At 37.0% G+C, this 144,179-nt stretch overlaps 1 pseudogene; it reads left to right on the top strand.

Annotated features, from left to right (window-relative positions):
• Positions 1 to 123,911: 123,911 nt before the first annotated feature.
• LOC100663407 (oxidoreductase HTATIP2-like) lies at positions 123,912 to 125,150 on the top strand (annotated as a pseudogene).
• The last annotated feature ends 19,029 nt before the right edge of the window (positions 125,151 to 144,179 follow it).

Below are 144,179 nucleotides of genomic sequence, written 5' to 3'. Positions count from 1 at the left end.
CATAGTAGAAAAAATATTTGCAAATACATTTATCTGACAAAGGGTCACATACATATAATATTTTCCTATACATCAATGAGAGAAAAAATAAAAGGAGGACCAGATAGAGGAAAAAAAAAAATGGGTGGGGGAAACCTGAACAGACACTTCATGATATATGATATTCAAATGGACAATAAATTCTCAAACTCATTACATTAGTTACAAGAATTCACATTAAAACAAAAATTAGATATCATTAAACACTAACCAGAAAGTTTGAAGAAAAAAATATTGCAGTACTAAGTGTTGATGAAAATGTGGCTCATTAGAAATGTCATACATTGCTGTTGGGAGGTACAAATTTGTATAACTATTGTTGCAAGGTGTTCACCATTGTCTACTATATATAATATATATTATATATAATCATATATATGCCCAATGATACAGTAGGTATATCCCCAACAGAGAAGCATATATCTGTTTAACAAAAGTTAGGCACACAAATGTTCCTATCAGCCCAGTTCATAATAACATAAATATACAGTCAAATATACAACAATGAGATTAAACAAAAGGACATCTAATATATAAAAATACAAACACTCTTTGCTGTCAAGTTGATTCTGACTCATATCAACCCTATATATTTCAAATACTGGCAAAATTAACTTGGTTTCATGGACTCTTCAAATGGCGATGGAATCTGTTCTGTTGATTTAATTTGGACACCTTGACTCCTAACATCTAACTCGAAGCTCTCCTTGGCACCTTCCAGCCAGTGACTGAATATGTTGTTGGCCTACTAGGGCCATCTTTGCTCTGGAATTTCCTGTTGGGTTGGTTAAGATTTTCTAAGAGATACACTCCTATCTGAAACTCTTTTCCAAGATGCCAGGACTACAACATATTCTAAAGGTTTTCCCTGTTCACTCCTGTTATCACTTCCTTTATTTTGCACAAATGTCAGGCCCCTCCTCCCCCTAAATCTCTTGCACTTCTAACTGTGTCTTGACTTGTGCTTCCTCCAGGACCCAAATCAACATACTAGCTTAGTAGTTTTGACAACAGCTTAACCTCTTTACGCTTAACTACCAATCATGTAAAATGGGTATAGAAATTGCATCTAGTTCATGTGTAGTCTGAGGTCTAAGAATATCATTCATAAGAGCATGTATCACACTGCCAGGCAAATAATTTAAAAAAAATTAGTCAGGAAAAATATTAAGTAGTTATTATTATTGTTGTTATTTCCTTTTGCAATTCTCAAAGAAATCGACTATCTACTCAAATCTCCAAGACAATATCCCAAGATTGTCCTGTACTATAGCATTAAAAAAAAAAAAGTTTATTATTCTAGTCATGAAATTAGTCCACTTCTGAAAATTGGTTTGAAAGAAAATTTATATTCACTGCAAATTCACATAGTTGCAGAAGCAGATATATTTAGTTGTCCTTGACCCAGTAAGATCCAAAATGCATAATTATTTTGGAATTTTTCCAAAGGCCTAGTCATCATTTTGAATCACAATGACAATGTCCAACCAGGTTAGTCACGTCATACCTTCTATTCCTTCATATTGTAAAGTCTGATGAAAAGTAGGCAGTTAGATCAAAGCAAAGAGCTAACTTATTTTTCTATTGCCATCATTGGAAGGCTGATTCTATGAAATATTAAAATTATGGAAAATCAATTCTAACTAAATATTTTTTAAATGACAGACCAGAGGATTAAAAAAAAACCAAAAACACAGACCTATTCATAAATCTATTTACCTCATAAATTATAAACATTTAACATAGATAAGAAATTGTGAGAGTTCTAGTGACAAAGCAATGTGTACATTCTCACGTTTCAAGACCACAACGGAGATTAGAATTAAATGGGTAAGACAATCTGTATTCAAAAGTTACACAAATAAATACAAAATGACAATTGTGTTAAACGTCAAGAGGACAGGGACCTGGTGCTATTACAGCATATCATAGAGGAACTTATCTAGTGAGAGAAGTCAAAGTCAGTTCTTTGAAAAATTGACAGTGACAGACACTATCTTCCTCGGGCTAACATCCATTTACAGACCACTTAACTTCAGTCTAGATTCTTTTCCTCCCTTCCTGGAGGAGAGGCTTGGCTGTCTAAATAACAATTCTAGGTAATGAACTGAGAAGTGGCAGAATTCTAACCTTGTTTACACTTTTTATTTCTTCCCGAATTAAAAAAAAGAAGATGAAGTTGTACTGGCACCGCCATTACCTTCACTTCCTACCTTTAGCGTGGAGCTAAAGTACAGATTTTGCCAGCAATCAGTGAGATAGTAGAAAAATTTGAGAGTGGCATGTTTGCATTTAATCCTTAGAACTATTATACTTTCATATTTGTAACACTTAGTAAAGTGTTACATCCCAATCTCACAAATGACAAAACTTAAAATCACAGAGTGTAAGTAATTTTCTGAGGTCAATCCAGCTATTCTGTATTGAAGTTAATAGTTTTAACCTTGTGTTTGTCTATCCCCAAAGCCCATGTTATTATCATTACAGTGTATTGCCACTCATTATACCATGTCTTGGGCTTCAAGGACAGGTGGAGAACAAGTTGGGGCTTACAGCAACAGAGAGGATTTTGAGAAGATAGACATGGTCTGAAGTATCCCCAGTGTTTCAGTCAAGGGTTGGTGGGTTGTAGTCACTCCAGAAATATTTGTTGAATGAATGGTTAAGCAACATAACCGTAATTACAAAAGTGAGAATGAAAAAAAAAAAAATTGAATTTAGAGGCAAATTTTCTTTTGAAAAGAATAATTTTAATAACATTAAACTCCATTTGCTGACCTTATTAATCAATATAAATTAATTTTTGAACTTTTTTGGAGAATGTGTTTTGGATAAACTATCCTAGGAAATATATTTCAGAGTATCTATGAGCTCAATATCTGCCCAAATCTATTATCTTTCTGCAGCCCACAAATCATTCTATGATGATCAGTGTCAGATGTCTTTGTCTGGATTGTAATCTTTCAAACATTTTATTGCAGAGAAAATTAATTTCACGATAACATATTTCAATTATGAAGTAAAATACATTGGCTATAAAGTCGAGCTTGCAAAAAATATAGATATAACAAGCTACAGTCAAAGGAGCAGGAAAGTATTTGATGAAGACATAATAGTTTATTTTCAAAATGTAAAGAGTTAATACTTATAAAAAATACTTATAATCATGTGTAAAAATCATTACTGTTGAGTCGATCCTGATTCACAGTGACCCTGTAGGACAGAGTAGAACTGCCCTATAGGGTTTACAAGGAGTGGCTGGTGGATTCAAAATGCCAACCTTTTGGTTAGCTGTTGAGCTCTTAACCACTGCACCACCAGGATGCCAAACATTTATAATGAGCAATAACTTCCTACGCTACTTGAGACTAACGATTATTCAAATTTTTATATACACATTCTGTTTGTTTATTAGGGAATAAGGGGTGAAATGTGGCTCAAAAAAGATAGATTGTTTATCCCTCATCTGCTGAGCCATCTCTGCATCATGAGGTTATTGGGAGAACCAAGTTGCTTCATTTTATTGTTCCACTGTTCACCACAGGCTTGTCCTCTACATGGTCGGATTTGATCACTGCTTGTATTAAAATTTTTTTTTTTTGTATTAGTTTTCTATTGCTGCTGTACAAATTACCACAAACATAGTAACTTAAAACAACACAAATTCATTATCTTTCAGTTCTGTGGGTTAGAAGTCAAACACTACAAAAGGCAAGGTGTTGACAGAGCTTCATTTCCTCCTGGAGGCTCTTAGGGAAAATGCATTTCCTTAACTTTTCCAAATTCTAAAGGCCATTCTTTAGTTCATCCCCTTCCTTCATCTTCAAAGCCAGCAACCTGGCATCCCTCTGGCTATTCTTCCATAAACAAATCTCCCTCTGACCACAGCTGGGAAAGTTTCGCTACTTTTAAGGAATCATTTGATTATATTGATTAGTTTTCCCACCCAGAGAACTGTTATTCTTAAGGTCCTTAACTTAATCATATGCAAAGTTCCTTTTACCATGTAAAGTAATTTTTCACAGGTTCCAAGGGATTAGAACTTGGACATATTAGGGGGCCCATTATACTACTGACAATATCACTATATATACTTAACAGCTTGTGAAAATAGAATGAAAAAGGGTATTTATGGATATCAAGTCCATTTGCATTCTTACTGACAAGATTTTAACCAAATGGCCATATCTAGATACAAGAAAAACTGGAATATATAATTTTTAACTGGTTATTCATTTGCTCAGCTAAAACATTATTACAATGGAAGAAGAAAAGAAAAATATTAGAGGAATAACTAGCTGTCTTTCACAGTGATTCTTGTCAAATAGATCTCTATTCTCAAATTCATCCTAAAGGCACCTTCCATTTCAAGAAAATACAAAGTATTATTATGCTCTAGGTGATGGATGGAAATTGTATTTAGACTTGTTAGCCAACTTTGATCGATTGGTAGTGGCTATCCAGAATTCTCTGATAAGAGGAAACAGTATTCTGAATGATTAAAAACACCTACAAGGAGAATGTATGTGTGTGTGAGGTTTAGGGAATTGTGGCAAAAGCATTTCCTTTTGTTATCGTTTTTAGAATGAGATGAGAATGTTGAAGGAAAAATTCTCACAAAATAAATTAAGCTAAATAATAATGATATGCATGTTAAATGCTTAATGTCCCTCATAGGTAACTTGTAAAAGAAGAATAATTTTGCCCATTTTAAATGAAAAAAATGAGACACACAGAGTTTAATTAACTTGGTAAGGTTACACCTAGTAAGTGGCAAAGAGCCTATAGGGGCCCCATTCTGTCTGACTCAACAGCAACCAAGCTCATCTCCTACCCTCAGTAGCACCTACAGCAGTTTGATGCTCTGAGATAGTTCTGTCAAGGTTGGATGAACTGAGGAAAAAAACGTATAATGATGTGTATCCTGTTGAAGAAACAGAAATAAAGGCAAAAAAAATCTTTATATTAGGTATGAGAAATGTCAATTTGTACCTATCAGTTTCTTTTTTCTAGTGTTTTACATCGCAGGCATATTGATTCAAATTAACTTCCTACATCCTCACTGACCTCTCCTTACCCTTTCCCTAACATAGCTTAAAAACCCAAATACAGAGCTGAGTAAGCACAGAAATATTCTTTTTTTCAATTTTACTGAACAGACTTGTCATTTTATCGATTAAACCACAGTTCTTTTGCTAGTCTAAAACTATGGCATTTACCTCTCTTCACTCTGTCATGAAAAATGGTATCTGTTGAATAGTAATGTCCTTTAATACATTTACAGAGGTGTGAGGCATTAATAAACACATCATAGAACTATACTTAAGTATTTAGATGTTTAAATTAATGAATATACAAATCATATTTTTTAGACAAAGTCAAACAATTGATGTCTTACTAACTTAATATAGTTATTTTGAAGACAGCCAATAGGTGTGAATGAATTTTTTTTGACATATTAAATTGGTAAATGTCAAATGATGACTCATTCATGGTAGTTTTTGCACCATACTTGTGTCATCTGTAACAGGTGTGGCTCTCCTTTGCTTCCTCATATCCTTGCTGGGTGCAGAATGAATTCACTCCCTCCCCTCCTAGAGTCCAGGGTTAACGCGTGCCAGAATTAAGGAAGAGTGTTTTGTAAGACAGAAAAAGACTGAAACTTTGAGTGACAATGAAAACACATTTGGATTGTACTAAGATTTTTAACAATAAAAATAACTTACTCATCTTATAAATTATTTACCCTATAATTAGAACCTACAACGATACTCTCTTGGTCCTCTCCTCCCAATTTTAGGATTAGAATCACCTCAAGACGCAGGCATACCCGTGCAAACCACCAGCTCCATTAACAGAAAAATCTCTGAGTCTTGGTCAGAAACCTAGAGAAAGAAGACATGATTGTTGGAATTATGCACTTGGGCAAATTAGGAGCATTAATGGACTAAAGCACCATGAGGATCATAATGGCAGAGAAGAAGAGAAAGAGATACTATAGATGAGGAAATAATACTCATCAGAAATGAAACCTGTAAGAATTGATAGGGTCCTTACTGGAATATGTAAGAAATTTTTGGTCATCATGTATACCCATCAGTATAAATAATTACTTAATATTAGGAGATTTGGTTGGGACCAGAGTGAGAGGATCTTGAATGCTGGACTGATTTTGGCAAAGGGACAAGAATTGGCAGATGAAAATCAGGAACACAGTTTCTTCTGTGAGACACTGAATCAGTGAAACCATAAAAATGTATTAATTATACAATTCGTAAGTTCCAAATGGGAATATGGGGCAAGGGATGAAATCGTTATTAAAAAAACACCCAAACCCATTGCCATGGAGTCAGTTCTTACTCATAGGAGCCCAATAGGACAGAGCAGAACCGCCCCATAGGATTTTCAAGGCTGTAAATCTTTACGGAAGCAGACAGTCACATCTTTCTCCTGCAGAGTGGCTCATGGGCTCAAACCACAGACCCTTCCTTTGGCAACTGAGTGCTTTAACCACTGTGTCAGCAAGGTTTCCCTGTAAAATCATTATTGTTGTTGTTAGGTGCCCATCAAGTCGGTTCCTACTCTTTGTGACACCACTTACAACAGAATGAAACACTGTCTGGTCCTGCGCCACCCTCACAATCATTACTATGCTTGACTTCCTTCTTGCAGCCACTGTGTGAGTTCATCTTGTTAAGGGACTTCCTTTCTTTTGCTGATCTTCTACTTTCCCAAGCATGATGTCTGTCTCCAGGGACTGGTTCCTTCTGATAACATGTCCAAAATAAGTGAGTCTGTCTTAGTTTGGAAGCTCTGCTGAAACCATGGGTTATCGTGCTGCTATCTGAAATACCAGTAGCATAGCTTCAAGCATCAGAGCAACACAAAAGCCACTACAGTTACACACACTAACAGGCAAATGGTGGAACTCATTATTGGCCATCTACAGTGTTCTGGGATCATTGCAAGTTGCTTTCATATACATTATCTCATTCAGTCCTAGGAATAACCCTTCATTGTAGATGTTTTTGCTCCTAATTTGTGGAAGTAATCCAAAAAGGAGAAAAATGCAAATTGTAAATTTACAAAGCTAATTAAACCTGAGGCTTAAATTGCTACACTCAGATCAACCTGACTAAAAGTCCACATTCTTTACACCTTATCCAGCTCCTCCCCTCCCCCGCTTTTTCTTTAAACTTAAAAGCAAAAACAACAGTGGATTTTTTGTCTATTGTTATTTTTTTTTTTGTGTTTGTTCCATGTTTTCAAAAATCTATTGATGTGGGTAGATACTATTTAAAGTTAATGTCTGGTAGACACAAAGTGAAGTAAGGTCTTCATAACAAACTAGCTAATTTGATACGAATGCTTAAGAAGATCCAATATATCATAGTACATGTGAAAAGAAGGTTGAGGAGATAATCTGATATATCTTTTTATCTCAGGGTTACTGTGGGGTTTGCATTAACTCTACCCAAAGAATTTAGTCTTAGTCCTTCATTCCTAAGGGATAACCTTAGGAATTTCCCCGGTGACTGAAGTATCCTTGATGAGGCCTCCAGACCACATATGAAGGTTTATGCTAATGAGGTGACTCGGGTGGAGAAAGACTGCCCAGTGATATCAACTGACCTCAGGAGAGGTGGGCTGATTCAATCAATCATGCCTACTGTAAATACTCCGGACACAGAAGCTCCATGGGCTTCCTGTTTGGTGAAAGACACCAGCACACGTGGGAGGTAACATGTCCCTATTTGGTACATGGAAGCTCTATGTTGGGAGTCCTCCCAGACCTCATTCTATGTCTCTTCATTTGTGTCATTCTTAATGTAATAAAACTGCAATCCTAAGCATAGCACTTCCTGTGAGTTCTGTGAGTCATTCCAATGAATTATTGAACTTGAGGGAGTAGTGGGAGCCAGCAGGTCAGAAGTGAGGGGATTGGGAACTCCTGAGCTTACGTTTGCTATTCTGAGGGTATAGAGGGAACTCTCAAATTTGTAGCCAGTAGGTCAGAAGTGAGAGAGCCTGAGTGACTTCCAATTTTGCAGCTATAGTCTGAGATCTTGGCAGCCTGGAGGGCTGTGTCCTTTAACTGGTAAGTTCTGACCTAGCTCAGGACGGGTAGAGTCAGAGGAAGAAGTGCTGCGTGAGCAGTTGGTGTCAGAACAGAAGTGGCAGACAAGTGAGATGAATGGATTTTGATATATTCGTATAGTTAAAAAAAAAAAAAACCTAAAAATTGTAATATGTTGTTCATCTGAATTTTCTGAAGTCATTGGCTGAAATGGAGTTATTGCAATCTAAATTTGAGTGGAGCTGTGTAGGAGACTTTAAAAGAACTGGAAACTAAAGGCCATGACTCACACTAATAAAAACCACTGAAGCAAATGTTTCTATTTTATTGTTTTGTTGATAAAGTCTGAGTTTATGTACATGTTTAAAATGCCCAAGTGTGATGTTAAGGCATGAAGCCTTGGTTGCCACATTATCTAATCTGGCTGTCCTTGATCTAATTCACTATCACTTTGTAAATATGAAAATGCAAAGATATATTTCATGCTTGAGAATACCCAGAAAAATATTAATTACTTATTGTGAATGTGTAAATACATACTTCTTGGCTCTAAGTAAATCTAAAATGAATATAATACACTTCAAAAAAAAAAACTGAAACTCATAAAATGTCAAATAAACTACTTAAATAAAATTTGACATAAAATCTGACATGTGGGTTTACATACACTGGCAGCCCATAAATTATGTACTATAATAATAAATAAATATTTAATTATTAAAAGATGTCCAATGTGATGCTCTGAAAGAATACATATTAATCACGTATTTATCAAATTCGTATTAATAAAGCTGAATTTTGGAAGGTATAGTAATGCAATAATTCATAATGCCCAAAATATTTCATTAAGAAAAATATATAGCAAATGTCCTCAAGATAACAAATTGTTAGTTGAAAAATATCTAGCAGAAAGGAAAATAAATTGAAGAAACTAGAGGTAAACAATTTTTATTTAATCACGTAATAGCAACATAAAACATTGTTTGTAGAAAAGTTTTCCATCAATTTCCCCTAAGATTAACCCCATTAGCTGTATTGTTGCCACTTTGCACATATAAAGTAATATTGTTATACCCAAATGACCGTTTGAATCATGAAAATTGGTTTAAGAAATAAACATCTCTTTTTGAAGCTAAGGAGCCCTGGTGGCCCAATGGTAAAAAGCTTGGCTGCTAAATGAAAAGGTCCGTGGTTTGCACCCACCAGCTGCTCATTGGCAGAAAGATGTGGCAATTTGCTCCTGTGAAGATTACAGCCTTGGAAACCCTATGGGGCAATTTTGCTCTGTCCTAGTTTGAATCCACCGGGCACTCCCTGGAAGCTCTATGGGGCAGTTCTATCCTGTCCCATAGGGTAGCTGTGAATCCGAATCAACTCGACGGCAGCACTTTTTTTTTTTTTCAAATAGGTACACTGGGTTTTTTTTTTTTTTTTTTTTTACACTATGAGTTGGAATGAACTCAATGCCAATGTTTTTTTTTTTTTTTTTTAATGAGGCTTAATTCTGAATATTGGGTGATGACGGAATATTAAAAAAATAAGTATTTCTATCTTGGGAATATTTTATCCATGAACATTACCGAAGTAAAAACTGTTACGTTACATTATAATCTTCAGGATATTTAAAAAATCTGGCCGTTTAAATGCTTCTAATGCAGCTATTTGTTAACTAGGTGATGCTGCTGAAGGATATGATCAGAACATTTTGCCTTGGAATTAAAATTCAAAGAGATCTATACCTTTAGTTCCTATCATAACTATCTCCTACAGTAATATTTTATGACAATATTTCACATTTTTTATTTACCTAAATTATAATTGATACGCAAAATGGCATTGCATGCTGGACAGATGTTAATATCTCCCTTTTATAAATAAGGAAACTGCTGTTCACAATGTTGTATTAACCCACGTCATACAGCAGATAAATGGTGAAGCCACTGTTTAATCCAGAGGGGTTTTTTTTTTTTTCTTCCTAATAGCATGTATTACCTCTGTCAGTAAAATATTACAAATGTAGAAAACAAAACCTTCATGAGTTAAGTAAATGACAGAAATCTTAAGATGATTTATCTTTTTCACTTAAAAAAATGACTTTTGAAAACATTGGATTGACTGGTTGTTGTTGTTAGGTGCCATCAAGTCGGTTCCGACTCATAGCGACCCCATGCACAACAGAAGGAAACACTGCCCGGTCCTGTGCCATCCCTACAATCGTTGTTATGCTTGAACTCATTGTAGCAGCCACTGTGTCAATCCACCTTGTTGAAGGTCTTCCTCTTTTCCACTGATCCTGTTCTTTGCCAATCATGATGTCCTTCTCCAGGGACTGATCCCTCCTGACAACATGTTCAAAGTTTGTAAGACGCAGTTTCGCCATCCTTGCCTCTAAGGAGCATTCTGGCTGTACTTCTTCTAAGACAGATTTGTTTGTTCTTTTGGCAGTCCATGGTATATTCAATATTCTTCGCCAACACCACAATTCAAAGGTGTAATTCTTCTTCGGCCTTCTTTATTCATTGTCCAAATTTCACGTGCATGTTATGCGATTGAAAATACCATGGCTTGGGTCAGGCGCACCTTAGTCTTCAAGGTGACATCTCTGCTTTTCAACACTTTAAAGAGGTCCTTTGCGGCAGATTTACTCAATGTAATGCATCATTTGATTTCTTCTTGTTGTTAGGTGCTGTAAAGCTGGTTCCCACTCATAGTGATCTATGCACAACAGAAGGAAACACTGCCCGGTCCTGCACCATCCTTACAATTATTGCTGTGTTTGAGCTCATTGTTGCAGCCACTGTGTCAATTCATCTTATTGTGGGGCTTCCTCTTTTTTGCTGACCCTCTACTTTACCAAGTGTGATGTCTGCTATGGATTGACTTGTGTCCCCCAAAGATGTGTGTCAACTTGGCTAAGCCATGATTCCTAGCATTGTGTGATTGTCCACCATTTTGACATCTGATGTGATTTTTCTATGTGTTGTAAATTCTACCTCTATTATGTTAATGAGGCAGGATCAGAGGCAGTTATGTTAATGAGGCAGAATTCAATCTACAAGATAAGGTTGTATTTTGAGTCAATCTCTTTTGAGACATAAAAGTGAAAAGCCAGCAGAGAGACAGGAAGACCTCATATCACCAAGAAAGTAGTGCCAGGAGCAGAGCATATCCTTTGGACTCAGGGTCCCTGCACTGAGAAACTTCTAGTCCAGGGGAAGATTGATGAGAAGGGTCTTCCTCCAGAGCTGACAGAGAGAGAAAGACTTCCCCTGGAGCTGACGCCCTGAAGATGGACTTCTGGCCTACTAGGCAGTGAGAGAATAAACTTCTTTTTGTTGAAGCCATCTACTTGTGGTACTTCTGTTACAGAAGCCCTAAATGACTAAGACAATAACCTTCTCCAGGGAATTTTACCTCCTGATAATACGTCCAAAGTACCTGAGATGAAGCCTCTCTGTCCTCGCTTGTAAAGAGCATTCTGACTGTGCTTCTTCCAAGACAGATTTGTTCATTCTTCTGGCCAAAAAAAAAAAAAAAACCCTTGCCATAGTGTCAATTCCATCTCATAGTGACCCTATAGGATAGAGTTAAACTGCCCCATAGGGTTACCAGGAGCCCTGGTGGCAAAGTAGTTAATTAAGGGTACTAATTAAGAGTCAGCAGTTCAAATCCACAAGCTACTCCTTGGAAACCCTGTGGGGCAGTTCTGCTCTGTCCATAGGGTCGATATGATCGGAATCGACTCCATGGCATACAACAAAAACAACAACGTAGGGTTACCAAAGCTGTAATCTTTACAGAAACAAACTGCCACATCTTTTTCCCTTGGAGTGGCTGTTGAGTTAGAACTGCTGACCTTTCAGTTAGCAACTAACCACTTTAACCTCTGTGCAACCAGGGCAGTCCATGGTATATTCAGTATCCTTCGCCAACACCATAATTCAAATGCATCAATTCTTCTTAGGTCTTCCTTATTCATTTTCCGGCTTTCCTATGGATATGATGTGATGAAAAATACCATGGATTGGGTCAGGTGCACCTTAGTTCTCAAGGTGACATCTTTGCTTTTTAATACTTTAAAGAAGTCTTTTGAAGCAGATTTGCCCAATGCAATACATCATTTGATTTCTTGACTGCTTCTTCCATGAGTGCTGATTGAGGACCCAAGTAAAACGAAATTCTTGACAAGTCAATATTTTTCTCCATTTATCATGATGTTGCTTATTGGTCCAGTTGTAAGGATTTTTGTTTTCTTTATATTGAGGTACAATCCATACTGAAGGCTGTGGTCTTTGATCTTTGTCAGTAAGTGCTTCAAGTCCAGTCACTTTCAGCAAGCAAGGTTGTGTCATCTGCATATCGCAGGTTGTTAATGAGTCTTCCTCCAATCCTGATGCCTCATTCTTCTTCACATAGTCTGGCTTCTTGGGTTATTGGCACTGCATACAGATCAAATAAGTATGGCGAAAGAGTACAATCCTGACACACACCTTTCCTGATTTTAAAGCACATAATATCCCTTTGTTCTGTTAATATGACTGACTCTTGGTCTATGTACAGGTTCCACATAAGCGCAGTTAAGTGTTCTGGAATTCCCATTCTTCACAATGTTGTCCATAGTTGACATAATGCCCACGTTGGAAGCCTTCTGAGACCTTGTCCTGTGAGTTGCTTCATTTTTACCATCACTAGTAATGGAACAAATTGACACAGACCTCCTTATACAATGCACTGAGAAGAAGAGAATATCCTTCTGTGGCATTCCTGCCAAATGTACATAAACTGAATCATAAGGCAAACCTGACTGAGGGATAATCTACTACATAATTGGTCTATACATTTCAAAAATGTAAAAAAAACAAAAACTTCTAGGTAGCCCTCTAGTGTGTAGAACCTAGGAATCTGCATTTTAAGTGCACACTTCAAGCAACTCTAATCTGTGAAAGTTTAGGAAACTCTGTAGAATACATGGAAAATAAATGGAAAGAGAGCAGATAATTTGCTTAAGTAGTTTAGCAAAGTACTGTAGCACTAAATACACTATGTCACATACATAAATAACTTACGTCATCATAGATACTCAAACTTGATTGATCGTCTAAGCAATTCTATAACACATTCAGAAAGGAAGTCCCTGCATATCTGAAATGAACTCAAGGCCAGCCCATGTCTACTCTGTTGCTTAGAGTTTTGAATGCCATCTCTTAAGGCTTCAGTGAATTAAATACGATAATATTTGCAAGGACTTTGATCTTCATTATATCTTAAAAGTAATGGGAATCTTTGCAAAAATACATACTTGAAAGATGCTTTTAAAATAGTCAACTGTGAACTGATTTATTGTTGACAAAATTAACTACTAACTCATTATTTTTTTCTGACAGACAATAATTAAAAGTTAGTGTTATGGTTTTTTTTTTTTTTAATAGAAAATAACTTTGGAACTTCTACTAATTAAATTTCTCCTTAAACTTGCCAAGAATATTAAAGGCTTAGGTCACAAATATATGGTAGCTATAATTACTGTGCCTACACTTAACATTTTTAGTCAGGCAGTTTTTTTTTTTTTCCTTCTCCATTCTCAAACGGGCTATAATTATTCTTGTCAATTTCAAAAGCATTACTCTCTAGAAAATACTGCAGTTTGCCTCTGGTCCAAGTTGCCTTTTAAATTGTAATTCAAGATCCTGAAATAGGATATTCTCTGACACAATCCAAACAATAGATATAAAATTTTCCACCCATTTATCTTTATTCTAATTCTATATGTGCTGGGCTATCATATTAGGCCAGACTGACTTTTTTTTTTTTTTGCGTGGTCAAGATTACTCTATGTTACTCTCAGCTACCCAGCTAGAGAATGGTGATTAAATATTAAATTGGTCTAAATCATCATACTACAAATTAACAGGCTGTTATGAGCAAATAATTCCAAACTTTGAACAGTACAAACCAGCTGCTATTATTTGAATATGTGTTGCTGGGTAAAGTCTAACCAATCGTTTCTCAGCCTAAATAATATTAGTATTAACTGTATAAACATATAGTTGTGATTATAAACGCGTGTGGGCAAAAAAAATAAAATCCATACTATTCCGTGGGATGTGACCGAGTTGATAGTAAATTTGTCTCTCATACTTTCTGATTTTAGTTTTATCTATACAAAAAATTTCATACATTTTTATGGCAAATCTTAAAAAAAAAGACTGCTATGAGGCTTTCGACCTAAAGTTCATAAGAAAACAAAAAATAACAACATTTCTTTTTTTAAAGAATGCAATTCACATATAGAAATGTCAAATGGCAAAACAGCTCTATAAGTTCTGTGTTCGAATATGTCATGTCAGTTATTTTTCCTCCCCTCTCTTGCTAAATTCCCTGGCAAGACAAGAAGATGGACAAATAAAGGACAGACCCCTCTATAGGACAAAACCCATCGCCATCGAGTCAATTCCAGCTCATAGCGACCCTTAGGACAGAGTGGAACTGCCCCATACAGTTTCCAAGGAGTGCCTGGTGAATTCAAACTGCTAACTTTTGGTTAGAAGCCAAGCTCTTAACCACTTTATAGGACAGGGCTGATCAATAATCTGTATGCTTTCAGTGTTATTAGAAAAGTAACACAATCTACTTTTACTGTTGATAGCTATTGAAAAATGCATATTCTTCTTGCATTCATAATAGTGTAGAACACTGACAAAAATCCAGAAAAGTGAATAATTTGTTTAGCTAATTCTAGGAAAAACAGGATTTTATTTTTTATTATTGCATTTAAAAAGGAAGTTAAGCTCTAGTCTCATTTATTGAGGTTTAGTGTAGCAGATAAATTACTTATTATAGAATCTTCAAGTACTCCAAGATACAACAGAAAGATATGTTACAAAAGGTAGTATCCTCTTGAGAAATGAATATCAGTTGAAAAGGCTGAGAATCCAAGAGGAGAGCAATTTATTTTAGGATTATTTTCCAGATGAAGAAAAATAAATAAATAAGCAACAAACATAAAAACATGATTTCTAGAAACAGCGGGACAAGGAGGCAGAAACCAAAACAAGCTGTAGGCTATCTAACCTGTGCTACTCTTTCTTTCTTTCTTTTTTTTTTTAGAATAACTGAGACCACACCATTAGCACCGCACCATGGTGAACATTAAACTAACACAATCCCTGCTGTTGGGATAGCCCTTAAGGAGTTTCAGAAGCCATCATCCATCAAGATGATGCATTCAACTGCAACAAGAATGGGTTTAGAATTAGGAGATATGAGTTAGAAAAGCTAGTAATGAATCCAGTCTTTTAGAAGAACAGAGAAGCCACTTCTACAATCTTTATTAGCATATATCCCTTTGGATGTTCAGAGCATCTTCTGATAACAACATTCGACACTGTGAGTATGCAACCTGTTTCCAATTTTTTTTTTTTTTGACCCTCAGTGTAGGGATGAATTATTGTTTGTTTGCCTGCATGAGCCAAATGCATGATTCCTTATTGGCCCTTTTATTTTTATTTCTATATTTGTACATCATAGTCCTGAACAGAAAAGGTTTTATTATATTGTTGTTGTTAGATGTCTTAGAGTCAGTTCCATCTCATAGTGACCCCACGTACAACAGAACAAAACACTGCCTGGTCCTGTGCTATCCTTACAATCTTTATTATGTTTGAGCCCACTGTTGCAGCTCTTGTGTCAGTCCATCTCTTTGAGGGTCTGCCTCTTTGACCATCTAACTTACCAAGCATGATGTCCTTCTCCAGGGACTGATCCATCCTGTTAACATGTCCAAAGTACATGAGACAAAGCCTTAACATCCTTACTTGTAAGGAGCATTCTGGCTGTATTCTTCCAAGATAGGTTTCATTCTTCTGACAGTCCGTGGTATATTCAATATTCTTTACCAACACCATAATTCAAAGGCATCAATTCTTCTTCAGTCTTCCTTATTCATGTCCAGTGTTTGCATGCATAGGAAGCAATTGAAAATATCATGGCTTGTGGCAGGTTCACCTTAGTCTTGCAGGTGACGTCTTTGCTTTGAACTCTTCAAAGAGGTATTTTGCAGCCAATTTGCCCAATGCAGTGTGTCATTAGATTTCTTGACTACTGTTTCCATGGGCGTTGATTGTGGACCCAAGTAAAATGAAATCCTTGACAACCTCAATATCTTCTCTGTTTAACATGATGTTGCTTATTGGTCCAGTTGTGATGATTTTTGTTTTCTTTATGTTGAGGTGTAAGTCATACTGAAACTTGTGGTCTTTGATTTTCATCAGTAAGTGCTTCAAATCCTCTTCACTTTCAGCAAGCAAGGCTGTGTCATCTGCGTACTGTGTATAGCAAGTTGTTAATCATTCTTCCTCCAAACTTGATGCCTCATTCTTCTCCATATAGTCCAGCTTCTCAGATTATTTGCTCAGCGTACAGACTAAGTATGATGAAAGGATACAACCCTGATGCACACGCCATATATAATATTTTCCTGGTGAATAATAAAATAAATATATTGAAATAACTAATAAACTAATTTAGCACTTACAATTAATATTTTTTAAAAATTCTCTCACAAAAATACAATATATAAATTATTCTACAACTTTCCATTTATCTTTAGTACACAACCTCTTTGGTACCATGAAAGGTAAGAGACTTTTAATGAGTTTAGATAGTAGGATTTCTATATGGATACTTGCAAATAATAGTTCCTCTGATCAAACAACATAACACATTGATTTCCTATTTTTAATTTTAATACAACCACCCTACTGTGGCAGTCTTCTTTATTTGAAGAGAAAGACTTTGGTTTCAAAAAAGGAAATTCAATCAGAATTTGTAAGTTTGACATGTTAAAACACCAAGGCATCAATATCCAGGATAAATTAATCATGAGTCAGCTAGCTGCAACAGTCTCTCTTTGAGGCTAAACAGGACACCAGCAAATAATCTGTTTTTGTCTTCAATGGAATCTCTACCTTGGCAAAATATCAAAAATCCAGCTGTCTTCATGGATCAGCCTACACTCTGATATTGCTCTTCTTACTAATATGAAATCCATTATGTATGTGTATGTGTGTGTATATATACAAAAAAAAATTTATATATATATATATATAATTTAATAGTGGAGCCTATTTCCAAGTGGTGCTTATTAGCTAACTCCTCTGATAATAAACAGTAGCAAAAAGACTTGCAATTGATAAAAAAAAAAAAAAAAAACAATAAACCAACTCCTTCTTACATTTCAGTTCCTAGAAGCAAGGATGGCAAAACTTCATCTTCTGTACTTTGAACATGTTATCAGGATGGACCAGTCCCTGGAGAAGGACATCATGCTTGGTAAAGTATAGAGTCAGTGAAATAGAGGAAGAACCTCAATGAGATGTACTCACACAGTGGCTGCAGCAATGGTCTCAATCATAACAACGATTGAGAAGATGGCACAGGACTGGGCAGTGTTTTGTTCTGTTGTACATAGGTTCACTGAGTCAAGAATGATGTACAGGGCCCCTTTTTATTATGCTGAGGAATTTCTCTTCTATTCCTATTTTATTGATAGTTTTTATTAGGAATGGACATTGAACTTTATCAAATGCCTTTTCTGCATCAAGTGAGAGGATCATGTGATTCTTTTGTTTTATTTATGTGGTGGATTATGTTGTTTGATTTTCTAAAGTTGAACCATCTTTGCATACCTGATATGAATCCTACTGGTTGTGGTGCATTATTTTATTGATATGATGCTGAATTCTATTGGTGTCATGGATTGAACAGTGTCCCCCCCAAAATGTGTCAACTTGGTTAGCCCATGATCCCCAGTATTGTGTGGTTGTCCTCCACTATGTGATTGTAAATTTATGTCAAAGAGGATTAGGATGGGATTGTAACACCCTTACCCAGGTCACATCTCTGATCCAATGTAAAGGGAGTTTCCCTGGGATGTGGTCTGCATCACCATTTATCTTACAAGGGATAAAAAGGAAAGAGAAGTAAGCAGAAAAAGGGGACCTCATACCACAAGAAAGCAGTGCCAGGAGCAGAAAGCATTCTTTGGACCCAGAGTCCCTGTGCAGAGAAGCTCCTAGTTCAGGGGAAGATTGATGAGAAGGCTGACAGAGAAAGGGAGCCTTCCCCTGGAGCTGACACCCTGAATTTACACTTCTGGCCCACTAGACTGTAGGAAAATAAATTTCTTTTTGTTAGAGCCATCCATTTGTGGTATTTCTGTTATAGCAGCACTAGGTGACTAAGATAATTGGCTAGAATTTTGTTAGGGACTTTTGCACCTATGTTAAAGAGGAAAACCCTGGTGGCACAGTTGGTTAAGAGTTTGGCTGCTAACCAAAAGTTTGACAATTCAAATTCGACAGGTGCTCCTTGGAAACCTTATGGGGAAGTTCTACTCTGTCCTATAGTGTTGCTGCGAGTTGGAATCAACTTGATGGCAACAGGTTTGGTTTTGGTTTTAGTATATTCATGCGCGATATTGGTCGGTAATTTTCTTCTTGTGTGGTGTCTTTTCCTGGCACTGGTATTAGGTTTATGCTGGCTTCTAAGAATGAGTTTGGGAGATTTCCTTTCTTTTCTATGCTCTTAAATAGTTTGAGTAGTAATGGTGTGACATCTTCTCTAATGTTTGGTAGAATTCTCCAGTGAAGTCATCTGGGACAGGTTTTTTTTTCAGAGGGGGATGATGGGGGTTTATAAGCCCTTCAATCTTTTCTCTTGTTATGGGTCTGTTCAGATTTTCTATCTCATTTTGATTTAATTTAGGTAGGCAGTGCGTTTATAGAAATTTGACAATTCAATCTAGGTTCTCAAAATTGTTAGAGTGCAAGTTTTAATCCCTATGTATCTGTCAGTTTGTTGTACTGTGGCGGCTTGGTGTTGCTGTTAGGCTGGAAGCTATGTCACCGGTATTTCAAATACCAGCAGAGTAATCCACGGTGGACAGGTTTAAGTGAAGCTTCTGGGCAAAAACAGAGTAGGAAGAAGAACCTGGAGTTCTACTTCTGAAAAAATTGGCCAACAAAAACCTTATGAATAGCAGCGGAACATTTCCTGGTATAGTGCCAGAAGATGAGCCCCTCAGGTTGGAAGGGAGTTAAAATATGATTGTGAAAGAGCTGCTTAATCAAAATAAAGTTGACCTTAATTACAATGATGGAGTGACGCTTTCGGAACCTTCATTTGCTGATGTGGCACAACTCAGAAGGAGAGGAAACTGCTGCAAACTTCCATTAATAACCAGAACATGGAACATACGAAGTATGAATACAGGAAATTGCAAGTGATCAAAAATGAAATGGACCACATAAAGATATATATCCTAGGCATTAGTGAGCTGAAAAGAACTGGTATTAGAATTCTGAGTTGGACAATCATATATATAGTCTACTATGCTGGGAATAACAAATTGAAGAAGAATGGTGTCACATTCATCATCCAAAAGAACATTTCAAGATCTATCCTAAAGTACAATGTTGTCAGTGATAGGAATAATTTCCACTCACCTACAAGGAAGATCAGTTAATATGATTATTATTCAAATTTAAGCACCAATCACTAATGCCAAAGATGAAGAAATTGAAGAGGTTTACCAACTGCTACAGTCTGAAATTGATCGAACATGCAAAGAAGATACATTGATAATTACTAGTCATTGGAATGCAAATTTCAAAAACAAAGAAGGATTGGTAGTTGGAAAATACGGCCTTGGTGATAGAAATAATGCTGGAGATCGCATGATAGAATTTTGCAAGACCAACAGCTTCTTCATTGCAAATAGTTTTTCAACAACATAAATGGTAACTACAGACGTGGATCTCATCAGATGGAATACACAGGAATCAAATTGACTACACCTGTGGAAAGAGACGATGGAGAAGCTCAATATCATCAGTCAGAACTAGGTTAGGGACCAACTGAGGAACGGACAGTCAATCGCTCCTATGCAAGTTCAAGTTGAGGCTGAAGAAAATTAGACAAAGTCCATGAAAGCCAAAATATGACCTTGAGTATATCCCGACTGAATTTAGAGACCATCTCAAGAACACATTTGACACACTGTAAACTAATGACCAAAGACTAGACAAGTTGTGGAATGACATCAGGACATCATATATGAAGAAAGAAAGTCATTAAAAAGACGGGAAAGAAAAAAGACCAAGATGGGTGTCAGAAGAGACTCTGAAACTTGCTTTTGAAGGTAGAGTAGGTAAAATGAAAGGAACATCTCACAACATGGATGAATCTGGAGGGCATTATGCTAAGTGAAATAAGTCAATCACAAAAGGACAAATACTGTATGAAACCACTATTATAAAAACTCATGAAAAGGTTTACACACAGAAAGAAACAATCTTTGATGGTTACTAGGGAGGGAAAGAATTGGGAAGGAAAAAACACTAACTAGACAGTAGATAAGTGGTAATTTCGGTGAAGGGTAAGACAGTTCACAATATTGGGGAAGCCAGCACAACTTGACCAAGGCAAAGTCATAAAAGTTTCATAGACACATCCAAACTCCCACAGGGATCAAATTACTTGGATGAGGGCTGGGGACCATGGTCTTGGGGAATGACTAGCTAAATTGGCATAATATACTTTGTGAAGAAAATGTTCTACATTCTACTTTGATGAGTAGCATCTGAGATCCTAAAAGCTTGTGATCAACCATCTAAGATACATCTACTGGTTCCACCCCATCTGGAGCAAGGAAGAATGAAGAAAACCAAAGACACAAGGGAAAGATTAGTCAAGGGGATTAATGGACCACGATTACCACAGCCTCCACCAGACTGAGTTCAGCACAACTAGATAGTGCCCAGCTACCACCACTGACTGCTCCGACAGAGATCACAATATAGGGTCCCAGACAGAGCTGGAGAAAAATGTAGAACAAAATTCAAACTCGCAAAAAAAGATCAGACTTACTGGTTTGGCGGAGACTGGAGAAACCCTGAGAGTATGGCCCCCGGACACCCTTTTAACTCAGTACTGAAGTCACTCCTGAGTTTCACTCTTCAGCCAAAGATTAGACAGGCCCATAAAACAAACAATAATACATGTAGCTCTACCATGCATATGAGGCAATATGGGCACACTAGTCCAGATGCAAGGACAAGAAGCCTAGAGGGAACAGGAAATTTGGACTAAGGATATGTGGAACCCAAGTTTGAGAAGGGGAGAGTGTTGACATTTCGTGGGCTTGGCAACCAATGTCACAAAACAATATGTGTATTAGTTGTTTAATGAGAAACCAGTTTGCTCTGTAAACCTTCACCTAAAGCATAATAAAAAAATAGTAAATGATAATAATAAAAGACAGGAAAGAAAGAAAAGACTAAAATGGATTTTGGAAGAGATTCTTGAACTTATTCTTGAAAGTCCAGTAGCTAAAATGATGACCTAAAAGAGCTGAGCAGAAGATTTCAAAGGGCAGCTCAAGAAGACAAAGTTAAATATTATAATGAAATGTGCAAAGACCTGAAGTCAGAAAACCAAAAGGGAAGAACACATTCAACACTTCTTAAGCTGATAGAACTGAAGGTAAATTCAAGACTTGAGTTGCAATAGTGAAGGGTTCTTTGAGGAAAGTACTAAACAACACAGGAAGTATCAAAAGAAGATGGAAGGAATAGACAGAGTCACCGTAACCAAAAACAAAACAAAACAAAAAAAACAAAGGTCAACATTCAACCATTTCAGGATGTAGCATATGATCAAAAACCAATGGTACTGAAGGAAGAGGTCCAAGCTGAACCAAAGGGAATTGTGAAAAACAAAGCTGCAGGAACTGACTGAATGCTAATTTAGATGTTTCAAAAAACAGGTGCAGCACTAGAAGTACTCGCTCATCTATGCCAAGAAATTTGGAAGACAGCTACCTGGCCAACTGGAAGAGATCCATATTTATGCCTATTCCAAACAAAGGTGATCCAATAGAATGTGAAATTTATCCGGCCATATCATTAATATCACACACAAGTAAAATTTTGCTGAAGATCATTCCAAAGCGTTTGCAGTAGTACATGGACAGGGAACTCCCAGAAGCTCAAGCTGGATTCAGAAGAGAATGTGGAGAGGGGAATATCATTGCTGATGTCAGATGTATCTTGGATGAAAACACAGAATACCAGAAAGATGTTTACCTGTATTTTATTGACTACGTAAGGCATTCAACTGTGTAGATCATAACAAATTATGGATAACACTTAGAAAAATGGGAATTCCAGGACACTTAATTGTGCTCAAGGGGAACCTGTATATAGGTCAAGGGGCAGTCATTCAGACAGAACAAGGGGATATTGCATGGTTTAAAGTCGGGAAAGCTGTGTGTCAGGGTTGTATCATTTCATCATACTTATTCAATCTGTATGCTGAGCAAATAATCTGAGAAGCTGGACTATATGAAGAAGAAATCAGCATCACAATTGGTGGAAGACTCATCTACAAGCTTTGATATGCAGATGACACAACCTTGCTTGTTAAAGAGAGAACTTGAAGCACTTACTGATGAAGATCAAAGGCTACATCCTTCAGTATGGATTGCACCTCAACATAAACAAAACAAAAATCTTCACAAGTGGACCAATAAGCAACAGCGTGATAAACAGAGAAAAGACTGTAGTTGTCAAGGATTTCATTTTACTTGTATCCACAATAAATCTCCATGGAAGCAGCAGTCAGGAAATCAAACATTTTGCATTGATAAATCTGCCGAAAAATACCTAACCAAAGTACTCCTTTTAATATTTCTTGTAAATTTAGTTTGGTTTTTAAGAATTCCCTTAATTTTTACTTATCTGGAAATTTCCTAATTTCATGACAGTATTTGTGAGTTTTTCAGGGCATATTATTTTTGTTAGCAATTTTTTTTCTTTCAAGGTTTTATACATGTCACTCCATGCCCTTCTTGTCTGCATAGTTTCCGCCAAGTAATCAGAGTTTAGTCTTATTGTTTCCCCTTTGTGACTTTTCACTTTTCTCGAGCTCCTCTCAGGATTCTTTCTTTGACTCTGGTTTTGGCAAGTGTGGTTATGATACCTCACAGAGATATTCTCTTGGTGTCTATTCTACATGGGGTTTCTTGAGCTTCTTGGATGGTCAGCTTCTTGTCTTTTATGATATTTGGGATGTTTCCTGCCAGCAAATCTTCAACAATCTTCTGTGTGTTTTCCATTTTCTTGCCCTATCTGGGACTTCAATGATGTGCAAATTTTTTGCTCTTGATTGTGTCCCACATGTTTCTTAGATTTTCTGTATTCTTTTCTCTGATCTTTCCTCAATCAAAGTGGGACCCATGGATTTGTCTTCAAATTTTGCTGATTCAGTCTTCCATTGTTACAGATTTGCTCCTAAGACCTTCTATTGAGTTGTCCATTTCTCAATTTTGTTGCTTATCTTTTGGATTTCTAGTTGCTGTTTTTATGTGATTTCTAATAGTTTATTTATTTTGACGTTTTCTTCTTGTGTTATTTTCCTGAATTCTTCTATTGCTTTGTCTGTGTTTTCCTTGATTTTTTCTATTTTTTCCTTGGTTTTGTCTGTGTTTTCTTTGATCTCTTTCCTAATCTCTTGGAGACCTTTACATATTGGTCTTACGTGTTCCATACCAGGTAGTTCTATTTCCTTTTTTTCTACCAGGAGGTCATAGGATTCTTTATTTTGGTCAATTTCTGGAGCCATCTTGTCCAGCTTTTTTTTGTTTTGCTATTGTCTGCTGTCTCCAAGACATTAAGACATCCTTTCCTTTATTTATTGATTGTGTTTATTTGTTTCATCCTGCTTTTTTGTTTTGTTTTGATATGTCTGGGTAGGCAGACCAGGCATGTGTTGCTTCTTGTTGTCTGTGGGCATAATATCTCTCATCACCTTGTCCATGCAGGCAGGGTAGCAGCAGGCAGGGTGAGCCCAGTTCTGTCTTCACTGGCTTAACAATGTGACTGAGGGTGGACTGGGTGGGTGATTTCTGCCTCCAGATGTTAGTTCAGTAGTATGGGAGCATTCATAGCTCCTTGCTACACAGGTGGGGTTTCAAATAGGGAGTGACATGGGCTTACTTTCCAGCATTCAGCACTTGGTCATGTGGCAGGAGAGGAGGGGCAGTGTGAGTCCACTGTAGGGATGCTTTAGCTGTGATGGCACCACAGGGACTGGCTGGAAGGGGGAGTGGTGTATAGGGCTAGGCGTGTTGGAGAAAGAATAGTAAAAAGGAGAAAGAAAAAAGAAAGAAAAGAAAAAGAGAAATAAGACAAAAAAGAGAAAAAAAAATGATAGCATGGAGTGGCCAGCCAGTGGAGGCAGGGTAGACCTGGTTGCTGGTGGAAGTGAAGGGAAGTGATGTACTGGGCTAGGTGGGAATGAGAAAGAAGAATGAAAAGAAAGGAAGAAAAGAAAGAAAAAATTGGAGGAGTGGTGGGAACTGCAGGTGGTTGCAGGGTAGATCCAGGGCAGTGGTGGTTTCTAGCCTCAGTGTAATGGAGGTGTCTGGCAGGAAGGGGGGTTTGTGTACACGGCTAAGTGAGAGGGAAAAAGAAAAGGAAGAAAGAAAGAAAAAATAGAAAAATAAAACTAAAAAATAAATAAATTTTAAAAACTGATTGGGCAGTGCGGCCCAGCAAGTGGGAGTGGACTGACCTGAGGGCCAGAGGCAAGGGAGGAGAGGTGACTTATGGGACTACAAGGTAGGGGGAAAGAAAATAAAGAGAAGAAAAAAGTGGAAGTACAGCAGGAGTCGATGCGTGGCGGCTGGGCAGACATGGGGTGGAGGTATCCTGGTGGTTCTGTAGCCTTGGTGGTGCAGTGGGGTCTGGCCACAGGGGGCAGAGGTGGTGTACAGGGGGAAGGAAAAAGAAAAGGAAGCAAGAGAAAAGAAAAGAATTAAATAATAAAACTAAAATTAAACAAATAAAACTGTTGGCATGGTGGGGGTCAGTGAGTGGGGGCATGGCAGATCTGAGAGCCAGTTGGAAAGGAGAGGAGATGATGTATGGGTTTAGGGGAGGAAGAAAGAGGAGAGTGAAAAAAGCAAAAAAAAAAAAAAAAAAAAAAATGGCAGCAAGGCAGAAGCTGGTGGGAGGGGGCGGGGCAGGCCGGGAGTGGCCACGTGCTGCTGGCTCTCTAGCCAAGGCAGCATGGTGTGGCCAGCTGGAGGGGGAGAAGGTGGCATACAGGGCTGGGTGAGAGGGAAAAAAAAGGAAGGGAAAAGAAGAAAATAATAATAATTTTTTTTTTTTTTTAATCGCATGAGAAGCCAGCAGGTAGGGCATGGCGGGAAGGGGTGGAGGTAGTATACGAGGCTAGGTGGGAGGGAAAAATGGCACTGTGGGAGCCAGTGGGCAGGGATGGGGTGGACCTGGGGCAGCAGCAGGCTGGTGGATCTCTAGTCAAGTGATGTGACAGGGCCCATCGGGAAGGGGCAAAAGTGGTGTATGGGGCTAGGTGGGAGAGAGAAGGAAAATGAAGAAAGGGAAAAAAATAATGTGGTTGGAGCCAGTGGGTGGGACCAGGGCAGACCCAGGGTGGTGACAGGCCAGTGGCTATCTAGCCGAGCTGCACAGTGTGGTCATCAGAAGAGGTGAAGGTGGTGTATGGGGCTAGGTGGGAGGGAGAAAGAAAAGGAAGAAAGGTAAGAAAAAAATTGTGTGGCGGGAGTCAGCTAGTGGGGGTGGAGCAGATCCGAGGTGGCTGTGGGCAGTTGGCTTTATAGATGAGAGGTGTGGCATGGCCTGTTGGGAAGGAGCAGAGGTGGTGTATAGGCTTGGTGGGAGGGAGAAACAAAAGGGAGACAGAGAAGAAAAAAGAGACCAAAAAAAAAAAAAAATGGCACAACAGGGGCTCCTGGGTAACAGCGGGGAGGACTCTCATGGTGGCGGCTGCCTAATGGCCTGTTTGTTGGGAAGGAGAGGAGGTATTGTATGGTACAGAAGAATGAGAGGTGAGAAAGCCTGTTTCTCTGGTTACCACATGTTCTGTCTCCTGTTGGAAATGCTGTGAAGTTGCCTTACTTTACTCCTTATCTGGGGTCGTTGCTAGCTGTGTTCCAAGATGGCAACATTCACTGTGTTAGTTGGCAGGGTACTTCCATTTTGTATGTCTCTTTGTTCTCTGGTTTCCATCAGTTTCTTCTTCTATTCAATGTTTGATCTAGTTCTTTATCCCTTCATTTAATGCTTAGGGTTCCAGGGTCGATGTTTGTATCTATTTTACTTAGTTTTTTGAATCCTTGCTGCAGAGGGTCAGAATGGTGCATTTGTCTACAGCTCTGTGTTGGCTTTGCCCCCTGATCCATGTATTATTTTTAAGCAATTTATTTCCTACCACTCACTGGAACCTTTTAAGTTGTATTGAGGGAAATACTATTATAATTACATTAGAATTGCCCAGGAAGAATTATGAGTATTATGTTGTGCTGTTTTTAAATCCTGATAAATATTCACTAAGATTACCCCATGGAGTATAGTTATTTGTTTCTCATAAAATCACATTTAAGCATTTATGTTTATAAATGTTACCATTTCCTACAATGTTTAGACTCCAAGATGATTCTAATTGAATACTAACAAAGATGAAGCTGTGACCTTACTGAACCTCGGTAATTATGGTGTTAACTCTAAACATTTATTTTTTTCCCATAATTTTGCAAATTGAAGCAAAACAAATGTGATCAGTTTTAACAATCTCTCAATGGTTGGGTTAAATTATGTGCATAAACATTATTGATTCTCAGCCCCATGATTCTCTCCAGAGTGCATAACCTGAAATGATTAGCATTTATCTCAACTTTTAAATATTCAAAATGACTGTTTTCTAATGAAGATAGTATTACTTTGAAGGAGATAGATTTTTTTAGGAAAAAAAAAAACCCCACAAAAACATCAGCCTGAATTTTATATCACTACTTACTGTTCAGCCAATTACAAGTACAAAAGAAGGCTACTTTTTCATTACATAGTGGGTTATTAAAATATTGGAGACTTTTGTGTAAATTTAAACAATAGGCACCTAAGAAAACTTGAGGCTGCCTTCCCATCTAGATTATCCATAAAATCATTTAATCATAGGACACGAGGGGCCAGATCTTTTCTATTTCTTAAGTATTACAACGAATTTCTTCCATTTCCTAGATGATGTTGTTAGCTGACAGAGTCAGCCCCTGACTTGTGGTGACCCCATGCACAGGGAACAAAATGTTCCCTGGTCCTGCACCACCCCCACAATCAGTTGCAGATTGAACTGTTGTGATCCATAGGGTTTTCACTGACTGATTTTCAGAAGTACATTGCCAGGCTTTTCTTCATAGCCCATCTTAGTCTGTAAGTTCTGCTGAAACCTGTTCGGTGTCATAGCACCACCAAAGCCTCCACTGACAGATGGGTGGTGTCTGCACATGAGGTGAGTTGGCTAGGAATCGAACCTGAGTCCTCCACATGAAGGGTGAGAATCCCACCACTCCACTTCCTCAGTATTTCATAAATAATATAGCAAAGTGGTAGAAAGTAAAAATTTTCAATCAACCAACCAATAACTTGGACATTTGAGTTCCTTGGTATTTTTTCTTTTGCATCACTTGGAAATTGGCTGCGAGGCAGGGAAACTTGCGTCCCAGCATTGAGGAAAAATATTTATTAGTTGTTAAAATTCTGGACTTCATACTCATGAAGACCTGATGTTGAATCTCCCAAATAGGCAATTTTGTAGTCCCATTAAAAAACCCACTGCTGTCGAGCTGATTTCTGACTTCTTAGCACCCTGTTTTTGCATATGTAATACATAATAGTAAACAGAGGAGTAAATAATTTATGTAAACATTTAACATTATCTAAAAAAAAAAAAAATTTTTTTTTATTATGTAGTATTTTTTTTTATTATGTAGTAAGTTCTACATAAACATAAATGTAATTATTATCTTCTCTGAAAGAGGATTCATTTTAAAATACTTTTAGATCTACAAAGTAAAAATATATTTTAGAGGTAAATACTAATTTTTTATAGTTATCCCCTGTTTTGCCCATGGTAAAATGAATTGGCATAGAATATATGGGGCCCTGGCAGTGCAGTGGTTAAGAGTCACGGCAAGCTACGGATGGAAATCAAAAGGGTTGGCAGTTCAAATCTACCAGCCACTCTTTGGAAGCCCTGTGGAGAGTATGTTGTTACACAGACCAAAATCTCTTTCTCATTCTGCATGCTGGACTGCTAGCCAGTCTTCATCAGGGCTGAGGAACCCTCCTCCACCCCTAGTTGAAAGAAATCCTCCTCTTCCTGTGCGGAGACTCTTGAGGAAGTTCACTTCCCAGAGGGAGGCCCTGGAATCTCTGTGGCTCACAGCTATCACAATGCCTGTTTGTGCTGCAGGAGATGTCAGGGAAGTTAATGACATTTGAGTGTCCATGGGTTGCTTATCACCGGGAAAATGTCATTACAGAAAAGTAATTACAGGTAAATAATGACAAAAGTAAGAGTGTCAGGTGGGGATTAAACTGTGGGCTCCGGAAGCAGAAAAGGTCCAAATCTAGGTTTCACTATTAAATATCTATTAGTGGAAATTTTTTTTAAACCTTTTTCTGTGTAGGTTTTTTTTTTTTTAATCTACAAATTGAGATAATAATAGCTGTCATATAAAGTTGTTGGGAATAGTAAATAAGATACAAGTTTAGGATTTTTACTAAAGTACTTAACCTATTGGAACCTACAAGAAGTTTCCTTAAGAAGAGGAAGGAAAAAGAAGAAAAGGGGGAGGAACTGAATTGTACTTACCCAAACAAACACAAAATTTAGCATGTAAAAAATTAAAGTCTAGGAAACAGTAGAAATAAACAGAAAACAATAAATGATGGTAAGGATAATGGAGAATCAGAACCCTCATATATTGCTGGTGGGAATGTAAAATGGTGCAGCTGCTTTGGAAAGCAATTTGGCACTTCCTCAAAAAATTAAACGTGGAGTCACTATATGACCCAGCAATTTCATTCTTAGGTATGTACCCAGATGAACTGAAAAGTCTTATATTCTCTCAAAATCTTATACATGAATGTTCATAGCAGCATTATTCATAATATCTGAAGAGTGGGAACAGGCCAAATGTCCACCAATGGATAAATGAATAAACAAAATGTCGTATACTCATACAACAGAGTTATTACTCAGTCATTATAAAGAATGAAGTACTGATACATGCTACAACATGGAAGAACCATTGAGATTTCCTTTTGGGATTAGGAAAATGTTCTAGGATTAGATGGTGATGATGGTTACACAATTTTGTGAATATACTAAAAACCCAAAAACCAAACCCAAACGTAGTGCCGTCAAGTCAGTTCCGACTCATAGCAACCCTATACAACAGAGTAGAACTGCCCCATAGAGTTTCCAAGGAGCGCCTGGTGGATTCGAACCGCCGACCGTTTGGTTAGCAGCCGTAGCACTTAACGACTTCGCCACCAGGGTTTCCAAGAAAAAAAAAACCCATAAAGGGTAAATTTTATGAGATTTGAATTATACTTCAATAAAACAAAAATTATTACTAGATTAACTAAAGCAGAAAAACTCCCAAAATAGCAAAGAAATAGTGAATTCTAGAGAGAATATGCAGATTCCAAAATAAAGAATTCATTCTCTTTACACAGAACTATGTTTAACATGCGATTTTATTTTCTTTGAGGGCGCTATGTCTGCTGAGTAGCAAAGCATGCTTAGTTAATCAGAATAAGTAGAGAAAGAAGCAAGGTGGAGTAAATAAAATAACAACAAAGGAATAAAATAAAAGTTGATACATGCTTACGGTTGTTAAAATTTCTCATCAAAACACCATTTTATATGAACATGAACTTGCTGTAAGTATAATGCACTTACATTTAAATAAGAATGTTTCGATTGCAAAATATGCCCCCATGACCTTCTTTAGAATACACAAAAACGGTAATAGCAGCTACTCTCTAAGTATAGCTCTGTTTGTAAGCGTTTTGCTTCATCTCGTGATGCAGTGGTTAAGAGCTTGGCTGCTAACCAAAAGGTTAGCAGTTCAAATCCACCAGCCTCTCCTTAGACGCTCTATGGGGCAGTTCTACTCTGTCCTACAGGGTCACTATGAATCCAAATGGACTCAAGAGCAGCGGGTAGCCTGACTCTGGCAGTAAGCGATTGCCATTCGATTTTCCCAGCTTCAGATACACCATCTTTTTGACTTTCTCATCTTTTCTTCAATAGCAAAGATTCTCTAAGTATACTTTTTTGCTTATTTTATCCCATAGTTTTCCCCATTCTTCTGCCTGGACTTGGTGACATCTCCATGATACCCACAAAATCTGTAGCATAAAATACTGGTGTAACAACAGGAAAAGAACTGTAACTTGTGAGGTAACCAAGAGCTACAATTTAAAGGAAGATGTCAAGGCAAATAAAGATAATTAATAATGCATGTACATAAATAAAAATGCTGAAACTTCACTCATTTGCTTTGTACTTTAGCCTTTGATACACTGAATGCAATTCTTTTCAGTAATGACTTTAAGCAACCATTAGAACACTTGGTAAGGAACTTAATTGAGTCTTTTAGGTGTTTAGCCAGAAGGCCCTTGGGCAGGGTAATGGCCTACAACTGTTATAATCATTCAGACATGTATATTGATTGTTCAGTTTTTATTGACCACCAATTGGGATTGAATGGTAGACAATAGAAAACACCGGGGTATCAGGTTACCTTAGAAGCTTCTACAATGAAGAAAAAGTGTTTGTCTGTTTGTGTGCTGGAAATAGAGTATTGCTCATATATTTCTTCACTGCTTCTTGAATTATTTATATAAGGACCAGTCTACTATTATTTCTGTATCAGTTTTTATGCCATCAACCTAGATATATCAAAACTGAGTTTGATGACTTTAGTCAAAGAAATACTAGCTAGACATAAATGAACAGTGAACCCAGTTACTTTATTTGACTGCTTTATTCCTAATGGAATTTAACTACAAGAAAATAAAATGCACTTAAAATATAATTAAAGTTTGTTTAAAATTAAGTATTGGGATGATTCTGCCATAAGTAAATGAGTATTTTTTTTTCCTTCTGAAATTAACATTTAAAGAGGATCCAGCAACCATTAGCTCACTGGAAATGCTGAAAACTTCAGTTTTGTAAAAATTTTGTTGTTCTAGGACTCTTTTCAGAATAAGATAAATTCTATGAAGCTTGTGGTCAAGACAAACAAAATGCCCAGGCACACATGATTCCATGTACAATTTCAAAGTATTTGTGCAGCAGTATTTCTCTCTTACAGTTATTATTTCAAAAACTGGGCACCAGATAAACCTTGGAATCAATCAACATTGATCTTTGTCAGTGTGAATAGTAACCTTTATTTGTCTCTATCACTTATTTTCTTATTTTATTTAATTATCTACATAATAAGGCTTAGCTAGTCCTCTCATTCCTATAGCCTTGAAAACAAACTATCTAATCTTGTGAATTTTTATGTGACTAAACTATACCTCATTGAACAGACAATATTAAATTAATATTCTTCATAACAATCCCAGGTACATAAACCAGCACTGAATTATGAGAATTAAACAATGAAGAAACCCACTGACTAGGATATTCAAATATTAAAATATCTTTCACAGGACTTAGCTTCAATACACTCAATTTCTATTACTCTGCTATTTCATCTGCTAATATAAAAAAAAAAGCTAATATATGATAGTACAAATCAGAATGATTAATGGTAAAGATCTCTGACTTATTTTTATTAAGCTTTCATGAGTCTTTTTATTAATATTAATATTAACACAGACAGCTGGCCAAATACATAATTAATCTTTTCAACTGGCCTTTTAGCCATGATAGTAAACGATAACTGCTTTACAAGAGACAGATTTTTTCTTTTTATAGGGGAAGCAAATATATATATAAGGCATTCGATACTGAAATATTAAAGATATTAGATACCATTCTAAGTCCACAATCTTTCAAAAAGAGAATGAACTCCCAAATTCGCCAAAACAGTGAATAGAAAATAATTATTTCGAGCAATGGAATCTGACCAAAAGAGAAAAACAAAGTAAACGCCGAGGCCTAGAACTGAGATTCTACCCAACGGGCCATAAATGGCTTAAAGATGTCATATTGATTTAGTTTGAAGACTACAAATATTGTTACTTTTAAATCACCATTTAAATCTTCATAATATTATTCATAATATGCCTCATTCATAGTATTAAACATGCATGTGTTAGGGGTCTCTTTGATGCAATCTCCTCTCCTTTGTGGTTCCTGTTACACTTATTTTCGTATAATTGTTCTTTAAACCTCATCAGAATTCCCAATCTTTCTCAATCTTCCAATCCATTAGCCTTCTCTTTTATTCATTTCCCTCCTTATTCAACTTAGGTTTTTTGGTTCACTGGTTTAACAAATGAACTTCTGTAGTTGTATTAAATCTGTCTGACAATTCTCCATCTCTGGGTAAATACTATATGCATCCATGTGCCTCAAGAGCCTAGCAAAGAAGGGCATGCTCAGATTTCATTAACCTTAAAATCTCCATTCCAAATCTATTTTCCATATATTTATGTCCGTCTTCATATTCTGATCTACATGTTTATTTTGAAAAATTTTAACCCTACCAAAATGTTGCAAAAGCACCCATATATTGCTCATCAATGTTTACCAATTGTTAACATTTCACTGTATTTATTTTTATCTCTGTCTCCATACACTTATCAGTCTTCCTGTGTGTGTTTGCTGAAAAAAATGAATTAGTGGAAGATGTCATAACACTTTTTCGCTGCCTACATCTGCAGAAAACGCTATACACTCAAAAATTTTGAACTCATTGAAAATTTGTATTTTGGGGTTTTAAAAAAAGATGTAATGGTTCAAAAACATAAGTCTTACATACTGTAAGAAAAAAGAGGAAAATAATGAATGAAAAACTTAAGAATACAATGATACCTTATAAAACAACTACATTCTACCTGATATAGTATTAGATGAAAAAGGAAGTCCGATCCTTCCCTCCCTGGTTCTATGCTAATATACTGTATTGAGTTTGTTAATAGAAATGAGTCATTAGATGTAGATTATTTTTATGAAGTTATTTTATTATAAATAGCTAGCTCCCTTAACTTTTTTTTTGCCACAAGAAGTTATTTAGAATCATTTAGAATCATTAGATCCAATACATTTGACTACATTCAATATTCCTGAACATATTTTTCAATTCTTGATTTTATTGGGACTTTTTAATTCCCTGAAATCAAATGTCCACAAGACTATACCTCTTTGAGAAGGGCATTGCTGTCTGTTTTGTTGACCGATACAGTCCTAAAAAAAAAAAAAAAACAGTCCTAGCTCCTAAAAATATGCCATTACATATCATTTGCTCCATAAATATTTGTTGAATTAACAAATAGATGAAAAAATATATAAACACTTTCATTCTCTTGGCAGGAAAATTTCTGCCTGATCTCTAGTGTTTTTTGTGTAAAATCTTCACTGAATTTCACTAGAATCATTTGCCAGATAGGTTTTGGTTTAGGTTCTACTGTGGAGCCTCCTTGCAAGAGTTTTAGATGACTTAAAAGAGAAACCATTTTTCTCTTTCTATAGCAAATACATACAACAAAGACATTGGCAGGTGCAAAATATTAAAGCATCCTGCACTGTTTCTGTGCAAAACACATGACAGCAGTGTGACCATTGGCAGTGATTTGCTGTCGTTTCTAAACTGGAAGGCCATAGGTGACAAACGTAAGAGCCAGAGATGTCTTTCCCTGATCTTCGCTCCTTAAGGTATTCCAACAAATTATAAGCACCGAGTTCCTTGTATTACACCCTTCTGCTTGAATTTCTAGGGGATTTCTGTTTTCTCACCCTTATACTGATACTATTGAGTCAATTCAGACTCATAGCAAACCCACGCGCATCAGAGTAGAATTGTGCTCCACAGTGTTTTCAGCGGTTGGTTTTTCAGAAACAGATAACTGGGCTTTTCTTCTAAGGTGCCTCAGGGTAGATTCAAACCACCAAACTTTCATTTAGCAGCTGAATGTGCTAACCATTTGCACCACCTAGGAACTCACTGATATGAAATGACACTTAAAGTAGACATAGGTACAGCTAATGCAAACACTTCAATAGATTAATACAAAGAGTAATAATCACATCACCACCTCTTTTTTTTTAGGAAACACTAAATCCTTCCAGTTTATTACTTATTTATTTTTAAGCAATCTGAAAAAAAAAAAAAAAAAAGACAAAAGAAAATATCACAAAGATGATAGGGGAAATAGATTTTATATTTAATCTGAGAAGAGAGAATTTATTTCTACAGGATGGAAAGGAGTATTAATTATGCTGTCTTTCCTATAGTACGCTTTCCTTTGGATTTTAACTATATGCTAAAAAATACTTTTTCTGGGTATGCAAGTTATCTGAGTAAAATGATAGAGTCATATTATTGTGTATACTCGTTCCCTTAAGCAGAATTAAGGGAACATTAAGCTTGATGGAGAAGAAAGCTTAAACGTAATGCCTGCAAAGTTCTCTGGATGACCTTGCTTTTGTTAATTTATTTTAAAATGAAAGAGTACAGCAAATAAAAGGTTAAGTTGTTGATGAGGAAATGCTAGCAGAAATGCTGGTGCAAAGCATATGCCTAAAAAGATTATTAAAGTTTGGGGAGCTTTTTATAATCTTTATTCTGTACATAACTGAGTAAAGCTGTAAGAAAATTCCCTTAGGTGTCTTAATGGTTAGAGACCAATTCATTTGACAACTTGCTCAAATAGTGGCAATGTGAGTAGGCTGTGTCTCAGCACATGTCTGGGGATGCGGAGCTCAAACAAACTAGGAACATGTGTGGTAAACTGGGGCAGTTTAACAGAGCATTTAATGATTATTTGGTTGAGAATATCTATAAAGGGAACAAGAAATTCACACACCAAGCCTGCAGTGTTCTTTCTCGTAAATATTTAAGTGAAGTGATTAAAGGTTCATTTGCATTTTACGTCTGCTATTTCACTATTGGAGGTTTTGTACACTGACTTTTGACTGTGACTGAGTCTGGTTCAGAAAGGAGATGCATTTTTATAGGTGCAATAAGACAGTATCAAACATAAATGCTATAAACAAGATTACTTCATTTCCATGAAAAACAGACTACAGACATGTAAACTAAGGTATTATTTAACAAGTCAAAAGATGGCCACCAGCACTTAACACTCTGTCAGGGATCCCAATAGAGGATCCCAGACAGAGCAAGAAAAAATGTAGAACAAAATTCAAATTCACACACACACAAAAAAGACCAGACTTAGTGGTCTGACAGAGACTGGAGGAACCCCTGAGACTATGGCCCCTGGATACCCTGCTAATTCAGAACTGAAGCCGCTCCTGAAGTCCACCTTTCAGCCAAAGATTAAAAAAATTTAGATGGGCCTATAAAACAAACAATAGCTCACGGGAGGAACGTGCTTCTTAGCTAAATCAAGTGTACCAGACCGAATGGGCAACGCATGCCCAAAAGGAAAGACAGGAAGGCAGGAAGTGCCTGGAAAACAGGACGAATGGATATGGGGAACCTGGAGGAGAAAGGGAGAGACAACTGACACATTGCAGGGATTGGAACCAATGTTACAAAACAATTTGTGTATATATTTTTGAACGAGAAACTAATTTGCTGTGAACTTTCACCTAAAGCACAATGAAATAAAATACAAAATACATATTGCTAATCTAAAAAATTCCTTTTTCCTCCAGAATTTTTTTGTTTTCTTTTTTTGAAATAATATTTTATTGTTTTTGATTAAAGTTACACAGCAAATTAGTTTCTCGTTTAACAATTGACTTTTGGTTATATTATTTCTGTTCTGGTTGTTCCATTTCCAGTAATCTAGTTGCCCTGCCCCCATAGCTTTTCACCTTTGCTTTAGAGTAAATGTTGACTGTTTAGTTTCACATACATGATTTTTTAAAGGAGTACAGTACTCACAGGTGATATCCTTTATTTTACGATTCAATCTAGTATTTAGCTGAAAGGTGACGTCTGGGAGGAGTTTCAGTTCAAAGTTTAAAGGGTATCTCAGGGAGATACTCTGGTGGGGGAGGGGGATTCCTTTGGTCTGAACCAGTCCAGTAATTCTGGACTTTTTAAGAATTTTAGTTCTGTTCCACATTTTTCTCCTGTTCCTGATCAGAAAGGTTGGTAGTGACAGCTGGGCATGACCTGGTTCTGGTCTCAGTGTAGTTGAGCCTGTTGTTCCTGTAGACTATCAGTCCTGCAGACTCATTTATTCTCTGAGTCTTTGGTTCTTCTTTGCCTTTTGCCCTGGATGAATGAGTAGAGACCAATAATTGTATCTTAGATGTTCCAGAAGTGTTCGAAACTATACTTTTACTGTGTTTATATTCAAAGGAAAATCTTGACTTTCTGAATTAAATGTATGGTTTCCTCCAGTGTTTTCCAATCATTTTTATAGCATCAGAACATTTTGAAAATATAAGCAAAATTATTGTAATAGATTCTTGTGTCAACTTGGCTGGCTGCCGTGCTTAGTTATTTAATCAAACACGAATCTAAGTATTGCTGTAAAGGGATTTTGTAGACGTGGTTAACATCTATAATCAGTTGACTTGAAGTAGATTGCCATTGATAATAAAGGTGGGCCTCATTCAATCAGTTGGAAAGCCTTAAGAGCAAAATTTGATGTTTCACAGGGAAGAAGAAATTCTGTCTCAAGACTGCAAAATTAACTACCACCTAGTTCCCAGCCTGATGGCCTATCCTACAGATCTCAGGTGAGGGTACCCACAATGGTATGAGCCAATTTATTAAAACAAATCTTTAAAATAAAAGAGACTTGTACACCAGTCTTCACTGAAACACTGTTCACAATAGCCAAAAGGTGAATACAACTTAAATGCTCATCAACAGAGGAATGGATAAATAAAATGGGGTACATACATACCATGAAAAACTACTCAGCCAGATGCATGGTACAATATGGATGGAGCTAGAAGGCATTACGCTGAGTGAAATAAGTCAATCACAAAAGGACAAATATTGTATGACATCACTTGTATGAAAAGGCAAATGTATAGAGACCAAATTTATTTGTGTTAACCAGGAGCAAAAGGGAGGGGAAAAGAAAGGGGGCAGTTAATGGTAATGGAAACATCGCATTGAATAAGTGTAGGGTTATATAACCTATTATGCAATGTTTTCAATAAGTTGTACACCTATAAAAAGTTGAATTGGCAGAAGTTGTGTGATAGATATATTTGCGACAATGACATCGACGACAACAAAAGAGCACCTGCTGAGGCTGCTTATGTACTACCAAAAACCTCATGGAATTTGATTCCTTAATTTGGAGGTTTAGGGTCGTGGTTTCATGAGACATTCCAGTTAATTGACCTACTAATATGTTTAGTGCTTCTATTCTACCTCCTAGTTTATCACGTAGGACCTGGGGTCTTAATAGTTTGCAAGCGGCCATCCGAGGCATGACATTTGGTCTCTAATTGCCTGGAGCAACAGAGGAAGGAGTGTGAAGAATAAGAGGAGGACATGCAATGTGTGGCTAATTGCCTCCATGAACAACTGCCTCCTTTGCCATGATACCAGAAGAACTGTATGGTGCTCAGCCACCATTACTGAACATTTCGATCAAAGATTCTATAGGAGAATCCTGATCAAAAAGGGTAAAATGCAGAACAGAATTTCAAATTCTCATGGACTTCAGATTTTCTGGAGCCATGGAGACTGGATGAAGCCTTTAAACTATTGCCCGGAGATAGTCCTTAAACCTTAAACCAAAAGTGTCTCCTTAAGTCTTCTTAAAACAAAACAATAGCTTAACTAGTAAAAAAAAAAAAAATCTGCCTTGAGCATTATGCCCTTTTAAGAACTATCTATATGGGACCAAACTGACAAGAACAACTTGAAAGATTTGAAGGAAACCTTACGGGGCAGTGAGTTTATGTTAACGAAGGAAGAACAACTCAGAAAAAGGGTGAGAATGGCTGCACAACTCAAAGAATGTAATCAAAGTCTCTGAGTTGTACATGCAGAAACGATTGAATTGGTGTACATTTTGCTCTGTACATTCTCAACAATAACAAAATAAAAACATGGATAAAATAAATAAAATCTAAAATTAAAAAAAAAAAAAACCTTAAAATAAAACCAGTGTGATATCTATTCTCCATGCATGCGTGTGTGTGTGTGTATACATACGTATATGTATATTGTTTTTCTGGAAAATCCTGACTGATACAATTATTTGTTTAAAATAACACTTATTCAATTTCTAAATTATTCACTGTTTACATGAGATGTGGGAAACAAAATAATAATCTACATAAGGACTCTTGAAATAGCCTTCATTTGTGGTTCTCTTTATTTTTCAAATCAACTCAGAATTAAATATCAAATGGAGGTATGGATTAATCTTTCCTTAATAAGTAAAAATCAGTTGCCTTATTCAATGTGTAAGCCAGGTGAGATTCTCTTAATGACAATGCCTACCAGCAATAGAAGGATTAAGTGGGAGAGGCCCATATTCTCTACACTTGAGACCAAAAAAACCCAAACCTGTGGCTGTCGAGTCGATCCTGACTCATAGTGACCATATAGGACAGGGTAACTGCCCCATAGGGTTTCCAAGGAGCGCCTGATACATTCAAACGGCTAACCTTTTCATTAGCAGCTGTAGCTCTTAACCACTATGCCACCAGGGTTTCCCTATATTTGAGAAGATGTTAAAAAAATGGTCTGATATAGGTGGACATTTGTGAAAAGTGCGTTCATGAGGATGTAATCTTTGGCCTGAAATCTTTGGCACGATCCAATCTATTCCTCACTTGTTGAAGAACAGACTTTTCTCTTTATTTGTAACTGCCTCCTTAGACAATGAAAAACCAAAGAAGAATTGACACATTAGAATTGCCATGTTGACAAGGAATATAGAATATACTGCTAGAAGAATGGACTGCAACGAGAATGAAAAATCTATCTTAGAGTAAGTACAGCCTGAGTGGTCCTTAAAACAAGGATGGTGAGACTTGTCTTGCTTATTTCGAACGTGTTATCGGAAGTTACCAATTGCCGGAGAAAGACATCATGCTTGGTAAAGTAGAGAGTCAGTGGAAAAGAGGGAGACCTTCAGTCAGACGGATTGACACAAGGGCTGCAACAACGGGCTGAAACATAGCAATGATTGTGAGGACGGTGCAGGACAGGGGAAAGTTTTGTTTTGTCATACATAAGGCTGCTTGACCATGCCTAACAACTGTGTCACACTCCAAACCCAGAATAAATCTTTTTCAGTTAGCTTCATTTAGGACACTATTTCTTTTTGAAAATTTGACAAAATGCTTCATAAAATTTTGCAATATTTTCATACATTTCTGTTTTTCTAATGCATGTGTTAACATTTAGTTTGTATTTTTCAAATCCTCTGATTGTATCTTTAAGCCCATAGTATTCCTCAGGGTGAATCTTTTTTTTTGTTAATCCTATGTTTCTTTGTTGCTATCACTTTCCTTTTATAACCTGGCACTCCACAAACCTTTTTCCAATTTTTTTGAGATAGTTTCAAAGTTATCCTCAATCTATTGTCAGTTGGCAGTTTCTATATCCTGTCTGAAAATATTTTTAACTGCATCAATAAATTCATTAGGTATATTTACTATTTGCCAAATTATTTCAGACAATCACATTGCCAAACTTTCCACTGTGACGTAAAAAAGATTCCATTTTTTCTAGCTTCCTCTACTGTTTTGCTTGCTTTCTTTTATGCCCTCAACAACAGCCTCCTCTAGGACCTGTATGCTTCTGTTAACGTTTTCATCAATATCGTCCTTGACATGTAATCTCAAACCTGTGCCACACTTCCAGGTTCCAAATTATGTTTTGGTTAGCAATTGTTTTATAACCAATTAGCCCAAAACTTAATGGCTGAAAATAAAAACAATCATTTCGTTATCATTCATGTCTTTTGTAGGTCAGGTATTTGGAAAGGGCAGTTCTAATGAGTGGCTTTTTATGTGGTTGCAGTCAGATAATGGCTGGCTACAGAACAGCATGAGATTGCAGCAGGTGGGTGCTGGTCAGGCATCTCTCTCTTTTCATGCAATCTCGAAACCAAAACCAAAACTGCTGTTGAGTGGATTCCAACTCGTAGCAACTGTATAGGACTGAGTAGAACTGCCCCACAGGGTTTCCAAGTCTGAAATCTTTGTGGAAGCAGACCGCACATCTTTCTCCCACAGAGCAGCTGGTGGGTTCGAACCACTGACCGTTTGGTTAGCCACCAAGTGCTTAACCAGGGCTCCCATGAAGTCTTAAGATCTTACCATATGGCCCCACCACATGTACTAGTTCAGCGAGCGTAATTGTTAGTGCAAAGACCCTAAAACAGAAACAGTCAAAACAAGTTCAAATTTGAAGGAATTTTACCAGTCAGCTCTGACTCATGGTGACCTCATGGCAGTCAGAGTAGAGCTGTGCTCCATAGGGTTTTCAATGGCTGATTTTTTAAAAGTAGACTGCCAGGCCTTTCTTCCAAGGCACTTCTGGGTAGACTCAAACCTCCAACCTTTTGGTTAATAGCAAAGTGTGTTAACTGTTTTCACCACACAGGGACTCCTATTAAATAATATACCTGCTTAAATGATTTACAAGTCAAGTAAAACCACTACTACTCTGTCCTTCCTCATCTCTTAATCATAAAATTGTGTGTTATTGTCGCATACTCTTCTCAAGCTATCCTTGAGGTTCTTGCACACTTTACCTGTTAGTTTATTTATTTATTTATTTTTGGTAACTGTTTATTTCAGAAGATAAGAATGTAATGCATTACTCCCAAATCTGGCATTATAGCCAGTCCTAATTTTATTATTTTTATGCTATGGATGTCTTTCTAAACCTCTTTATATTACCCCAAAGAAAGCTGAATCCTTTTTTTTTTTTTTTCATAGTAAGGGACATCATTATTAAAGCAAACATTGTGTTAATTCATTGGCAATGAGAATAATCCCCAACTAATTTATCTATGTGCAAACTTGGCTCTTAATAACTAATTAAAGGTGCTTAATTCTAACAGACTTAAACATGAATACATTTATAGCAAGGTAAAGAGAAGATAATGAGATAAACTAAAATATGCTATAATGTGCAGCAGACTATTCATATATATGTATATGTGTGTATATATTCTTTAAACAAAAAAACTTTTCTGGAATTTCTCATAGAACAAAGCTCTTCATGAAGTACTTAAGGTCTCATATCTCACCCATAACTTCCAGGAAGTCTGAAAGGTATGAATGATAGATCTGGGAAATGCATTTTTATTTGACTGGGTATCTAAAAAGAGCACTTTCAAAATCTTTATTAGCTAATCTTTTTCACATTGGTGAGATCACTACCAAACATATATTAATTAAGAATAAAATGCCAGAAATATGAAAGGAAGCCTTAATAAATAATAAAAATCAAGAAGTAACTCAAACAGGGACCAAATTACTGGGTGGAGGGCTGAGTGGACCATGGTCTTCAGGAATATCTAGCTCAACTGGCATAACATAGTTTATAAAGAAAATGTTCTACATTCTATTTTGGTGAGTAGCTTCTGGGGTCTTAAAAGCTTGTGAGCAGCCATCTAAGATAAAACACTGGTCTCACTTCATCTGGAGAAGGGAGAATGAAGAAAACCAAAGACACAAGGGAAAGATTAGTCTAAATGACTAATGGACCACAAGTTCTACAGCCTCCATCAGACTGAGTCTAGTACAACTAGATGGTGCCTGGCTACTACCACCAACTGTTCTGACAGGGATCACAATAAAGGGTCCCAGACAGAGCTGAAGAAAAATGCAGAACAAAATTCTAACTCATAAAAGAAAAAAAAAAGACCAGGCTTATTGGTCTGACAAAGACTGGAGAAACCGTGAGAATATGATCTCTGGACACTATTTTAGCTCAGTAAAGAAGTCACTCCTGAGGTTCACCTTTCAGCCAAAAATTACACAGGCCCATTAAACAAAATGAGACTAAGTGGGCACACCAGCCCCGGGGCAAGGACAAGAAGGCAGAAGAGGACAGGAAAGTTGGTAATAGGGAACTCAAGGTCGAGGGTGTTGACATGCCGTGGGGTTGGCAACCAATGTCACAAAACAATATGTGTACCAATTGTTTAATGTGAAGCTAGTTTGTTCTGTAAGCCTTCATCTAATGTACAATTAATACAAAAGAAAAGAAGTAACCCAAACAGCTATTTCTTGGACACTTGAGATCAGATCTGGAAAAAATGATGATCTCCGTCATCTTTTAGTAGTGCCCTGGTGAATAATTTAGCATAGTTACAGACAGAGTAGGGTTTCAATGTGTTTGAGTTAACTTACAGTAAGTTACCCGTACAATTTCTAATCCCCTTTCAGTTGGTCTTCATTGCTTAACTTCCATAATATTACAATAATTAATCTGACACTTTCTTCACTCAGTCCTAAGAAATTTGTTAGACTGAGTTTTGAACTTTGTCAGTACTTATATGTTGTTCACTTTGAGTAAGTCAGTTCACATCTCATCAACATGCTTTCATCATCCTGACTTCTAAATTAAAGCTCTGGTATTTATAAGAATATGAGTTAATGGGCTGAAATATCCGAAAAGTCATAGAAAACTCAGAAACCTATTAATTTTAAGCAAAGAACTAGCTATTACTAATGAAAAAATGTAACATGTTCCATAAATGTATGCATTTAGTTTCCAATATAAAGCAACCAATGAATTGCTGAGAAACAATTTCGCAACCTGTGGGAAAAGGATATTATATATTAGTCATGCCTTACCATATGTTAGTTTATTGATATGATTTCTGATTTCTCTCATTAATTTACCTTATTTTTATTTGAAAATACCAAAGATTAATGAAAAATAATGTTCCAGGACATTTACTCTCTACTTTTAACCACTTCTTGAGAAATTTAATATGTTTTCAGAACAGAGGGTTTTATAAAGTATTTCACTTTCAAATCATTATCTCAGTTTAAAATACATTAAATCCATCAGTCCCCAAGTTTCCTCTTGTGTCAGAATGTTAACTGTCATTACCTAGAATAATTTAAAGAGCACATGCTCCCATGTCGGCCTCTCATGGATATTTACCTGGAAGGCACATGAATGATCTGTATTTATTCTCTTTTTTCCCCCTAAAGCTGAGGAACATTGATCAACAGGGATTATCTGGGAGTTGGTTGTATACTCCTGGTAGCACCAAGTCCAAATACCAGAGAGCTGAAAGGGCTCTTAGGCAATCATCTGGGTCAGTCTCCTAACACTGGACAGACAAGTGCCTAAGGCTACGAAAGAAGTGATCTTCTATTGTGTGTAAGAATGACTTCTGAACATTTTCAAGTACGCTTGGAATTTGTACAATATTATCAGAAATTCTAAGCCTGAAAAGTCAGTAGTAAATTTGATTTGATGCCAATATTCAGACAGCATCCCTGCGGGATAAATAGTATCAAATAGTTTGTAAATGTAGGGTATATATCTCAACTCTATCCTCAATGTCTGGCATATAACAAGCAGTAAATAAGTCATTGTTATAAGGATGTATCTATTTATATAAATAATAGTTGCTGGTGTCGTAGACATGTTCAAACTCTAACAGAATTTTCCTTGTTTTTTTTTTTTTTTTTTTATGTATGGGACTCAGAGGGTAAATTACGAAATTATCCAGCTGACAAACTCCCTTGAATGTAGTGAGGTAATCGCATTTCCTCAAAGGAATATTTTCCTCCAGTAATTGATTCATGTTTTTGTGGTTTGTTTTAACTCTTTTCACCATTTAGGTTTCAACGGTGAGTAACCAAAATGAGAAAGTTTGATGTACCCTGGGTAAGACAGGCCTGACTCACTTGCTTTGGTCACTTAACAATTACAAATAGTATTTTCTGTGCCTGTTTATATCTCCAGTTTCTTGTTAAGCATGGGGAGGAAAGAATCAGAATAACAATTCAGTAAAATTACAGAACATGGAAAAGGCCAAACATACACAGTTTAGTGTTATCTCTCACAAAACATATGAGACCATAAATTCTAAAACCTAATTCTCGTGACAAGGCTTTTAAAAAGGAAAGAAAAATAGCAAATCATAAATCTGGTTTTGTGTCATGTCTGGAGCAGGAGAAAACCATAACAACTTAACGTGTTTGAGTTACAAGCGTAAGAATGTAATCTGTGACTCACAGTTTTATAATCACGATTGGGTTTGGTTTCCTTCAAATAAAAAACTTTATAACAGAATGTTATGGTGGTGATTTTTCAATCATCTGTGTACTCATTGTGTTTCATTGTTTGAAAGGTTGTGGTTTTTGAAATCATCTCTGAGTTTTAATACATGTGATGTTAGATAAATTAAAATATAAAATAAGGGCGAATACCACACTTTAGTATTGAAAAAAAAATAATTTAAAATAATCCTCCCATAACTAAACTCAGTTTGTTGTTGTTGTGATTTTGACTCATAGCACAACACTAAGAAACACTGCTTGGTCCTGCATCACCCACACAATCATTGCTATGTTTGAGCCCATTGTTGTTGCCACTATGTCAATTCATCTAGTTGAGGGTCTACCTCTTTTTTGCTGACCCTCTACTTTACCAAGCATGATGTCCTTCTCCAGGGACTGGTCCCTCCTGATAAAAAATGTCCAAAATACATGGGAAGAAACCTGGCCATCCTTGCTTCTAAGGAGCACTCTGGCTGTACTTCTTCCAAGATAGATTTTTTCATTCTTCTGCAAGTCCACGGTATAGTCAGTATCTTTAACCAACACTATAATTCAAAGGCACCAATTGTTCTTCAGTATTCCTTATTTATCGTCCAACTTTCCCATACATACAAGGCGATAGAAAATACTATGGCTTGGGTCCAGTGCACCTTAGTCCTTAGTGTGACATCTTTGCTTTTGAACTCTTTAAAGAGGTCTTCGGCAGCAGATTTGCCCAATGCAATGCATCTTTTGATTTCTTGACTGCTGCTTCCATGGGTGTTGATTGTGGACCCAAGTAAAAAGAAATCCTTAACAACTTCTGTATTTTCTCCGTTAATCAGGATGTTGCTTACGGGTCCCGTCGTGAGGATTTTTGTTTTCTCTAATTAAGGTACAATCTATGCAGAAGGCTATAGTCTTTTACCTTCATCAGTAAGTGCTTCAAGTCCTCCTCGATTTTAGCAATCAAGGTTGTGTCATCTGCATATCACAGGTTGTTGATGAGTCTTCCTCCAAATCTGATGCCACATTCATATAGTTCACAGTCTCAGATTTTTCCTCAGCATACAATTAAATAACCATGGTGAAAGGATACAACCCTGACGCACACCCTTCCTGATTTTAAACCCCACAGTATCCCCTTGTTCTGTTCAAACAACTACCTCTTGATCTTTGTACAGGTTCTGCATGAGCACAATTAAGTGTTTTTGAATTCCCGTTCTTCGTGATGTTATTCATAATTTGCTGTAATCCACACAATCAGGTACCTTTGCATAGTCAATGAAACATAAGTAAACATCTCTCTGGTATTTTCTGCTTTCAGCCACAATCCATCTGACATCAGCAATGATATCCCTCATTCCACATTCTCTTCTGAATCCAGCTTGAATTTCTGGCATTTTCTTGTCAATGTACTGCTGCAACCACTTTTGAATCACCTTCAGAAAATTTTTACTTGTGTGTGATATTAATGATATTGTTCAATAATTTCTTCATTCCATTGGATCAGCTTTCTTTGGAATGAACACAAATATGGATTTCTTCCAGTCAGTTGGCCAAGTAACTGTCTTCCTAATGTCTTGGCATAGACCAGTGAGCACTTCCAGCATTTCATGTGTTTGCTGAAATATTCCAATAGGTATTCCGTCATTTCCTGGAGCCTTGTTTTTCACCAATGCCTATATTGTAGCTTGGACCTCTTCCTTCAACACCATAGGTTCTTGAGCATATACTACCTCCTGAAAGTGTGTAATGTCAACCAATTCTTTTTGTTACAGTGACTTTGTATTTATTCCATCTTCTTTTGATGTTTCCTGCATTGTTCAATATCTTACCCATAGAATCCTTCAGTGTTGCAACTCAAGGTTTGAATAATTTCTTCAGTTCTTTCATCTTGAGAAATGCTGAGTGTGTTCTTCCCTTTTGGTTTCTAACTCCAGGTCATTATAATGCTTTACCTTGTCTTATTGAGCCACTCTTTGAAATCTGTTTGACTCTTTTATTTCTTCATTTGCTTTAGCTATTCTACATTCAAGAGCAGGTTTCAGAATCTCTTCTGAAGTCCATTTTGGTCTTTTCTTTCTTTCTTTCCTGTCTTTCTAATGACCTTTTGCTTTCTAATGTATGATGTCCCTGATGTCATCCTACAACTCATCTGGTCTTCAGTCATTAGAGTTCAATGCATCAAATTTATTCTTGACATAGTCTCTAAATTCAGGTGGAATATACTCAGGGTTGTACTTTGGTTCTTGTGGTCTTTGCAGTAGAAAAATTACAAGAAATAATACGTTAGCACATGCAGCCAGAGGTGAAATTGGGTTCATAAAAAGGTCACATTTTCTTGAGGTATTTTAGCTCAGGTATTTTTATTTTTTCATTTTTATTCCAGATTTTTAAAAAATAGCCCAGATTTGCCTTTTTCTCATGGGTATAACTGGTGGTGTAGTAGTTAAGAGCTATGGCTGTTCACCAAAAAGCCAGCAGTTCAAATCCACCAGGCACTCGTTGGAAACCCTATGGAGCAGTTCTACTCTGTCCTATAGGGTAACCATGAGTTGGAATAGGCTCAATGGCAACGAGTTTGTTTTTTTTGGTTTGTAGTCAAATTACTATCTGGGAGTTTAGCTGAATTGGTTACTTTTATATATTCTCTATCATCTTAGAGGACACTGGACTTCCTATAAAACATAATGGAAAAAATGTTCAAAAAGGAGTTGGGTTACTATATTGTGTCTTGTGCTGGAAATACCCCCACTGGTGTATTCTCAATACAGCATAAACATGGTCATACTTTTTGTGATTTTAATAAAATCAACATTCTGCCTTAATGAAAATGGGGAGTGACAAACAGGAGGAAGGGAATGGCTTTTGGCTTTATTCAGGATCAGAATATATGCCTGTCTGATAGAGAGGTTGTTCATGGTCTTACATTCTTTATTCCACAGGGTAGGAGAAGAATGAATTCCACATGGCTTTTCTTTCATCCTTGGGTAAACCTCATGTGCCTTTTACACACAGACCATTGGCTATAACACCTTTCACTCCTCCCCATTACTGTCATTTGCAGACATTCTGTCCATTCCCCTTTCTCATCAAATACTTTGCCCTGCAGCATTCTCCTTACCTATTCAGATCTCCAAATGTTTAGAATCCCTGATTTCCTTACTCTTACTAATTTTCTCCTGTCATATAGTTGAGCCATTCTCATAGCCACCTCCTTGATTTGTTATCACCTAGAATTTGTCCATTTAGAAATTAAAAAATTCAAAACACCAAACCTGTTGGGGCCAACTTGATTGTGACTCATAGCGACCCTATAGGGCAGAGCAGAACTTCCCCATAGGGTTTCCAAGGCTGCAAATTATGAAAGTAGACTGCCACATCTTTCTTTCACTGAGCAACTGGTAGATTCGAACCACTGACCTTCTGGTTAGTAGCCGAGTGGTTAAGCACTGCTTAACCACTGTACCACCAGTGCTGCTTGTTTGCATATATAAATATCCCACAATGGCCCATCTGTCTACCTTTTCACCCATTCACTACCTCCTATCTGTTCTTCAGACTCAGGAGGGTCCTTTCGTCTCCTGGCCATTAAGCTTTTTTTCTCTCAAGTATAAAAGCAAATTTCTTTCCCAATAAGTATATGTCAAACTTCCTTCTCAATAGATTGCTGCCATTAGAGGTCAATCTAATAATTCATATCAAGTTATATTACATTCAATTGAATAAGTAGGAAAAACTGACATTTTCTACCCTGTGCCTGAAATAAATAAAAATACTATTCCCATATTATTTTAAAAATAAATCTAGCTATAATCTTTGGTAAAACATTTTCTCTTTTCATCCTAAGGAAGCAAGACATTTCTACATTGTTCCTCACTTGTAATGAACATTTCTAAGAGAAACATGTTTAAGAAAGTACTGGATTATGTGAATTTTACCATTTGTTTATATTATATACATAACTGGATACTTAATTTCTGTGAAAATTTAACTTTCATTTAATACAAAATTTTCTATATTGTTTTTCTGTCTGGAAGCTCATCTTGTCAATTTTTTTTTTTTGCTTTAGAGTTCATTTCTTAAGGTAATGACATTTGCCTAGAGAAACATAGTCCAGCCATTATGTAATCCACCATCCATATTCAAAATTTTCCAATTGTCCTATTAATATATCTGATGGCATTTCCCCAGTCTAGGAGCCAATCCAGGATCATACACTGCATTTAGATGTCTTGATCTTTTGATCTGTTTTTAAACTGGGACAGTTTCTCAGACCTCATTTGAAATTTTTTAACAGTACAAGCCAGTTTCCTGTGGAACGCCTCTCAACTTTGGTTTTCTGTTTCCTCGTGATTAAATTATGATTATTTCTGGCAGTAATGTCACATACGTAACATCATATCCTTCTCAGCACATCACATTGGGAGGCCAGTGTTGTCAGCTTATTCTGTTTTTGTTGGTATTAAGTTCACTTGTTTTTGCCATTCTAGAACTTCATATAAATGAAATCACACAGAATATTTTGTGTCTGTCTCCTTTCACTCAACATAGTGTTTTTTAGATCTATTTACATCGTCATATGCCTCAATAACATGTGCTTTACGTTGCTGAATAATTATTCTCTAAATCAAGGCTCAACTTTTTCTTTCTTTCTATAACAAGCTAGAGAGTAATTATTTTAGATTTCGATGTGTTAGACCAGCCACATATTTGTCTCTGTTTCTCTTTTTATAATCCTTTAAAAATATAAAGACCATTCTTAGCTCTTAAAAAAAAAAAAAAAACCCTTCTTAGCTCTTAGGTAGTACAAACACAGCCTCAGGCTGGATTTGGCCTGTGGGTTGCATTTGCCAACCTAGACTCTAAATGAGCATATCAAAACTTCTTTTGTCATTCACTTTGGATATTTTGTTTGTTTTCTGATGGACATTTTGTTTGTTTTCTGATTTGTACTATTATGAATAAAACTGCCATGGACATTACTGTAAAAGTCCTTCAGTGGATATGCTTTTTTATCTTATGTAAATACCAACTTGTGGGACGGCTGGATCTTAGGGTTTCATTTTACAAGAAACTGCTAAAAAGTTTCCAAAATAATTCTACCATTGTTACCGGGTGGAAACCCCAAGCTCTTGCTCCGCATAGAAAAAATATATGTATATATATTTTTTTCCCCGCATAGCTCTTATTAATTAGCTAATTAATGAGAGATCCAGGTGGGAGAACAAGAAAGGCATCTTTATTTCATCTGTATTTCATTATTTCATCCTCCAGGATGGGCAGGCAAGTTACATTTAAGGGGTTTACAGGTACGGAGTTCATAAAAGTTACATCAGCAACCTTCTTAATCATACTATGCAGGCACAATGGGGTTTACATATAACCTCCAGGCAAAAGCAAGATTCAAATGCAAAGCTGGGCAGGGAGGAAGCCCAGCAAAGGAAACAAGATTTTTAATAAATCACTGTCCAGGCAAGAAACCCCAGGATTTTTAATACAGCAGTGTACGGGCTCTGTTGCACCATTAGAACCTCCCGCAAGCAATGAATGAGAATTGTAATTGTTCCACATTCGCGCCAACATTTGATGTTGTCAGTCTTTACAAATTATCACCATTCTACTAGGTGCTTCATGAGTTATCCTTAGACCCAGGTTTCTCTGTATCTTCATCTGCCATCCTCTAGTGTTCCCCTGCATGGTAAAAAAAAAAAAAAAAAGGCTGGGTCAAATCTGCTCTCCAGACTGTGGAAAGGGGACAAAGACTATGAGGGCCAAGCATTTCCCCTGAGAATGTTATTCGGAAGATGTCACCATCTCTTCCAATCCCAGTCCATTAGCCCAGCCTTAGTCAAGGTCACAGCTGGCAGTAAGGGAAGTAGCAAAATGTAATTTTTAGCTAGGCAGACACCATGCTTCTAAAATCCTGGATATTGAGGTCAATTAGCATACTCTTTGGCACTTTTGAAATCTGTTACAGGCAGTTTTATTTCATCTTTATTTTTCCAGCATTAACTTAAGGCAAACAACCTGATGCTGCCCTATTCATTTAAAAACCAAAAAGGAATGCAGAACTATTTAATATATTTTACACTTTTGTGAGATCACATTAGTGAGTTGCAAGGTAATATTATTTCCATGCCAACAACATCTCTGTGTCTATTTATTATTCAATAACAAAATATTAGTGTTGTTGAGGACCTTTGGTGATACTCAACTAGGTATGGCCATTTTTTCAACAACACCCTGTAATGACCAATTATGTGATCATACTTTCTTCCAACATTTTTAGTTATGTAGAACTGAATTCTCCATAAAGTAGTCCATTCCAATTCCAGGCAACTCTAATTGTTATTATTATTATTATTTTTTTTAATTGGGCGATGTTCATTTCCGTTTATCACTCATTAATATCAAATAATTTTTTTTTTTCTGGCTAAGACTAATTTCTCATTTTGGTTCTTTTCAAGTAATTTACAAGTTAGTGGGATGTGTTGTGATTTTTTAAAAATAATCTTGAATTAATATTATTTCGATTCAGATAAAATGATTGTATTCATTATTTTTATTTGCACATGACACTAAACAGTAAGAGGTACAGCAGCTAACAAAAGGTCAGCAGTTCGAATCCACCAGGTGCTCCTTGGAAACCCCATGCGGCAGTTCTACTCCGTCCTATAGGTTCACTATGAGTCAGAATCCACTCAACGGCAATGGTTTTAGTGAGTAAACACTATTTATTTTTACTAATAGTTTTCTAAGTGTTAGACTTTCCATACGTATTTTAAAAATACAAACTATTATACTATATTATGCTATATGATAGTGAAGTCAAGTAAAAAGTACAGTGAAGGAATAATTGCTGAGCCAAAATCAAGTACATAAGATTTTCCCTTTAAGTAAACCATCTTTGAATGCTGAATTAAACATTTCTGGTATCAAAGGTACCATTTGGTCAATATATGTATGATTGAAATTCTCCACATAATACATTGGAGGATTAAAAGTGGCTTCCAAATTACTTAATTTACAACCAATATAAAGCTTAACCACTCCGTTGAGCTCTTGTTGGTTTTGAAGGTCTATGTAAATTCCTGACAAATAAATGCAAAGCTCTTTAACTCATTCAAAAATACGCGACCTACTTTGCTGACCTACTTTAGAGGTATTAGGAAGTTAATTAAAAATAGACCACAGTTCACAAATTCAGGAACTCACTTCCAGAAATCCAGAATTTTCTAAAATAGTATATGCAGAGCTCACACGCCTTCTCTGATGAAATTCCTACATATTTAAGTAATCAAAAGTAATTTCTGTAAACTAAAGCTGTTGATACAATTAGGAATATTGTTACCAAAAATACTTTATTCACTCTGTTATGGAGTGTACGCTTACTTCAATTAGCTCAAAGATGCTAAAATTATCTTTTCATAGTCTCAAAACATCTATTTATTTTTCATTACATTTTAAGAATAGGTTCAAACTTTGCTATACTTACAGAAAGTTGAGATACTTAACTTGTCTCATTGGGTGAAAAAATTAATATGAAGGTCTGTAATTTGTCATTTTCCCCTCAAGCAGAATGATGTACGTAATTGATATTAAAAGACTATTTGATACAGATGAAAAAAATTATCTGGTGCTGACATTTTAAAGCATGATTATGTATATGTATACATTTAGGAATCGACTCGACATTAGTGGGTTATACACTATATTAAAAATACAATTTGAGAACCATTCAATGCTTTAAACACAATTCATCAAAGATAATATATAGATGACAAGCTATAAAAAGGTAAATCAGCATCATTAGTTATTATGGAAATGTAATCTTAAACCAAAATGAGATATCACTACACACCTGTTAAAAAATTAGAATAGCTAAAAACAACAACAAAATAAATAAATATATAAATAAAATAACTGATAATACTAAATGCTGGTGAACATGTGGAGCAAAGGGAACTCACATCTATTACTACCGGGGATACAAGATGGTCCAGCAACCTTGGCAAGCAGTTTTGTCAAGTTCTTATGAAATGAAACATACAACTCAGAAATCTACCTCCTAGGAATTATCCTAAGAGAAAAAAAAAAAAATATATATATATATATATATGTATGTATGTATGTATGTATCCATGCAAAATAAATACATACATATTTGTATATATAAAAAAAAAAAGAATAAGTCAACAGCTTTAGTCACAAAAGCCAAAAACTAGAAAAAGCAGGAAAAGTGAATGGATAAACACACTGTAACCATTGCCATGACATCAATTCTGACCCACAGAGACAACAGTAGAACTGTCCCATAGGGTTGCCAAGGCTGTAAATCTTTAAGGTAGCAAACTGCCATATCTTTCTCCCACAGAGTATCTGGTGCGTTTGAATGGCCTACCTTTTGGTTAGCAGGTGAGTGCTGAACCACTGCACCACCAGAGCTCCCCAAACAAGCCATGGTATCTCTATACTCCAGAATACTACTCAAAAATTCAAAACAGCAATAGGCTATGAATACATGCAATAACATAGATGAATTGTAAAAGCATTATGCTAAGGGATAAAAGTCAGGTGCACTGAAAAATTTACATACAGTATGTTTGCGTTCCTGTGTCATGCAGGACATGGGTAATACTTAAAGACAGAAAAGTTTAAAGACAGGGAGTAAGAATAGCATAAGGGAATTGTCTAAAAAGGGACCTGAGGAAACTTTTTGGAATGAGGGAGAAGTTATATCTTTGATGTGGTGGTTATACCACTGTATGCATCTGACAAAAATTTATTGAACTTCATGTTTAAAAAGAGTAAATTTCACTGCATATTAATTGTCTCGCAATAAACCTGAAAAAATATAGCATTGAACAAAATTCCCATCTGTTCTGGCTCCTGCTGATTCCTCAGGGGATTGGGGGAATCTCTATCCTGTGTAAACTGGGCAGAAGACTGGTGAATGAAGTGTGGGATCTGAGCAATGATACTTTCCACTAAAGTTCTTGAAGGTAAATACAAACCATCACCTGAAAACGGATTTGTTTTCTTTGAGAGAAACATACTCAAATCAGAAATATATAGTCGGGGCTCAGTGTCTTGCAAAAATAATAATAGATTTTGCCAGTGTTTTATTTTCAGTCATAGAAAAAAGTATTTACAAAAAGTTTAAACTTATCAGGTAAAAAAGATAATAAGCCAACACTTACTATCCCACTTAAAAATTACCAATTTGTTCGAGATATGAAAATTTCCAAAACTTGTCATTAGTTTTTACTCATAAGGTATTTTTCCACGCAATCTTGTCAGGGTGCACTGATTTATGATTAACCTATCTATAATCTGTGCGGCTCAGTTACAGGTCTATTAAGACTTCCATGAAAGACAGTGGCCCTTAGGAAATGGGTCTGAGTTCTTCAAATTTCCAAAGGATTAATGGTGCTTGAAACTCACTGGGACTTAAAATGACAATGTTAATTCTCTTAATAATTAGGAAGCACCAAGACAACTTAAGTTCACTGACATTTATATTTGCATATCCTTATAATGGAAACCTCCCCGCCACCCCCCCACACACATACAAACACACATATACACATTTAGAACAGTGAGGAGAAAACAGCCAACAGAATAGACTCCTTACAACATAATCACAGAATATTTTGGCCAGAAGTAAAATATTCTACAGACTTATTTGTGTATTTTGATTTCTTTTCATACCAAGTGAAAATTATATAACTACAAACTCTATAATATTCAATTAAGATATAAACAGCTTTGGAAACCAAATAAGAATTCCAAGATTTTCATTTCTTTCTTTGAAAAGCTCAGATTATGAAAGTTTTATGCTCGGCGCCCATTTTCAAACCTCAGTTACATATTAAGTTTAGAGCAAACACTCTTAGCAAACACATGTACACATGTACACATGTATGCATTATAAAAAAACAAAAACAAAAACTGTTACCATTGAGTAGATCCCAGCTCATAAAAAAAAAAAAAAAAAAAAAGCGACCCTAAATGACAGAGTAGAACTGCCTCATAGGATTTCCGAGGCAGTTACTTCTTTCACTTCCTGTGGAGAGGCTGGCGGGTTCGAATCACGGTTCGGTTAGCAAGGTCCCATATATGCGTTGTAAAGAAATATTAATCAAATGACTCAATAATTTACCTAAATATCAGATACAATTCTTGACAAATCTTCGTAGCGACTTAAGGGTATATAACTACATACTCTTTAATATTTAATTAAGATATAAAAAGTTTCAGAAAGATGTTTACATTTCCAATTACTTTTTGAGCAAATATGGATAACTTTGTATGCAAATTAATTCCCCGTCAAAATGAGTGGCTTGATAAAGATATGCTGGAAATTTGGCCATAAATATTTCAATACCTTTTCCTATTTAAAATTTCTCTTCTTTATGTTTGATATAAGTAATACATTTACAGCTAAATTTTTAGGAGACTGCACTCCCCAGTAAAGACACTTCATTTCTTTTGAAGATCACAGTCCCTTTTTTTATCCTTAGCCCATATTCTTTTATGCCACCGATCTTCAATGACAAACTGTATTCTGCAAAATTACTTCTCACCATGCTTTCGTTGTTTACAGCTCTGGTTGAATAATCTGTCTTTATACCTTTAATTAAAAATTAATAACAGATGTATTAAATTACAAATTAATGTCTTAGATATTGATTAGATAGAGAGAATGGAATGTTTATAAGCTTTCCAGAATCATTTCAGGAATTTAACTTCCTCTTTCACTGCTCGAGATGATTAGACCTTAAACCTTGGCTACTTTAGTCAATAAATGCTCATTGAAGGGTCCACTTCATTATTGTTTAGTTGTGTGGTTTTGTTTCTACCAACTCTTCTATGTTACATTATTTTATTTCCATCATTAACTGCTTAATAAGTTCAAAGATTCCTAGCTCTTCCCCAAAATCGCCTTGGAATTATCCCACAATATCTGTCAGGGTGCTGTGTACCACAGGACTTGCCAATAAATATTACATGACTGAATGAAATTTAATAACAGATAGGAAAATACAACAGCATACACGTGTACATACACCATCCTTTAAAATGCAAATTTATCCACCTCCTAAAATGGCTTATAGTTCTGAGATGGTGCAAATGGTTAAGGGCTCAGTTACTAACAAAAAATTGGCAGTTTGAACTCACCCAGAGGTACCTCAGAAGAAAGGCCTGCAATCTGCTTCTGAAAAGGTCATAGCCATAAAAACTCTGGAGCACAGGTCTACTCTAAAACACATGAGGTCACCATGAGTTAAACGAACTTCACTGCAGCTAGCTTGATTTTTTTTGGTTTTAAATGACTTACAGTTGACTTATACCATGGACTGCCAGACAAACAACCAAACCTGTCTTGGAAGAAGTACAGCCAGAGTGCTCCTTAGAAGCTAGGATGGTGAGACTTCCTCTCATGTACTTTGGATATGTTAGGAGGGACTTGTCCCTGGAGAAGGACATCATACTTGGTAAAGTAGAGGGTCAGTGAAAAAGAGGAAGACTCTCAATGAGATGAATTGACACAGTGGCTGCAACAATGGGTTCAAGCATAACAATGATTGGGGAATGGCACAGAACCGGGCAGTGTTTCATTCTGTTGTACATGAGGTCGTTATGAGTCGGAACTGACTCAATGGCACCTAACAACAACAGATAGGAGGTTACCTACCTGTTTTCCTTTATATCCTTTCCAGCCTTTTAAAGGGTTTCTGGACAAGTTATTATATTTCCTGAAGTCTCTCAGATTCTTTGGGCTGTTTGAAAATATATTAATTGTTCTTTCTATTAAAAATCATTATTATCCATAAACACAAAAGTCTATTTACATATTTAGGACATTTAAAGTTAAATTGCGTCATATCTCAATTCACTTTTGTTGTATTGCTTTTCTTTGGATAAAGTGACCAATTATACATGACATTATCCAACCTCAGTTTCAAGAAAATGCTTTGCTAATTTTCATTTTTTCAACTGTAGGCAGAATATTACACCACGCTTCTCAATTTATGTAGAAAATCATATTCAGACTTTTAATTATTTTATTAGTTTATTATATTATAACAAGCTGATCCTAGAAACAAAAATAATGTGGAAGACAGCAAGTTTTAACTCTGGAGAGTATTTATCAAGGCAAAGTGTAAAGTGCCTCTGCATGTAAATTATATTTGCTATCAAATAAATTCAGATAATTTCAGTAGTAGATAATACAATTAAAATAAATTTCTACTCAGCTGATAAAATAGTTTCTTGAATCTGTAGGGTTGAGCTGCCTGTTCTTTTTCTGTTTGTCAGTTAGGTCAGGGCTGCTCTTGGCTCCTAGATCTTGCTCTTAGCCCCTTGCCCCAACATGATATTGCCCCATCATGATATTGCCCCTTGCCCCATCTTGATATTGATGGAGCATATTGAGGCAAGGGGATCTCTTTCCTTGCGGAAGAAATCTCTTAGGCTTTCAGTATCTCTCATTGAGAAATACCCAGTCCCTTTTAATGGTCCGCCTCCTTAGGTCAAATTTATCCTGCATAACTGATCAACTCAAACTCAGCTGATTTGGGACTTTAATTGTTTCAGCAAATTCTCTTCACCTTTGTCATATAACGTAACCTAATCACAGGAATGAAATCCATCATATTCACAGTCTTACCCACACTCAAGGGGAAACATTATACAGGGCATGTAGACCTTGGCATGGAAATCTTGGGAACCATTTCAGAAGTCTGCCAACCACATTAAACCATTGCCATCAAGTCAATTCCAACTCACAGTGGTGTTACAGAACAGAACAGAACTGCCCCATAGAGTTTCCAAAGCTGTAAATCTTTATGAAAGCAGGCTGCCATATCTTTCTCCTGGTGACTGGCTGATGTGTTTCAACCACTGGCCTTCCAGTTAGCGGCTGAACTCTTTAACCCCTGTACCACCAGGGCTCCGCCAACCACATTAGGTCACCCTAAAATTGAATCCGTAAGCCATGAAACATCTCTAGATTTTTCTATTCTTAGAGACTCCAAAACTTATTAAAGCTGATAGGGCCAAAGTAATTTAAATACATCTACTAATTTTGCCACTTTTTCAAGAAAATGCTAAAAATATCTCATGACTCTCTCTGTGGAAAACCCTTGTTCAGCATGAAATCAGGGAACTAATACACATTTCTGAATTCAGTTTCCAAATCATATTTTCTATTACTATATTTTTTCTGATCATATATTTTAATTGTAAGTCATCTCATGAATCAGATTTTTCTTCTTTTATTTTGGCATCATTAAGAAAACATTTAGATGAAAATTCATACTTGCTTTTAAATAATAACCAGAGAGTCTCAAACAACCAATTATTTGCCCTACATAAGGATATCTAGCTTAGCTACTACACCTAAAAGAGTAAAAATATCATTAAAAAAGCAAAAAAAAAAAAAAGAATAGAACGTATAATCATGCACAAATAATTTTTACTGACTTTCTAAATGCGAATATGGCACAGCAGGAATATATTAAAATAGATTAAATGAGAATGAAACCCAGGAGGCTATATAAGCATTAACTGAGTCAAATATTACTGAAATATTGAATCAAATATTACTAAAATTATTTTAATGCTGATTTTAGTTATTTATCAAATTTTATTAAAATTCAATTATAAGCCACAAAACACTGCAGTCTTAACATTTCTTTATTGACAAGACAAAGTATAGTTATGGATACACTGTAGTGAGTCTAGAAGTAGGAAAAGAGAGTATGAGGGACAAGGCAATTATCATACCTGTAAGTCTGCCTAAATTATCAGGATGAACTGACTGTTACCTGGATTTACTACATAATTATTCCATTCTCAATTAATTTTCCTGTGAGGACATGATCTGATGTTATTCTTTAAAGAATGCTAGAGTTACAAGATTTAAAGCCATCTATCTAACCTATCTGTCTATATATACATTTTTTTTTCCATCTGTGGTGGTGAAATGTAAAGGAAAATATCTCAAAATTTTAATCTGCATTATAAGTAATACATCACTTAAATACTGGTACTCAAGATTGATTTGACATTTTTATGTTAATTCCACTGACCTGTGTGGAGCACCAACTATGTCTGATAAAGAGACAAAGTGATAAATCTATAGTCTTCACATTAGTCTAGTCGAATAAATTGTTAGAGGAGCAAGTAAAAAAGAATTTTATAGTTGAGTGGCACCAAATTCTACCCTCACATTTCTTCAGGGAAGGTTTTTTAGTAAGAGAGGTAGTAAAACTATGGACCATTCCATTCCGCTCTTCTCACCTTGACTAAAAAGTTTGCAACAATTAAACACCAAAAAACCCAAGTCAGGTGTTATCGAGTCAATTCTGACTTATGGTGGCACTAAACAGCTTGGCTGCTAACCGAAGGGTCGGCGGTTCGAATCCACCAACCGCTCTTTGGAAACCCTGTGGTGCAGTTCTACTCTGTCCGATAGGTTCGCTATGAGTTGGAACCAACTTGATGGCACATAGCAACAACAATGTGTTTCAGAGTAGAACTATGTTCAGTAGGGTTTTCATGGCTATGACCTTTCAGAAGTAGATTGCTGGGCCTTTCTTCTGAGATGCCTTTGAGTAAATTCGAACTGCCAACCTTTCCGTTAGTAGCCGGATGCTTAACTATTTATGCCACACAGGAATGCCTCAGTTAAATACAAGTGCATGTAAATCTAGAAAGCAAGAGTAAGTATTCATTTAATGACTTTATTTATACATATACATGTATATATGTATTTAACAGAAATAATGATCTAAGAAACAAAAAAGAATCAATTACCTTGTTTTTTTTTTTTTTTTTAATCATTAGGTGTGAAAGAATTTGTAGAGAAATTCATTTCAAGCATTAAAGTCTGTTTTGCACGGGGTTAAAATTTAGCTTTATTTTGGCATATTTTTAAAAGTTCCATTAAATAGGTCTGCTAATGGTCAACAAAATAGAAGTAGTGCTGTATCTTTCATTCCTTGAAAATTAGGAAGCTTTTGTGCTGACAAACACGGATCTAGTTTAATTCAGTTTTTTTTATATCTATTTCATGCAAAATTATGTCACCTATTTCATGCAAAACTGTGTTACCGATTTCATGCAAAACTAAGGTAGTAGCTCTCAAACGCCTTACAAAGTTTAGTTTTATGATTTTGTTTCAGTAAATGATAACTGAATTTAAACAGAAAAGAAAAATTTCCTGTGTGTGTTTTGATATTGGAGGAAATAAGTAACTCTAAAATGCAGAAAAATAACATGAATAAAACACTCAAATGCATTGCAGGGTAAGCGGTATCACCCCCACCATGTTCATGACTATAGCAACATTGAAGAGTTTATCTCACGAAGAACTGCCTCCTCTGTGTTTTTCTAATACACTGCATAATTAACTAGCAGATGCAGGCTTATAAAATGTAGTCTTGTAGCTGGGAAAAGAGCGAGTGTTTCCTTGATGCCATAAAGGAAGTGTTTCCTTGGCACCACATGGCAGAAAGTTATGATATGCCCTCTAAGTCTCAACAAAGTAACTCTTCTCCCCCCTCCTCTTTCTTTATCCATATATTTTGACACGTATACTCTGCCGGTCCATGCCATATAAACCCAAGGCTTCGAGCCCCTTTTGCCTTCTCCCACGATGCAGCAAGGAACGTGCATGGAGGTGACTGAACATTTCACCCTTGGACGAGAGTCTTGGTGGACCAGCTCATGATGAACATTACTCTGTTCCTCTTCATCCTGATTGCTGTGTAAGTAATAAAGGCTTGTGACTAGACCAGTGAATAGTGCCGTTTCTTGTTCTCATTCAAAGAGTGCTGCACCACCTGATTTATTTCCTCAGCACATCGTATGCATCATTGTGTGGCCAAAGCTACCATCATGGTTTGTCTATGCTGCAGATATACTATCCTTCAAAGTGTGCTTTTAACTCACTCCTCGAGCACCAGGCAGAGAGCTTTTTTATCCAGACATGAGAACATGTTCAGTGTGTATTGCCATAACTGGCATATTAATTTCACTGTCTTAATATTCATATGTATATTTTGATGCAGTGCTTTGGAACATCTGATTTTGACAGCCTTAGGATAAAGGACTCTTGCTAAGATATTCCCAATATTGATTTGTCAATAAAAACATCAATAGTATGCTGTTACCAAGCATTTCTTCCCAGCCATGAACTATTATACATTTCTGAAAAGATGTTAGTGCAATTGATAAGTACATGTAAACAAAATAGGGGACTTTTTTTTTTTTGTTTTTAAATCTCCTAATTCAGTCTAATTAAGCATTTTCTCTCCTTAAGATTCCTGGGCTGAAACATGAATATATTTCAACAACTTCTGTGATGTTACTGTACTGGCATAGCACGACTCAATCAGAACCCTGGTATTGAAGATATACAGAAGCCAATATTTCAACATTTTGAAATATCATAGTATAGTCCGCTTCTAGTCCTGGGGCTTTTTAAATAATGTGTTTTCAAAGAATCTCATCTGTTGGCTTTCTCAGACAGTGTTTCATTAAGAACATAACTCCATTGTACATTTTCATAAAACCCCATAGATTTGTGACAGTCTAGGCATAGAATGAGGAGATCAAATGCACTCTTCCCATTAGCAAAATCTTCTAGGAACATTGAAAAAAAAAAAAAAAGAGGACTTCTTAAGTTCACATGATGACCTGGTAGTGACTTCACAAAAGATTCTTCCACAAGGAATAAAACAGATTACATTCAGGGTGAGTCTATGTGGTAAGTTAATTCAGTTGACAGCTATTTAGGTCAAAAGACAACACACTGTGCAGGTCGAGACTGTAAGAACTAAATCATACAACCCCACTTCACTCTTCCGTGAATCACTGATCAGACCTGTTGACAGCTGTGAAAGTTTTCTTTAGTATAAACAAAAAAACCCCATTTCTTTAGTATAGTAATATTAAATATCTGAAAACGTTTTTCCCTACAGAAGATTTTAAGACATAGTTGTATGCAATAAAATGTCCCAATAACTTTTACAAACTCAGAGAAAACGCTGCTTGTAAGACTATGAACATGTTTATTTTAATTCTTGGATGAATTGCTTTGTAGGAACAAAATGTGCCTTACGATTAGTTCTTATTATGTACTACTTTTGTAATGAGAACTAAAGTTTTTTAAAAAGAACACACTGAAAGAAGGTTTTTAACTTGTAAAATGGGAAGAGAGAAAACTAGAGATGTGTTAAAAGACTTGAAAAAAAAGTCGAGTAAACAACATATGTAATTACTCTGTAGTGAAATGCTGCTTAATTAAAACACAGAGCCAGTCTTTTAGCACACACACCTGCTGCTTATAAAGCTCATTTCTTCCTAACATAATGCAATTCCTGAACAAGGTTCCCTCTCTAGTTCATCACCTTGGGGAACCTCTACCTCAGTTTTCTGCTTTAGTCTTGCCTGTGTTGATTCCTGACACATCTCATAGTAATTAAAATAAAATATTACAGGGAAAACATGATTTTACCATGGTTGCTGTCCCTGTAGACTTTGTTGCCATATGTTTGGCTTTGGAAGAAAGAGAAATAAAATCATTTTCTGTTCAAAATATTCAAAATCCAGTCATACTAGCTCTCAGTTCATAGTATTTTTTTTTTTATTAATTTTTATTAAGCTTCAAGCGAATATTTACCATTCCAATCAGTCTGTCACATGTAGGTTTACATACATCTTACTCCCTTCTCCCACTTGCTCTCCCCCTACTGAATCAGCCCCCACAGTCTCTCGTTTCGTGCCAATTTTGCCATCTTCCCTCTCTCTCTATCTTCCCATCCCCCCTCCAGTCAAGAGTTGCCAACACACTCTCCCGTGTCCACCTGATTTAATTAGCTCACTCTTCATCAGTATCTCTCTCCCCCCCACTGACCAGTCCTTTTCATGCCTGATGATTTGTCTTCGGGGATGGTTCCTGTCCTGTGCCATCAGAAGTTCTGGGGAGCATTGTCTCTGGGATTCCTCTCGTCACAATCATACCATTAGGTGTGGTCTTTTAATGAGAATTTGGGGACTGTATCCCATTGGTCTCCTGCTCCCTCAGGAGTTGTCTGTTGTGCTCCCTGACAGGGCAGACATCGATTGTGACCAGGCACCAACTAGTTCTTCTGGTCTCAGGATAATGTAGGTCTCTGGTTCATGTGGCCCTTTCTGTCTCTTGGGTTCTTAGTTGTCGTGTGACCTTGGTGTTCTTCCTTTGCCTTTGCTCCAGGTGGGTTGAGATCAAGTGATGTATCTTAGATGGCCGCTTGTTGGCATTTAGGACCCCAGGCGACACAATTCAAAGTGGGATGCAGAGTGTTTTCATAATAGAATTATTTTGCCCATTGACTTAGAAGTCCCCTCAAACCAAGTTCCCCAGACCCCAGCCCCTGCTCCGCTGACCTTTGAAGCTTTCATTTTATCCTGGAAACCTCTTTGCTTTTAATCCAGTCCAATTAGGCTGACCTTCCTTGTATTGAGTGTTGTCTTTCCCTTTACCCAAAGCAGTTCTTATCTACAGATTGATCAATAAAAAGCCCTCTCCCTCCCTCCCTCCCTCCCCCCTTTGTAACCACATAAGTATGTGTTCTTCTCCGTTTTTTCTATTTCTCAAGATCTTATAATAGTGGTCTTATACAATATTTGTCCTTTTGCAACAGACTCATTTCGCAGTTCATAGTATTTTATTTAAGAACTCAAAGCACAATCTCAGTGTTATAGTCAACATAGTATCATTAACACATCCTGACACTTCTAGAAAAATATTCTCAGGCTATTTTATTCAAACATCTTCCAAATAATGCTTTATTCTGAAAAATTTAGCTTTACTTAAAGAGGTTATTTTCCCCACATTTATTCAATAAAGTGTTTTATCTACTTAGATTAAAAAAATAATGTAAATGTTCAATTCCATAGCTTAAATAATAATAAAAGAAAAAAACAATAATAACATATATAGAGAATCTATTATATGCCAGACACTGTAACACACTATATATTTAACTCTGATATGACCACATTCTGTGTGTATGTGTTTGTTCTTTATCTATCAATATAATCCAAATCATTTTAATTTTCCACGTTAACAAAGTCTCTCACCTATTTTTGGCTACTTAAGTCAACTCTAGCATCAGTGCTATTAACAAGTTTATCACTTACGTACTTAAAAAAATAGAATATTCACCATTTTAGTATAGTATTATGATAGAAACAGGCTTCCAGTACCATATCCACATTCCAGCCTATAAGAAATGAGGATGTTGAGAAGTAACAACTTCTTATAAAGATATAATCTAGAAGTTACCCACATCTCTTCTACTCCATAAAACTGATCTTTTTTGAACTTCATCAGCTAGTTACATCTATTTTTTACGGAAGGCTGAGTATCCATGGGCCCTGCTAAAATGCAGGATTCTCTTACTGGAAGGGAGAGAAATTAATGTTTACTGAGAAAAAAAATAACAGGCTCTGCTACAATTAGTGGATGAAGGAAAAGAAAGGGTGTAATATCTCTCACAGATTTTGGCCTTGGCTATTGAATATGCTGTTTCTCACTAAAATAAATATTATAAAGAGAAGACTTGGAATTAAAACTGTGAGTTCATTTTTAGACATATGAAGCTTGAAGTTATGAGAGATCCAAGAAGTCAACTTGATTTATTACTCTGAGATTACAGAGACAACATTACCTTGAGGTATACATTTGTGAGGCATAAACATAGGTAATATACTTGATTAGGGCTTTGGGAGTACGAGAGATCACTTAAGGAGAAGGTATTGAAAGAAAAGAGAATAAAGTTCAATTAGGATCCCAGTGAACATAAATATAAAGATAATAACACTCTAAATCAAACTGCCAGTAATTATTTCTTGCTATTTAAGGGAAGTGGCAAAATTGAACCAATGAAAAAGTAAATCTGTACACCATCTGTCCCTTCTGCTTGAAGAAACTTGTATGAGAAGGAGAAAAGAAAGAAATTCAAGTATATCTGTGCTACTGAAAGCAGATACCCAGAGTCAATGAGCCCTGTTTTAGCACAGGCATTAATGTGTTTTAGGTATGCAAAAGTGGGACTAGAACTGAGGTTCAAGTTTGAAACTACTCTTTAAAAAAAGAGATTGAATTTAGTGTAGGAAAGAGTTTAAGGGGCCAGTGGGCTTAAAAATGTAACAAAAAACTGGAGGTTATGAAGAAATGTTGGTAAAGAGAAATTTCTAAGACCATGTATTCGGATAATATGCTAACAGTGTAGAGTAGTGATGCACAATATTCTATTTTAGATTGGCTCATTTGCTGTAGTATTAAATCATTCTGTCGACCCTTCTGCCAATTCGACAAAGTCTGCTACACTTTTGGTTTTTATGTGTTGTGTGAGAAGATTGTTAGATGAATACCACCACATGAAGGGTGAATTTTGTGTATAGGTTGACACAGAGTAGAGGTAAGAAAATAACGAAAAGAAAATAGGGGCAAAAGGCATTGAAATTCCAGTACACTGTAAACTTGAAAATAGAAGATGACAGTAAGAATAAACCCTCCCAAGAATCCACAGAATGTATAGGGGTAGTGACAAATTTCCCACAGAATCTGGGAAAAGGAGAGCATTGAATATTTTATTTAACTTCCAAGAATCAGAGTGACCTGTGTTGACATCTAGATTTAAAAATTAAAAAATATTCAAAGAGAAGAAGCTTACAGGTGTGATGGAGAAATATGGGCAAGGAGATAGGAAGAGTTCAGAGAATATGTAACCACAAAAGTCAAGGGAACAGATATAGTATATGATGAGTGGAAGCCTAATTGCTGGCAATTGACAAATAAATTGTTGAAGAGTATGTAGATAAAATCCCCTTCAAGGAGATTCTGTTTCATAAATTTGTAGAGTCATGCAGAACCCCTAAAAACTGAAAGAACTGATTGCTTAACTTATGCCCCACTAACTTCTCTTTTATGACGTTGGCAAAGAATACTGACTATACCATGGAGTGCCAGAAGAACAAACAAATCTGTCTTGGAAGAAGTACTGCCAGAATGCTCCTTAGAAGCGAGGATGACAAGACTTCATCTCACCTACTTTGGACATGTTATCAGGGGAGACCTGTCCCTGGATCTTGTTTGGTAGAGGGTCAGCAAAAGAGAAGAAAACCCTCAACGAGATGGATTGATGCAGTGGCTCAAACATACCAATGATTGTGAGGATGGCACAGGACCGGGCACTGTTCGTTCTGTTGTACACAGGTTCTTCATGAATCAGAACCAACTCAACAGCATCTAACAACAACTCCTCACTGCTGCTTTCCAAAGAGTATTTTGGAGTTCCATAGGCTACTTTGCTTTTTCTATTCTTCTGTCTCATTCTTTATCATGTTCTACTTTTTTCCCCATAATCCAGTCCTTGCCAAACTCTGCAATAATATACCCCAAACCCTTAACCATTGTACATTTTACTACCTCCACGTTCTCCTTTTCTTTTGTTCCATAAGTGTTCCAAGACTTTTTATTAGCTCTGGGCCATCTTAGTTTGTGTTGAAGTTTGAGTTACTTTCCCTCAGTTTTCCACGTAACTGATTTATCTTATCAAATGTCACCATCTCAGAGGGCTTTCCTTGATGACTATATATAAAATGGCTTCCCTCTCTTAATTTCTATTATTTCAGCCTTATTTCCTCCAAAAAGAATGTTAACTATGAAACATATTTCTCATTTTTTATTTTTTCCACGATCCACTAAAACACAATCTTCAAGGAATTCCAAACATTGCCCAGAACAGTAACTGATATAGATAAGTTATACAGTCAATATTTTTTTTAAATGAATACGTGGATAAACAAATGAAAACTCAAAATAACCCAATGAGGGAGGAATTAATATTAGCTCATATTTAATTAAAAAAAAATTACAGTTCAGAGTATTTCTGTAACTTATTCAAGGTCATAAAGCTAATGAATGCAAAGACATAGTTCAAATATAGGGCAGGTCTATTTGGCCCCAGATCCCAAGCACTAATCAGGTAACCTTGAGTTTTGGATAAAAATCAGTCTTCTTCAGTAACTAAGCACTGAAATGGCATCAATCAGATACTCCTAACCCGGGCTTACAACTGACCTGGAAATCCATTCTGTGGGTTAAAATACTATGTTTAGCTGGTTAAAGACATGAAAATCAGTGCTTACTATCTTGAGTGCCAATTAGAGTCAAGAGTTTGGCTGTGATAACACCATCACTCCTTCTGCTGAACACTAAGTTCTGAGGGACCAATTTATTTTCCTGGTCCTTGCTAACCTGGGTAACCTAGGCCTGCAGATAGCTCTGATAGATATACATGTCACAATAATAAGCTACTTTCTTACAATAGCACAGATTGGGGGTGGTGCTGTTTTCCATTCAATCTCTAGTGAGTTATATTTTAGGATACACAATATATTATTTCAGCTTGTAGTAAATCATATACCAAAAAAAAAAAAAAACCCAGTTGAGTCAAACTGCTGACCTTTAGGTTAGCAGCAGTAGCACTTAACCACTACTCCACCAGGGTTTCCAATAAATCATATAATACTGCAATATCAGACAAAGTAAATTTAAATACTGTAATAAGTATCTACAGAAATATATTTCTCCATACCACTACCAAGGGCAGAATAAATTGTCAAATACAATCCGATACAGTTTCCATAGAAATGTATAACTTCTAAGATGATCAAGGAATTTTATAAATCTCAAATGAATTCATTATTTTCTTACAAAGTCATCCATTTGATTATTTCTTCTATTTGTTTCTATGAATGTTTAATGGATATGTTATATAGCAATTTTTAGAAAATGAAAATAATAATAAAAGACTATGAGAATAATTGATCTTAAAATTTTCAATTCTAAGTAACACTGTTTCGAAAAGAGGTACTCACACAAGCAGCACCGCTAATGGATAGCACACTACACTGACATTCATAAGTCCTAAGCCTTATAAGAAACTGTTCTGGTTCTAATAATATCAGACAAGTAAGGACCAGTGTGTGTTTCACCTTCCTCAACTGAAAAATGAATGTATGCAAACATTTGGACTCAGAGTAAAATACGGCTTCCTATTTTTTTTCCAATAATAATAATGATTTTGCAAATTTAATGAAATTCCCCACCTATGTGTCCCATATGAGTACGTCCTGTACTTATACTCAACAAAAATCTTGTTACACTGTATTGTAATTGTTTATTTCCTAATCTGGGTTCTCCATTAGAAGGTGTTTTACTTGATAGCTGTGTCTAGGGCAGTATTTTAACATCTTACCATCTGTATTTGTTACCTAATACAATTCTGATCTAAGAGATTCAGCAAAGGTTAGTGCTAAAGATTTAGTTACAGAGTCAAAACGCTTGATGCTCTTGTCTTTTTCTAATCGTTGTTGTTAATAAACTAGATAAAATTGAGTTTACTGATACTACTTCTAATTAATGGAGAGCACTGGCCCAGATATACACCAGCCAGTAGTGTATATGATTGCCTTTCGTCATCTCTCGTCATTTCCTCTCTGCCTCCATTTGTTCACCAGACACCAAAACAATTTACTCAAAGCAAACACTTAATGAATTAAATTTTTTATTTTTTTATTTTTTTATCTGCTATGGAACCTCTTCAAGAAGAGCTGTCTATCCCAAACCTTATCTAAAAGTCTGTGTTCACAATCATATGAAGCCAATGGGGCACACAGAGTCAGGTTGTTCAAATCTCAGAAGACACGACATCAAAGGTTCTGTATTAATTTCCTATTACTGATGTAAAAATTACCAAAAATCTAGTGGTTTAAATCAACACAGATTTATTTCTTACAGTTCTGGAGGTCAGAAGTGGGCTTCGCTGGGACAAAATCAAGGCGTCAGCAGTACTGCATTCCTCTATGGAGGTTCTAGTGGAGAATCTCTTTTCTTGTCTTTTCCATCTTCTCGGGGTTGTCCACAATATTTGGCTAGTGGCTCCCTTCCATCTTCAAATCCAGCAACGACCTATAGAGTCTTTTTCACATTACGTAACTCTGACACTGACACTTCTGCCTACCTCTTTCACATTTAAGGATCCTTGTGATTACATTAAGGAGCCCTAGTGGTGCAACGGTTAAGCACTCTGCTACTAATCTAAAGGCTGGTGGTTTGAACTCATCTAGCAGCTCCTCAGGACAAAGACCTGGTGATCTACTCTTGTAATTAAAATCAACAACAAAAAAGCCCGTTGAGTCAATTCTGACTCATAGAGACTCTATAGAAGAGAGTAGAAGTGCCCCACGGGGTTTCCAAAGAGTGGCTGGTGGATTTGAACTGCCAACTTTTTGGTTTGAAGCCAAGTTCTTACCCAGGGCCCTCCTATAAAGATGATAGCCTTGAAATCCCACAGGACAGTTCTACTCTGTCACTTGATGTTGCTATGAGTTGAAAATTGATTGGATACCACCAAACAACAACAGCAATTACATCGGGCTGACCCACATAATCTAGGCTAATCTCTCTACTTTAGGGTCAGCTGTTTGGCAGCTTTAATTCATCTTCCATTTTAAGTCCTCTTTGCCACGTAATATAACTTATCCATAGATTCTGACGATTAGGATGTAAACATCTTTGAGGGGCGATTATTCTGCCTGCCACAGAGTTGCCGATTACATTATATTAACAAAAGGTATTTTGTTATCATTAAATAAATATTTTCTGGAGTACCATTTTATTGAGCAAATGAGAATGACTAGTTCATTTAGTCAGTGAAACTTTTGAAGAGCATTGGCATAGTTATCTAGTGCTGCTATAACAGAAATACCATAACTGGATGGCTTTAACAAACAGTTTATTCTCTCACAGTCTAGTAGGCTAGAAATCCGAATTCAGGGCACCAGCAGCAGGGGAAGTTTTTCTCTCTCTGTTGGCTCTGGAGGAAGGTCCTTGTCATCAATCTTCTCTTGGTCTAGGAACTTCTGTGTGCAGGGACCCCAGGTCCAAAGAATGTACTCTGCTCCTGGCACTACTTTCTTGGTGGTATGAGTTCCCTTCCTCCAGCCTCTGGGCTGGCTCATTTTAAGCCTAGTGGGATGGAAAAATCAGTTGTAGAGGCTGGAACATCCCAAAACCGTAGGTCGGGCTGGAGGCTTCTGTTGATTCACGTAGCTGCAGGGCTCTTGCTCACAGGCTGCAAAGACCAACGAATCCTAAGATTGGCAGACATACTCCAGGTAAGTTGTTTGTTCAAGTCACAAAAACCGGAGGCCAGACTAACAGGAGCCAGCTGCAGGATCCGAAGTGAGCAAAAGACCACCAGCCTTGCCAGAAAGTCCACTTATATTTGATGCAGGCCACACCCCCAAGGAAAGGCCCTTTCAACTGATTGGCTACTCAGAACAGATTCCATCAATGAGGTCATCACATTACATCAAGCTCATCATGGAAGTGATCACATCATCATACAACTGCCAAACTACATTATAATTGCCAAAGCACTGAGAATCATGGCCCAGCCATGTTGACACATAACCTTAGCGATCACAAGTGTTAAGAGCAAAATCTCCTTAGTGATGATTTGTTTTGTTTTGTTTTTTAAAGTCAGCTTCTATGAGAATCAAATTCTGAAGACCTGGGTGTTCTGGGGGAAAGTTAGTTCAAATATAAAAAAGTCTTATGTTAGCAAAAAAAAAAAAAAAAAAAGATAAATTATAGAAAATAGAAATAGGAAATTTCAAAACTCAAGAGTGTTCCATAACCATATTTACAGAAGGGTGAAACTCTTGTATAAATACATGTCAAAGTTCAAATGACAAATTTACACATTAGCAAAACAATAAAAAAAAAAAAAAAACCCATTGGCTTTGAGTTGATTCCAACTTGTAGAGACCCTATAGGACAGAGTAGACCTACCCCATGGGTTTCCAAGGAGTGGCTGGTGGATTCAAACTGCTGACTTTTTGGTTAGCAGCTAAACTCTTAACCGCTGTGCTACCAGTGCTCACTGAAAAAGTTTTACACACCAAAAGAAGAAAATAGCAAAACCAATCAGTTTAACACATTGTGGTGGCTTATATATTGTTATGATGCTGGAAGCTATGCCACTGGTATTTCAAATACTTACAGTATCACCCATGGGGAACAGGTTTCAGCAGAGCCTCCAGCCTAAGATATACCAGGAAGAAATTCCTGGCAATCTACTTCCAAAAGTTAGCAAATGAAAACCTTATAGATCACAGCAGACTATTGTCTGACTCATCTGCTTTGGGTGTGTCATCAGGAGGGATCAATTGCTGGAGAAGGACATCATATTTGGAGAAGTAGAGGGTCAATGTGGTTGAGGGAGAGGCTCAGTGAGATGGTGTAATGGATTGAATTGTGTCCCCCCAAAAATGTGTGTCAACTTGGCTAGGCCAGGATTCCCAGTTATGTGATGTCTATCATTTTGTTATCTTATTTGATTTTCCTAGGTTTTGTCAATCCTACATCTATGAAGTTAATGAGGCAAGACTAGATGCAGTTATGTTAATGAGGCAGGACTCTATCTACAAGGCTAGGTTGTATCTTAAGTCAATCTCTTTTGAGATACAAAAGATAGAAGCGAGCAGGCAGACAGGGGGCTCGCCTACCACCAACAAACCAGAGCCAGGAGCAAAGTGTGTTCTTTGGACCCAAGGTCCTTTTGGTCCAGGGTCCCTCCCCCTAGACCAGGGAAAGATTGATAACAAGGACCTTCCCCCAGAGCCAACAGAGAGAGAAAGTCTTCCCCTGGAGCTGGCGCCCTGAATTCAGACCTCTAGCCTCCTAACTGTGAAAGAATAAAATTCTCTTTGTTAAAGCCATTCACTTGTGGTATTTCTGTTATAGTAGCACTGGTTAATTAAGACAGATGTTTTGGCACTGTGACTGAAACGATGGGACTAGAACATGCTGGTGATTGTGAGGATGATGTGGGACCAGGCAGCATTTTGCTTTGTAGTACATAATATCACCATGAATTGGAGTTGACTAGAGGGCAAATAACAACAGCAGAATAATTGGAACACTAACAATATATAAAAATATTTTAGAAGCATTACATTTATACACACACATATATACACGTAAACCCATTGCCATAAGTTGATTCCAACCCATAACCACCCTAAAGGACAGAGTAGAACTGCCCTATACAGTTTCCGAGGAGCAGCTGGTGCATACAAACTGTCGACTTTATGGTTGGAAGCAAATTAAACCAAAGTAGTAGTATTACAAGTGTAGTAGGAGAAAACCCAACATGAGAATGACAGGTGCTTATTCTAAAATTCAGATAATTGATGATCCTCATCACACACTCAGAAGTATCCTTCTGTTTTGGAGACAGGAAGGCATGTGGTAAAGTCTTCCTCTTAGGTAGTATCTTATTGCTGCAGATGCCATGTGTAGAAATTGAACAGACTGGCCCTTTGCCTGATACTGACATAACAGAAAATGGTTGGTAGCAGTCAGATTGGAGTCTGCAGAAATACTAACTAGCCTGTTTTTCGAAAAGTAAAGAAAAATTACGGAATAGTTAACCATTGAAAACTCAAAAATCTTTTTAGTTACTTAATCAAATGGTAAAAGATTCTATCATTGGTATCCCTGAAACATGATATGCTTAGGAATTTAAATAAAACTAGATTCTTCATTATATCCATTTCAGAGATGAGGAGAGTAAATACCAGAAAGATCAAGAAGACAAAAACCACACAGACATCATCAGAGCCCAGGATTCACACCTAGGTTGGCTAAACATTTGTGTACTTCAAGGTAATCTTGCCAATTATAAGAGCACAGTTTTTTTTTTTAATACCTATAATGAGACCAAAGGAGGATCCATGCAACCAAAAGTCAGTAAATGCTTGTAGGCAAGTCCATAGTAATTTTTCCCTTTGATGTGTGTATTTTTCCAATTCAAACCAATGAGCCAATAAAGTTAAACAAACAAACAAAATAAGCCAATGTAACTGCTACCAACCATTTTCTGTTATGTCAGCACCAGGCAGAGTGCCAATCTGCTCAAGTCAAAACTGTAATTTGGCATCTACTAGAATGAACTCTTCAGTATTCCATCCAGGATTTCTGTCATGCAGACAAAATTACCTAGATTCTATAACATTTAATCTGTTTCCTAAGTGTGGGTTTTCAGTTTGGGCTGAGTACAGTTGTGAACTGGGCCAACATTCAGAAGAGCTGGCACATGTTGTTAATGGAGAACTTGGTTCTGATGAGCAGACATCCAATATGGAAATATTTAGGTCTGTGAAAGAGAGAATGATTGCATTCAGCTGCACAGAATTGTACTGCTAAAGGATACCTGATGCTGCAGCGATATTCAGCTGAACCTTTAATAGTAACCCTTTAAAGGAGTCCAGGCAGTAAAAGTAATTTCTTCTGCTTAATTGCTTTTCCAGAGCTGTAAGGCGCTTTTCGCATTCTCACTCTAAGTACAGTTACATGCAATGATTTTCAGCATTTTTCTGTGAAGGTTTGTTTTCACCTTTTTAACTTTTTACAGGTGCATAACTTATCGGCAGCAGTAACAATAGTAGGCTGTGTGTACTATTTCCGTTATTGTTAACCTCCCCTTTCCCCCTTCTCCAACCCCTGGTGTGATGTTATGAATTACTTAATATGGACCTTCTACCCATGGTTTTTGTGACTCACACATACATGATTAAAGGAGGGTATGCAAATAAGGTATATGGAACCTGTGATGGCTGGGGTTATGTATCATTTAGTTGGTATCAGAATGGTGGGTTTCACTGCAATGGCCCAGATTCACTAGAATATGTTGTTTTAGAAAAAAAAGAGGATAGAGAGGTGGGGCCAAGATGGCTGACTAGGTAGAAGCTACCTCGGATCCCTTTTGCAACAAAGACTCGGAAAAACAAGTGAATCAATCACATACATGACAATCTGTGAACCCCGACCAACAAACACAGATCTAAAAAGTTGACCTGAGTGACAGAGACTGAGAACGAACAACCACGGGGAAGCAGTGACTGTTTTTGGAGCCTGGAGCCAGCGTCCCAGTCAGGAAACCTTGGCGCCGGGCTTTGGACTGGGCGCAGGGGAGCTGAGCACTGCATCCTGAGACGGCGCAAACATGAGACACAACCCTAGCCCCCAGAAGTGACCTCGGGGGAACCCAGCCAGTGCACGCAGGCAGCGCAGCAACGCGGCTGACAGGAGGAGAAGTCACCGGGAGGCAGTGACCAGTTTTGGAGCCTGGAGTGCGGCGTGTCACCTGGGGAACCTTGGCGCTGGGCTTTTGGCTGGAAGCAGAGGAACTGACCACTGCTTCTGAGACAGCACAAGCACGGGACTCGGGCCTGACCCTCGGGGGCAATCTCTACCCAGCCAGTGCACAAAGGCTACGCACCCCTTGAGAATCTCAGATAAAACAGTTCCCACCAAGAAAGATAAGTAACTTTGTCCATGTTCTGGAGTACTACTCTCTCCTATCTATCTGATCCCTCCCCTCCCCTTCCCAGGCGGCTTCATTAACATTGGAATTTCCTGACCCAGAGAGTTAAGTGCGCTGTGGTTTTTCTTTTTTTTGATCTTTTCCTAACGCATTCTCCTGGCCTGAGAAAAGCAGCTACAAAAAAGCCGGGGACCAAAAATCCTTCCTAATTGGACTGAAAATACAGAACCAGCTCCAGCCAAGCATATGTGATCCACAGTCTTGGGCTTTCATCCCTACAGGGAACAAAGTGGCTATTATAATGCAAAGGCAATTCTGATAGGGATCTGACAGTAATCGTTTTAGCGGATTACTGGAAAGACAAGTTTTCCAGGTCTGATATCTCTGTGTATTCAACAGAGCCCTCGCTGACCCACAACAGGAAACTGAAGGCGGATGCTCCCCCCAGACCACCTAACCTCCTGCCTTCGGGGTCTAAGGAGGGTGACACCTACCAATCTGTAGAGGTACTGGCATTGGGGGCCTAAGGTACACCTGCAGAGCCCACCCACCAAGGTGCTTTAGGAATAGAGACACACTTATCTCACTGACACGTGGGGGAAGCCTGTCAGCATCCTGCCCCCCCGGAGTGTGAACCCCTGCTGCTACAAGAATCTGGTGCACACTACTATCACCACTACTTCTCTAGGTGGATAGGTGACAGTCTGCACCACACACTTGATGACCCAGAATCAGATTCTCCTCAAGAATAGTGACTGGACTCTTAGGCTTATATATCTGGTAACAGCCCAAACCGGCTAGTAATAGGACATAAGTGAGTCAAGGGCTACAACAATCAAGACAGCGCAATCTAGTAGCCCATCTACGTATATTGAAAGAAAACAAAACAAGATAAGACTCAGTGAGCAAATATAGAATAAATCACTACAATATCTTAGTGATGGCTCGGAGACAGCAGTCGATATCAAACCACATAAAGAAGCAGACCATGATTGCTTCTACAACTCCCCAAACTAAAGAATCAAAATCTTTCCCAAATGAAGTTACAATCCTGGAATTGCGAGATGCAGAATATAAAAAACTAATTTACAGAATGCTTCAAGATGTCAGGGATGACCTCAGAAATGAAATAAGGCAATCTAGAAAAAGCCAAGGAACACACTGATAAAGCAGTTGAAGAAATCAAAAAGATTATTCAAGAACACAGTGGAAAAATTAATAAGCTGCAAGAATCCATAGAGAGACAGCATTCAGAAATCCAAAAGATTAACAGCAAAATTACAGAATTAGACAACTCAATAGGGAAGTCAGAGGAGCAGAATAGAGCAATTGGAATGCAGGGTGGGGGATCTGGAGGACCACGGAATTGACACCCATATAGCTGAAAAAAAATCAGATAAAAGAATTAAAAAAAAATGAAGAAACCCTAAGAATCATGTGGGACTCTATCAAGAATAACTTGCATGTGGTTGGAGTCCCAGAACAGGGAGGGATAACAGAAAATACAGAGAGAATAGTTGAAGATCTGTTGGCAGAAAACTTCCCTGACATCATGAAAGACGAAAGGATATCTATCCAAGATGCTCATTGAACCCCATATAAGATTGATCCAAAAAGAAAATCACCAAGACATATTATCATAAAACTTGCCAAAACCAAAGATAAAGAGAAAACTTTAAAAGCAGGCAGGGATAAAAGAAAGGTCTCCTACAAAGGAGAAGCAATAGAATAAGTTCGGACTACTCAGCAGAAACCATGCAGTCCAGAAGGCAATGGGGTGACATATACAGAGCACTGAAGGAGAAGAACTGCCAGCCAAGGATCATATATCCAGCAAAACTCTCTCTCAAATATGAAGGCAAAATTACAACATTTACAGATAAACACAAGCTTAGAGAATTTGCAAAAACCAAACCAAAGCTACAAGAAATACTAAAGGAAATTGGTCAGAAAATCAATAATATCAGATACCAGCACAACACAAGGTCACAGAACAGAACATCCTGATATCAACTCAAAGAGGGAAATCACAAAGACAAATTAAGATTAATTTTAAAAAAGAAAAAAAGCTCAAAACGAGGAATCATTGAAGTCAATATGTAAAAGATCACAATAATCAAAAAGAGGGACTAAATACAGGAGGCATAGCACTGCCATATGGAGAGGGAAACAAGGCGATATAGGACAATATGAGTTAAGTTTTTACTTAGAAAAATAGGGGTAAATATTAAGGTAACCACAAAGGAGTATAACAACTCCATAACTCAAAATAAAAACCAAGAAAAACATAACGACTCAGCAAACATAAAGTCAACTACTATGAAAATGAGGAACACACAATTTACAAAGAAAAACGTCTCAGCACAAAAAAGTAAGTGGAAAAATGGAATTGTCAACAACACACACAAAAAGGCATCAAAATGACAGCACGAAACACATACTTATCTATAATTATGCTGAATGTAAATGGACTAAATGCACCAATAAAGAGGCAGAGAGTCTCGGACTGGATAAAGAAACACGATCCGTCTATATGCTGCCTACAAGAGACACACCTTAGACTTAGAGACACAAACAAACTAAAACTCAAAGGATGGAAAAAAATATATCAAGCAAAAAAGAGCAGGAGTAGCAATATTAATTTCTGACAAAATAGCTTTAAAAGTTAAATCCACCACAAAGGATAAAGAAGGACACTACATAATGATAAAGGACAATTGATCAGGAAGATATAACCATATTAAATATTTATGCACCCAATGACAGGGCTGCAAGATACATAAAACAAACCTTAACAGAAATGAAAAGTGAGATAGACACCTCCACAATTATAGTAGGAGACTTCAACACACCACTTTCGGAGAAGGACAGGACTTCCAGTAAGAAGCTCAATAGAGACACGGAAGACCTAATTCCTACAATCAACCAACTTGACCTCATAGACTTATACAGAACACTCCACTCAAAAGCCGCAAAGTATACTTTTTTTCTAGTGCACATGGAACATTCTCTAGAATAGACCACATGTTAGGTCATAAGCAAACCTTCCCAGAATCCAAAACATCGAAATATTACAAAGCATCATCTCAGACCGCAAGGCCATAAAAGTGGAAATCAATAACAGAAAAATTAGGGAAAAGAAATCAAATACTTGGAAACTGAACAATACCCTGCTGAAAAAAGACTGGGTTTATAGAAGGACATTAAGGAGGGTATAAAGAAATTCATAGAATGCAACGAGAATGAAAACACTTCCTATCAAAACCTCTGGGACACAGCAAAAGCAGTGCTCAGAGGTCAATTTATATTGATAAATGCACACATACATAAAGAAGAAAGAGCCAAAATCAGAGAACTGTCCCTACAACTTGAACAAATAGAAAGTGAGCAGCAAAAGAATCCATCAGGCAACAGAAGAAAACAAATAATAAAAATTAGAGTTGAACTAAATGAATTAGAGAAGAGAACAATTGAAAGAATTAACAAAGCCGAAAGCTGGTTCTTTGAAAAAATTAACAAAATTGATAAACCATTGGCCAGACTGACTAAAGAAATACAGAAAAGGAAACAAATAACCCGAATAAGAAGCGAGATGGACCACATCACAACAGACCCAACTGAAATTAAAAGAATCATATCAGATTCTTACGAAAAATTATACTCGAACAAATTTGCAAACCTAGAAGAAATGGATGAATTCCTAGAAAAACACTACCTACCTGAACTAACACTGTCAGAAGTAGAACAACTAAATAGACCCATAACAAAAAAAGAGATTGAAAAGGTAATCAAAAAACTCCCAACAAAAAAAAAAAAGCCCTGGCCCGGGCGGCTTTACTGCAGAGCTCTACCAAACTTTCAGAGAACAGTTAACGCCACTACTACCAAAGGTATTTCAAAGCATAGAAAATGACGGAATGCTACCTAACTCATTCTATGAAGCCACCATATCCCTGATACCAAAACCAGGTAAAGACACCACAAAAAAAGAAAATTACAGACCTATATCCCTCATGAACATAGACGCAAAAATCCTCAACAAAATTCTAGCCAATAGACTTCAACAACATATCAAAAAAATAATTCACCACGACCAAGTGGGATTTATACCAGGTATGCAAGGCTGGTTTAATATTAGATAAACCAGTAATGTAATCCACCATATAAATAAAACAAAAGACAAAAACCACATGATCTTATCAATCGACGCAGAAAAGGCATTTGACAAAGTCCAACACCTATTCATGATAAAAACTCTCAGTAAAATAGGAACGGAAGGAAAATTCCTTTTTTTTTTGTACAAAGCCAACAGCCAACATCACTCTAAATGGAGAGAGCCTGAAAGCATTTCCCTTGAGAACGGGAACCAGACAAGGATGTCCTTTATCACCACTCTTATTTAACATTGTGCTAGAGGTCCTAGCCAGAGCAATTAGGCTAGACAAAGAAATAAAGGGCATCCGGATTGGCAAGGAGGAAATAAAATTATTTCTATTTGCGGATGACATGATCTTATACACAGAAAACCCCAAGGAATCCTCCAGAAAACTGCTGAAACTAATAGAATTTGGCTAAGTCTCATGTTATAAGATAAATATACAAAAATCACTTGTATTCCTCAACATCAACAAAAAGAACATCAAAGAGGAAATCACCAAATCAATACCGTTCACAGTAGCCCCCAAAAAGATAAAATACTTAGGAATAAATCTTACCAAAGATGTAAAAGACCTATACAAAGAAAACTACAAAGTACTAGTGCAAGAAACTAAAAAGGACATACGTAAGTGGAGAAACACACCTTGCTCATGGATAGGAAGGCTTAACATAGCAAAAATGTCTATTCTACCAAAAGCCGTCTATACGTACAATGCACTTCCGATCCAAATTCCAATGACATTTTTTAATGTGATGGAGAAACAAATCACCGACTTCATATGGAAGGGAAAAAACCCCGGATAAGTAAAGCATTACTGAAAAAGAAGAAGAAAGTGGGAGGCCTCACTCTACCTGATTTTAGAACCTATTATACAGCCACAGTAGTCAAAACAGCCTGGTACTGGTACAACAACAGGAACATAGACTAATGGAACAGAATTGAGAACCAGGATATAAATCCATCCACATATGAGCAGCTGATATTTGACAAAGGCCCAGTGTCAGTTAATTGGGGAAAGATAGTCTTTTTAACAAATGGTGCTGGTATAACTGGATATCCATTTGCAAAAAAATGAAACAGGACCCATACCTCACACCATGCACAAAAACTAACTCCAAGTGGATCAAAGACCTAAACATAAAGACTAAAACTACAAAGGTCATGGAAGAAAAAATAGGGACAATGTTAGGAGCCCTAATACAAGGCATAAACAGAATACAAAACATTACCAAAAATAACGAAGAGAAACCAGATAACTGGGAGCTCCTAAAAATCAAACACCTATGCTCATCTAAAGACTTCACCAAAAGAGTAAAAAGACCACCTACAGATTGGGAAAAAAATTTCAGCTATGACATCTCCGACCAGCGCCGGATCTCTAAAATCTATATGATTCTGTTAAAACTCAACCACAAAAAGACAAACAACCCAATCAAGAAGTGGGCAAAGGATATGAACACTCACTTCAATAAAGAAGATATTCAGGCAGCTAACAGATACATGAGAAAATGCTCTCGATCATTAGCCATTAGAGAAATGCAAATTAAAACCACGATGAGATTTCATTTCACTCCAACAAGGCTGGCATTAATCCAAAAAACACAAAATAATAAATGTTGGAGAGGCTGCGGTTAGACTGGAACTCTTACACACTGCTGGTGGGAATGTAAAATGGTACAACCACTTTGGAAATCTATCTGGCATTTTCTTAAAAAGTTAGAAATAGAACTACCATACAACCCAGAAATCCCCCTCGTCAGAATATACCCTAGGGAAATAAGGGCCTTTACACGAACGGATATATGCACACCCATGTTTATTGCAGCTCTGTTTACAATAGCAAAAAACTGGAAGCAACCAAGGTGTCCATCAACGGATGAATGGTTAAATTATGGTATATTCACACAATGGAGTACTACGCATTGGTAAAGAACAGTGACGAATCTGTGAAACATTTTGTAACATGGATGAACCTGGAAGGCATTATGCTGAGTGAAATTAGTCAGAGGCAAAAGGACAAATATTGTATAAGACCACTATTATAAGATCTTGAGAAATAGTATAAACTGAGAAGAACACATACTTTTGTCATTAGGAGGAGGGGAGGGAGGGAGGGTGGGAGAGGGTTATTTACTGATTAGTTAGTAGATAAGAACTACTTTAGGTGAAGGGAAGGACAATACTCAATACATGGAAGGTCAGCTCAACTGGACTGGACCAAAAGCAAAGAAGTTTCCGGGATAAACTGAATGCTTGGAAGGTCAGCGGAACAAGGGTGGGGGTTTGGGGACTATGGCTTAAGGGGACTTCTAAGTCAATTGGCAAAATAATTCTATTCTGAAAACATTCTGCATCCCACTTTGAAATGTGGTGTCTGGGGTCTTAAATGCTAACAAGTGGCCATTTAAGATGCATCAATTGGTCTCAACCCACCTGGGTCAAAGGAGAATGAAGAACACCAAGGTCACATGATAACTATGAGCCCAAGAGACAGAAGGGGCCACAGGAACCAGAGACTTACATCATCCTGAGACCAGAAGAGCTAGATGGTGCCTGGCCACAATCGATGACTGCCCTGACAGGGAGCACAACAGACAACCCCTGAGGCAGCAGGAGAACAGTGGGATGCAGACCCCAAATTCTCATAAAAAGACCACACTTAATGGTCTGACTGAGACTAGAGGAATCCCGGCTGTCATGGTCCCCAAACCTTCTATTGGCCCAGGACAGGAACCATTCCCGAAGACAACTCATCAGACATGGAAGGGTTTGGACAGTGGATGGGAGAGAGATGCTGATGAAGAGTGAGCTATTTGTATCAGGTGGACACTTGAGACTGTGTTAGCATCTCCTGTCTGAAGGCAGGATGGGAGGGTAGAGAGGGTTGGAAGCTGGCATAATTGTCACGAAAGGAGAGACTGGAAGGGCTGACTCATCAGGGGGAGAATAAGTGGGAGTATGGAGTAAGGTGTATATAAGCTAATATGTGACAGACTGACTTGATTTGTAAACTTTCCCTTAAAGCACCATAAAAATTATTTAAAAAAAAAGAGGATAAATGGGAGAATGAGAAGCCTGGTTTCTGGATATGATAAAAAAAAACACCCTTGGATGGAAGCAACTGTTATGTTGTAGTCAGTTACCCAAGGCAAAAGATATTCATGGGAATTGTTATTGTTAGGTGTCATTGAGTGGGTTCTGACTCATAACATCTCTTCGCACAACAGAATGAAACACTGCCCGGTCCTGTGCCAAACTCACAATTGTTGCTATGCTTGAATCCATTGTTGCATCCAGTGTCAATCCATCTCCTTTTGGCTTTTCCTCTTTTTCGCTGATCCCCTACTTTACCAAGCATGATGTCCTTCTCCAGAGACTGATCCCTCCTGATAATATGTCCAAAGTATGTGAGACATAGTCTCACCTTCCTTGCTTCTAAGGAGCATTCTGGTTGTACTTCTTCCAAGATAGATTTGTTTATTCTTTTGGCAGTCAACGGTGTGTTCAATATTCTCCAAAACCACAGTTCAAAGGCATCAATTCTTCTTTGATCTTCCTTATTTATTGTCCAGCTTTCACATGTACATGAGGGGATCGAAAACACCATGCCTTGAGTCAGGTGCACCTTGGTCCTTAAGATGACATCCTTGCTTTTTTCAAAAGAGATCTTTTGCAGCCAGTTTACCCAATGCAATAAGTCTTTTGATTTCTTAACTGCTGCTTCCATGGGTGTTGATTATGGATCCAAGTAAAATGAAATCCTTGACAACTTCAAACTTTTCTCCATTTATCATGAAGCCGCTTATTCACCCGCTTGTGAGGATTTTTGTTTCCTTTACGTTGGGGTGTAATCCATACTGAAGGCTGTGGTCTTTGATCTTCATCAGTAAGTATTTCAAGTCTTCCTCACTTACAGCAAGCAAGGTTGTGTCATCTGCATAACGCAGGTTGTTAATGAGTCTTCCTCCAGTCCTAATGCCCTGTTCTTCTTCATACAGTCCAGATTCTTGGATTATTTGTTCAACATGCAGATTGAATAGGTATGGTGAAAGCATACAACCCTGACACACAACTTTCCTGACTTTAAACCATGCGGTATCACCTGGTTCTGTTCGAATGACTGCCTCCTGATCCATGTACAGATTCCTCATGAGCACAATTGTTTTGGAACTCCCATTCTCCACAATGTTATCCATAATTTGGTGTGATCCACACAGTTGAATACCTTTGCATAGTCAATAAAACACAGGTAAATATCTTTCTGGTATTCTCTGTTTTTGCCCAGGATCCACCTGAAATCAGCAATGATATCCCTGCTTCCACATCCTCCTCTAAACCTGGTTTGAATTCTCTGGCAGTTCCATGTCAATATACTGCTGCAGCTGTTTTTTGCTTACATGTGATATTAATGATATCTTTTGATAACTTCTGCATTCGGTTGGATCACCTTTCTTGGGTCTAGGCATAAATATGGATCTCTCCTAGTCACTTGGCCAGGTAGCTGTTTTCCGAATTTCTTGCCATAGATGAGTGAGCACTTCCAGCACTGCATCCTATTGTTGAAACACTTCAATTGGTATTCCATCAATTCCTGAAACCTTGCTTGTCACCAATGCCTTAAGTACAGCTTGGACTTCTTCCTTCAGTACCATCAGTTCCTAATTATATGTTACCTCCTGAAATGGTTGAACATTCTCCAATTCTTTTTGAAATAGTGACTGTATATTCCTTCCATCCTCTTTTAATATTTTAAATATTTTTAAAAATATTTTCCCCGTAGAATCCTTCAGTATTGCAACTTGAGGCCTGAATTTTTTCTTTGTTTTTTTTCAGCTTGGGAAATGCTGAGCATGTTATTTCCTTTTGGTTTTCTATCTCCAGGCCTCTGCACATGTCATCATAATACTCTGTCTTTTAGAGCTGCCCTTTGAAATATTCTGCTCAGCTCTTTTACTTCATCATTTTTTCTTTTCGCTTTAGCTACTTGCCTTTCAGAAGCAAGTTTCAGAGTCTCTTCTGACATCGATTTAGGTCTTTTCTTTCTCTCCTGTCTTTTTAATGATCTCTTACTTTCTTCATATATGATATCTTTGATGTCATTCCACATCTTGTCTGGTCTTCAGTCATTTGTGTTTAATACATCAAATCTATTCCTGAGCTGGTCTCTAAATTCAGGTGGGATATACTGAAGGTGGTACTTTGGCTCTTGTGACCTTTTCTAATTTTCTTCAGGTTCAACTTGAACTTTCATATGAATAATTGATGGTCTGATCCACAGTCAGCTCCTGGCCTTGTTCTGACTGATGATTTCAGCTTTTCCATCATCTCATTCCACAGAAGTAGTCTATTTGATTCCTGTGTATTCCATCTGATGAGGTCCATGCGTATAGTCACTGTTCATGTTGGTGATAAAAAGTATTTACAATGAAGAAGTCATTGGTCTTGCAAAATTCTATCATGCGATCTCCGGCATTCTTTCTATCATCAAGGCCATATTTTCCAACTACCTGTCCTTCTTCTTTGTTTCCAACTTTCTCATTCCAATTACCAGTAATCATCAGTGCATCCTCATTGCAGGTTCAGTTGATTTCAGACTACAGAAGTTGGTAAAAATCTTCAGTTTCTTCATCTTTGGCCTTAGTGGTTGGTGTGTAAATTTGAATAATAGTCTTATTAACTGGTCTTCTTTGTAGGCGTATGGATATTATCCTATCACTGACAGCATTGTACTTCAGGATAGATCTCGAAATGTTCTTTTTAATGATGAATGCAACGCCATTCTTCTTCACGTTTTCATTCGCAGCATAGTAAACCATATGACAATCCGATTCAGAATGGCCAATACCAGTCCATTTGAGCTCATGAATGCCTAGGATATTGATCTTTATGCATTCCATTTCATTTCTGATGATTTTCAATTTTCCTAGATTCATACTAGGAAATTATTAATGGATGCTTACAGCTGTTTCTTCTCATTTTGTGTTGTGCCACATAAGCAAATGAAGGTCCCAAAAGCTTGACTTCCTCCACATCATTAAGTTTGGCTCTACTTTGAAGAGGCAGCTCTTCCTCAGTTGTATTTTGAATGACTTCCAAGCTGAGGGGATCATCTTCCAACACTATATAAGGCAATGTTCTGCTGCTGTTCATAAGGTTTTCACTGGCTAATTCTTTTCAGCTGCTGAGTCCTCCTTCCTAGTCTGTCTTAGTCTGGAAGCTCAGCTGAAAACCTGTCCCCTATGAGTGACCTTGCTGATATTTGAATACTTGTGGCATACCTCCCAGAATCACAGCAACACACGAGCCCAACAGTACGACAAACTGACAGACATGTCGGGGTATAGGAGTGGTGACTCTAACTCTTGAGAAACTAGCTAGTTGTATGCAAATGGAAATACAGAGTGATAGGGAAAGGGCCAGACATCTAAGTCCTTGGTTTCTGTTATCAGTAATAACTTCAATGGCAGGAGAAAAAATATGGGGGTGGATTTTAGCACCGAACCAAGCCCAGATCCAGTATGGCGGAAGCTACAACTGCTAGTATCAGGGCCAAACTCAGGGATGACCCAGAAAGGAAAGTTCATGTTGGAAGATATAAACAGATTTTGTATGAAGTAGTTGTATCTCCCTTACCCAGATGTATTATTGATATGGACATTATGTCTAACTGTGGAACACTCCCTTTCATTGATTGAATTATGTCCCCCCAAAAAATGTGTGTACCAATTTGACTGGGCCATGATTCCTGACAGTGATTTTCCTATATGTTGTAAATCCTCCCTCTATGATGTTAATGAGGGTGGATGGGTAGCAGTTGTGTTTGTGAGGTGGGACTCAATCTACAAGATTGGATTGTGTCTTAAGGCTATCTCTTTTGAGATATAAAAGACAGAATAGAGCAGAGAGACAAAGGACCTCATAGCACCAAGAAACCAATGCCAGGAGTAGAACACTTCCTTTGGACCCAGGGTTACTGCATGGAGAAGATCCTAGCCCAAGGGAAAATTGATGGAGAACAAACTTCTGTTTGTTAAAGCCACCCATTTGTGGAATTTCTGTTACAGCAGCATTAGGTGACTAATACACTCCTTGTACCTGATATTGTAGAATTGAAGGCATGTAAATCTGCCCTTAGGCCAATATTGATTGGACATGCTAAATAGGAACCATTAGAATTGCTCGAACCCACTCAGGTTGTTAATATGAAACAGTATAGGCTACCTGGTGGACAAAAGATTACTGCTTTGATGAACGACATGCTAAAGGGTGGAGTGTTGGTGCCAACAAACTCTCTGTATAACAGCCTCGTATGTCCTGTGAAAAAGGAAGATAACCCAGGGAGGCTGAAAGTAGACTACTGAGGCCTGAAGAAAGTAATGCCACCTGTTGCTTCAGATGTTCCAGACGTAGTATCAATGGTGCAGAAATTACAGCAGCCTAAAGGAGACGGGTACTCAGTGATAGATTTTTAAAATTCTTTTTCTCCATCCCAGTCTCAGAAAAGAGTCAGCTGCAGTTTGCTTTCACATGGGAAGGATCCCAATATACTTTCACTGCATTGCCACAGAATTGTTTGAATTCATTGGCTTACTGTCATAGTTCTGTTAAAAGAAACTTGGGCTTTGTACAGATCTCAGGTGTGATGATATACTACAATAATAATACTATGTTAATATCAGGCTTCAAAGAACAGGCCAGGGCTGATCTGAATACAGTGGTGGGATATATGACCAACAGAGCCTAGTTAATAAACCCAGCAAAAATCCAGGGCCCTGCCCAAACAGTGGAATTCTTGGCAATAATTTAGGCAGAAGCCACTCATGTTGTTCCACAGACAATCAAGAATAAATTACTGTTGCTATCTACCTCCAAGACTAAGCAGGAGGCTCAATGTTTGGTTGGTTTATTTGGATTTTGGGGAACGCATATTCTACAGATGGGAATATTGCTGGCCCCCATCCATAAAACCACTCAGAAGAAAACTGCATTCGAATGGGTACCACAGCAACGGCAGTCTATGTCTGACTTACAGAAAGTGGTCTCTTTCTTCCTGCATTTAAGCGCTTATGATTCACATTCAGACATGATTTTGGAGGTGTCTGACACACGTGCTTCTGCAGGCTGGTGATTATGGCAAAAACCTGAGAATGCTGCCCTATGGTGAACACTGGGATTCTGGACTAGAAAATTTCCAGATGTTGTAGCATGTTACACGTCAGTTGAAAGGCAATTACTTGCCTGCTATTGTGTGTTGATTGAGACTGCCTCAATGACAGAAGGGCATAAAATCATCATGAGAACTAAAATACCCATAGTGCCTTGGTTGACGTCAGAGAAACAGTCTAAAAAGGAAGATGATGCCCAAAATAGCTCCATGAAAAAATGAAAATAGTTTATACAAGAACTAGCTACTGCAGGAATGCAGCGAAGCATCCCCTATATCCACAAGCAGGTAGTCTTTTTTCCCAAAGGTACTATCTTGGAACCACCTGAGAAGCTTCCAGAGTCCATTTCTACATGGACAGTGCCCTATGATCAACTTTCTGCTGACCAGCAGAAGGCTAATTTGTTCCTGGATGGCAGTTCCAGGGCACATGGATAAAGTGTGATGTAGAAAGCCATTGCATTAAGACCAGCAGATGGAAAGGCTCTAATTGGAGAAGATAAGAACAGGTCAGCTCAATGGGCTAAGCTGCATGCTGTCTTCCCAGCCATGATGGAAGAATTGCACAATGATGAGAGCCCATATGTTTGGATGTTTACTGATTCATGGGCAGTGGCCATCAGCCTGGCTATATGGTCAGGCAATTGGGCAAAGGAAAATTGGACTATTAAGGGTACACTCATGTGGGGCATGGATCTATGGAGAGCACTGAGGGAATTTAAAGGGTACTTTAGAGTTTTTTTTTAGAGAAGGACAAGTCAAGTCCCATCAGAAAAACCCCCTTTCTGGATTGGAAGGCAATTGGAATCAGCAAGTGGACCTGTTGGTACTCTCACTTTTTGTGGCCAATTGGATCCATGAAATGAGCAGACATGGAGGTGCTGCAGCAATGCAGAGATGGGGTGAATCTAGACACATCCATCTTATACCCTCTGAGGCACGAAATGCCAATAAGGGCTGCTCTGTCTGCCAGCAAGAAAGACAGAGGTTGCAGAGGGCTATGAGGAAGATTCCCTGGGGAATAAGAGCCTGTACATAGCTAGCAAGTTGATTACACTGGACTAATAACACTGGTGGCACTAGGGTACTACAATGAGTCCTTACAGAAATAGATTCTTAGCGTGGCCTGGACTTTGCATATCTTATGACACATGCAAATGCCAAAAACACCATTAAGGGATCAGAACAAGAGATACTGTACCAATTTAGGTCATTGAGGTATGTTTCATCAAACCAAGTAACACTCTTTACAGCCCACAAGGTGCAGCAATGGGTCAAGAAACATCATATTAAATGAATATACCTTGTTGCTTATTGCCTTCAGAGTAATGGTTTGATAGAGAATTGGAATGGGCACTTGAAACATTTGTTACCTAAAGTGGGGGAGAAAAACATGAAGGGCCGGCTCACATGCCTTTGTGAGTGTGTGCTCACACTCAACATGAGGGGGACAAAGGCAGGATCACCACTGGATGGATTCCTACACTTTTCTGGGGGACCTGGGAGGACTCTGGTGCCACTGTACAATTCTTCTCCACATCACCTGAAATTGTTCTTTTCCTGCCAGATACTGTGGTCCCAGGTCCAGGAATGCAGCTGCCTGTGCTGAAAATGGTGGCGATCCCTAAGCAAGAGACTGTAACTAAACTCCTGAACATGTACTCCAGAAGTCTCAAGAGCCCAAAGGGGTGGGTTATACCATCACCCCATCTGGAAAAATGGGAGTTGACAGTGCATACTGCCATATTGCCTAGTGGGCGAGATAGCCTGCCAGTGTCCTGCCTACGTAACCCTACCCAACATAAATGGGAGTGGACTGAGTGGGAAGCACTTGCTAGACTGGTCTCACTACCAGCAATCTGGATTGGCACAGCAGCTGAACCTGATATCCCTTCCCAAAGTAGAAAAGTTTAGGTAAAAATAACTGACAAATGAAAGGAAGAAGAAATAATATTTGAAAGTAAAAGAATGAATAAAAGAGTTATGCAGTGGGGGAAATCTAACATTATGTTGATACCTTGAGAGAGACTCAGAGCAAGGGAATAATCTTCTCTCAGTTAAATTTCATCAGAGGCCAGAAAGGGTGAAGATGAGGCAAACTATTGGAGAACCTGACCAGATCAGATGGACACCTGCAGCAGACCTGAATTCCTGGTACCTGAGTAAACTCACCCGTATGAAACTTTTGCCTTAGTGTTTTGGACTAGTAAAATGATTGGGAGGAGGAACTTCATCCTTCAAGTTTGAAATGGCTGGAAGACCAGCAGTGCAGGTGGCCTGCAGTGCAATGAATTACTTAATACGGCCCTTTTAGTCATGGTCTTTGTGACTCACACATAATGATTAAGTGGAACTATGCAAATAAGGTATATGGAACTTGTGATGGTTGGGGTTACGTGTCGACTTGGCTAGGCCATGATCCCCAGTATTATATGGTTGTTCTCCATTTTTGTGATCTGATGTAATTATCCTCCATTTTATGTGTTGTAAATCTTAATCTCTGTATGTTAATGGGAACCCTGTTGCACAGTGGCTAAGCATTCAGCTGCTAAACGAAAGGTGGGCTGTTCAAATCCATCAGCAACTCCTTGGAAATCTTATGGGGCAGTTCTGTTCTGTCTTGTACGGGCACTATGAGTGGGAATTGATTTGACGCCAATGGCTTTTTGGCTTATATGTTAATGAGGTAGGGTTATGTGAGGTGTCTCTTGAGTCATAGCCTTGCAGGAGGGCATGATTCAAGTCCCATCCTTACTCAAGTTATGCCCATCTCTAGGGTATGACCTACATCCAAGTTATATATGTGGGTGCTCTGTCAGGGCTCTCTCACTTTCTCTGCATCTGGATCCTGTATCTGGTTCGTCCCTGTCAGACCTGCAGTTCTTGAGACTTCAGCCAGTGGATGTGCCAACTTTCACAGCCCCGTCGGCTAGCAGCCTATTGTCTGACCTGATTCACCACCTTCTGCAGCCTTGTGAGTCAGCAGCCTGAGGTCTGACTTGCTGCTTTGAGTTTGTCAGCCCACGTAACCGTGTCAGTTGGGAAAAGCCTATGCCTCATCCTCAGATCTGTGACTTGCCAGCCTCCGTAATTGCATGAGCCATTTCCTTGATTTGGTTTGTGAGTTCTGTGAAATGTTGCAAGGAATTATGGAACCCAAAGACAGGAGAGAGAATAGTGAGGAGAGGAGGAGTAGTTGATGCTGGAGATGTTTGGGTGGTACAGCAATTTGGAAAAGTTGGACATTCGGGCTATCTTTAACCTCTGGCTCACAGGAACCAGTTTATGCTGATCCTTACAAAAGAAATTATTCACTTACCTGATAACCACTAATGAACTTTGTTCCCTATACATCTGCCGTTCCTTGTATTTTTATGTAAGTGAGGTCATACGATATTTGTCCTTTTGTGCTTGACTTATTTCATTCAGCACGTAAGGGTTTATTGTCTTTACTCACTGTTTTTAGGCAATGCGAGTGATGGCATCTTTCGTTGTCTATTTGAATAAGCTTTGTATGAGATCTATACCCAGACCCAGTGCCATCAGCTCACACAAATATGTACATAGATGAATCTTTGGCCTTTTTGGTCTAATACTTGCATTTATTTACTTAAGTTTATTTGTGTTAATTTTTAATATTTATGTAAATGAATAGCTTTTGAAAACCACTATTCCTCATGATATTTCCATTTTCTGCCGTATTTCTTAAATATTGCTTATTTTTTTTTCTAAACATGGCGTTTTAGTATTATTCCTTTTTGTTTATACAGTTTAAACTTATGTAGAAGCACAAAGAATTCTCTTATAGTGTTTACCCAATTCAGTACTTTTTAACATTTTTTACACCTGCTTTTTTTTTACATGTTAAGAATTATAAAGCAAGTTGCAAACATCACATCTTTACTCATAAATATTTGCATGTATATTTTCCAAGAAAAATACTCTCCCATATGTAAGCACAGCTGTTTTTGTTGTTGTTAGTTGCTGTCCAGTCAGTTCCAACTCATGGAAAGCCCGTGTGTGTGGAATAGAATTGCTCCACGAGGTTTTCAAGGTTGTGCCCTTTCAGAAGCGGATTACCAGGACTGTCTTCTGAGGGGCCTCTTGGCGGATTTAAACCATCAGCCTTAGGCTAGTAATGTAGCAATTAATCATTTGTGTCACCTAGGAAACGCCTTTCCAAAAAAAAAAAAAAAAAAAAACACTGATACATGACTGTTCTGTAGTCCATAATCTTTATTCAAATTCAGCAGTTTTTCTAATAATAATGTTCTTTATATATAAATATATACATATATATATATACATTTTTTTTGAAATCCAGAATCTAGGCCAGGATCACACATTACATTTATTTTTCTCTTTAATCTCCTTAATCTAGAGCACTTCCTTAGCATTTCCTTGTCTTTGAAAGTTATTCTGTAGAACGATCTCAGTATGGACTAGTTTGATATTTCCTTCTGATTAGACATAGATTATGCATTTTTAACAGCAACATCACAGTTCTACTAAGACACACATGGGTCACCATGAGTTAGAATTGACTCTGAGGCAACTTGCAGCATGCAAACATACTATTATTCACCAAACTTTAATTCTCTAGTTTTAGCTCCTTTGATGATTCTTGCTTGAATCGATTATTAATGTGATGGCTGAATAGTATTTCCTGAGTCTATCATTCCTTCTACTCTTATTAGTTGGCATTCTACTGTAAAGAAAAGCATTTTTTTTAAATAAATTAATTAATTAAATCACTCATTTATTCATTTTAATCAGTATTGACTCATCGTTGCAATTTTATTCAATGGATTATAATCCATTATTATTATTACACAATTTGGTGTTCAACTTTTATCAGATTTATATGAGGGTCACTTCCAGCTTACTCCTTTTATAGTCTTCTGTCATGTCCCAATCATTTTTTGAACAGTTTTTAAATTTATGGTGCAATAAGATGTTTCAGACTCATCCCATACTTTTTCTGCCTTTTCCTGGAATTAGGCACTTTTCTGAGAAGCTGTGGTCCCTTGTAACGGGAAATGCTGTTAAGAATCAGGATTTGGATACTAGATGTAGTCATCTCTACTGTGGTTTCACTGTTTCTAAGGTACCAGGGAAAGAAGAAGAAAAAAAAAATTTTTTTTTTTGAAAGCTAGGAAAAATGATTGAATGTAGATAGTTGTAAACATAGATGTAAATAGAGTTAAGATAGATATATACACGTATTGTTGCTAGTTACCATCTAGTTGGCTCCGACTCGTGACGATCTTCTGTGTAAGAAAACAAAATGTTGCCTGGTCCAGCACCGTCTTCATGATTTTTTGTATGTTTGAGCCCATTGTTGTGGCTATTGTGGGAATACATCTCTGTCAGTTTGTCATACTGTGGTGGCTTCCATGTTGCTATGATGCTGGTAGCTAGGTGAGGGGTATTTCAAATACCAGCAGGGTCACCCATGGTGGACAGGCTTGAAACTAAGACTGACTTGGAAGAAAGGCCTGGTGATGTATTTCTGAAAATCAGCCAATAAAATTCCTACATACATACTTGGATACATACAAGTTATATATTATTTTCTATGGGTTTTTCTTTAAAATAATGAATTCATATAATTGTTTGCATAGAAATCACAGCATGACAAGGTTTATTCTAACTTCATCCTTTTCATATGTATAACCCCTTTCTCAACTGTTGGAAGCCTCCTGTAATTTTTCTGATAATAAATACTTGATCAGTTTTGAAATATAGTAAAGTACTTTTATAATTACTAGCCTATACCAATTAAAATACTAACTAAAGTTCAATAAATGTTTATATATATTTTTTGTCTTTAAACTGAGGGTATATATTTGAAGTACTATATTCAAAATAAACTTCTTTTTTTAACAAAACTGGTAACTAGCCAAGTGCAACTTTATCAAATTAGGTACTACTTGACTAGTGGAGATGAGACCTGAAAAATACACTAAAGTAACTACAAGAGAGGTTTTTCAAGAAAGAAGAGCCTTTCATGTTCGTGGCAGCATGCTAAGTAAGACAAGGGGCACATGGTCAGGGAGAACAAACTTTGTTTTACTGGTGATTAATCAGCCCATTCAAAGTTGAATGGCTGTAGCAAATCTTGTTTGCACAGAAGCTAAGGTATGCGTCCAAATGATCTGTGGCCCTCATATACACCTGTAGAGATGAATGAATATTTTCTGTGTTATGAGATTTAGCATGAATAAAAACCTGCTGAAAAGCATTTCCCCCCCATTCTTTATGTCAGAGCAGCTATAGCCACAACCGAGTGCTCCATAGGCCACATTTTGGGTGTGCTTATGTACTTTATAGATGACCTATTGCTTTCACTATAACTCTTATGTTCCTATTCCAAACAGCAAGTGTTGTGGTCTAGAGAGAATACCATAGTGGCCTCATCAGTCACACTCTGTGCTTGACAGTCTTCAGACGGATATTCCCAAATAGAAAACAGATATCTGTCATGCAATATTTCCGTATTCTCAGTAACTTTCAGTTTTCATGCTTGGTTATATAAGTGGCATGCTGAGTCTAAGCTAATGTGTTTTCCAACCCAAATGGCACAGCTGTTTTATTCATCCTGCATTAAGCACTGAGCAGGTGGTGTTTTCTAATCATTTATGTTCATTCTGTCTGCTGTCATAAGCAAGAGAGATCATAGATGTGCTCAGTGGCTCTTGTAGTTCAATAGTGATGAATAGAAATAGTGAGTCTGCTTTAGCCATAAAAAAAAAAATGGAAGCATCTAATTTGAAAACCACGGCAACGGAAGTGTGTGAGGTGAGGCTGGCCCTGTCCCTGTCATCCAAAAGCAATTCAACATCACCTAACAGTCAATTGTCTTGGCTCTGGTTATTGTTGAGAAATGATAAATTAGAGCTTAGCACCAGTAGTATAAGTGGCATGATATTTTCTCTGGTTAAAAGAAGAAATTTCATTAAAATAATTTATAAATACTTCAATTCTATTTTTTTACATGTATTAGAATCATAAGGAAGGTACAAGTAATGACAATAACACTTCCACAGTCACAATGCCAATAAGAGTCTCTCCATCTATGGTCAGGGTTTTATGCATGGACAAAGACATTGGTTTTGTCCATTGCAATCACATCAGCTAAAAGAGGTGTTTTTAAATTCAGTTTTCCATTTCAAGGAAAAAATAAGAAACACATATACATTACATTCAAAGAAAAGAATATTGAGTACCAGCTCCTGTGAGCCTTTGTAGAAATGTAATTCTACAGAATAAAAGTTCACATCAGTTTTATTTTGACTCCTAATTGTAGGTTGATGTCTACGTGCATAGAAAAATGAGAATGGAAGTCACTGTAAATAAGTTGGGAAAAGTTCAAAAATATGTGAAAAGATTATTCTTTTTCTCATTTTCTGTTTCTTATACTCTGTCATACTAAATGTGTTATTTTAAACTGTCTTGTTTTCACCAAAAAAGACTTTGCTGAAGAACAACTGTAGTAAATAAGGCAATCCAGGAGAATGTCTGTCCAGGGGGGCTGAGGCAGCATAAGCAGAGAAGAGTTCAGTTTGGGTCAGGAGAGAGGCAAAGATACAAACTATAGAAGTATTATAGAAATGAACAAGTCCAAAAATCATAAGGTGATGCAGTACTAGATGGGCTAGGTAACATATTTTAGGATAAAAACTTTTGAGAGTCACGCAGATGTCTGTGCTCTGTACTACATAATAAATGCCTAACAGAATAAAGAAGTAGGGGGATTGGAAAGCAATTAACTCTTGTATTAATTTCATCTATTGATTCCTTCATTATTTATTCTATAAAAGGACATGCTTATTAATGTTTCAAAGTCCTAAGTTTATATATGCTTTTGTTTTTTGACTTTTTTAAAAAATAATATTTTCTAGAGTTTTTCGTGAAAGTTTACACAGCAAGGTAGGTTCCCATTTGATAATTTCTGCACAAATTGTTCAGTGACATTAGTTGTATTTATCACAATGTGCAACATTCTCTTTAATTGTGTTGTGTTTGTTCCAGGTGTTTGCTTATATTTGTTGAGTATTCATCTGAGTATGCCTGCACCCATGTATTTGTACTTACACATACCTGTAGCCCTGGCAACCCAGTGGTTAAGCATTCAGTTGTTAACCAAGAGATCTGCAGTTCAAACCCACCAGCCACTCCTTGGAAACCCTATGGGACAGTTCTACTCTGTCCTATAGGGTTGATATGAGTCCGAATCAACTCAACAGCAAAAGGTTTACTTTTTGTTTTTTTAAAGATACTTCTATGAAACCAAAAAAACCCCTAAACCTGCTGCTGTTGAGTTGATTTTGATTCATAGCAACCCTATAGGATAGAGTAGAACCGCCCCATAAGTTTCTAAGGAGCGGCTGGGAGATTTGAACTGCCAGCCTTTTAGTTAGCAGCCAAGCACTTAACGACTGCACCACCAGATACTCCTAGAACTATCTATAAATTCAAGCTGCCAGAAGAGGACATGGAACAAGGAATATCACTGCTGAGGTCAGATGGATCTTGACTGAAAGTAGAGAATGCCAGAAAGATGTTTACCTGTGTTTTATTGACTATACAAAGGCATTCGACTGTGTGGATCATAATGAATCGTGGATAACATTGCAAAGAATGGGAATTCTAGACACTTAATTATGCTGAGGCAGAAGCTACACATAGGCCAAGAGGCAGCCATTTGAACAGAAAAGGGGATACTGAGTGGTTTAAAATCAGAAAAAGGTGTCCATCAGTATCTTTCAATGTATTTATTCAGTCTGCATGCTAAGCAAAAAATCTGACAAACTGGTTTATATGAAGAATAATGGGGCACCAGGATTGGAGGAAGATTCATTAACAACTCACAATATGCAGATGACAATATAAACTTGTTTGCTGAAAGCAAAGAGAATTTGAAGCATTTAGTGATGAAGATCAAAGGCTACAACTTCCAGTATAGATTACAGTTCAACATAAAGATAACAAAAATTCTCAAACTTAACCAATAAGCAACATCATGATAAATGAAGAAAATATTGATGTTGTCAAGGACTTCATTTTACTTGGATCCACAATCAATGTCCATGGAAGTAGCAGTTAAGAAATCAGACAATGTATTGCGTTGGGCAATTTGCTGCAAATTACCTTTTTCAAGTGTTAAAAAGCAAAGATGTCACTTTGAAGACTGCAGTGCACCTGACACAAACCATGGTATATCAATCACCTCATTTACATGGAAGAGCTGGACAACGAATAAGGAAGACCAAAGAAGAGTTGATGCCTTCGGATTATGGTACTGGCAAAGAATACTGAGTATACCACGGACTGCTAGAAGAAGAAACAAATCTGACTTGGAAGAAGTACAGCCTCCTTAGAAGTGAGGATGCCAAGACTTCGTCTCAAGTACTTTGGACATGTTATCAGAAGGGACCAGTCCCTGGAGAAGAACATCATGCTTGGTAAAGTAGAAGGGTCAGTGAAAAAGAGGAAGACCCTTAATGAGATGAATTGACATGGTAGCAGTAATGATGAGCTTAAACATAGCTACAACTGTATGATAGCTCAGGACCAGTGTATTGTTCTGTTGTACGTAGGTTCACTGAGACGGAACTCACTTGAGGGCACCTAACAACAGCAATAATAGGTTCATCATTTAGAACTCTGATCCATTTTGAGTTATTTTTTGTGTATGGTGTAAATTATGAATCCTGTTTCATTTTTCTGCATGTGGATATCCAGTTTTGCTGGCATCTCTTTATTAAAGAGACAGTTTCTGCCCCACTAAAAGGACTTGATCCCTTGTCAAAAATCAGTTGTCCATAGATGGCTGGGTTTCATTACGAGCTCTCAATTTTATTGAACTGGCCTATGTGTCTATCATTGAACCAATCCCAGGCTATTTTGACTACAGTGACTGTACAGTATCTTTTGATATTGTGAAATGTTAGGTTTCATTCTTTTTCTTCAATATTGCTTTGGCTATTCAGGGTTTCTTTCTTTTCCATATGAAGATGGTCATTAGTTTTTTCATTTCGGTAGAGAATGTTGTTGGGATTGCACTGTATCTGTGGATCACTTTAGGTAGAATTAACATTTTCACTATATTAAGTCTTCCACTCCATGAGCACAGGATGTCTTTTCATTTTGGTAGGTCTCTTTTAGTCTCTTATAGTAGTGTTTTGTAATTTTCATTGTATAGGTCTTTTATTTCTCTGATTTGGTTAATTCCTAGGTATTTTATGTACTTGGGGGCTATTGTAAATCCTGCTGGTTTCTCGATTTCTCTTTCAGAGTACTCTTTGTTAGTGTTAGAGTTGTCTTAGTTACAGGAACCCAACTGATTTTTGTGTGTTGATAACGTACCCTTCAAGGTTGCTAAATTATTCTATTAGTTACAGCAGTTTTCTTGTGGAATCTTTAGAGTCTTCTATGTATAGGACTGTGTAATCTGCAAATAGAGATAATTTTATATCTTCCTTTCTGATTTGGATAACATTTATTTCTCTTTCTTGTCTTATCGTTCTGGCTAGGACTCCCAGTAAAATGTTGAATGAGAGTGATGATAATGGACATCCTTGTCATGTTCTTGTTCTCAAAGGGAAGGCTCTCAGTCTTTCTCCATTGAGTATGTTGTTGGCTCTTGGTTTTGTATATATGCCCTTAAATATGTTGAGAAATTTCTTCTCTATTTCTATTTTGCTGAGAGTTATCAGGAAAGAGTGCTGAATTTTATCGAATGCCTTTTCTGAATCAATGAATATGATCACATGATTCTTTTCCTTTGTTTTATTTATGTGATTGATTCGTTGATTGATTTTCTAATGTTGAACCACCCTTATAATCCTGGTATAAATCCTACTTGTTCATGGCATATTTTTTTTAAAAATGTTGCATCTATGTTCATAAGGGACATGGGTCTGTAAACTGTCTTTTCTTGCAATGTCTTTGTCTGACTTAGGTATCAGGGTTATGCTGGCTTTATAGAAAGAGTTCGGTAGTGTTCCTTTGTCCATGTTTTTGAAGAGATTTAGTAGAATTTGTGACAACTCTTCTCTGAATGCTTGGTAGAATTCTCCAGTATAGGTATTGGGTCCTGGGCTTTTAAAATTTTTTTTGGCAGTTTTTTGATGACATCTTCAATCTCTCGTTTTGTAACGTGTCTGTTTAAATTTCCTACCTCTCATCAGTTTGGGCAAGTAGTGTGTTTCAAGGAATCTGATCATCTCATCTAGGTTTTCAAATTTGTTGGAATACAATTTTTCATTGTAATCAGGTATGATCTTCTTTATCTCTGTTGGATCAGTTGTAAGGTCACCAATTTTGTTTCTTAATTTGGTTATTTGTCTCTTGCGGTTTTTTCCTTTTGTCAGTCTAGCCAGGTGTTTCTCTTACATCGGTCCTTTTAAAGAATCAGCTTCTGATTTTGTTGATTATTTCTTTTGTTTCTCTATTTTCTATTTCATTTATTTCTGGCCTGATCTTTATTATTTCCTTTTTTCTGGTAGCTTTTGGCTTCTTTTGCTCTGCCTTTTGAATGGGCATTTAGGCCTTTGACATTTAAGGTTATTACTGAAAACAAAGTGTGTACATTACTTATTTTGCTATTTGTTTTTTGAGTGTTTCATGTCTTGTTTGCTCTTTTATTCTGATTTTTCTGTTTTTGTTTGTATTTGACTGCTTTCTTGTGATGAGCCTTTTTGCTTTCTTCTTTTCTTATAAGTTTTTTTCCCTTGGGAATTTCCTAGTGTTTACCACGTATATTACACAGCTTACAACTGCAGCAATGTTTAACATATGAACAACAGGTTAACATACAACCTTAACATAATAAATCTGTTCTTGATTTGCTTCTCCCACCTCCATTTCTGTTGGTGTGTCTCCGTTAACTTCCATATACAAACTATATTAGGTAAGCTTACTTTGTGCTTATTTCTTAAAAACTTGAGGTTGTGTTGTTTGCAGGAGTTAATTATTCAGTTTATTCTCTGAAAATATCATATACTTGGTCCTTATGACTGTCTGGGTTGTTGTATTTTTAGGAGATTTCTCTCTTATTTTTTTGTTTATTTTTCCGTGCATAGATGCAAGTATTTATTGAATGTGCTTGCCTTTCCATTTGAAGTATTTCTTTGAGTAATACTTGCAAAGCTGGTCTGGTAGTAGCAAATTCCCAGAGCCTCTGTTTGTTTGGGAATGTTGATTTTCTCTTCATTTTTGAATGACAGCTTTGCTCTGTGAAGTATTCTTGGTTGGCAATTGTTTTTGTTCAGTATTTTATATATGTAGCTCCATTGTCTTCTGGTCTCTAAGGTTTCTGGGAAGAAATCTACACTGATTCTTATGAAAGACCCTCGGTATGTTATACTGTGTTTTTCTCTTGCTGCTTTCAGAATTCTCTCTTTGTCTTTGGTTTTTAAGATGTTATTGGGATATGGCCCAGGGTTGATCTTTTTATGTTTCTTCTGATTGGGGTTCATGTAGCTTCCTGTATATGCAGGCTTCGTTCTCTGTTCAGGTCTGGGAAATTCTTTCTGATTTTCTCTCAGAAAATTGCTTGTATGTCTTTATTATCCTTATAGCACTCTGGGATTCCAATAAATCTAATGTTAGATTTCTTAATTGAATCCCATATTTCCTATTGAATTTGTTTGCTTTTCTTTGTTCTTTTCTCTTGTTTTTCTTGAGACTTGATAAGTTCAGTTATTTTGTCTTCTAGTTCACTTATTCCATCTTCTGTCTGACTCTGTTGTTGAGGGTTTCTCTTGCTCTTTCTTTCAGTTGCTTTATTCTTCGGTTCTAGTAGTTCTCTTTTTTTTTTATTTTACTTTATTATATTTTTTGATATTCTCAGTTTCTTTGCTGAGTCTCTCATTTTGTTCCTCCATTTGTTTCCTGATCTCCACTAGTTTGTTTTCTGTGTGCCTTTTGCTTTCATTAAACATATTTAGCACGGTAGTCTGAAAATTAACAATCCCTTGCATTAGTCAGGCCTCCACAGGAAATAGTCCCTCTCCTTCATGTTTTACTTTTGGCTGGTCTTTACTCTCTTGTGATTTTGTGTATTTTACTATTTTTTGTTGAACTTGGACCATCTTGTTATCTTTTTTTACTTTAAATTTTGTATTCTGGTTTTTGTGGGAAAATTTTTTGATTGGGTGCCCTGGTGGCACATCTGCCAAGTGCCCTGCTGTCTACTGAAATGCCGGGGCCCACACACTCCAACAGCTCTGCAGGAGAAAAATGTGGCAGGCTTTTTCTGCAAACACTCATAGCCTTGGGATCCTCATGTGGCAGCTCCGCTCCACCTCATAGGATCTCTGAGAGTCAGAATTTACCCAATAGCAGTAGGCTTGTTATTTTTGCCTGAGAACCACTACAGGGCACTCTTATCCTTAGGTTTTTATCGCTATTGATTCGGGAGTTCTAGATGCTCAACCTCTGTAATTCAATATGCATGTGTGTGGGGGGGGGGGTTTAGTTGATCGCAGATGCTGCTGATGTAAGTGATGGGGCACAACTTTCCTGTGGTAAAGTTGGAGAGCTTTCTATGTCTTTCCCTCTTGAGCACCCCTGCACAGGCTTTCCCACACTGTCCCACTCTTGGCAGAGAGCCAGCCATTTCCCTTTATGTTGCCTGTCAATCTGAAATATTCCCCTGGCCTTGCTGGCACTACAGTTCCTCCTGATCCTAGTGCTTGTCTGTCTTGGGCCTCAGTGAGATTTAACAGCACTCTCTCACAGCACAACGGTCTCCCTCTGCCCCTCTCAATTGTGCAGCTTGCAAACTCCCATGGCCAATTTACACTGCCTTAAAAAAAAAAAAAAAATTCTTTTTTTCTGAAAATCAGGTTACAGCTTCCTTAGATTAGCTCCCTTTCTCTGTTTTCTGTTGGGGGTGTTCCCCAGCCCCATCCCAAAATGGCTGTGATGAATAAGTGCCCCCAGTGTTAGTGGGTAGGTTCTTCCAGCTTCTGTGCCATCCACACTCTTCCTCTCCCCTGCTGCTGGACTCACCCCAACTCTCCAACACTCAGCTTCTGTCTGGAGATATGAGGTCTCAGTCTTTGCTTGTTTTTATTCATTGTTCAGTGGAGTACTCACTGGGAAAGTAAATGGGATGGGAGTGTTCACTCACTCTGCTGTCTTGCTCCTCCCTTTATATATGTCTTTTTATAACTATATCAATGACTAGTATTAAAAAAAAGTATTGAATTCTGCTAAAGAGAGAATGTTTTGAAGTTCATATCTTCTCCTAATTTGTTTTTCGCTCTTACCAAGAGTTCACACAAAGAGTTGCATTTTCCCCAGGGCAGTGGAGTCTTATCTACTGAATCATCCATTTCAATTTTCCTATTTAAATAGGTAGAATATCTTAATCTTATAGCCAAAAGACAGAAAAAGGAAAAAGTTAAGAGTAACTGCATCTCACATTTCTTATATAAACCCTAGCAAGTTTAAAGATTTTTTAAAATGAGAGGCCAGGTTGTGAAGCTCAGTTTTTAACAGTTTTATCTAAGCCAAGCCACTTAAGAGTTGGTTAATACTAAACAAGTTAAGATTCAATTTGCACAACTCTAAAATGGTTTTAAAATAATGCATGCTTCAAAGAATTGGTATAAAGGAACAGTTTCCTAGAGCTTATGTCATGGTGCCTGGACAATAACATGTGTCCAACACAAAATAGATAATACAATTACAGTATTATTATTAATGATGCATAATTGAAGGGCATTTAGGAAATTAACATAAGGTTTGACAAAGCATGTTTGAAGTGGTTTGAGCAATAAGTTTTTATATTCTAAACTTGTATTATTGCACATCCTTTCCAGTAAAATAAACAAATAAATAAATAAGCACAAACCACCATATGCATATTTTATTTATTTGTAAATTAATTACTTGTATCTTATATTTTAAAAAAAATCTCACAACTGGACCAATAAGTAACATCATGATAAACAGAGAAAATATTGAAGTTGTTAAGGATTTCATTTTGCTTGGATCCACAATCAATGCCTTGGAAGCAGCATTCAGGAAATCAAATGATGCCTTGCATTAAGCAAATCTGCTGTAAAAGACTTATTTAAAATCTTAAAAAGCATAGATGTCAGCTGGATGATTAAGATGTGCTTGACCCAAGTCATAGTCTTTTCAATTGCCTCATATGCATGCAAAAGTTGGAAACTGAAACACAAAGACCAAGAATTGAGACATTTAAATTGTAGTGCTGGCAAAGAATATTGAATATACCATGGACTGCCAGAAGAGTGAATAAATTTGTCTCGGAAGAAGTACAGCCAGAATGTTTCTTAGAAGCAAGTATGGAACAACTTCTTTCTCTTACTTTGGACATGTTATCAGGAGGGACCAACCTGGAGAAAGACATTATGCTTAATAAGGGAGAGGGTCAGTGAAAAAGAGGAGGACCCTCAATGAGATGTATTGACACAGTGGATGCAACAATGGGCTCAAACATACCTACTATTGTGAGGATGACACAGGACCAAGCAAAGTTTTGTTATACATGAGGTCATTATGAATCAGAACCAACTCAAGGACACCTTACTGCAACAATACCTTTTACTAAGAAGAAACAAAAAAAGAATGCTCCTTAGAAAGTGAATGACAAACTTCATCTTGCTTATTTTGTACCCTTCATCAGGAAAGACCCATCCTTAGAAAAGAACACTATGTTTGCTAGAGTGGAAGGTCAGCGAAAATGAGGGAAATCCTCAATGAGATGGATTGACACAATGGCCACAACAAGGGCTCAAACATATCAAAAAGATCATGAAGATGGCACAGAACTGGACAACTTTTTGGAGCCGACTCGACGAAAAGTAACAACAATCTTGTATAAATAAATTTTGTATATTAAAAATAAAAATATAAATTAAAAAGGATGATAAGCCTATAATTACCAGAAAGACTTTATGAATAAAATCATTACAGAAGTTTCCTTTTAATAAGGGAAATTTAATCCCAAAATTCTTTAATACTTAGCCAGATTAGTCTTCTTGGTTCTCTTAGAGACACTGTGATATATTGGGTAAATATTTATTGAGAAAAAAGCCATATAAACCTTGACTTCAGGGAAATGAGAGACCCTAAAAAGGAAACAGGTGCATGTGTTAATAAATGTAGCTTGGGAAATTTTCTCTGTAAGCTCAGCTTAGATATTTAAACTTTGAGAAATAATCCTGACCTTCCTGACTAGACTGTGTTCCTCCTGTTTTAACCCTGGCTAAACAATTTTTTTTTAAACAATTATCATAACTCACTTCAACTCATCTACCTCATTGAAAGACAATAAGCTCATTGAAAAATAAATCATTTCCTTCTGCTTTCCCAGTTCCCAGCTTAGTATTTTGCAGATAGCAAGTGGTCAGAATATGTGTGGTTGAACATAATATGTATGAACCCAAAGACAAAATCACTATGCTGTCTTAACTTTCTGAAGAAGGTCAAATCTCCCAAATACTTTGAAGGTAATATGCCCAATCATTTCAATAATCTTAAATGTCTATCTTTACGTGAAGGAGGTGGACAAATTGTAAAACCCTCTAGTTATAATTCTACATTCATTAAATCAACAAGGTATAGCTGATGGTCTTACCTCAGAACAGATTATACAAATTTAATTAGTATACTCGGTAGAGCTGAACTGATAAATAAATACGGACACTTTTTCTATTTGGGAGTGAAGGCACTTTACCCTCCAGTGCTCTCATAAACACTTATAATGTAACATTGACCATGTTAGGGATAAGTCTCAGATTAGGCATGCAACTGTGTTAACAATGGAAACAAGACATTAGCGGAATTAGGTATCAACTGGAAAGCCATTTAAGCTTCACCAAAGGGACAATTTATACTAGAGCAGCCTCCTGAAATTCAAATGATGTTTTCCAGCAACTTGTAGGATATATTAGACAGCATATAAGCATTTAATTAAGCAATTTTTTAATATAATTTTTTTTTTTGCTGCTGTTGAGAATATACAGAACAGGACATAGACCAATTTATCAATTTCTACATGTACAATTCTGTGACACTGATTACATTCTTTGAATTGTGATACCATTCTCATCTTTTTCCAAGTTGTTCTTCCGCCATTAACATGAACTCACTGCCCCCTAAATTTCTTATCTAATCTTTTGAGTTGTTATTGTCACCTTGATCCCATGTAGGCAGATCTTAAAAGAGAATACACAAGACATATTCTTTACTTATTAAGCTAAACTTGTTAGATTTTATAAAAAGACTTTAGGAGATATTTTTGGTTTAAGTTTTAAAGATTATCTGAGGGCAATATTTTCAGGGGTTCATCTATCCTCCAAGAATTCAGAAGTCTAGATCCTATAAAAATTTGAAATATGTTCTTCACCTTCCCATTTTTGATCAGGATTCTTCTATACAATCTTTCATGGAAATGTTCAGTAATGGTAGCCAGGCACCATCCAGTTCTTGTCTCATGGCAAAGAAGGCAGTTATTCATGGAGGCAATTAGCCACACATTCCATTTTCTCTTCCCATTCCTTACTCTCCTTCTTTTCTGTTGTTCCAGGTTAATAGAGATAATTGTACCATGAATGTGTGCTTGCAAGCTTTTAATACCTCAAGCACTGCATAATGAACTCGGAGGTAAAACAGAAACAATATATTATTAGTCCAATTAGCTGGGATGTCCCATGAAACCATGACCCTAAACCTTCAAACCAAGGGACCAAATCACATGAGGTGTTTGGTTGTACCTAAACAGCCTCAGCAGCTACCCTTATTTTTTTTATTTTGTTATTATTGTAAATATATCTAGCACATATCTTTTGCCAATTCAACTTTTTACAGGTGTACAACTTACTGACAGTAAGAAAATTATCAGCTGTACAATCCTACACTTAATCAATACAATTTTTCCATCAGTGTAATCTGAAATTCAGTACTCCATAAGCAATAACCGCCTCCCACCTCTGATAACCACTAATAAACTTTGGTGCCTGTATATTTTCCTGTTATTATCTTTTTATATAAGTGAGGTCATACACCATTTGTCCTTTTGTGATTTACTTATTTCACTCAGCATAATGTCATCAAGCTCCATGCATATTGTAGCATGTATCAAGACTTTCTTTCTCTTACTATCTGAATAATATCCCATTGTATGTATGTATGACATTTTGTATATTGATTCATCTGTGGTCAACTGATTTTTGACAAGTGTGCTAAGTCCATTTGATGGGGAAAGTAAAGTCTCTTCAATAAATGGCGTTGTGAAAATTGAATTCCCACATGCAAAAAAATGAAACAGGGTACATGTCTCACACCATACACAAAAATAAATCCAACAATGATTAAAGACCTAAGTGTTAAAGTAAAACCATATAATTTTTAGAAGAAAATGCAGGGGCAATGCTGTCAAGCCTAGCTTTTAACAATGAATAATGGATTATCTAATACATATAGTGACAAAATCACAAAGAGTAAAAGACAAAAAATAAATGGAGCCTCATTAAAATTAAAAAAAAAAAAAAAGCTACTGACTAGGAGAATATCTTTGGAAACCATATATCCAATAAGTCTAATAACCAAAATATATACACCTTCTCCTCACTTATCAACTAACTCACTATATGGCATTTCCCATTTACAGCATAGCAAAAAATCTACTATCTATTTTTCACATTAATGACGTGTGTCTGACAGTAATGAATACCAAGGTATGAGGTGACAACACTGGCTTTGATGATTAAGGTTATGTGTCATCTTGGCTGGGCCATAATTCTCAGTGGTTTGGCAATTATGTAGTGATGTAGTAATCCTCCATTTTCACGTAACATTGGTTTTACATAATGACCTGGTCTTCGGAACCTAACCATGTCGATAAGTTAGGAGAAGATGCATAAAACTTCCATGTCATAACAACAAAAATACAGTTATAAAATAGGCAAAGGATCTGAATAGACGTTTAACCAAAGAGAACATTCAAATGGCCAGCAAACAGGTGAAAAAATGCTCAACATCATTAGCCATCAAAGGGATGCAAATGAAAACCAGAACGAGATACAATTTCACTCTCACTAGGATGGCTAAAAGGAGCCCTGATGGCACAGTGGTTAAATGCTCAGCTGCTAACTAAAAGTTCTGCAGTTGGAACCTACCACCTGACCCGGAGAAAGACATGGTAGTCTGCTTCCATAAAGATTACAGATTTGGAAATCCTGCAGGGCAGCTCTGCTCTGTCCTGTAGGGTTGCTATGAGCTGGAATAGACTCAGGAGCAATGGGGTTTGGGATGGTTAAGATAAAGAAAAAACAAACAAAACAGAAAGTAACAAATGTTGATGAATATGTAGGGAAACTGGAATCCTTATCCACTGCTGGTGCGAATGCAAAATTGTTCAGCTACAGTGGAAAATAGTGTAGGAGTTCCTCGAAAAACTAAAACTAGAACTACCATATGACCCAGCGATTCCACTCCTAGATATGTTCTCCCAAACTTGGAAGCAGAGACTCCAAGAGATACTTGTAGGCCAATGTTCATTGTAGCACTATTCACAATTGCCAAAAGGTGGAAACAACCTAAATTATGCCATGTTTTATGTATTTTAATTTCTGACAAAACGTCCACTCATTCTTAGAGTGTAAATTGATGGGGGATAGAGAAAATAGATTTTATAATGATAAAAGCAAAATTATTCTTACAGTCCTGAAGTAAACTTTGGACCATAAACCACCAGATTATTAGGACAAATGCCTCTTTGTGGTTTCTAATATTACCTTTAAAACCAAATATACAATATTTCTGTGTACTTTTCAAATTCAATGATATGTGATCACTGCTAGAAGAAATCATTTGGAGATGTTAATGAAAAATACTTCATTTTCAAAAACAGCAATTGTGATATCAATGAGAAAAATAAGCACCGTGGATATTATTTTGTACATATAATGCTAAAGTATTTTTTAAGAAAAATTAATTGGCACCCACCATATATTTCTATGCATTTATCATCTGTATGAAATGCTTAAGAAGGTGAGATAATATGAATAAATAAATCTGTTCTTTCGATGACATAAAAATTTAGATAAAGATACGAAACAGATTATAAATACATACAGTTCAAATGTTGAGATGACCTGGGACAGATGACAAGAACTGGGAAAAGCTTTCTTGAAAAGTAGATTATTTTGAGAGGCAGGTTTAGGTTAGAGGAGAGAAGAAGGGGAATGAGAATAGTCAAAGGCATGTGTAAATGTAGGAAAGCACAATTTGCCAATTTTGTTTGGAGGTCAATGAGTCTCACTCGTTTGCATGAGCCTAAGGGTCACTTGAAGAATAAAAGTGATAACTATGGAATGTCCCTGTTGAATACGGCTGGGCAGAACTTTGTGCTGTAAATTTTTGCATAATTGAGTAAAATAAAAGAGAAACTTTTTTTGAGATAATAATAGTAATAGCTAACTTGTATTGAATGCGTAAAATACTAACTTGATGTGTCTATCATAAAATTTCATTTAATCCTCAGAAGTACATGTCTTCATTTTGTAGAAGCAGAAATGAAGTATTAGTGTAGTTGAATAACTTGCCCAAGATTACACAGATAGCGACATAGTGAGGATTCAAACCCATACAATCTGGCTTCAGGACCCACTGCATAAACATTAAGCCATTCTGCCTCTCAGCAGAGTTATTTTAGAAATACACTTGAGTTTTACAAGGAATAGATCACATCCAAATAAAATGATATCAACTTAACCCTGAAAGCAAACCGTTTTAGTAGATGTTCAACCTCAGACAAGAGGCAAGAAATGTCATCTTCTTCACCCCTAATGTTCCCAAATCATTACTGCCATCTTGCTCTGCTTCTTGGCATACTGATGAGATAGCCATTCACACTTGGAGCTAATGATTGAAAATAAACCGTGGCATAGTTCAAAGCGAAAACAAATGTAAAGTACATATGTGAATTAGAAGTTTTCTTCCAAGTAGCTTCTATTCTTTACCAACACTCAGACATATATAACTTAAAGCAAGAAGTGGTGTGGACACATAGCCTGTAATAGGTAACTCTTTTGGAGAAAGTCTGGATGCATGAAAGAATTAGAGTATAGGCTCAAAGCACATCCGTGTTCTTGAAGGGCAGCTTTTTTCGCTCCCCATGCCCTAAAGTATAAAATGTTAAAAATTTAAAAGCCCCCTGATATTTATATGTTAAGGAGACACAATCTCAAAGAAACCCTAGAGAAATGCAGTATCAACTTTTCATTAATTACCGTATCATTAGATTTTTTTTATTGTAGTTTAGCTGAAGGTTTACAGAGCAAATTAGTTTCTCTTTAAACAATTAATGCACATATTGTTTTGTGACTTAAGTTGCCAACCCCATGACATGTCAACACTCTCCTCTTTCTTGACCTTGGGTTCCCCATTACCAGCTTTTCTGTTCTCTCCTTCCTTCTCACTCTTGCCCCGGGCTGGTGTGCCCATTTAGTCTTGTTTTGTTTTATGGGGCTGTCTAATCTTTGGCCGAAGGGTGAACCTCAAGAATGACTTCAGTACTGAGTTAAAAGGGTGTTCGAGGGTCATACTCTCGGGGTTTCTCCAGTCTCCATCAGACCAATAAGTCCAGTCTGTTGTGTGTGTATGTGTGAATTAGAATTTGTTTTACATTTTTCTCCAGCTCTGCCCAGGACCCTCTATTGCGATCCTCATCAGAACAGTCAGTGGTGGTACCTGGGTACCATCTAGTTGTGCTGGACTCAGTCTGGTGGAGGCTGTGGTAGTTATGGTCCATTAGTCCTTTGGACTAATCTTTCCCTTTTGTCTTTGGTTTTCTTCATTCTCCCTCGTTCCAGATGGGATGAGACCAGTGGAATATCTCAGATGGCCGTTCACAAGCCTTTAAGACCTCGGTTGCTACTCACCGAAGTACAATGTATAACATTTTCTTTATAAATTATGTTATGCCTGTTGAGCTAGATGTTACCCAAGATCATGATCTCCAGCCCTCCGCCCAGTGATTCAGTCCCTCAGAAAGTTTGGATGTGTCTATGGAGCTTCCATGACCTTGCCTTTTACAAGATGTGCTAGCTTTCCCAGTATTGTGTACTGTCTAACCCTTCACCAAAGTTACCACTTATTTATTGTCTATTTAGTGTTTTTCCCATTTTATTTCAAAGGCATGAGTGTATTATTTTTACTAATAGCAATAAAAGTTAAGGTAGTGGAATCCTATTTTTATTTAGAATTCTGATTATTAATTTAGTCTTTTATACATTTTAGAATAATTTAAGTTACTTGCTCTAGTCCCTTTTTTATGATGTAACACCTTGATAAAATTTCTGTCTTTATCTCTTTTGTTATTTTTATTAAGACCCCAAGTAAATATAAATTGTTGTTTCTTATTAATCTTTACTTTTACCTCTTGAGTTTCATATTTTTGAAACATTTACATAAAATCTGTTTTGGTTTTATACCACTGCTATAACTAATTACCAGAACTATTGCAGTTTAAAACAGCACGAATCTGAGCACAACTGGGTCATCAGCTTAGAGTCTCGCAATATGGAAATCAAGCTATCAGCAGGGCTACACAATACACTGGAGGCTTATGGGTGAGAATCTGCCTCCAATCTCATTCAAGTTGTCCAAATTCCATCCCAGCAGTTTAAGGACTGAGGTCCCTGTTTCTTTGTTGATTATCAGTTGAAGGCCAAGTTTTGGTTCTAGAGGCTGCCTGTTTCCTTTGTTCCATGTGTCCTTCTCCAGCAATAGAGAGTCTTGTTCATATCACCATTTAAATACCTCTGAGCTCCTCTCCTGCTGCATTTCTCTGACTAAAGGGAGAAATAGACAAATCTACAGTACAAGTGAAATGCTTAACATACAAGAATTGGACAGGAGATTAGTAAGTATAAAGAAGAAATGAATGATACTATCAACTATACTACTCTAATTGATATTTATAGAAAATTACATAGAAAATAGACATATACACTTTTTTCAAGTATATGCAGAATGTTCACCAAGATAGAAAAGTATCAATGCATTTTGAATTTTTAGGGCATAGAGCTAAAGCAGTGTTTGGAAGGATATGGAGAACTTTACATACTTATATTGCAATGAAGAAATATTAACATCAGTGATACTATTTTTCACTTTGAATAGCTAGAAAAAGTTTAGAAAATTAATCCTAAAGTAATGATAAGAATAGATACAATCAAAATAAGATGTTATTAAAATGAAAAAATAATAAAGTTAAAAAGCTGAAAGTTATTTCTAGTGATTAATCAATAAATGAAGAGATAATTCACAAGTTAGTAATCTCAGGAATGATAAGAGCTATTGCTGTAGATTTTTAAAATAAATTTAATAAATTAGAGGTAATAGACAAATTTCTTTAAAAAAATAACATACCATAACTCACACAAATGACATACACATAAAAAAAATAGCTCTATATGTATCAAAGAAATTGAATTTATTATGAAAACCTTTCCACAGTGGCATCTTCTAGACCAGATAGTTTTATTGGTGAATTTAATCAAATATATATGGAAGAAGTGATACCAATAATACACAAAATACTTCAGAAAAGACAGAAGGGAGAAAGTTATAAAAAGCTTGATAGCAATATCTGACAAAAGCATTTTGGCAAACTTATAGACCAGTTGCCCTTCATGTAAAAATCCTGAAGAATGAAATACATGTTTAACAACAACAACAAAAAAAACTAGTAAATCAAATTAGCAATGTACAAAATGATAATGCCTCAAGAACAAGTGGGATTGATCTCACGAAAGCAATGTTAATTTAAAATTTTAAAGTGAGCTAATAAAACTATCCATCTTAGCAGGAAAATGAGGAAAACTACATGACCTTTTCAATAGATACTGAAAAAGTCATTTAAAACAACCAGCCATTATTCATTAAAAAAATGTTCTTTGCAGACTAAGGAAGGAAGGAAAATTCCTCAACCTGATAAGAGTTATCTAGGAAAAAAATCTATAATTAACTTCATACTTAATGGTGTTATTAATTGCTTTTCCACAATCATTGGGAAGGAAGCAAGGATGTCAGGTCTTATGACTTCTATTTAAATTTCACTGGAGAACCTAGCTAGTGCAGTAAGGCAAAGAAATAAAAAGCATAAAGAGTAAAAAGGAAGAATGGATTATTTCTATTCTCAAATGATATGATTATTCAAAAAAAAAAAAATCCCAGTGAATCTAAAAATTAACTACTAGAACCAATAGATGATCTTAGTAAGGACAGAGAATTCAAGGTGAATATACGAAAATTAATTACATTTCTATATAGTCACAGCAGCCAATTGAAATCAAAATCCTCCAAAAAGAAAAAAGTCCATTGACAATTGAAAAATTATATAACATTAAAATACTGCAACAGCATAGGAGCGCTTTGGTACATTCAGATAAGGCTCAGAGATCAGAAGTCCACAGGCACTTAGGAAATTGCTATCACTCTCTTAAGTAGTGCTGATGATTGGCAGGCCCTTGTCTAAAGGAGTTCAAAGTTTTGGTTATTTCATTTTGGTAGGAGTGAGAGAAGAGTTCTATTCTAGCACTATTCGTCAGCTGGGTTACAGTGACCCACACAGTCTTGATTCAGTATTATAAATCTGAATATTAATCTCAAAGTAATCAAAATGAAGGGACTTCCATTTCTGTGGAAGTAACTACTTCCATTTCTGCGGAAGTCGTTACTTCCATTTCTGTGAAAGTGACTTATCTGAATTTACCCAAACCTAGGAAAGCTACCCAAGACGAGCTACTTACTCTTCTTGCTTGAGATAAAGAGAAAAAATTCTCGTTATTTTCCAGGATGGAATCACGTCATACCCAAACACACAAGGAATTAGTTTAGTCGAAAGACTGGCTCCAAAAGTTCAAGCCCTTTCCAAAGGAATTAATAGTTATTTCATAGCAACTTTTTCTGGTGCTAATTTGATGAGATAATGCTAAATAGATCTGTCAGATTCTAAATCAAACCTGTGAGAAAGGAGCAGGGTTTTGCTTGAATTGCAACCTATCTGAGTCAATCATCTAGTTAAACAGCAAAGTGACCAATTAATAGCTCTGAAAAGGGTAAATGAGCTTTAATGTTTTCCTATAATCTCTCCAACATTTCCATTTCCTACTAAATAGTATCAAGGAAAGACAATAATAAAGATACCAGCTGGTTTTTATTCTTCCTCCAACTTTTAAACACAGAAAATATGGAGTAACTCTATCTGGAAGTATTAATCAATATACTGCTTATGCAGACTAAATATTCAGTTAAGATATTATTAAAGAAATAAACAAATAAATCCTAATGCAAAAGAGAATGCATGTCACCTCACCATCTGTTTACAGGACTGTTAACTTAAAATGAAAATGTTCAATATGAACTATGATCATTGAATTCATTAAAAAAAAAAAAAGTGAACACTGCCCACCAGTTGTTGGTTACATGTAAGAGAAGAGGAAAATTAATTAACCAGCAGACAAATATTTCTCTGAAAGTCTTTACTTAATAAGAAGAAAAATATTGTCTGGGTCCTTTGCTCCAAGTCTCACAAAGCTAAAACCAAGATATGTGAATACTCAGGATAGAGTTTTAAGTTATTTGCCTTGGAATCACCGGTCCTAGATTATCATGGCATCTGATTATATAGCTATTGATTTTCCCAATGATTTATGATAATTAATGGGACCATTTCCTGATTATAAGAATTTTTTTTTCAGCAGTATCACCTCATGGCAAATGACAGATTTGCAAAGCGATTGTCACAGAACGATAAGAATTTATAGCATTATATTCAACATTTTCCAAAGCAGACATTTAATTGACTAAGAAAATGCAAATCATGTCTACATGCACAGAGAGATTATTTTCTAAAATAAGATTTTTCTTTGCCTGAGATTGGAATTCAGTGACAAAACAGTATAATCTAAACATTTATTATATAATCACCAACTATATATCTATTGCTGTAGATGAGTGTTTCAACATTAACTGATTAAAAGAGGAAGAAGCTAGTCCAAATTATAGCAGATTAATCAATTATCTGGAATATGGCAATTGCAATAATAGAAACGTTGGTGGTGAAGTGGTTAAGAGCTGTGGCTGCTCACCAGAAGGTCTGCCATTCAAATCCATCAGCCACTCCTCGGAAACCCTATAGGGCAGATCTACTCTGTGCCATAGTGTTGCTATGAGTCGAAATCGACTCGACAGCAACTTTTTTTTTTTAGCGACCAGAAAAGGGTATTGTGTATTCTGATCTTAAGAAAATTGGGATACATAATTACCATATATTTATGTGATAACCTACACTTGCCAGTTCTTTTTCTTCAAATTTGTCTTCCAAATATTTCTAGACCAACTCTCTGTGAATATATATTAAAGGTTGATCTTGAATCATCAACTTTTTTGGGGAGAATTCTTCCTTAAGTATTTGGGCTTATTCTACGATTGCACTAAACTGTGCTTTGGTATTGAGGAAAGTTATATATTAAAACTCTTTAAGGAATTTTATTCTACAGCAGCTAAGAAAGATTGCACATCCATTTCATCAGGTGCTTTAAAATGTAATTATTCTGGAATATTTAATTTATATGTCTAAAAATGAACTTAACGTTATCAGTAATTAAAGATACAAGGAAATTTAGATCTCCAGTAGAGTTCACTATGAGTTGGAATCGACTTGATGGCAACAGGTTTGGTTTGAGTTTTTGGTGTAGGCAGGAGCACATATATATACAAACAGCAAATATACTTTAGAAATTAATTATTAAAAATTATCAAGGGATCATAAATGTGGCTTATATTTGCTTTATTTAGAAGCAAAACTAAAAGGAAAAGTCCATTTAATATAGTAAATATGTAGGTAGTTTTGTTTAAAGTGAACTTATAAAGGAGAAAAGAGGGGAGAAGAAACCAAGAGCTGTGGTTAAAGACATGGCCTCCAGGCTAAGTGAGAACTGCTTTTGGATCCCAACAATTACTAGCTGCTTGGCCTTGGGCAAGTTTATAAATTTTTGTAAATTCAGTTACCTTATTTGAGGTATCATAATAATGATAATAGTTTCTGTTTCATAATGCCATTGCAAGATTAAATGAGCTGTAGGGCTTAGTGCAATTTATAACTGAGAGCCCTGCCATCATGTGAACACCATCTGGATTAAACTTCACAGCTGCCCTATGTAAAAGCTTTTATTAGACAATGTATCTGATAGAGCAAATATGTTTTCCCATACAGTCACAGATATGCTTCAGATAGTTTATCATCAAGAATGTGCTCTAAACTTCTTCCTTATATGATCCTGTATCAGTTGATTAAATCAGGTATAAACTCTTATACGACAATACACACATTTGTTTAGCTCATGGGCTCAACTGGAAGGCTCTGCTCAACCTATCTGTCATCTATTCCTGGGATTGTCAGGCCAGCCTGGACAGTTCTCATGGCGATGGTAAAGTGTTAGGGAGCAAGCCACGGAAATGACCTAAGGATTTTACAAGCTATGGGCACATTAGACCTGCTCACGTTGCATTGACTTAAGCATGTTTCTTGATCAAGTCCAAAGACAAGGGTCACAGAAGCATATTCTGTGCATGGAGATGATGAGGGGAGAAGATGGATATTGTAAACAGTAATCTAACCTACATAAATGTGTTTTGAATTTACATGATGTTTCTCACAGGAATTGCCCTCCTATGTATTCATATGGCTATCCGAGGAGGGGTTTAAGCACTGTGTCCTACAGCAGGTTACCTCCTCTGATTTCAGAAGATGGGGTTGCTGCCATTGGTTGACAGGTCAAGGAAGCCTCAGCCCAAGGTGGCTCAGAGGTAAATGGGCTTCTACTGGCTTATAGAACAGAGGTGATGGACCTCTGAGTATGCAGAGGTCAGATTGAGCCAGAGATAATTATCCTCGAGCATTTAAACAAATACAATTAAATGCTCCATGCTGGGTTTAAGTCTTGCTTGAGACTCATTGACTTTTTTCCTTTCAATTTCTCCCTTAAAAATTTTTTTTTGTTTGCTTGTTTCCTAAATGGAACACAAACAACATTTTGTTCCTCAAAATTATTCCCAGAACCACCTGCTCTGAACCACACAATTTGGCAATTTGCCCTCTTTCTGAGAGAGTTACACATTAACGTGAACCAATAATGATATTTTCTGGTTGTTCTCAGGCAAAGTGGTGTGTGTATGTGTGTGTGTATGTATATGTGTGTTTGGGTAAAGTGGTGGTAAGTCAGTCACTAACACAAAACCAGAGAGCAATCAAACAAGCGTATAACAGGGAGCTCTAAGACCATGGTTTAGAAAACAAAGTGCATTTTCCAACGGGTTACTGTTACCCGTTGCCATCGAGTCTATTCCGACTTACAGTGACCCTATAGGACAGAGTAGAACTGCCCCATAGAGTTTCCAAGGTGTGCCTGGTAGATTCAAACTGCTCACCTTTTTGGTTAGCATCTGTGGCACTTATCCATTATGCCACCAGGGTTCCCAACAATATTACATTTTCCAGTTATATAATGTAACAGCACACTCGTAAATGGTTGCACACATAAATTCTTTTTATGTTCGTGCATTTTGTGTACGATATGAAACAAGATATCCATGGATATTTGCATAATTTGCAAATAAGTTATACCTCCTGAAATTTATGATAAATGTTGACGATACAAACTCTATTTGAAGCTGTGAGTTATAAGAAAAATATTGGCTTTGTTTCCTGATTGAAGCATTAAAAAAGTTAGCATGTAATGTAAAAACTTATGCTATGGATACAAGCAAACTGACCATGGACAAATATTTGTGCACCAGTGTACAACCGAAGAAAGTAAATTACACTTTCTGATTCTGGAAAAGGCTTTGTGTGGCTTAATAAGCACATTAAACAGATTTACTGAGCACATGAGCCCTGGGGACCTTAGCTTACAATGAGCAACTTTAATTGGAACTTAAATTATCTAGGAAAGAGATGACTGTGTCCCTAATATCCTTACAATGTCTGGCTGCCTTCAGAAAGACCTAATATCTTTTCCCTTAGTTTCTAAGCCAGAATTAGTCACCTGCATTTTTATATTGTAACTTAATTTCCAGTAGTGAAGATATTCAGGGAAGAAGAATAAAAGAACATAGAAGCCACCTGATAAAGAGTGACAAGTGAGTGATCCAAATTCCACAGCAGTAAAATGTCTTTTTTTGGTTAAACTTGGCAATGTCAAGTGCCAGAGATTGATAAAAAAGATAACACAGTAACTCTTCAAATCATGTCTAAACTTCAAGCTTCTCACCTCTTACATTCTTAGAAACCTACAGATGTTCCGTTCGGTCAAGGGAAGTCATGTTCTTTAACTATGTGCTGCCATTCCTACTTTGGAGCCATTTAAACTACTTCTTTCCAAATGATTTCTCCTGAACAAAGTTAGTAATCTTTTTCCCGCCATTAGCTCTTGTATTTACAAATTTCGTATACATATATACTTGCTCAATCAAAAATATTTTATAAAATAAATCTGCTATGGAGCTATCTAGGAGGAAATGTATTCAATGGAAATGGTCATTGAATACATTTGGCACACCCATGGCAGCATCTCTCCAGTAACAGGTAACACTAATTTAACTGCTATATTAAGTCTAAGGATTCCCTTTCTATAATGGGCAACACACACACACACACAAAACAAAAACAAAAACCTCTGTCAATGAAGGAAACCAAAGGTAACAGAAACCAGTTTTCATCAATAGGCTGATCCTACATAATGACTTTTACTTTTAGACAGGAACATATTTCTTTATATATCAACTTTGTTTTAAGTATTTTCTTGAGGAAATACTTGCCTTGAATTTTATTTTCCACAAGGTGGTTTGTGATACATTAATTTAAACTTTTTATTGTGCAAATTCATGTCTCTAATGGTGTCTTCCATGGACAGGTCCCTCCTGATAACACGTTCAAAGTACATGAGATGAAGTCTCACCATCCTCGCTTCTAAGAAGCATTCTGGCTGTATTTCTTCCAAGAAAATTTGTTCATTTTTCTGTCAGTCCATGGTATATTCATTATTCTTCACCAACACCATAATTAAAAGATGTTAATTCTTCTTCAGTCTTCTCTATTAACTGTCCAGCTTTCGAAGGCATTCAAGGTGATTGAAAATACCATCATGGCTTGGATCAGGCACACCTTAGTGGTCAAAGTGACATCTTTGCTTTTTAACACTTTAAAGAGGTCTTTTGCAGCTGATTTGCCCAATGTAATGTGTTGTTTGATTCATGACTGCTGCTTCCATGGGCATTGATTGTAGATTCAAGTAAAATGAAATCCTTGACAACTTCAATCTTTTCTCCATTTACCATTGTAATGAATTGAATTGTGTCCCAAAAAATATCTGTCAACTTAGCTTGGCCATGAGTCCAAGTATGGTGTGATTGTCCACCATTTTATGTGATTTCCCTATGTGTTGTAAATTCTATTGCTATGATGAAATGAGATGGATTACTGGCAGTTATATTGATGAGATATACAAATTAAAAAGCATCTTAAGCTAATCTCTTTGAGATGTGAAAGAGAGAAGTGAGCAGGAGACAGGGGGACCTCATACCACCAAGGAAGCAGCACCGGGAGCAGAGTGCATCCTTCGGGCCTGGGGTTCCTGCACTGAGATGCTCCCAGACCAAGGGAAGACTGATGACAAGGACCGTCCTCCAGAGCCAACAGAGAGAGAAAGACTTCCCCTGGAGCCTGAGCTCTGAATTTGGAGTTATAGCCTACTGGATTTTGAGCGAATAAATTTCTCTTTGTTACAGCTATCCACTCGTGATATTTCTGTTATAGCAGCACTAGATGACTAAGACAATCATGATGTTGCTTAATGGCCCAGTTGTGAGAATTTTTGTTTTATTTAGATGTATAATCTGTAATGAAGTCTGTAGTCTTTTATCTTCATCAGTAAGTGCTTTAAGTCCTCTTTGCTTTCAGAAAGCAAGGTTGTGCCATCTGCATATTGCAGGTTGTTAATGAATCTTCCTCCAATCCTGGTGCTGTGTACTCCTTCATACAGTACAGCTTCTCCGATTATTTACTTAGCATAAAGATTGAATAACTTTGGTGAAAGAATACAACCTTGATGCACACCTTTCCTGCCTTTAAACCATGCAGTATCCTTTGTTCTGTTTGAATGACTGCCTGTTGGTCTGTGTATAGGTTCCTTATGAGCACAATTCAGTGTTCTGGAATTTCCATTCTTTGCAATGTTATACATAATATGTATGACCATGCAGTCAAATGTCTTTGAATAGTCCTTAAAAAACAGGTAAACATCTTTCTGGTATTCTCTACTTTCAGCCAAGATCCATCTGACCTCAGCAGTGATAACCCTCATTCCATAACCTCTTTTGAATCCAGCCTGGATTTCTGGAAACTCTGTCAATGTACTGCTGCAATAATTTTTTAATGATCTTTGGCAAAATTTTCCTTGTGTGTGATATTAATGATACCATTTGATAATTTCCACATTCTAAAAAAAAAAAATTTTTTTTCTTTCTTTGGAATGGGCACAAATGTGGATCTCCTATGGCCAGGTTGTTGTCTTCCAAATTTCTTGGCATAGATGAGTGAACACCTCCAGTGCTATATCAGTTTGTTGAAACAGCTCCATTGATATTCTGTCAATTCCTGGAGCCTTGTTTTTTTGCCAATACCTTCAGTGCAGCTTGGACTTCTTCCTTTAGTACCAACGGTTCTTTATCATATGCTACCTCTTGAAATGGTTGAACATCAACCAATTCTTTTTGGTAATGTGACTGTGTGTATTCTTTCCATGCTTCCTGCATCGTTTAGTATTTTCCCTGGAAAATCCCTCAATATTGCAACTTGAGGTTTGAATTTTTTCTTCAGTTCTTTCAGCTTGAAACATACCAAGCATGTTCTTCCCTTTTGGTTTTCTAACTTCAGGTCTTTGCACACATTGTTATAACATTTTACTTTGTCTTCTCAAGCCACCCTTTGAAATTTTGTTCCGCTCTTTTATTTCATCATTTCCTCCATTTGCTTTTTCTACTCGATGTGCAAAACTATGTTTCAGAGTCTCTTCTGACATCCATTTTGAGTTTTTCTTTCTTTACTGCCTTTTTAGTGACCTTTTGCTTTCTTCATGTATGATGTCCTTGATGTCATTCCACAACTCATCATTGACGTTAGAGAAATGCAAATTAAAGCCAGAGTTATATACTCCTTAAAGGTAAAGGAAAGAGGGAGGAAAAAAGAGAAGAAGGGAAGGAAAGGGAGGGGGAGGGAGTGGAAAAGAAGAAAAAAGGAAGTGAAACAAAAATCTGATCATATCGTGTGCTTAGGGTGTTATGGAGGAACTCTGACTCTAATTCACTACTGTTGGGAATGTAAAATAGTACATTGTTTTGGGTAACATTTTGACATTTTCTTAAAAAGTTAAACACCCATGTACTACCTGATCTAGCTATTCCACACCTAAATATTTACTGAAAAGAAAGGAAAACATGGTCCAAATAAAGATTCAAATGTTCATCAGCTTTATGTGTAATATCCAAAAACTGAAACCCCAAATACTCGACAATAGTAAACGTTAAACAAGTTGTGTTAAATCACCACATCAGGATAATAGCAATTAAAAGGAATGGACTACATGTAAAAATGTAGATGAATTTCAAAATAATTCTGCAAACAGTTGTGTGATGAGTCTGTTATCTTGACAGTAGTGATGGTTTAGGTGTACACTTATGTCAAAAATTGTCAAATTGTACATTTTAAATATGTACCATTTATTGAATATCAGTTACACCTCAATAAACCTTTTAAAATTATGTAAGAATAAGCCAGAGAAATTATTCCTCTTTCATGCAGTTATTCTTAAATTTGTTCTCCAAGCATTGTATGTAGTTAAGTGAGGTTTTACTACAAAATATGATCAAATATAAGCCCTCACACTCTTTTATTATTCACAGAAAGTTTCTCTAGCATAGTTTGTGAAATCCCTATTCACAGGAGCTAATGATTTAAAAATTAACATATACATTGTCCTATGTTATACTGCTTTAACTCAGTGTTTTCTTAAAAACCAAATTAGTCATCACATTTTCCTTATAGGTTTTTTTTTTTTTTTTGCATAAAATTTAACCAAATCATATCATATTTGAGTGTAATCTCTCCCTGGTGAACATCAAATTTAATTACTTATTTATATTTAAAATAATTATTTTGATATGGGTGCATTCCTAAGCACTTTGAAAATCAGCCATTGAAAAACTTCTGTTTTACATTAGTTTTTCTCCTGTGTTTTGTATAAAGATTATTATATAGTAGTATGATTTAAAGGAGAAAAATGCAGTTGACCCATATGCCTATTTATTAGAAAAAGATTTTCTTTTTTTTTGCTTTGGCCATGGTAAACAAGTTTTTAAATCCATAGGTATGTGATAAAATAAGTAAAATTCAATTAAGTTATAGAATAAACTCTTTAGACATTACTTGGACTTCCAAGGTATTTATTGATATTAAATAGGAATTGAATCATTATTTTAGATAAAATAGTGTCTCTCATACCTTTATCTTTGCATACTAGAAGGTAAGTTTAACTCCTATGCCCACTGTATGGGGGGATAGGGCCTTGCATTAAGCACTTTCAGCTTCTATTTTTCCTCAAGTTAAGACGAATGGCTCATTTGACTGGTCAGATCTTCACATTATTAAGTCCTGTTTTATTAAAGCACAGAGTCATTGTGTCTCTGTAACATACAATTTTGTTCTTGGCTCTTCTTTGGCCTGCCTATTTTGGCTCATAATATTATCTTCTGGTTTCTATCACCAAAGAAAGACCTGCATATGGGGTGACCTTCTCTCTCTGTGTGAGGCCCATTTACTCTGCTTAAAAGCAAGAGGTCATATCAATCTTTACTGCATGTTTTTCTCCAATTCAGGGTGGAAGAATATGAAGTCTCATTTTGGCCTCAGGTCTGACCCATGTTATATGCTGCGTACACAGTTGTACTATAATCTCTCTCACCATCCCCTAGCTACTAATGGACTTAATCACTACTAACAGACACAAAGTAAAGTACGTGCCTTAGGCGAAGATGATTTCCTGCTGAAGAAACCCAGGACTCTATTAAGCTATCTTAATGAGGTAAAAGGAGAAGGAATGCTCCTGACACCAATAAATCTAGAATAATCATAAGAAGATGGTCACCCACCCTAAAGAATGGCAATAAATAGTATCCGTTACCTGCAGGGGACCTTCCACTTTTATTAGCCCTTTTATTTTTTATTACCCCATTTCTTCTACTTGCTGTCTGTACATGCTGCTTAGCATGTAGACATAGCTGTCCTGTTAAGTATATTAACTCTGGGAGAGAGGGACTCTGGCATTCCTCTTCCATAGTTCAAAGTGGAGTGTGTTTGAATGCGATCCTTGGATCTCACACTAGGTTGGGAGCCTAACTGTGGGAAAACTTGGCTGATGAGGATATTGGCTGTTCTACTCATCCCTGTCCTGTTTATTGTGTGAGTAATAAACACCATTTGATTACTCCATTAGAACAGTGCTTGCACTGTGTGCTACTCCAAACAGCCTTCACTAAGAACTTGTGAATAAGGCACATTGCATTATCCAATGAAGTTTTTACCAGAAAAACCTTTCTGTAGATTTATTAGGCACTTTTCAGTTCCTTATAAATAAGGCATTTGTTTTCTCATTTGATTTCATTTCTTTGTATATATGCTTTCATTTGTAGCAATCTTGAAGGGAATGGAAGAGAGTCTTAGGTCCTAACCACCAATATGCACGTGATCGTGACTTATCCAAATTCATAATAATAACAATGTGTATTTATTTTGTGCCTATTGATGTTATTGTTAGGTGCTGTTGAGTCGATTTCTACTCATGGTGACACCATGTGACAGAGTAGGACTTCCTTATGGGGTTTTCTAAGCTGTAATTTTTATGAGAGCTGATCACCAGGTCCTTCTTCCTTAGAGTTGCTGGGTGGGTTTGAACCTTCAACCTTTCAGTTGATAGCTGGATGTTTAACTCTTGCACCACCAGGGATCCTTACTATGCAATACATTGTTCAAGTGTTGGATTTCACTACCCCAACTTTGTTGTTCTGAGAACTGTGTTTTTTTTTTTCCAGAATTCCTTTTCAGTACTGTTACAGGTAAACTCTAGCAGAAAAGAAAATTTTACAATATTTTAAATAGGAAACTAAGAAAAATCATTATTATGTGAAGGTCTTAATGGTCAGATAGTGAAGGAGTGACAAAATTATGCCCAGGGATTCCACTTTGTTCTAGCATTTCTTCTTTCCACATCCATTTCTTTTTCTGCAAGGGCTAACTTGTTAGGCTCACAATCAGATACTTGATTGTTGATTCTCCAAGACATAAAAGCAATAGCTACACAGAGGCAATGTTGTTGTTGTTAGGTGCCATTGAGTCAGTTCCGATTAATAGCAACCTTGTGTACAACAGAATGAAGCACTGTCCTGTTCTGTGTCATCCTCATGACCTTTGTTATTTTTGAGCCCATTGTTACAGTCACTGTGTCAATCCATCTCATTGAGGGTCTTCCTCTTTTTCACTGACCCTCCACTTCATCATGCATGATGTCCTTCTCCAGGAACTAGTCCATCCTGATAACATGTCCAAAAATACGTGAGAGGAAGTCTTGCCGTCTTTACATCTAAGGAGCATTCTGGCTGTACTTCTTCCAAAACAGATTTGTTCATCCTTCTAGAAGTCCATGGTATATTCAATATTCTTTACTTACTCTTGAATGTAGAGCACTTAAAGTGAATGGAAGGAATAATGAAGTAAAAGAGCCTGAACAGAAGAATTCAAAGGGCAGCTCCAGAAGACAAAGTATTACAATGAAATGTGCAAAGTTCAAGAGCATGTTTCAGAGTCTCTTCTGACATCCAATTTGGCCTTTTCTTTCTTTCCTCCCTTTTTAATGACCTTTTGCTCTCTTCATGTATGATGTCCTTGATGTCATTCTACAACTCGTCTGATCTTTGGTCCTTAGTGTTCAATGCATCAAATCTTTTCTCGAAATGTTTTCTAAATTCAGGTGGGATCTATTCAAGGTGGTATGTTGGCTTTCGTGGACTTGTTTTTATTTTCTTCAGCTTCAACTTGAACTTGTGTATAAGCAATTGATGGTCAGTTCCACAGTTGGCCCCAGCCTTGTTTTGCCTGATGATATTGAGCTTCTCCATCATCTTCCACAGATGTCAATTTTTTTCCTTTGTATCCCATCTGGTGAGGTCCACATGTATAGTCACCTTTTATGTTGTTGAAAAAAGGTATCTGCAATGAATAAGTCATTGGTCATGCAAAATTTTATCCTGAGATCCCTAGAGCCATTTTTATCACCACACCCATATTTTCCAACTATCAATCTTTCTTTGTTTCCCAGGTTTCGCATCCCAATCACCAGTAATTATCAATTCACAGAAGAAATAGCTTTCCATAAATCTCTCCAAAACGTCCCCATTTCAAGATCATGTTTCAGCAGGTAGAAGTGCATTCTTCTCTAATTTCCCTGTAAACATTAATTTGTACACCCGGCTCAGTTGGTTAACACTGGTTAGCCTCTTCTCTGATTCCCCTTCTAGATCTTCACATACTCAGCTTCTTCCACAGCTTTTTAAAGTCTTATCCCTGTAAGAACAAATCTCTCATTTCATATTCTACGTATCAATTTCTGCATAACAAACAACTCAAAAAAATAGTATTTTGAAATAGCAATTATGTTCACAAATCTGAAACTTGGACAGAGGTCAGTGGAGCAACTCATTTCCAGGCCCTCAACTGGGATAAATTGAATGTCTAGGGGCTAGGAGAGCTAGGGCCAGGGACAGATTAACCAGTAAGCAAGGTAAGCACAGGCTTAATTCTTAATTGTGCTTACTTACTAATCTGTAGTGCCCAATTTCACATGGGTTTCAATATATATTTGATGCACTACAGATTAGTAAGTAAGCATAAGTAAGACCATGGGTACCTTGTTTATTGGGTAATCCATCCCTAATTAGGCCTTTCTCTTCTTTCTTGTAATCTCAGATCCCTCCAGCCTCTAATCAATCACCAATTACTCTCCAAGAATGAATGTTCCAAGAGAGAGGAAGTAGAATTTGCCAGCTTCTTAAGGCCTGGTCCCCCAAACTAGAATAATGTCACTCACTCTGTTGTATTGGTCAAAGCAGTCCCAGAGCCACATTCAGGAGGGGCAGTAGTAGGGAACTCCCAATGATGAATGACTGAGAATCTGTCACCATTTTCAATCTACCACAACTCAGAATGAATGAGTCAAGAATCAAACCAACTCCGAAATGTAGTGTCATTTGAGAAAGCAAATCATAAACCTGTGGAACAACTAAAGCAGGCTAATTGTATGGAAGATAACTGTGAGCTGGAATTAAGGACAACTTTATATAGAATTTGGAAACACATTTTGAGAAACACAGAGTATAGGGTTGGCAATATGCTGGTTATGTTTACACATTTTCTCATTTCAAACAAATCATTGCAATCTACACCTCAATATTTTTATACAAAAACAATAAGTCTCAGAAAAATTAAGTTGCTGGCAGACCTGGGGAGGGGCGCCCACTGCCTGGGGTGAGGGGCCAAGGACGAGAGCAAGGCAGGCTGCCCAGATGCCCGGGATGGAGGGGCTGATCTCAGTGGCTCTGGTGGACGCCCTGCTCTTGCTTTGGCGGGAGGATTCCGGGTCTGGGGCCTGTTCCAGGGAACCTCCCTGCGTGGAGGCCCGAGCTCAACCCCTGGACTCCTGTGGGCGGAGGAGGGGGGTCCCTCTTGGGCCAAACCCGGGGGCACTCTGGGAGAAGTGGCTTTGTGGTCCCCTCTGTTTATGACACCTGGGCGCACAGTCCTGTCCAGGCTCCTTTCAATGCGTGGGTTGGCTCAGGTGTGGAGTACTGCCAGCGCTCTCGCCCCACTTGCGGTCCCTCAGGTCACTTTCTCCTCCACTCAGACTTTGGAGAATAACGAAGACTACCAAGAGTATCTTCCTCCCAGATAGCAGTCCTGTTCCCCAGGATGAGGACTGGCTATACTTTAACATCCCATTGATGACAGAGGAGCTACTCAAGCTTTGGGAAGACTTCAGGACGCAGAGTAAGTCCGTCTTTAGTCTGGGTACCAGCGGGGAAACCGGAAAGTGCTCTTAAAAGAAATCCTGGAACAATGCCTGTTTTCCAAAGTCCCGCTCATTGGCTGAAGGAAGCTCACCTTCGAGGAGGAAGCTTATAAAAATGTGAACCAAGAAGGGGTGGACTTTGAAAAGTTGGATGACTATGCACCTGCCTTTCATGGTCGTGATGTAGGGTTCTGTTGCGCGGGTACCACCAGAACAAAAGTGGAGCCTAGGGATTTGTTCATGTTGATGGAGATTATGTGCTGAAGTCTGCAGAGCTGGCAAAAGCTGCAGGGTGCAAACATTTCAACTTGCTGTCCTCTAAAGGAGCCGATAAGTCCAGCAATATTTTGTACCTGCAAATTAAGGGAGAAGTGGAAGTCAGGGTTGAAGAATTAAAATTCGATGGTTTCTCCTAGAGTTCTATTATGTAATAGGCAAGAATCCCACCCAAGCGAATCGTTGGTCAGGAAATTCTCTGGGTTCTTACCAGAATCCTTGGCTAATCCACACTCTGGGCCAGTGGTGACCATGGTGAGAGTATAGCTGAACGATGCAGTGAGACCAAGTGACAAGAAGATGGAACTGCTGGACAGCAAGGCCATCTATGCCCTGGGGAAAGTAGATGATGCTCTCAAGCCATAATGACAATGGAGAAAATGCTTTTTATTGTAAACTTTAGCACCCACTACCATACTGATACTTCTAGGATCTGAAAAAGTTAGCATGCTGTAACTTTGTTGGTTTACTATTCTCAGCCACCCATAGCCCATTAACAAATGCCTGTGATCTACATCAGTGGTTTAGAGCCACCCAGGGAGTTTTTGAAAAAGAAACATCCGTAGGCCCTACCTCAAATCTTCTGAATCCGAGTTTTTGGCTTATGGGCATAGGAGTCTGTTCTGTTTAGTTTATGTGTCTCTTGGTGGTTCTGATGCTACTGGTTTGAAAACCAACTTTGGAAATGCTTACTGATAGAGTCCTAGCAGCAGCGTGAACCTTATGGGACATGCTGTAAGAGCTCTATGTTAAAATTGTTGACATTCATGTCTCTGAGGTTACCCTGTGCTATATGTTGTATGCAATCTGTGCAATGAATGTTGTGCCTTTATGAATTCTGGAATATATAATAAAAATGGGCTATCACAACTGAGGTGTGATTCTTGGGGAGAATTAAATAGAGGGATAAAAATATGTGGACAAGTCTTGGGTGCTGCATAGACAGATTGATAGAAAATGCCCAAGTCTCAATGGTGATATGCAACTTTTTGGCTGATAGAATGATATAATATCAGGTAATAATTACCTGGCACTTGCTAAGTGGCAGTCATTGCATGTGTTATCTGTCCTTTAACCCTGCAAATAATCATTATAAGGTGTGGTACTATACCCCAGGAGCCCTGGTGGCACAGTACTTAAGAGCGTGGCTACTAACCAAAATACTGGCAATTAGAATCCACTGGCCATTCCTTGAAAACCCTATGGGTTTCCTGTCCTATAAGGGTTGCTAAGAGTCAGAATTGACTCCATGGTGATGGGTTTATCACTATCTCCATATCTTAGATGGGGAAACTGAGGCTTATTGTGGTTAAGTGCCTTGCTCAAGGTCTCAAAGCTGAAGACTTAAAACTAGGAAGTGACAGAGCCAGGATTATAATCCAGATCTGCCTAATCCCATAATTTATATTTTTAACCAGACTGCAAGAGCTAGAAAATGAGTATATTTCTAGTTAATTGTTACTGGGTGAATATATACTGTAGTGAATAAAACTGAAATATTTGAAAAAAAAATTCAGTTGCTTAAAGTCATCAAACTAGCCAATGGAAGAGTTGAAGTTCAAACCCAGGCCCACCAAGCAGCAAAGACCTTCTGCTTCCAAACATTTAGCACCTACTCTTCTGTCCACAGGTCTGCTGTTTGGAACCTCTAACAGTATTCTAAGCTTAGTACAATGACCCCATACATTGTAGGGTACTTGATCAAAACCTGAAATATCATTAAGCAGTAGCCATTACAGAAATGCATGAGCAATGTTCATAGCATAGAGATCAAGAGAATAAAATTTACTGTCTTTAGTGACTGGATAAATTGAGTAGGATGTAACAAACTCATGTACAATTTTACCACTTTGTCTAGCTAAAGACCTAGTCTTGAAGGAGATGTTTTTAAAGTGGTTATTTATTTTTTGTCATGTAAGGTGAACGCTGAATGTTTTCTTTGGAGAACTTTCCTTTTTCTAACTTATTGTATCCAGAGTGCTAAGACGAGACCTCGTATTTTTTTTTTTTTAATTTCTTTTTTCTCCATTTATGGTTTACAAAAAAAAAAAAAAAAGCTCAAAGCAAACATTCAGAAAAGACAAAAAAAAAAGTATGTTTTTCTTGAATTCATCACAGAATTAAATTCCAGTTGGGGCTAATTTCAAGGTGCTGATGTTTGCAGCTGAGTAACTACAGAGAAGCTGAAACATTAAATCATGTGTAAAAGCAGCTTACTATAATGATAACAAAGGATTTCCTGCCAAGTGATTTCTTTGGAAGTGGAATCTTTGAGACTTTTCTGCTGGTCTTGGGGTTTAAAGTTCTGACAGAGAGATAGTATCTAAATGTGGCTTTTCTCTTCCATATCCTGGGATCGATTCTCCTATGAAATAATGACATTTGCAGAAAGAACTGCCAAGACTGGGGGAAAATTCTTTAATTAAGGATTTTACTGTGTAATTTTTTTTTTTTTTTTTTTTTGTAGTTTCATCAGTACAACTATATGCTTGTTTGTTGTTGTTGTTAGGTGCTGATTCAGAGCATCTCTATGTACAACAGAATGAAACACCGCCTGGTCCTGTACCATCCTCACAATCATTGACCTGTTTGATCTCATTTTTGCAACCACTGTTTCAATCCGTCTCCTCGAGGGTCATGCTTACAAATCACTAAACGCCAAGCACAAAGTATGGAAATTTTAAAGCAGGTTGAAAACTGATGTGGTGTTAGTCTCTTATTAATTAGGCCAAGGAACTCTCCTAAATACATATACTTATGGTGAGAGGGCTTACCTGGATAAATTGAGGTCCATGAGCTCATATAACTAGCCCTGGGGATGCAGTGATTAAAGTGCTTGGCCGCTAACTGAAAGGTCAGTAGTTCAAGCCCACCATCTGCTCCATGGGAGAAAGATGTGGCAGGCTGCTTCCCTAAAGATTTAAAGCCTTGGAAACCCTGTGGAGTAGATCTACTCTGTCCTAAAGTGTCCGTATGAATCAGAATCACCTGGACTGGCAATGGGTTTTGCTTTGGTAATCTTGTCCAGTTCTCCCATTTGCCACAAGGGGGCTCAGGGAATGTGAATTAAGCATGTTCCATTTTTCTTGAGTCCTTAATTATATAAAGATGCCTAGGACAAATATACAAATTAAGGTTTCACTAATTTCATATTTACCTGTGTTGGTCCTTGGGTGGTTATCTAGAAATATGAAAATAAGCAGGTAATCCTTAGTGATTAAGACTATGTGCTTTGGAGTCAAAATTTGTTATTTAAATCACTCCTATTTACTGTTGACAAAGTTTTTTTTTAATGGTGTTTATGTTTAAAACTGCCAAAAGCACTTTCATTTCTTTATATTTCTTCAAGTAATCCATACCATCACACTTGTCTAAAGGAGATAACAAATGAGAGCCAGCACCTGAAGAAAAACTTGAACAATATATCTTTCTTCTTTTTCCTCTGCCTCCTTCTCTCCTTCTTCTCCTCCTCCTTCTTGTCTTCCTCCCTTTCCTTAATAATATATTTGAGAAAATACTACAACATAAATCCATTTTGGTAATTCACAACTTAAGTTAAATGTGTGTAAAATAATACTATTTCCTCCAAAATATTTTTGTTGTTGTTGTGATTGAAGTAATTATCTCAAGTTTAAAGTTTAAAAAGTATATTTCAGATATATACATAAAAATTTGATGATAAAAAAGCCTTTATATTTTTTACATTGGAAAATGTTTTGCAATTACAGAAAAATAAGTCCCTGAAAAATTTTGCCACATCTAGAAGAATGAAATATAGTTTTATTTTTTATTCTATTCTGGTTCGTTAACAGGTCATTTCATTGCTTGACAAGCTGGGTAATAAATATTTGGTATCATTAACTTCCGCTATTAACAGAGAGAAGTGATTTATAAATAGAGTGTGAACTACAATGCATTTTAGGTTCCAGTGATTAGTTTTATATTTTACTTTAATTAATTCTAAGTCCCTGCTTAAAGAGAGATTCACAATTCTGATTTTGTTTTCCTTAATCAAAAGGAAAAAAAAAAAAAAAGAAGTTATGTAAGTTCTGTTTTCCCTTTTCTATAAAGGAAAGAAGTATATTAAAAAAAAAAAAAAAAGATTCCATAGCTAGCCCCTTACTGGATCCTGAGCTGGGGCAAATTCCTCAACCACTCCAAATCTCATTTTCAGTAGCTGTAAACTGAAGATAATAACAGAATATTCCTTTAGGCTTTGTTGGGTTAATAAGAGAAAATAATCTCACAGATCAAGTGCTTAGAACATTTTCCAGAACATAGTATGCAACTAATAATGGTTAACTATTGTTATTTTTATTTAGCACACATTGTCCTCAAAATGGAGAGAGATTTAGGAGAATTTTCTGCATGTACAAATTTTTCTCATCAGCAATTTGCGTCTTTTTATCACAAGGGCTGTGTGTTGTGTAATGAAGAGATTTGCCTGACTACTGGAAATCTTGGAGCCGTGTTTATACTCCTACTTCCAAACATGTTTGTATAAATCAAGATAGGTTAGGTTATGTTACAGTAACAAAGTCACCTAATTTCAGTGATTTAACAATGTTTTTTTTCTGGCTCCTACGAAGAAGACTGCAGACTCTCTATGGAAGCTGCAAGCCATGGATTTTTCCCACATTTCCAGCTGCTTTGATGTTATGGTCCCTTTTTGTACTGGAGCTAAGTCATGATTAGCTCACCAGCTGATTTTAAGCATCTCTTCCCAACCTCACGTTCCATGACAATGTTGGGAGCTTGAAATTGAAACTTGTTTACATCTCCAAAATCAGCAAATACTATTAGGACTTTTTCCCCTTGGTTTCATTGAGCTGGTTGTTAAACATTCACCAGCACGCTGCTATCTTTACATTGATAAGCCCTTTCATGGATTTACCAGCAAAGTAAAAAGATGGTGATTTACACACTAGGTTTTAAATATTTTCAACTGGAATTTAAATGATGCAAAAATAAGTATAGAGAGTTATGGAGGTATTGTTTTACATGGTGGATAAGGAAGGACTCTCTGAAAAGTATGTATTTAAGTAAAGTGAGAAAGCAAGCCATGTGGTTAAACGGGAAAGAGCACGAGGTAAAAGAAAATGGGAAGACACTGAGGTACATTTGAAAAATAGCAAGAAGGCAAGTGTGGTTAGTGTGGAGAGGATAACTTGGAGAATGATAGGAGGTGAAGTTAGAGGGGTAAGCAAGAGCCAGGTGTTGAGAGCCTTAAAAACCAAAGTAAGAAATTTAAAGTTTATTCTAAGGGAGATGAAAATTCACCTGACAGTGCTAAGAGGCGAATAACATTATGTGACTTCAAATTTAGAAGAACCATTCATAGCTGTCCTTTTCAAGAATGGTGTCTGTATTTCTGGGTTGAGCAATAGGAGGACTGTAAGTGTAATTTACTGAGCAACAAAACACTGGATGAAGAGCAGGGCGTGGGGAAAGAGAATTGCATGAAATTCATAAGATCAGTTCTTTGTAACTGTCCAAGTAGGATGTGAGTATTGTACAGAAGTAGGAAACTAGATGTGTTGATATATTTTATTCATATCTATTGACCTACTTTGGTTTGAGGAATACACTGTGATGAGAATAAAAACTAGAAAGATGTTGCAAATTTGTGCAAGGAAGATTTGTATGCAGTGTGTTTAAGACAATTTCCTACCATGACCTGCACAGAAGAAGAAAGAGATTGAAACCAATAAGCTTGGAAACTCAGTGACTCTGAGGCCATTCAATCAGAAAAATAGACTATTTCAGAAACATCTCTGAATAAGTATGTGGAATGTTTCACCCTGGTAAAGAACGTACCCGTGCATGAAGTTGAGTTCGGGCTCTGACTAGTACCATATTTTACACAAATAACTCGAGCCTTCTAAGTTTGTTTGCTTACCAACCCCTCCCCACACGAGGTATTTTCTGAGCTATGCTAATTTTCTTTACAGCAGCAAGTAAAACCAGTTGGCACAGTGGCATTGTAAAAATACCTCACAGAGGGAGGGAGGGGTTGGCAAACAAAGGTAGAACGTGCGTGTTATTTGGGTAAAAATATGGTATGCTTTTGATGACCCTCCTCAAGAAATTCCCTTTCACTTTTTTAATACATATATATATGTATTTTTTCCCAAGGTGTCATTATTGATTCATTCAATTTATCTGAATTTTAGTTATTTATGAAATTCTTACTAAACTTTGTCTAGGGATCTTTTTTATCGGTTCAGCCTATTAAGAGGCAAACTATTGTCTAATTCAGTAATACTGCTTTCCCTTCCTCCAGATGAGTAATACTTCTTGAAACTTTGGTAATCAAGCCAGTTGGCTGTCATAAATTTTCCACTACTTGCTCAGATATTTTTGGTGATGTTCTCATGATTTGCTTTTATTTGCGGTATTTGGATACCACGGACAGTTCCAAAATTAATATCTACAGTTACATGACTTAATTTAGTACATTTTTGAATGGTTGTTTCCACTTCAAGATTTTGTGTGACCAGGTAATGCCATGTAGGGTGTGATTGGCTACAATTCTCAAAAACTGAAGTTCTAATTCTCACTGTGGTGAAGGATGATAACAAACCCCTTCACTTGCATGGAATCCAGCCTCTGTCTCTATGTGTGATGGTGCCTGGAATTCAATGTGACTGTCTCTCTAAAAAGGCCATAGACCCAGTCCTCAATTTCCATAGTGGAGAAACATAATAAGTAGAAGGATCATTTGGTTCTGTTGGAGGCTTTTGTTAATTTTTAGTTTTGGTCTTCATTTTTGCTGTTGAAGTCAATGACTTCCTGTTTCATTTATGATTCTGTGCTTTGAAATACAAATTAAAGGGAATAATAGGTATTAGACTTATGTTTTGTTGGTAATGTGAGCATAAAGAAATATTAATAAAATGGTATTAATTAACCAATTCTATGTACTTGTAGTGGAAATCCTGGTAGCATAGTGGTTAAAAGCTATGGCTGCTAACCAAAAGGTCAGCAGTTTGAATCTACCAGGTGCTCCTTGAAAACCCTATGGGGCAGTTCTACTCTGTCCTATAGGGCCTGTATGAGTTGGAATTGACTCAAAGGCAACGGGTTTGGTTTTTTTTTTTTATGTGACTTTAATGCTGTATTATTTCTGAAATCAACCTATTAAGCAGTTACTATTATTATCACCATATCATAGATGATATAATGGAAGCATAAAATTAAGCTTGTTATAGAGCACACAGGTAGTCAATTGGGGAGTCTTAATTTGAACCCAGGAAATCTGATGCTAGAACTCATTTCTTAGCCATGCACTCTTTTTGCTCTATACTATACTGAGGTGCCCTGGTGGCGTAGGGAAGAGCTTGGCTGCTAACCAAAAGATCAGCGGTTCGAATCCACCAGCCACTCCTTGGAAACACTATGGAACATTTCTACTCTGTCCTGTAGGGTCGCTATGAGTCGGAATCGACTAGACAGCAATGGAATTGGTTTGGCTTTTGGCTTATGCTTAGGTGCACATCAGAGATTGATAGAAAAATATCTAAGTGTCATCTATTATGAAGAATGCTGAGTTTTTTTTTAATTGTCACTTTTTTCAATTTCTTAGTCTATATACTGCTACCTCAGCCCATCAAAGGCAGAATATGTATAATCTGACCTTAAAACCAGTAGGTGAGAGCTGATTCTTCCATTAAAGCAACTCTCCTTGGCTCTCAATAGCATGAAGTAAGCACACTCATTCATGCACCTTTGCCTATGGTGGAATTCACTCACTTTCTCAGAATTCACATTGTCCTTTTATACTCTCACTTTTTCTTTTAGTTTGAGAAATAGAATAGGAACCCCTGAGAGCCTGAAAATGGCTGGAACTATCAGTTAGGCTTTGGGTGTTGTGAGGAGCTGGACTCAGAGCTATGCCTTGGTGTTCTACTATTGAATAATTTTGCAGAAAAGCAACTCAGATGAGGCTATGTTGTGACCATGATGGATTAAGGAACAAAAAACAGACAAATAAACAAACAACAACAAAAAACACTCTGTAATCGTGTCTGAACTCAGAAAAACAGGAGCATTGTCCAAACAACAAAACATTCCCTCCTCCTCAGTAATCTGAGTGACTCCTACTTCTCTATCTATTAAAACCTAGTTTCATTTCACTAACAATTTAGATAAGCTTTATTAAAGAATCTGTCAGAACTGTCCTCAAGTCCTTACTACATCTGTGATGGTTAATGTTATGTGTCAACTTGGCTAGGCCATGATTCTCAGCATCATGTAATTATCCTCCATTTTGTGATCTGATGTAAGGGGCATTTCCTTGGGGGTGTGGCCTGCATCCAATATATATGGATGTTCTGGAAAAGCTCTTTCTCTATCAATCCAGCATTCATCTCATCATCATCCGGCTCTTGGGACATGAGCCAGCAGCCTGCCATCTGTCCTGCCAAATTTGGGTTCATCAGCCCCTGCAACCACGTGAGTCAGGAGAAGCCTTTAGGTAGAGTAAAATAGATTTTACTAGAGCCATCTCTGTACAAAACTGAGGATTTACCTCACTTTTCCTTTTAAGGTTGAACCGATTTGACACTCCACAACTTCCTTTCCCCTCCACATTTAACTCAAGCCTGTTGTGAAAATGAAACATCCACTGACAATGACTTCCAATTAACCCAAACTCTATTATGTTTCTACCATGTTTTACAACTTCACTTTTCTCCTGTCGAGGAATCCCTTCCAACTCTCATTATTTCCGTCTTTATGTACAAGGGGAAACCCTGGTGGCGTAGTGGTTAAGTGCTATGGCTGCAAACCAAAGGGTGGGCAGTTCGAATCCACCAGGTGCTCCTTGGAAACTGTATGGGGAAGTTCTACTCTGTCCTCTAGGGTCGATATGAGTTGGAATTGACTCTACGGCACTGGGTTTGGTTTTTGGGGGTATGTACGAGGACCGAAAGGAAACAAACCATAAAAACAACCTCTCTGGGTGCCCCTTGATAACTGTGGTACATGTTGGCCTACAAAATAATAGAGTTTGTTATGAAATGGTTACCTTGGTTACTGTTTACCAACAGACAGAATAATTTCGCTGAAAAGATACACCATTATCCCAAACACAAATTAGTAGAATTGAAGAATGGGGTAATTTGGTTGTTAATGCCATATTCTTTCAAGTCAAATGAAATTAGTACTAGCTGTGGTACTCTAGACAAGTTTATTAACTTTCCAACAAGGGTTAATAAAACTTCGCTTGTAGAATAATTACAAAGATATGAAGATAATATTTAGAAAAATAACAATGGTAATACAAATATACAATTCTTTAACCAACAATCTGAAATTCAAAATATCTAAAAACTGAAAGTTTGACACAAATTCATCTAGAGGCAAAGCTTACCTTGAACGAATGTGGAATTATTCCTAGTCTTCTTTTTTCCTAGTTTGTGTAAATATTAATATATTTTGCTAAAAGCATATCCATAGACAACTACAGGATGTTGTCTTAGACACTGCTGGGGATGTTAGGTAATACAGAATTTGCACCATATGGTCTTACAAAACCAAAATTTTCTGAATTCTGAAACTCATCTCGTACCTGTTATTTTATTCTATTGTTGCTCTTTTCCTGTTCCTTCAGCAAAAACGAGCACAGAAGAGCAAACAAAACATCAGGATGCCTTGAAGCCAATTCAGGCATAATAGCATCAGGGGGATGAACTTCCACAGTTCCTTCCAATACGGTCCTTTCTAGGCAGTGAAGCCAATATGTAGGAAGGGACAACAATGTACATGTAAAATTACACGCTTTTTAACTGACATGGAATTGGCCTAAGTCTGTAGGAAAAGCAAGAATTCAGCTGTATTCAGAAGCTCCCTCAAGCAGGCACATTTTATCTATTTTCTGTCTTTTAAATGCCTCTTTTTGTGGCCTCATTTTATGTTTGTGGAAAATCCTTCCAAACAACACTTCAGACCTACCTCCAATGTGAACCTAGGTAAACCCATGTAATCCCATATTCAGGTCTGTCAATGCCATGACATTTAGGAGTTGTTGTTGTTGTTAGGTGCTGTCGAGTCCGTTCCAACTCATAGCAACCCTATGCACAGCAGAACGAAACACTGCCCTGTCCTGAGCCATCCTTACAATCGTTGTTATGCTTGAGCTCATTGTTGCAGCCACTGTGTCAATCCACCTTGTTCAGGGTCTTCCTCTTTTCCGCTGACCCTGTACTCAGCCAAGCATGATGTACTTCTCCAGGGACTGATCTGTCCTGACAACATGTCCAAAGTTTGTGAGACGCAGTCTCGACATCTTTCCTTCTAAGGAGCATTCTGGTTGTACTTCTTCTAAGACAGATTTGTTCGTTCTTTTGGCAGTCAATGGTATATTCAATATCCTTTGCCAGCACCACAACTCAAAGGCGTTAATCCTCCTTCGGTCTTCCTTATCCATTGTCCAGCTTTCACATGCATATGATGTGATGGAAAATACCATGGCTTGAGTCAGGCGCACCTTAGTCTTCAGGGTGACATCTTTGCTCTTCAACACTTTAAAGTGGTCCTTTACAGCAGATTTACACAATGCAATGCATCTTTTGATTTCTTGACTGCTGCTTCCATGGCTGTTGATTGTGAATCCAAGTAAAATGAAATCCTTGAAAACTTTAATCTTTTCTCCATTTATCATGAAGTTGCTCATTGGTCCAGTTGTGAGGATTTTTGTTTTCCTTATGTTGAGGTACAATCCATACAGAAGGCTATGGCCTTTGAACTTCATTAGTAAATGCTTCAAATCCTCTTCACTTTCAGCAAGCAAGGTTGTGTCATCTGCATAACACAGGTTGTTAATGAGTCTTCCACCAATCCTGATGCCCCGTTCTTCTTCATATAGTCCAGCTTCTCGTATTATGTGTTCAGCACACAGATTGCATAGGTATGGTGAAAAAATACAACCCTGATGCACACCATTCTTGACTTTAAACCACCCAGTATCCCCTTGTTCTGTCTGAACAACTGCCTCTTGATCTATTTACAGGTTCCTCATGAGCACAATTAAGTGTTCTGGAATTCCCATTCTTCACAATATTATCCATAATTTATTATAATCCACACAATCGAATGCCTTTGCATACTCAATAAAACACAGGTAAACATCATTCTGGTATTCTCTGCTTTCAGCCAGGATCCATCTCACATCAGCAATGATATCCCTGATTTCACGTCCTCTTCTGAAACCAGCCTGAACTTCTGGCAGTACCCTGTCGATATACTGCTGCAGCCACTTTTGAATGATCTTCAGCAAAATTTTGCTTCCTTGTGATTTTAATGATATTGTTCTATAATTTCCACATTCGGTTGGGTCAAATTTCTTGGGAATAGGCATAAATATGGATCTGTTCCAGTCAGTTGGCCAGGAAGCTGTCTTCCAGATTTCTTGGCCTAGATGAATGACCACCTCTAGCACTGCATCCGTTTGTTGAAACATCTCAATTGATATTCCATTAATTCCTGTAGCCTTGTTTTTCACCAATGCCTTCAGAGCAGCTTGGACTTCTTCCTTCAGTACTATACGTTCCTGATCATATTCCACCTCTTGAAATGGTTGAACATCAACTAATTCTTTTTGAAATAATCACTCTGTGTATTCCTTCCATGGAATACACAGAAATCAAATTGACTACATCTGTGGAAAGAGACGATGGAAAGCTCAATACCATCAGTCACAACAAGGCCAGGTGCTGACTGTGGAACAGACCATCAATTGCTCATATGCAAGTTCAAGCTGAAACTGAAGAAAATCAGAGCAAGTCCAAGAGAGCCAAAATATGACATTGAGTATATCCCACCTGAATTTAGAGACCATCTCAAGAATAGATTTGATGCATTGAACATTAGTGACTGAAGACCAGAAGAGCTGTGGAACGACATCAAGGACATCATCCATGAAGAAAGCAAGAGGTCATTGAAAAAACGGATGTCAGAGGAGACTCTGAAACTTGCTCTCCAACGTCGAGCAGCTAAAGCAAATGGAAGACTTGATGAAGTAAAAGAACCGAACAGAAGATTTCAAAGGGCCTCTAGAGAAGACAAAGTGAAGTATTATAATGACGTGCAAAGAGCTGGAAATGGAAAACCAAAAGGGAAGAACATGCTTGGTGTTTCTCAAGCTGAAAGAACTGAAGAAAAAATTCAAGCCTCGAGTTGCAATAGTGAAGGATTCTATGGGGAAAATATTGAACGACACAGGAAGCATCAAAAGAAGATGGAAGGAATACACAGTGTCATTTAGGAGTACAGTAAGAGAACTTGAGCTTCAGCTGGACCTTCTATTCCATTTGGCCAAGCTACAACTGTGATCTTCAATCATACCTTTTTTGTTCACTTAGTTATTAATTCATAATTTCTAGATATCTTCTCATTTATTTTTTAACTCAATTTGTGTATTTTCTAGGTGAACTGTTTTTTATTCACTTGGAAAGATTCACCATTAAACATTAATTTATTGTTTTTTATATTAAACAAAGAAAATTAGCAATGTTAACCATCACAGAAATTGTGAACTATTAATGTTCAATTTGGTGGCCAATTATGACTTGCATAATAGTTGCATCCAGCTTTTATTTGAATTTATAAATACTGACAGTATCACCAAATTTAACAGTAACTTCTACTTAGAAATGGGTTCCCTGTAAACTGTTAAACACTTGAGATGGATTTGTAGACTTCTGGGAAATAAGTCTTAAGATTTCTTAAATCATATGTTAGAGAATATTGGACCTAAAAAGAAGAAAAAAAGAGAATAAAGTCATATATCCTGTTTGCTAAGATATAAGTAACTTTTCACTCTAATGAAACAACTTCATGGCGAACTTCTAAATCTTATATTGATTAAACAGCAAATATTTCCAGCTCCTTAGAACACAACATTGTGTTCATGGTGAAGTCCAATGTGACTGAATGTTAAGAAATTCTGAGGAACAAGAGCAATTTATCTGACTGCTTTGTATTCAATGTAGAGCTGTCAGTTAAATTACATACACTTTATTTTATGTATTCTTATTTTCACATCTATTGCTTCAAAATATTTATATATATATTTTAATTTTTGGTCTTGCAACTATTCCTAAAAAGAGAATCAGGAAAACTTATTCCATCAAATCTCATTAAATTTGGATAATCTTATGGGTGTAATTTCAAATACATAACTTTGCTACCTGTAAAATAAAGCCTCCTTAATTTTTATTGTTCTTTATTTATTTCTTACAAATCACTGTTAAAACAATCTAGAAATTTTAAGGCTTGCAGTTTTATTAAAGTGGAAAATCATTTGAAAATTAATAAATTATATTGTTATTTCCACTTCACCTTTTATGAGAGTCTTACATTTAAGAAATTTTCCCTAACTGGGATTACGTACCTATCCAAAGATATTTATTTCAAATTGCTTTCTATTTTTAATGCAATCTCTCTTAACAGTTACAGCCAGAGTATGCTCCAAGTGAACGTGGTGTTTCTGCATTGTTTGAAATACTGTTACTTCCTTGTTTTTCCATTAGTCCCTCACCAATATGGTTGCCAATGTTGAATAATTGATTTTTAAAGTTAAATAGTAAAAACTGAATTTTGCTGTGTAGCTAACTAGAACCAAGAAGTGTATGAGAGAATTCATATAAACCATCCTAGACCAAACCAAAATCCAAACCCAGGGCTGTCGAGTCAATTCCGACTCATAGCGACCCTAGAGGACAGAGTAGAACTGCCCCATAGAGTTTCCAACGAGCCCGCCTGGCAGATTTGAACTGCCGACAGTTTGGTTAGCAGCCGTAGCACTTAACCACTACGCCACCAGGGTTTCCCATCCTAGTCCAGCAAAGTTTATTCTCAATTCACCAAATATACTGTTGGTATCCTTGGCAGCATCTACAGAGTCTGAGTGAATTGTGGATATAATTGAAAAATTTATAGCAGTTTTCTGTAATGATTATACATATATATAGACACATATAATGTATATGTATATAAACTTTTATTAGTTATTTATAAGGTGCTGGGTTTACTGCTACAGTTTTCATATATTAATATAGTAACTCATATACTTCTTATAAAAACTCATCAGATAGGTCTTATAGACCCTATTAATAAATAAGGAGGCTTAAGCTAAAGTGGAAACCTGGTGGTGTCGTGTTTAAGAGCTACAGCTGCTAACCAGAAGGGCAGCAGTTCGAATCCACCAGGCGCTCCTTGGAAACCCAATGGGGCAGTTCTGCTCTGGCCTTTTGGGTCTCCATGAATTGGAATTGACTCGACGGTAACTTTTTTTTTTTTTTAAATTTTTATTAAGCTTCAAGTGAACATTTACCATTCCAATCAGTCTGTCACATGTAGGTTTACATACATCTTACTCCCTTCTCCCACTTGCTCTCCCCCTATTGAGTCAGCCCTTACAGTCTCTCATTTCGTGCCAATTTTACCTTCTTCCATCTCTCTCTATCTTCCCATCCCCCCTCCAGTCAAGAGTTGCCAACACACTCTCCCGTGTCCACCTGATTTAATTAGCTCGCTCTTCATCAGTATCTCTCTCCCCCCCACTGACCAGTCCTTTTCATGCCTGATGATTTGTCTTCGGGGTTGGTTCCTGTCCTGTGCCATCAGAAGTTCTGGGGAGCATTGTCTCTGGGATTCCTCTCGTCACAATCATACCATTAGGTGTGGTCTTTTAATGAGAATTTGGGGTCTGTATCCCATTGGTCTCCTGCTCCCTCAGGAGTTGTCTCTTGTGCTCCCTGACAGGGCAGACATCGATTGTGGCCGGGCACCAACTTGTTCTTCTGGTCTCAGGATATTGCAGGTCTCTGGTTCAAGTGGCCCTTTCTGTCTCTTGGGTTCTTAGTTGTCGTGTGACCTTGGTGTTCTTCCTTTGCCTTTGCTCCCGGTGGGTTGAGACCAATTAATGTATTTTAGATGGCTGCTTGTTGGCATTTAGGACCCCAGGTGGCACAATTCAAAGTGGGATGCAGAGTGTTTTCATAATAGAATTGTTTTGCCCATTGATTTAGAAGTCCTCTCAAACCAAGTTCCCCAGACCCCAGCCCCTGCTTCGCTATCCTTTGAAGCTTTCATTTTATCTCGGAAACCTCTTTACTTTTAATCCTGTCCAATTAGGCTGACCTTCCTTGTTTTGAGTGTTGTCTTTCCCTTCACCCAAAGCAGTTCCCATCTACAGATTGATCAATAAAAAGCCCTCTCCCTCCCTCCCTCCCTCCCTCCCCCCTTTGTAACCACAAAAGTATGTGTTCTTTTCCGTTTTTTCTATTCCTCAAGATCTTATAATAGTGGTCTTATACAATATTTGTCCTTTTGCAACTGACTCATTTCGCTCAGCATAATGCCTTCCAGATTCCTCCATGTTATGAAATGTTTCAGAGATTCGTCACTGTTCTTTATGGATGCGTAGTATTCCATTGTGTGAATATACCACAATTTATTTACCCATTCGTCCGTTGATGGACATCTTGGTTGCTTCCAGCTTTTTGCTATTGTAAACAGAGCTGCAATAAACATGGGTGTGCATATATCTGTTTGTGTGAAGGGTCTTGTATTTTTAGGGTATATTCCGAGGAGTGGGATTTCTGGTTTGTATGGTAGTTCTATTTCTAACTGTTTAAGATAACGCCAGATGGATTTCCACAGTGGTTGTACCATTTTACAATCCCACCAGCAGTGTATGAGAGTTCCAGTCTCTCCGCAGCCTCTCCAACATTTATTATTTTGTGATTTTTGAATTAATGCCAGTCTAGTTGGTGTCAGATGGAATCTCATCGTAGTTTTAATTTGCATTTCTCTAATGGCTAATGATCGAGAGCATTTTCTCATGTATCTGTTGGCTGCCTGAATATCTTCTTTAGTGAAATGTGTGTTCATATCCTTTGCCCACTTCTTGATTGGGTTGTTTGTCTTTTTGTGGTTGAGTTTTGACAGAATCATGTAGATTTTAGAGATCAGGCGCTGGTCTGAGATGTCATAGCTGAATATTCTTTCCCAGTCTGTAGGTGGTCTTTTTACTCTTTTGGTGAAGTCTTTAGATGAGCATAGGTGTTTGATTTTTAGGAGCTCCCAGTTATCGGGTTTCTCTTCATCATTTTTGGTAATGTTTTGTATTCTGTTTATGCCCTGTATTAGGGCTCCTAGGGTAGATCCTATTTTTTCTTCCAAGATTTTTATCGTTTTAGTCTTTATGTTTAGGTCTTTGATCCACTTGGAGTTAGTTTTTGTGCATGGTGTGAGGTATGGGTCCTGTTTCATTCTTTTGCAAATGGATATCCAGGTATGCCAGCACCATTTGTTAAAAAGACTATTATTTCCCCAATTGACTGACACTGGTCCTTTGTCAAATATCAGCTGCTCATACGTGGATGGATTTATATCTGGATTCTCAATTCTGTTCCATTGGTCTATGTGCCTGTTGTTGTACCAGTACCAGGCTGTTTTGACTACTGTAGCTATATAATAGGTTCTGAAATCAGGTAGGGTGAGGCCTCCCACTTTCTTCTTCTTTTTCAGTAATGTTTTGCTTATCCGGGGATTCTTTCCTTTCCATATGAAGTTAGTGATTTGTTTCTCTATTCCCTTAAAGTATGACATTGGTATTTGGATTGGAAGTGCGTTGTATGTATAAATGGCTTTTGGTAGAACAGACATTTTTACTATGTTGAGTCTTCCTATCCATGAGCAGGGTATGTTTTTCCATTTGAGCGTGTCCTTTTGAATTTCTTGTAGCAGAGTTTTATAGTTTTCTTTGTATAGGTCTTTTACTTCCTTGGTAAGATTTATTCCTAAGTATTTTATCTTCTTGGGGGCTACTGTGAATGGTATTGATTTGGTTATTTCCTCTTCGGTGTTCTTTTTGTTGATGTAGAGGAATCCAAGTGATTTTTGTATGTTTATTTTATATCCTGAGACTCTTCCAAACTCTTCTATTAGTTTCAGTAGTTTTCTGGAGGATTTCTTAGGGTTTTCCATGTATACGATCATGTCATCTGCAAATAGTGATAGCTTTACTTCCTCCTTACCAATCTGAATACACTTTATTTCTTTGTCTAGCCTAACTGCCCTGGCTAGGACTTCAAGTACGATGTTGAATAAGAGCGGTGATAAAGGGCATCCTTGTCTGGTTCCCGTTCTCAAGGGAAATGCTTTCAGGTTCTCTCCATTTAGAGTGATATTGGCCGTTGGCTTTGCATAGATGCCCTTTATTATGTTGAGGAATTTTCCTTCAATTCCTATTTTGGTGAGAGTTTTTATCATAAATGGGTGTTGGACTTTGTCAAATGCCTTTTCTGCATCAATTGATAAGATCATGTGGTTTTTGTCTTTTGTTTTATTTATGTGATGGATTACATTAATGGTTTTTCTGATATTAAACCAGCCTTGCATACCTGGTATAAATCCCACTTGATCAGGGTGAATTATTTTTTTGATGTGTTGTTGGATTCTATTGGCTAGAATTTTATTAAGGATTTTTGCATCTATGTTCATGAGGGATATAGGTCTAAAATTTTCTTTTTTTGTAATGTCTTTACCTGGTTTTGGTATCAGGGAGATGGTGGCTTCATAGAATGAGTTGGGTAGTATTCCGTCTTTTTCTATACTTTGAAATACCTTCAATAGTAATGGTGTTAAGTCTTCTCTGAAGGTTTGGTAGAACTCTGCAGTGAAGCCATCTGGGCCAGGACTTTTTTTTGTTGGGAGTTTTTTGATTACCGTTTCAATCTCTTTTTTTGTTATGGGTCTATTTAGTTGTTCTACTTCTGTATGTGTTAGTTTAGGTAAGTAGTGTTGTTCCAAGAATTTATCCATTTCTTCTAGGTTTTCAAATTTGTTAGAGTACAATTTTATGTAGTAATCTGATATGATTCTTTTGATTTCATTTGGTTCTGTTGTGATGTGGTCCTTCTCGTTTCTTATTCGGGTTATTTGTTTCCTTTCCTGTTTTTCTTTAGTCAGTCTAGCCAATGGTTTATCAATTTTGTTAATTTTTTCAAAGAACCAGCTTTTGGCTTTGTTAATTCTTTCAATTGTTTTTCTGTTCTCTAATTCATTTAGTTCAGCTCTAATTTTTATTATTTGTTTTCTTCGGGTGCCTGATGGATTCTTTTGTTGCTCACTTTCTATTTGCTCAAGTTGTCGGGACAGTTCTCTGATTTTGTCTCTTTCTTCTTTTTGTATGTGTGCATTTATCGATATAAATTGGCCTCTGAGCACTGCTTTTGCTGTGTCCCAGAGGTTTTGATAGGAAGTATTTTCATTCTCGTTGCTTTCTAAGAATTTCCTTATTCCCTCCTTGATGTCTTCTATAACCCAGTCTTTTTTCAGGAGGGTATTGTTCATTTTCCAAGTATTTGATTTCTTTTCCCTAGTTTTTCTGTTATTGATTTCTAGCTTCATTGCCTTGTGGTCTGAGAAGATGCTTTGTAATATTTCGATGTTTTGGATTCTGCAAAGATTTGTTTTATGCCCTAATATGTGGTCTATTCTAGAGAATGTTCCATGTGCGCTAGAAAAAAAAGTATATTTTGCAGCAGTTGGGTGGAGAGTTCTGTATAAGTCAATGAGGTCAAGTTGGTTGATTGTTGTAAGTAGGTCTTCCGTGTCTCTATTGAGCTTCTTACTGGATGTCCTGTCCTTCTCCGAAAGCGGTGTGTTGAAGTCTCCTACTATATATGTGGAGGTGTCTATCTCACTTTTCAATTCTGTTAAAATTTGATTTATGTATCTTGCAGCCCTGTCATTAGGTGCGTAAATATTTAATATGGTTATGTCTTCCTGATCAATTGTCCCTTTTATCATTATATAGTGTCCTTCTTTATCCTTTGTGGCGGATTTAAGTCTAAAGTCTATTTTGTCAGAAATTAATATTGCTACTCCTCTTCTTTTTTGCTTATTGTTTGCTTGATATACTTTTTTCCATCCTTTGAGTTTTAGTTTGTTTGTGTCTCTAAGTCTAAGGTGTGTCTCTTGTAGGCAGCATATAGATGGATCGTGTTTTTTTATCCAGTCCGTGACTCTCTGTCTCTTTATTGGTGCATTTAGTCCATTTACATTCAGCGTAATTATAGATAAGTAAGTTTTTAGTGCTGTCATTTTGATGCCTTTTTATGTGTGTTGTTGGCCATTTCATTTTTCCACATGCTTTTTTGTGCTGAGACGTTTTTCTTAGTAGCTTGTGAGATCCTCATTTTCATAATGTTTAACTTTGTGTTTATTGAGTCGTTACGTTTTTCTTGGCTTTTTTCTTGAGTTATGGAATTGATATTCCTTTTTGTGGTTACCTTTTTATTTACCCCTATTTTTCTAAGTAAAACCCTAACTTGTATCCTTCTATTTCGCCTTGTATCACTCTCCATCTGGCAGTTCAATGCCTCCTATATTTAGTCCCTCTTTTTGATTATTTTGATCGTTTAGCTATTGATTTCCATGATTTCCTGTTGTGTGTATTATTTTGTTTATTTATTTATTTTTTAGA

This window comes from Loxodonta africana, chromosome 16 (genome assembly GCF_030014295.1).
Source record: "Loxodonta africana isolate mLoxAfr1 chromosome 16, mLoxAfr1.hap2, whole genome shotgun sequence".
In the NCBI taxonomy this organism is placed as follows: Eukaryota; Metazoa; Chordata; class Mammalia; order Proboscidea; family Elephantidae; genus Loxodonta; species Loxodonta africana.
Note: the sequence above shows the minus strand (reverse complement) of the source record. Positions and strands in the feature narration are given on the sequence as shown.